Here is a 144,179-nt window from a genome sequence, read left to right on the forward strand (position 1 = left end):
CTCGGAAGGATGGAAGGCTGAATCAACCTTGAGCTGGTCAGGATCGAGCTCCTGGCTGTGAGCAGAGTTGCCTCCAATACTGCATTCTAACCACTGCACCACCAGGGCTATTGATACACAGTACTACTTCCAAGTGTTTGACGGGATTGCCTGACACAAAAAGTTCTTTTTCTCTCAAAGTCCCTACACGTCAAGACATCAAAATCATGAAGATGGGTCGGAATCAATAAATAGCATGCCAACGGGTATCGCACATTGGCATTTGTGACATATATTTTGAGCGACAGGGAGCCACAGCAGAGGGATGAAAGAGCCACATGCGGCTCCAGAGCCATGGGCTGCAGAAATTTATACCAATCCATTATATGCAATGGGTGCTTTTTTCCAGAAATTGGAAGCAAATGATGGTGAAAAATTGTGATTATGAGACTCTGGGTTTCTTGGTTGGTCTTTCTTTTTTTGGCAGATGTTTCATTAGCGAAGGTAGGCAACACAATCAGTGCTAGAAGGGAGAGGAGCAAGCCATTTGTATACAAACCCAGAGCAAACCCCACTCCCTTCTAGCACTGATAATGTTACCTACCTGGGTAGTGAAACGTCTTCAAGAAACCAACCAAGCTCAGAGAACACCACGGACCGCACAGATCAACCCCGAGCTTCTATTGGTTACATGATTGTGGGGTACTGCAAATGGCTTTAAATGCGAGCCAGTTGCCAAGATCCCAGAGTGAGATCACCTGATCATGTTGAGGAGGTGGGAGGGTTGCTGTTGGAAGTTCAAAGCTGGGTTGTAAGTAGCCCTAAGGACATCAGTCTTAACTTCAAATGTTCATATAGCAGCCGGTCGTAAGTCAAGGACTACCTGTATATTTTGTGTGGATATTATCTCAGACATTAATTTTGGGGGAAATGGAAGAAAAAAAAGAGAGGATAACCACGTGACCCGTCAAAAGCGCGAACGTCATAAGCGCGCCGACAACACCGCGGTGCTAAAACCGCGATTTCAAAAGCGCTCCGACAACAACGCGCCGACAGAAGCGCGATTTCATTTAAGGTAAGATTTACAGTTAGGTTTAGGGTTAGGTTTAGGGTTAGGTTTAGGTTTAGGGTTAGGTTTAGGGTTAGGGTTAGGTTTAGGGTTAGGTTTAGGGTTAGGGTTAGGTTTAGGGTTAGGTTTAGGGTTAGGGTTAGGTTTAGGGTTAGGTTTAGGTTTAGGGTTAGGTTTAGGGTTAGGGTTAGGGTTAGGGTTAGGTTTAGGTTTAGGGTTAGGGTTAGGGTTAGGGTTAGGTTTAGGGTTAGGTTTAGGGTTAGGTTTAGGGTTAGGGTTAGGTTTAGGGTTAGGTTGAGGGTTACGTTACAGCGCGCTTCTGTCGGCGTGCTTTTGTCGGCGCGTTTTAGGGCTAATTAGTCGCTCATTCGTCATGCGGTTTTGTCACCGCGCTTTAGACACCGCGGTTTAGTCAGGCGCGCTTTTGTTGTGCGCGCATTTGTGGTGGAACCGGATAACCGTGGGTGCTCTATGGGGAAGAGGTTAAAAAAATCAGTTTGGAGGACAAATTGTCCTGGATAAAATATTTGTGTTTGTTAAGAACTGACATCAATTTGATGGCAACCTAATCAAACAAGAAAAAATCAAATCTATTAGGAACAACTTTTAATAAATACTCAATCTTCCCATTTTGATATTTTTTTCATCTATCCCAGTTCTTATTCTGCTCATTTTTCTACTTCTTGCAATCTTGCCCACCCAACCCACATTTGAAAACCACCAATTCAATGAAAAACGTATTGTAGTTTTGTAGTGTGTTGTGATAATAAATGTTAGCAGCGAGCAGTAAGACCATAATTGATTTCCTTTGTCACGTTGATTTATATGCATTAAGGAACATCGACAAGGAACCGAAGGCAATCTTTATGATAACAATAGTTTGGCAATCTTCTCAATTCCTTCTAAACTGTCAGTCAAAACCATGAAATTATAGTCTATAATCTATAGTCTATACCATAGTCTATAGTCTATAATCATAGACTATAGTCTATAATCTGTACCATTATGTTTACACCCCATCCTTCTACCTCAACTGTTGAAATGTTAGAATACGGAATATAGAATACACATAGTAAGCATTAATACATTAATAAATTAATAAAGCATTAAGGGAAGAAAGGTTAAGAAAATAGAAAATAATTACAAAATCGCATAAATGAACAAGATAAAAAAATGTAAGATGCATTGTAGATTGATGAAAGAAATGTCCTTCTGGGTTCGGTTCCAAGTGGGGAAAAAGACACTGGAGACCTGGAGGCTGCTTGGAAAGATGGTTTATTGGTGAACAGGACCACATGGCTTGAGCCCTGAACAGAAAAGGTGGTCACATGCTTCAGTGTTGGTGGAGAAGAAGAGAAGGGCTGAAGGAGGGGCTTGCTAGGCTTTTTATAACCTGTTTAGTCCCACCTCTCTGTTTCCTGTTCCTGTGTAAGAAATGTATTCTGATTGGTTGTCAGACTCCCATAGGGCCATGCAGGGGAAACTCTCTGGGCTGTGTTTTGAATCCAGGTTTAGTTGAGTTCTCAGATGCCATGTGGTCAGTTGAGTAAAGGGTCAATATTATCATGCCTTTACTCTCATTCCCCCCTGGGGCTGCAGTGGAGAAGTCTTTATTATGTAAAAGGGACTAGCTTGGCCTTCTTAATGGCCCATTAACAGTGGGGATAGGCAGGAAACTACAGGCAACTATTCTGTCTTTTAAAACATGTTTCTTTCTTTTCACATCCAGAGAAATATTCTGCCTTTTCAATATTTCCTAGGATATTTCATTTTTCTGGGAGAGGGCGGGTGATAACTTCCTACAATATAAAATAGTACACTAAGGGATTACTATGTATATATGTACACATAGATAGAAAAGATGTATTCTATATAAATTAGTGCATTAACAGAGTAATAAGTATAAAGGAAGTATAAATACATATGTATGGGCATAAAAGGTATTGTAGGTAAAATAATATATAAATAGACTATCATGTATAAAAGAAATATACGTACACATGTATGGACAAAAATGGTACAAGGGAGGTATACCGATGGGGAAACATTGCAAAGATGATAATTGTGTTAAAAAACTGTTCAATAAAAACATTTTTTGGAAAAAAAAAAAGAATATAGAATACACACACACAGAGAGAATTATAAACACAAAAGATTCAGATGAAAACTGAATTTTTTTCTCCCCAGTTAAAAAGTCTTCTGGAAAGGGGGGTAGGAAGGAGGGAGGGAAGGAGGGAGGGAAGCAAGGAGGGAAGGAAGGAGGGAAGGAAGGAGAGAAGAAAGGAGGGAAGGAAGGAGGGAAGGAAGGAGAGAAGGAGGGAAGGAAGGAGGGAAGGTAGGAGAGAAGGAAGGGGGGAAGGAAGGAGAGAAGGAAGGGGGGAAGGAAGGAGAGAAGGAGAAAAGAAAGGAGGGAAGGAAGGAGGGAAGGAGAGAAGGAGGGAAGGGGAAGGAGGGAGGGAAGGAAGGGGAGTAGGAGAGAAGAAACGAGGGAAGGAAAGAGGGAGGGAGGGAAGAAGAAGTAGGACCGCTGTAAGATAAGATGGATCTATGGGATGTTAAAAAAGCAATCTTCAAGTATATTGTCAACAGTAGGGAAAAATTGTTATAAATACATATTATTAATAACAGTTATGAGATCATATAATTGTGAATGTATATATGAAATTGATAAAAAAAATATGTTAACCCTTTAAAAAAAAAGTCTTCAGTTTTATTTCCAACAAACACGTAACTCTCTGCCGTTCAAGAGCAAATTCATCTAAATTCTCTTTGCTGCTTCACAGAGTATTTCTCTTCTAACCAGCGCACTTTGTTCCCCCCCCCCTTAATAGAAGAACAGTTGGAATCACTTCCTTGATTCCACCATTCTTCCTCTGCAGCATTTGACTGAATCATCCCTTGTCTCTTGAATTTAAAAAGAGGCAAGCTAAAATTATAGCCCTGAGAAAGTGCTCGGCCCGCATTCATTTGAGCTGGCCTGTCATAGAAAGTGCACTGTTCATCTCATCCTGCTTTGTGGTCCCTGGATGGAATCAAACAATGCTGCAATTTAGCCAAGCATTGTTGAGCGCAAAGAAGGAAGCTATCAAGGGCAAAACTGGGAATCCTGATGAATGTCAGATGATCTCCTCATCCAGACATCAAACGGTTAGGACAAGGGTCAAGAAAACCCTTGTCTTGATTGTATTTCTCAATTATAAGGATTCATAATTATCCGGCTTCATTCCACTGGGAGAGGACAAACAGGCCGCCATGGATAACTGAAACCTTCAAGGGGGGTATCTTAACTTTGACAGATTTGGCTTCCAAGGTACATTTTAGACAGATGAAAGTGCTTGATCAAAGAATATTGCTTGGCCTGGGATGGCACCCACCCCACCAACCAGAGCAAACGGTGTAAAGGAATACAGAGCAAAGGATAACAGAGTTGTAAGAGACCTTGGAGGTCTTCTAGTCCAACCCTTTGTTCAAGCAGGGGACCCTATACCAGTGTTGGCAAACCTTTTTGGCGCTGAGTGCTATCGTGCCATTCCCCAGTTCGGAACACTAGAATTGGGAAATTATTTACGCCAGGAAATGCAACAATGGCCTGCACTGGTTTCCATATGTAACAGAATGGAAGGGACCTTAGAGTTCTTCTAGTCCAACCCCCTGCTCAGGCAGGAAACCCTGCACCATTTCAGACAAATGATTGTCCAATCTCTTCTTAAAATCCTTCAAGGTTGGAGCACCCACAATTTTTGGAGGGAAGCCATTCCACTGATTAATTGTTCTGTTAGGAAATTCCTCCTCAGTTCTCAATTGCTTCTCTCCTTGATTAGTTTCCACACATTGCTTCTTGTCCTGCCCTCGGGTGCTTTGGAGAATAGCTTGACTCCCTCTTCTTTGGGGCAGCCCCTGAGATATCGGAACATTGCTATCATGTCATCTCTAGTTCTCCCCCCCCTCTCCATCAAACTAGACATACCCAGTTCCTGAAACCATTCTTCATATGTTTTGGCCTCCAGTCCTGGAATGGAATGGAATAGAATAGAATAACAGTTGGACCATGGTGGTCTTCTAGTCCAACCCCCTGCTTAGGCAGGAAACCCTATACCATTTCAGACAAGATTAGAAGACCTTGAAGGTCCCTTCTATTATTCTATATTGACAAATGGCTGCCCAATCACTTTTTAACAACTTCCACTGTTGGAGAATTCACAACTTTTGGAGGCAAGTTGTTCCACTGATTACTTGTTCTAACTCTCGGGAAATTTCTCCTTAGTGCTAGGTTCTCCCTTCTTTCTCCTCCCTCCCTCCTTCCTTCCCTCCCTCACTCCCTCTTTCCTTCCTTCCTTCCTTCCTTCCTTCCTTCCTTCCTTCCTTCCTTCCTTCCTTCCTTCCACCAGACAGATTTTCCTTTCTTGTGGAAGCTGGAGTAGGTGGTAGATTGCTGGATTAGGTCTACTTGGAATTATGTCTGCAGAAGGACATAAAGGATGCTTTGGATGCAAAAGAAAGCCATGGCATGGCAAAACCCTTTTTCCCATGGTCACCATCTGGCTCTCCAAAGTGATGACACGCAGGGGACGCTGTCTCTTTAACCAGTGGGGAAAAAGAAGCTACCCAATTCTATTTTTCAGGGAAGGGAATAGCAGCCAAAACCTGGTTTCAGGGTGCCATTAAGAGAGTCAATCAAGTTGGTGCCACAAGCATATTGCTCGCTGGCAGATAGCTTTCCAAACTTCTTCTGCATCCTTTTTGGGTGACATGCTGTGCTCAGAAACACCCTCTTTTTTTTTCATTTAGAAGATTATCAAACTCACTGGTTTTTAGCCTGTTCCTCTTTCATCCCCTAGTTCTCCTGCTGATATACGACGTGCGCAAGAATTTGTCAACAGCAGTTCACAACCGCAAAGCCAGGTAAGATGAAACTGAAAAGATTTGGAGATAGGATAGAAGAAAAGGGAAGGGGAAAAAAAAAAGCTCTAAGCCAGCATGATTTCAAAATAAATGTAATTGTGCCTTGAAAGTTCCCCAGATTCTAAATATATGCCGTGGAGACTATTAAGTATTTATTTATATACATGTATATTCCATGCTTCTTAGCTGTCCATCTCCCTTGGAGGGGGGCTCTGAGTGGCATAGAATTTAAACAAATATATCAATTTTAGGTCAATTTTAACGCGACCTCCTTAAATTCTAGGATCTGTTGAGATGAAATAAAATAGAACCATGTTCTAGAAGTTTGTTGGTGATGCTTCTTTCCATCTGCCTTTTTTGAAACAGACCTGAAACGGGGGCAGCTTAATATCAAAACAGGACAGATCAAAATAAGATGGGGAAGTTGGCAGAGAAGATCCTTCTCACTACCGCCTGTAATTTTACTATAGTTTCCTGGCTTGTTTTGAGACATACCGTCGCCGCTTCTAACCCGAAGATACCACTGAACACAATTCATGTGTTTGTTACACTGATCGGTTTGCTGAGTCACAACAATGAAAAAAGCAATAAATCCCAATTGAAATTAATCCCTGTATCTTAATTCAAACGGCTAAAGAGGTAGCCGAAGGAAATAGAACCAGATTAAAAACAGAACCATTCCCCGAAGAAGTCAACGGGCAAAAACCGTTGATGCTTAAAAGTGCTGAACTTTCTTTATAACTGGATTAAAGCAGATTCGTTCCTTGAAGGAGTTAACGGGCCAAACTGTTAACACTTTAAAAAGCATTTGGAATTTTTCTAAAAAGTGGGTTAAAACAGATTCTTTCCTTGATGAAATTCAGGGCAAAATTATTATTATTATTATTATTCTTTTTAAAGATTATTTTCTCTTTCAAGTTCATTCACAAGTATACACTCTTATAATTACTATTAACATTTATCTATTCATCATTAATCTTTATTGCTATTTTCTTACAAATATATAGAACACAGTTTGGGTCACTTTCTTGCCACCCCATGGCTCCATCTTATTTTGCAACAACCCTACTTCTCAAGCTATCTTCTCTGCCTTCTTTCCTCTTTTCCTTCCTCCCTTCTTCTCACCTCTCTTCCCCCCCTTCCTCTCTTCTCCTCCTTCTTTCCCTCTCTCCTACTCTTATTTCCTTTCCCTTACTGCCTCTGCTTTACCCTTTCTTCCTTTCCCTCCTCATCCTTCCTCCTTTCTATTGTTAGGGCAAAATTATTGATGCCAAAACTATTGGCGTTTATCTTAAACTGGATTAAAGCAGATTCCTCCCTTGAAGAAGTGAATGGGTAAAAAAACTGTTTGATTCCGAAAAGTATTGAAATTGATTTAAAACGGGGAAGGGAGCGTCATCTAGTTTACTTTTTTTAAACTAGAATTCTAGTTTAAACTAACTCAACGAACGCAGGAGAAAGTGAGTTGGTAGAGCTGGCTCTAATATACACAGTAACATTTTGCAAACTATAGCTGCGTACAGAAGTGGAAATTTGATTCTGACCTGGTAGATCCAGGATTCCCTAACAAAAGACGTTTTTATTTTTATGTATTTATTTTATTTATTTCGTCGAGCATGAATTAGATGAGAGATGTAAGTATAAGCATGATTATGAATACATGAAATGGATAGAAATACAAGGGAATTTTAGGACAGGGACAGTAGGCACATTGGTGCCCTTATGCAGTCTAAAGTTAAAGTTTTGGGGGTTTGGGGAAGAAACTGTAGAGTCAGGTAGAACATTCCAGGCGTTGACCATTCTGTTACTGAAGTCGTATTTTCTGCAATCAAGTTTGGAGCAGTTAACCTTGAGTTTGTATCTATTGTATGCTCACGTGTTGTGGTTGAAGCTGAAATAGTCATTGGCAGGTAGGACATTGTAGCAGACAATTTTATGTACTACGCTTAGTATATAAATACATTCCTTTACACAGAGAAGTAAATTTTTAAAAGAAAATCATGCTCTTTTTTTTTATAATTTTTTAAAAAATTTTGTTACATAGACAACATATACACACAACAATAGAAAAAAAAAGAAAAAAGAAAAAAAACACACACAAAAGAAAAAAAAACAAAGCCCATCATCACATTCAGTATGTCGTTTGGTTACAGGTGTTTTAACATTTATCATTCTTGTACATTTATTATTTCATTTCATAGGTTATAATTTAGTATCGTTTCTTATTCCCCTACCTGTGACAATCCATCCCAACTACATTTCCCCCCGCATACACACCCCATCTCTCTCTGTTATATATATATTTAATACACACAACAATAAAAAAAAATAAAAAAATCATGCTCTTCAAACAAAGAACATTTGAACTAAGTGAATGGCGCATAGCCAGCTCCAGCAGAGTATTTTTCATACTTCATATTCACCATGAATGGCTTAAACAGCCACATTGGTTTTCTTAGTAAATAAATGAAACAAATATTTCTTTCCGTTTCCCCTTGGTATATTTCAACTACTGTGAGTTAGAAACTCTAGAAGATTTATTGGAAGTTATGTAGAAATCCTCCAGCATTTTCAGATTGGCTTTTTGGTCACTGCTTCCTTTTCTCCAAGAATATTCATCTTAAAGATAAAATTATAGAATGCCATTGAAATCCAGTGCATAGCAACCAAACCACCTTGGAATATTCCATTTTAACTAGGTTGATTAATTGCTATTCCTGTAAGGAGGTGCAATTTTAAAACCATTTTAAAAATAGGTACAAATATTGTTTGTTTTCTAATCATCATTACTTATTAAAATACACCTTGAGATGTTTTGGTTTGGAAACACGAAGCATCTTACTGATGCTTTTAAAAAAAAACAAACCATGAAAATTGTTACTTTGAAAGGAAATTGCTGGGACTTTTATGTATAAAGAGCAGTATATATATCTTGATATATTTACTTCCTTTCTGTTTCCACTGGTTGCTATTGAGTTAAGTTTGTTAAGGTGTATATTTAAAGAGAGAAGCATTGGTGGCTAGGATTTTTTTTTTTTTAATATCACACATACTTCTAAATCAGTGTTAAACGTTGATTTGACAAAAGCCAACAAACAAGACTTAAAAAAGGAGAAAAGATAAGAGGATTTGGCAGACTTGGGAGTGGATTGGCAGTAAAAAATAGTGAAGTTGGAAATAATGGCTGGGTTGAATATAATATGAAAGATTAGATTAAGACCCAAGGGAGGAGTATGGGAAGCGAGTTAAAGAAAAGAAGTGAAAATTCTAAGAGGGAGAGAGACGATGGATAGTAAGGATCTTTTTTTTTGTTAAAACAAGACTGGCTGCATTAGGAATTAGAGTGGATTAAGAAATTAGGAAGATGGGGAATATTGTTATGCCTATTTTTGCATAGTACATTTAAAGTGAAAGGTAGAGGTTAAGATCAGTTTTTGAAAAAGGGTGTTATCAGGTCTGCTGAGGAATAATGCTGTTACTATTAGAAGGGCGTAGCAAATATTGAATAACTGAAGAATGAACGATTACCATATTTTTTGGAGTATAAGATGCACCAGAATATAAGACGCACCAAGATTTTGATGAGGCAAATTAAAAAAAAAGGTTTTTGCACTCTGCAGACCTCCCCAAAATGCCCCCGCCTTTTTGCAAAAATGGGCCCATTTTTCATCAAAAAAGGGGGCATGCATAGCCTTTAGAAGGCTTATAGAGTGCTCCTGGGGATGGGAGGGGGGGAAAATGAGCAAAAAATGTCCCAAGACGGGCCCATTTTTTGTCAAAAAAAGGGCATGCATAGCCTTTAGGAGGCTTATAGAATGCTTTGGGGGGGAGGGGGGGAGGGAAATGAGCAAAAAATGGGCAAAAAACAGGAGCACTCTGGAAGCCTCCTAAAGGCTATGAACAGCCATTTGGGTGAAGAGGGTGGGGTTTCGATAGGCCAAAAATGCTGTATTCAGTGTATAAGACACACCCAGATTTTCACCCTCTTTTTTGAGGGAAAAAGGTCCATCTTATACGCCGAAAAATATGGTATGTGTTGACATAAATATGTATAATAACATTAGAACCATATAAGTTTGATTAATATAATAATTCTCATGTGTATCAATATTATTTTTGTATCAAAATGAATGACACTCAGATGCCACACTGTCCTTGTAATAAGTTGATGTATATTTTAAAATATAGGGACGCCATGGCTCAGTAGCTAAGACTCTGAGCTTGTCGATCAGAAAGGTTGGCAGTTTGGAGGTTTGTATTCCTAGTGCCGCATAATGGAGTGAGGTTCTGTTACTTGTCCCAGCTTCTGCCAACCTGCCAATGTTTGAAAGCACATAAAAATGCAAGTAGAAAAATTGGGATCACCTTTGGTGGGAAGGTAACAGTGTTCCATGCGCCTTCGGCATTTAGTCATGCCGGCCACAGAACCACAGAGACGTCTTCGGACAGCGCTGGCTCTTCGGCTTTGAAACGGAGATGAGCACCGCCCCCTAGAGTCAGAAACGACTAGCACATATGTCCGAGGGGAACCTTTACCTATATTTAAAAATTTTAAAAAAAAAACTTTATGCAAAAAATAAATAAATTAAAAAGGAAACCTTCTGCATCTTGAAATAATTCTCTCAAAATAAATAATTTCAGAAATTGAATGGAAGAATGAGTTCAAGAAATAATACTCTTGAAATAAACAATGATCTTGCTTCTTGAAATAATTTCAAACCTACTGTAATTTTTATAAGAAAGGGTTTGAGTGGAAAATAGGAAAACTTTTGAAGTCTTGCAAAAAGCCCCAAGGTGAAATCAATTCTTACTCATTTACAACAGCTATTTTTTTTTATCTAGAAGTTTGGGAAGTATAAAATGATTGCTGCCTGCATTTTACAGCTGAAGAACCAATTGTACTCATTTCTGAACAAAGAGTGGGTTTTAATAAAACAAATTCTGTTAGATTCCCTGGAGGGAAATATGGACTGAACGATGGCTTAAAACATTCTTCCTTTAACAATAACATAAAAAGAGATGATTTGTGTATCCATCTCTTAAATTTCATTATGTTTACTGGAGGAGCAAAACATGCTGTACACAACAAGGATGCAAAAGCATCCATTAAAATACCAAATGGGGTTTCTACTTGATACTTTAAATATATTTCTGGGGTGTGGGGGGGAAGTGGCTGGGGAATTCTGGGAGTTGAAGTCAGTTGTCAAGGTTGAAAAATACTAATCTAACTCCGTAAGAAATCTGTATCCCGGTGGCCTCCCATCTTTCTCCCTCATTCTCCAAAATGGCTTATCAGAAGCTCTAACTGAATTCTGAAGACCAGTCATGAATCCCTATCTTCTAACTTTCGATGGTCGCTTAATGAATGGTCATCATTCGAGGATTATCTGTATCATAGCAATAGCAATAGCAATAGCAATAGCAGTTAGACTTATATACTGCTTCATAGGGCTTTCAGCCCTCTCTAAGCGGTTTACAGAGTCAGCATATCACCCCCACAGTCTGGGTCCTCATTTCACCCACCTCGGAAGGATGGAAGGCTGAGTCAACCTTGAGCCGGTGAGATTTGAACCGCTGAACTGCAGATAGCAGCTGAAGTGGCCTGCAGTACTGCACCCTAACCACTGCGCCACCTATGATAATACTTTTGAATGATGTTTATGTCATTTCAAGAAATATCTATCTGTCTGTTTGTCTATCTTCTATCTATCTATCTATCTATCTATCTATCTATCTATCTATCTATCTATCTATCTATCTATCATCTATCTATCTATCTATCTATCTATCTATCTATCTATCTATCTATCATTTCTAACTACAGTACATACCTATTATCTTCTTTCTTTCTTTCTTTCTTTCTTTCTTTCTTTCTTTCTTTCTTTCTTTCTCTTTCTTTTTCTTTTCCCTAACTCCATCCATCCATTCATCCATCCATCCGTCTGTCTGTCTGTCTGTCTGTCTGTCTGTCTGTCTATCTTCCGGCAGCCGGCCCACAACCATAGAGTACACTCGCAGAGTGGCCATTACCGGAAGACTCAGCAGGACCTCCGGGATTTGGAAGGCGGAGAAGAAGCCATGCTGGGATGGTGATGGCAGTGGGGGTGGCAGTGGTGGCACCCTGGCCCTGCGGGGGAGCTGGGCCCGGGCATGGTGAGGCTGGGAGGCGTGAACAGGCGCTCACACAATCCCCTTCTCCAGTCGGGAAGAGTGCCACTCACCAACCTAGGAGTATCCTGAAGGCGCCAAGCCGTGGGAGCTGGGGGGGGGGGACGGGGAACAGGCGTTCTCGTGGCTTGGCACCTTTGGGATACCCCTAGGTTGGTGAGTGGTGCTGTGCCCTGCTGGAAAGGGAGGTTGCTGGGTGGCTGCTAGTGAGCATGGTCACTTCCCATTATAACATCTGGTTTTTGGTTTTTGGTTTTGGTTTTTTTTGTAGCTTGGAGCGAAGGGAAGGACGCGACAAGAGTTACGAGGAAAGTGACTTTATTCAGCTCATAGTAAACTGCGATTCAACGTGGCGTGTTTCGCGCCCTACATTTATACCCCCGGGTTTGAACGAGGAGCCAATGGGGCGTCGAGTAGCTCGGCCAATCAGGGCGAGGATTGAACCGGCTCCGCCCGGGAACCAATCAGGAAGGAGCCCTTTGTTCGCGCGCTAGTTTTCCCGCGCTAGTATTCAACACCCCTCCCCCCCCAGTCAAAGAGTTCTTTTGGGAAGGGCAAACATAGTCTTGTAGGTAGGCGGGGCGGTGGCGTTCTCGCCCTGACCTTCGTGGCTCCCCGGCGGTCGTTGACGGGGGGGAACCCGCTGGCGGAGGTGTGTCCGTGGTAGGGCGGTGAACCTGTGGTTCGGGCCCGCGGGAGAGAGCTGGCCCCGGGTCCCCTGTCCAATGTCCAACTGTCTGGGGTGGCGTTTCCGTGGCAACCGGAGTGTCCGGTTGCGGTCCCGTGCAGTCTGGTTGGGGTGTAGGTTCAGAGTCTCGATAAGGGCTTCGAGGAAAAGAGTAGCCGGTTGAGGCGTGCCTGTCCGGAAAGTTCGCATCGGCTTGCCTCTCGTTCCCCGGGTGGAAACGGTCCGATGGGGAAAAAATCAACGATGTTGGCTCCTGGTGTGAGCGGGTGTGCGCAGGGCTCGGGCCGTCTGTTTCCGCGGGAAGGCGACGCCTTAATTGGTCCACGTGGCGCCTCCATTGTGCTCCGTCGGCCAGGCCGACCCTGAAGGAACAGGGGCCGGTCAGAGCTGTGATGGTTGCGGGAACCCACCGTGGATCCCCGGAAAAGGAGCGGGCCCATACCGGATCCCCTAACTTAAACGCGTGGGAAGGGAGGGCCCCCAGGTTGCTCGGCAGATCCCCTGCGTAGAGTGGATGGAGCCTGTCTAGGGAGGTTCGCAATCTCCTACCCATCAAGAGCTCTGCGGGACTTTTATTCGTCGTTGGGCAGGGTATGGAGTGCTGGCTCAAGAGGTAAGCCGCCACTCTTTCTTGCCAGTCGCCCTGGCCCATGCGGCCCAAGGCTTCTTTCGCTGAGCGAACTGCGCGCTCCGCCCGGCCATTGCTAGCTGGGTGATAGGGGGCTGTGGCCGCGTGTCTGATTCCTTGCTCGGCCAGGAATTCTTGGAACGTGGTGGAGGTAAACTGGGGCCCATTATCGGAAACTATCACATCCGGTAACCCATGGGTAGCGAACATCTTACGGAGGGCCCTCACTGTACTCTCCGCTGTGGTGGAGGTCATGATCACCAGCTCCACCCACTTAGAGTAAGCATCTACCACTATCATAAAGTTTCGGCCGTGGAAGGGACCGGCGAAATCAATATGTAAACGGGACCATGGGCCTCTAGGGATTTCCCACTCGCGAGGGGCGGCTGTGGGGGGATTCGGCCTGGAATTTTGGCATATTCTACATCGGCCTACATAATCTGCGATTTCGGAATCTAACAAGGGCCACCACACATAGCTACGGGCTAACGCTTTCATTCGTGCTATGCCTGGGTGGTTTTTATGGAGTGCAGGCAGGATTCGTGCCCGCAGGGCTGTGGGGATCACTACCCTATCCCCCCAGACAAGACACCCCCCATGAAGGGCGAGTTCGGCTTGTCGCATTTTGAATGGACGGAATTCTTCCGCTACCTTTTCCGTGGGCCACCCCCTCAAAACCCATGAAGCAACCTGAGATAGGACGGGGTCAGCCTTTGTGCAGGCTGCGACGTCCGCGGCCGAGACAGGGAGGTCGGATTCGGCGATGGACAGAACAGAGAGCGCGGGCACGTGGGCTGTGTCCGTCTCTGGCAGAGGGCAACGGCTTAGAGCGTCTGCGTGCCCTAGCTGTTTGCCCGGACGGTATAACAGCGTATATGAATACGCTGTTAGAAACTCCGTCCATCTAGTCATGCGGGGGGACAAAATGGGGGGGGGTTGGCTTGTCGCCCGCCAGTAGCCCCAAGAGGGGCTTGTGATCCGTGACCAGGGTGAAATTCCTACCGTAGAGGTAGTCATGGAACCGCTTAATGCCGGAGACTGCAGCCAGGGCCTCTTTATCGATTTGGCTGTAGTTCCGCTCCGTGGAGGAGAGTGTCCGGGAATAGAAAGCTATGGGGGCTTCTGAGCCGTTCGGGAGGACGTGGCTCAGGACCGCCCCAACGCCATAGGGGGAGGCGTCGCAAGTCAGAATTAGAGGCATCCTATCGCTGTACTGGATTAGGACTGCCGATGAAGTTAAAATATCTTTTATAGCCGCGAACGCGTGCGCTTCACGGCTACCCCATTTCCAGGCCGCTGACCGGTCAAGTAGTCGGTGTAGCGGCTCAGCTAGTGACGCCTTGTGGGGGATAAAAGGGGCGTAGAAATTTAGAAGCCCCAGGAACGCCTGTAATTCCGCCCTAGAGGTGGGTGCGGGTGCGTTTTTGATGGCGGCAACTTTGGAAGGAGTGGGGTGGATGCCTTGGGCATCAATGAGGAACCCCAAGAACTCAACTTTGGGAACAGCAATTTCGCATTTGCTGCGCTTTAATTTCAGTCCTGCCTCCCTAAAACGTGTGAGGACCTCCCGCAGTGTTTTCAGGAGTTCCGAGTGGCTGGGGGCTGCGACCAGGACGTCGTCGAAGTAGGGAACGACGCCTGGGAGCCCATGGAGCAACCGCTCCATGAGGCTCTGGAAAATCCCAGGGGCAACCGAGACGCCGAATTGTAGGCGGCGGCAACGGAAGGCCCCACGGTGGGTGACGATGGTCTGGGCTGTAGCCGCATCGTCGTCTACGGGAAGCTGCTGGTAGGCCTGTGCCATGTCTAGCTTGGCGAAAATGCGGCCCTGTCCTAAGGAGTGGAGTAGGTGCTGCACTACGGGAACCGGATACGGGTTTGCCTGCAGGGCCAAATTGATGGTCGACTTGTAGTCGGCACATATTCTCACCGATCCGTCGGGTTTGACCGGGAGGACTATGGGGGTTTCCCAACGGGCGTGATCTACGGGCTCGAGTACCCCTTGCTCAATAAGTTTGTCCAGTTCTGCGTCTACTTTTGCTCGCAATGCGAAGGGAACCCTGCGTGCCTTTAGTCTAACGGGAGCGACCTGGGGATCGAGGCAGAGGGAAATTGGGGTGCCCTTATAACAGCCCAATCTCCCATCAAATACGTCTGAGAACTCGTCTAGGACGCTATCTACGGCGAGGGGAACTACCCTGTGTACCCCTTCTATGGTGAGGCCCAAAGCGGAGAACCATTCCAACCCCAGGAGAGCGGGCAGGTTGTTTCTAACGACTAAAACTGGGAGTTTCCCTTTAAAATTCCCGTATTCCACCCGGATGTGGTATATCCCGGCTGTGGGAATCCCATTTCCCTGGTAGTCTAGGAGGGAGACCCGGGCGGGGCGCAGCTTTCTCTGGGGAACCCCGGGGCAAAGGCGGGAGAACAAAGCCCAAGATAGGAGAGAACGGGATGAACCAGAGTCCACCTCCATTTGGCAAAGCTGACCTTCGAGCCGGACGGCGGTGCTTATTTTCCGGTGGCCGGCAGGAACGTGGGATGCCTGGTAGACCACGCAGTCAGCGCTGGAGGGCTGGTAGGTTGAGTAGCAGTCCTCAGTGCGCTTCGCGGGACGTGGTTGCTGGCGGCGTTTCGGCGCCGGGCGCTGGTTGCTGGGTTGCATGAACGACGGGGCTGGCAGGGGAGCCCGGCATACTCTGGCGAGGTGCCCTTCTCCTCGGCAGCGGCGGCAAACGGCAGAGCGGTACGGGCAGGCTGCGCGGCTGTGGCGGCCGCCACATCCGCGGCAAGGTGCGTTTGATGCTGGCTGAACGGGCGCCGGCGGTTGCTGGGGTGGCCTCTGCTTCGGCTGCATCCTCATCTGGCCAACGATTTCCTCCTCCTCCTCCTCGTCTTCGGCAGGGGAGAGATCGTCGACGAGGTTCGTCTGGGTGGACGGCCCCGCGGCGGGTTGTGCGGGGGGGTTTAGCTGGAGGCGTTCCATGTCGGCCGTGGATTGTTCGGAGAGTTCGGCTGCTCGCGCTATCTCCACGGCTTGCATCAGGGTAATCTTGTGATTCCGGAGTAATCGGCCGCGTAAATGTGCGTCGCGGACCCCGCACACAAACTGTTCCGCAAGATTCTCCTCCAGGTCTGCGAAATCACACTGGGCGGCCACGGTGCGCAAAGCCTCCAGGAAATGGCTAATGGACTCGTTGGCCCTTTGTACTCGGCGGCGGAAAGCGAAACGGCGTGCAAAACAGAGAGGGTGAGGGAGCGTAGTGGTTCCTCAGCCTGGACATCAGCTCGGCCCACCCAAGTTTGTAGGCTGGCCTCGGGGCGGCCAGGGCTCTCGCAGAGGCGAACATGGACGGCTCACAACAGGACAGGAAGAAACTGCACTTCTCCTCGTCGGTCTGAGCCTGGTTTTTCGAGGCGATTAGGTAGCACTCGAACCGCTCCATGAACCCGTCCCATGATTCTCCGGTGGCTCCGCCGAATGGCGCGAAAGGAGGAAGCGATGACGCCATCGTGATGTGGAGCCGGAGAGAGAGAGAGAATGACGGAGAAAATTTCGCGTTCGCTGCCGGCGTTCTTGGTCCGAGGATAGCGTGCTAGCTGGTTCAGACGCGGTGGCAGCTGGCTGTTCTTCTCCGTGGTCGCGGGAATCGGGATCCCACCTTCGTCGCCAGTTTTGTAGCTTGGAGCGAAGGGAAGGACGCGACAAGAGTTACGAGGAAAGTGACTTTATTCAGCTCATAGTAAACTGCGATTCAACGTGGCGTGTTTCGCGCCCTACATTTATACCCCCGGGTTTGAACGAGGAGCCAATGGGGCGTCGAGTAGCTCGGCCAATCAGGGCGAGGATTGAACCGGCTCCGCCCGGGAACCAATCAGGAAGGAGCCCTTTGTTCGCGCGCTAGTTTTCCCGCGCTAGTATTCAACAGTTTTGGTTTTATTTGCATTTGTAGGCCGCCCTTTTCCCTGAGGGGACTCAGGGCGGCTCACAGAAAACCAGGGAGGGGGGAATACAACATTGAGACAACAACATATAATAAAATAGTAAACAACATGCAACACAGCCTCAAGGGCAAACAACATCTGTTTGCCCTTGAGGCTGTGCCTGGCTCTTAGGGAGCCCACTTGCAAGAGAGCAGCTGCCCGCAACCCGCATCTCCAGCTGGGCACAGCACCACTCACCAACCTAGCAATATCCCAAAGGTGCCAAGCAACGTTAGCCCTTTGTCCCCCTGGCTCTCGTGGCTTGTCGCCTTTGGAATACCGCTAGGTCAGTGAGTGGCACTGTGCCTGGGTGTGTCTTGTCCAAGGGGCTTATATTTTTGCCACCCGAAAAATATGGCATGGCCTTATTTTCAGGACATGTCATATTTTTGGGGAAACACAGTAATAACTTCTTACTTTTACATAATAATATAAAGTAACCATTGCTATAACAACAAACTTATCTAATCGGTAAAAAAAAACCCTCCCAAAGTTATTTTTCCCCCCACCTCAAGCACAAAGTCCAGAAGACTTGGTAATTTCTTGAAATGACATAAATTACCCTTGGTAATTTCCACAAGCTTTGTCTTAATAGGAATACTGTTGGGAGTACTATTAATAGAAATACTATTATTGGGAGATTCTAAAATATGCTTCAGTACACATGGCAATCTTTAAATCAATGTCCCTGTTGTGAGTGATAATGAGATTGTGTGTCTTAACCCAAAGTAAAACCAATTTTACCCAGCATGGGGTAATTTACCCAGAATTTTGAAGAAATAACAGAACGGAATAACAAGAACTGGAAGGGACCTTGGAGGTCTTCTAGTCCAACCCCTTGATCAAGCAGAAAAACCCTGTACCATTCCAGACAAATGGCTGTCCAATCTCTTACTAAAAACCTCCTTTGATGACACACCAACAACTTCTGAAGGCAAGCCGTTCCCCTGGTTAATTGTTCCCACTGTCGTGAAATTTCTCCTTGTTTCTAGATTGGGTCTGTATTGCTCTACAGTTTATATCTATCTTTATAATATAATAATTCCTGACAGTTTGAACAATTAATCAACCACTGGCCTCCAGAAGTTGTGAATGCTCCAACACTGGAAGTTTTTAAGGAGATGTTGGATAACCATTTGTCTGAAGTGGTGTAGGGTTTCCTGCCTAAGCAAGGGGTTGGACTAGAAGACCTCCAAGGTCCCTTCCAACTATTCTATTCTATTCTATCCTATCCTATCCTATCCTATCCTATCCTATCCTATCCCATCCCATCCCATCCCATCCTATTCCATTCCATCCTATCCCATCCCATCCCATCCCTTCCCATCCCATCCCATTCCAACCTATATTATCCTATCCTATCCTATCCTATCCTATCCTATCCTATCCTATCCTATCCTATCCTATCCTATCCTATCCTATCCTATCCTATCCTATCCCATCCCATCCCATCCCATCCCATCCCATCCCATCCCATCCCATCCCATCCCATCCCATCCTATTCCATTCCATTCCATCCTATCCTATCCCATCCTATCCCAACCCATCCCATCCCATCCCTTCCCATCCCATCCCATTCCAACCTATATTATCCTATCCTATCCTATCCTATCCTATCCCATCCCATCCCATCCCATCCCATCCCATCCCATCCCATCCCATCCCATCCCATTCCATCCTATCCTATCCTATCCTATCCTATTCCATTCTATTCCTTTTTCTCTTCTCTTCTTGTATGCCAATTCAGGATAGAAAAGAAAGCAGGTATATGGACCAGGCTGATAAGCAATGGAGATTATGGATTTAATGAAGAAGTGTTGGGGAGCCTGACGAACATAGTTGCAATATCAGAAGATGTGTCTTCATCTAGCTACCATTGCAAAATATAAGAGTGCATAACATGTTGGCTTGCTTCTCGCCAGATTGTGGTTATTGCCACTAAAAATCTTTTTTGGGGGGAGTCATCATTAAGCAATTGTAATGCAAACACTGCAGTTGTTAATCAAATCCTTCATTTGCAAATGAGGCATTTTTTTTTGGCAATAAATGGAGATGAATGCTGGTCCAAAATGTTGTAAATTGTGGTCATTTGGACATAGGGCATTACAAACGACTGTAAATATAGGTTGGTTGTTGAGTATGCTCCAAGTATGGTGATGTGTCAATGGAGGGGATTTGGGATTGCTGTCAGAACTGGATCATGAGTATCTTTTGGGGATCCTATCCTGACACACATTCCTTGCATGGGTTCCCTTGGAAGGCCAACGTTTGTGTGAGCATCTGTTGCTTGGGAGGAGAAGGTCAAAGAACAGGAGGCAGACCCAGAAATAGGTGGAGACACCACATCAAGACAACAATGAACAATGGTTGAGGCCACCCAAAGGAGAAGGAGGAGGAAGAGAAGGCAAAAGGAAGAGTCAGAAGGAGGAGGAGAAGGAGAGGAGGAGGAGGAAGGGGAGGAGAAGAAGAAGGAAGAGGAGGAGGAGGAGGAGGAGGAGGAGGAGGAGGAGGAGGAGGAGGAGAAGAAGAAGAAGAAGAAGAAGAAGAAGAAGAAGAAGAAGAAGAAGAAGAAGAAGAAGAAGAAGAAGAAGAAGAAGCTCACCCAACAATATCTTGCAAGGTCAATTGCCTTTGTTTAACATGTCACTCAGTTAGCTCTGACTTCCCCACAATGCCCCATGTGATCCACCCTTCTCCTTTCTTTCCTATTTTATTCCCATAAGAGATTCACATAGTCCTGGAGCATTTTCAGTCCTCATATCAAAGGGACATCTATGGGGTGAAGCGTGTGACAAAAAAGCCCAAAGGGCAATTGTGATTGTGTATCAAAGTCCTGTCACTTTTGATGTGTGATATATGTATATATATATATAAAGAGGTCGGGTTTCATAACTAGCTTCTGGGCTCTTTTGACCCTTCCCCACAAGTGCTTTCAGTCTTTGACCTTTTAAGAGTTCTCTCCATCTCCTTCCTTCCTTCCTTCCTTCCTTCCTTCCTTCCTTCCTTCCTTCCTTCCTTCCTTCCTTCTTTCCTTCCTTCTGTCTTACTCCCTCCTTCCCTCTCCCCCCTCTCCCCATCCTTCTTCCCATCCTCTCCTTCCTTTTTCCTCCCTCCCTTCCCATCCTTCTTCCCGTCCTCTCCTTCCTTCCTTTTTTCCTCCCTCCCTTCCCATCCTCTTCCCTCTCTCTCTTTCCTTCCCTTTTTCTTTCCTCCCTCCCTCCTCATCCTTCTTCCAGCCCTCTTCTTCCTTCCGTTTCTTTCCTCCCTCCCTCCTCATTCTTCTTCCCTCTCTGTCTCCGTCCTTCCTACCACCTCTTCCTCCCTCTCCTTCCTTCCTTCTTCCCTCCCTCCCCATCCATCTTCCCTCCCTCGTTCTCCTTCCTTCCTTCCCCATCTTCCTTCCTCTCCTTCCTTCCTTCCTTCCTCTCCTTCCTTCCTTTCCTCCTTCCTTCTTCTCTCCCTCCCCATTCGTCTTCCCTCCCTCTCCTTCCTTCCTTCCTCCCTCCCTCTCCTTTGTGTATGTATCTCTCATTTTCTCTGCATTTTGATTTATACGCTACCTTTTGGCCGATGGGATATTTAGGTTAGTGAATGAAATAAAATAATGGATTTTTTTGAAAAGCCAATAAAAGCAGTTGAAAGGCTCGTCTTAAGTCCTTTCCTGAAAATATAAAAAATGCAGATTAACTCTACTTCCCCAGAAAATGAGTTCCTTCTTAAAAATGCTTGCAGCCTGTTTTCATGAACAATTCATAATATTTCAAACTGGGGAAATCGTTCAGTCAGATCAAAACGCTCAGAAACATGACTTGAACAGACGAGAAACATCTTCTGACAGACGGATTCATTTTTCCTGGCGACAGAACTTCAAAGGCATTTGCCTTGCCCTTTATCTTTCCTTCATTCATTCCCCCTAATGCCCCAATAATTCAGAGACTAGGATAATTATCCCGCCAAAGAGAGGCTATTTTAGAGCAGCTGGAGAGCAACCTGACCAGGGATTTTATTTTAATCATGCTTTTTGATCTGTGAATGCATTTTGCCCTGATGATAGCTTAAGAACATCTTAGCTGCCTTTGAATGTCCAGGGATGGAGACGATTGCTTCAGATCTGAAATGGATTCATGCAGAATATCTCTAAAGTGATTATCTTCTTTTTTATGTGCAATTTCCAATCCGTCTTCAACAATCTTTAGCTGTAAAAGGATTATCTTTGGTGTATAATGTAATTAGCAGGACCATAGTGGATATCTAGGGACGTGGTGGCTCAGTGGCTAAGATGCTGAGCTTGTCGATCAGAAAGGTCAGCAGTTCAGCGGTTTGAATCCTTCGTGCCGTGTAACGGAGTGAGCTCCCGTTACTTGTCCCAGCTTCAGGGCTCCAAATAGCATCCAAAAGTAAATCAGAATCCGAGGCAAAGGATTCCTCAAAATAAATTGGGGAATTTATTTCTCATTTATTGAAAGTTAAAAGTTTAATAACATTTATATGCCATCCAATCCCGTAGGACTCCGTAAATAAATTCCTCAATTTATTAAGAGAGCCATGTCGGCACATCTGGGAAAACCTGAATCTGAAAGCTTCAGGGTTTTCCCACCCAGTTGAAAATTCAAGATCCTGCCCCCACACCCACAAGTCCATCCCATGGACCAATCTTCCACTGCCATGCTGGAAGTTCCACCCATCCTGTTATTGCTGTTATTGTCATGTGAAGTTTTAGACTTGAGGAACTCCACTGTTTATACAAACAAACAAACAAGAAAACATACAAAATTTCATCTGTCTTCTCTCAATACATAGACCCGTTATACCAAAAAGGAAGAACCGCAGTTTATCCCAGTGAATTTTGACACATGTGGTCAGCAAATGGTTTGCAGTGTTCCTAACATTATTATTGTAAACCAGAATTGCTGGTTGGGGAATTCTGTCTGCTGAAATCCACACATCTTAAAACATTAGCACGTTTGGGGGGGGGGGGGAACACTAGTGGTATCTCTTTTCATTGCAGTGGTATTTTTGTAGACGGAATAATAAACAACAGCCATTTTGCTTAAGCCATTTCTGTCGGATTCACTGAGTTTCGCTTTTGTCTCTCTTTCTCCAGATAATTTCTCAGAAAAGCAGATCCCAAAATGTCATGGTTTTCCCTGCGTGGTGATATGAATTTATCCACAATCTTTTTATACTTCTGCTTTGTATCTAGCTTGGGTAAGTAACAAGCTACAGCTGTCTTTTCACAATAGAGTTATGTTGCGGGCTCACAATATATATATATTTCTTTTAACTACCCTGCAATCCTTTGCTTCAAAAAATATTGAATAATAAACTAGCCAAAAGGGATGGGCTAAACTAACATGCTATATGTAGGGGGAACCAACCAAGATTAATATTATCGGTAATTACATTTGAACATTGGACAAATGTAGTTGTTGAATCTTTCATTTACATGGTGGTGTGTTCATTTCCCTCTCCCCCCCCAGAAAATTAATGCCGTAATTTTGATTCTGCATCTAATAAATTACTGTTTTCAGACAAGATATTTAAACTTCCCCTTGCACATATATGCTAGTTGTTCCCACTCTAGGGGACAGTGCTCATCTCCGTTTCAAAGCCGAAGAGCCAGCGCTGTCCAAAGACGTCTCCATGGTCATGTGGCTGGCATGATGAAACGCCGAAGGCGCATGGAACGCAGTTAACTTTCTCACCAAAGGTGTTCCCTATTTTTCTACTTGCATTTTTACATGCTTTCAAACTGCTAGGTTGGCAGAAGCTGGGACGAGTAATGGGAGCTCTCTCCTTTATGCGGCACTAGGGATTCGAACCAACCTTTCTGATCGACAAGCTCAACTTCTTAACCACTGAGCCATCACATCCCTCTAGATATTTTATACAATGACTATTATTTTTTTTCAATAGAGAGGGACAGAGGGGACACCTTTTCCCAGGAGTCTATTTTTGAAATTGATATTATTATTTTTTGCAGCTGCGAGCACAAAGAGAGAAAATAAGAAAGAAGAGCGAGTGGTTGTAATGGCAACTGCAGGTAAATTCTTCTCGGAGAACTCATTTCCTCTCTGTCTTTCTGCAAACGTGTTCTGAATTAGAAATGGCAGCTGTGTTGCAACGGTGGCAGAATTAGACGATAATCAACAATGGCATTGTAAGATAATAATGATTTCCTTTGACATTGCAAGCAGACTGAAATATTTTTCTATTCAGCTGTTTATCCCTCTCTTTAATTCTTGTCTGGTAGGGATCGGGGTGAGTTTCCCACAAAGAGAAACCAAATTTATTCTAACAAACTGATTATGCATTGCATACTGTAAGACTAAGTAGCCAATAAGAAATATGCAGCCAGATTTACAAAATATTTTCCTTTAATGGTCTTTTTTTTTTTTTTTTTTTGCTTTTCTGCACGAGCATTTGTACCAGAGGTGGTATTCAGCAGGTTCTGACCAGTTCTGGAGAACCGGTAGCAGAAGCTTTGAGTAGCTTGGAGAACTGGTAAATACCACCTCTGGCTGGCCCCGCCCCCATCTATTCTCTGCCTCCCGAGTCCCAGCTGATCGGGAGGGAATGGGGATTTTGCCGTGACCTTCCCCTGCCATGTCCACCAAGCCACGCCCACCAAGCCATGCCCATCAAGCCATACCACACCCACAAAGCCACGCCCATAGAAGCGGTAGTAAAAATTTTGAATCCCACCACTGAGTCGTACCTTCATGCAAACATATTTGAACTTTCCTGTGGCTGGTGATTGGAGCTGCTGGCTGGAAGGGGGAAGCAGAGAGAAAAAGAGGGACAGGTAGTGGCCCGCGCGCCTAACGGCGTGGGAATCATATGTCCATAAACCAAAATAGTAATAATATATTTTGGATTAGTGTGCTTGAAATTGTGATTTTATTTATTTCAAAATGACCGGTGTAGTTCAATGCAATAGCTGTCTTGCACCTGTCTTTCGCAGTACTCTTTTCAAATTTGGATACCGTCCCCTTTGTAAACAAATTACTAGTCTACATAGACAGATTACCTATTTAGAATCTCTAATCTGTGCTCTTCAAGCAGAAATTAGGGGTCCAATTCGGCCATTCCACTCTACGGAAATGCCACGCTATCAGCCCTCCTTACCGCAAAGATCCCACAGGAGAAGAGCAGTCTGGACAACCGTGGGATCTGGCAGGGTGAGAGCTGTGAACCATAAACACAAAGCTTTTGCTGTGACCCAGCATAACAGATATAGCCCCCTTGCTGACTCTAATGGGGACACTAAAGAGACAGGTCAAGGTAGTTGTGATAATGATGACTCAAATAAGCGGGGGATCGTGGTCCAAAATGAAGAACTTACTTCGGAAAGGCGAAATGGGGACCCAGGTATCACACATCAGTCGCATAAGAAGAGCAAGGTATGCAAAAAGAGAAGTCACTTTCTGGTTGGTGATTCATTCATAAGAGATGTAAATTTAGGCAAGGATATGGAGGTTTTAAAAGAGATCAGATATCTGCCAGATGCTACTGCCAGCAGAGACAAGAGGCATATTCTTAAGATAGTCAAGAATGCAAGTAAGGACTGTGATGTTGATGCTATTATACAACTTGGCACAAATGATCTGTCCCCAAAAATGTACTTTTTGTGAAGAATGATTTCGAGAACTTGGGGTACGATCTTAGTAGTATAGGTTGTAGGCTTATCTTTTCAGAGGTTAGATACAAAATGAGTACAAGTGTATTCCATGAAGGCTAAAACATGTGAAGAATGGTTGCAGGAACTGGGAATGTCTAGTTTAATGAAAAGAAGGACTAGGGGAGACATGATAGCAGTGTTCCAATATCTCAGGGATTGCCACAAAGAAGAAGGAGTCAAGCTATTCTCCAAGGCACCTGAAGATAGAACAAGAAGCAATGGGTGGAAATTAATCAAGGAGAGAAGCAACTTAGAACTGAGGAGGAATTTCTTGACAGTTAGAACAATTAATCAGTGGAACAGAAATTGCCTCCAGAAGTTGTGAATGCCCCAACAATTGAAGTCTTTAAGAAGATGTTGGATAGATATTTGTCTGAAACAGTATAGGGTTTCCTGCCTAGGCAGGGGGTTGGACTAGAAGACCTCTAAGATCCTTTCCAACTCTGCTATTGTATTGTATATGACACTTTTGTGTGTATGAACTTAATAGCTAGGCACTTTAGTGTTTTTGTGGGTGTTTTTGTGTATATGAACTAGATAAAAATAGACAGACAGGCAGATGGACAGGAAGACATATGATAAGAGAAGATCCAATATGTAAACGACACCTTTGCCATAATTAAAAAGAGAACCAACTTTTCTTGACACAGTTGTTAAGCGAATCACTAACGTTGCTGAATTAGTAATACAGTTGCTAAGTGAAGCTGGCTTCCTCATTGACTTCGTTTGTCAGAGGGTCACAAAAGGTGATCACATGAGCCCGGGAGATTGCAACCGTCATAAATAGGAACCCATTGCCAAGCGTCTGGATTTTGATCACATGATCATGGGAATGCTGCAATGGTCGTAAGTGTGAAACATGCCCATAAGTCACCTTTTCCGGTGCCTTTGGAACTTGGAGTGGTCACAGAATGAATGGTTGCCGATCAGGGACTATCTGTACTTTTCTTTTTCAGAACTCCCTGCAAAATTGGTTGATCTGGCAGCGATGAACCTGACGGGGATGGTGAATGGTATGCTAAACACCGCTCTCAGAGGTAGTTTCTCATTTTGTTGCTTTTTTCCATGAAGCAAACTCCTTGTCCTGACAAAAAACCCTTTTATTCATTTACTGTGAATTCTGCTCATTCACATCCAGCAAAGTCTTTCAAGGGAGGATTTCTCAGTAGTAGCTCTGACCCTTTGGAACGATCTCCCCGTGGAGATTCGTACCCTCACCACCGTCCAGACCTTCCGCACAGCCCTTAAGACCTGGCTAGCCCGTCAGGCCTGGGGATGAAGATAATTGCCCCCACCTGAATGATGAATGAATGTTGCTTATTATTTTACTTTATGTATTGTATGTGCTATTGTTTGTATATCCCTTCCCCTCATTTTATGTAAGCCGCCCTGAGTCCCCTCAGGGAAAAGGGCGGCCTATAAGTATTAATAAAATACTCAAAAAAAAAATACTCAAAATTTACAGTCACAGGTCTTATCTGGCTGGGAGAGCTGCCAGGCCGATATCTGCAAAACTTGGCAGTGGAAACAAACTTGGAAACAAAGAGTTTCGGAGAGTCACGAATCAATTAAGTGAACTAATTGTCTCCTGCAAACTCCACTCCCCTTTCGCTCCTCTTTTATTGCCTCTGGGAGGGGCCATTCATCATCTACCTTTGACCTTACTCCCAAGTCGACCCCTGTTCTTTAGCTGTTCCCTTCATCTGGCAACTCTGTGCATGTGCACACTGGGAACAGGCTCCAGCTGTTCGTCTGCCTCACTGATGCCTGACTCTGAAGGCAGCTGATAACTGGCATGCGACTCTGGCTCAAAGGTGGGTTGCTCCCAGTTTTACTACCGATTCACTTTGCATGCGCTTTGCGCCAGACATGCATTGTGTGGCAGATGCGCGCTGTGCGTGTGTGCACAGTTCAATGTAAATTGTTCTTTGTGCATGCGCACTTACACCTGCACTACTAAACAACATGCTGGCAATGGCAGCAGCAACCAGGGAACCAGTTCAGGGGCATGGCCAGCCTGGGTTGCTGCCGGTTCTGTGACCCAGGCCTAAATAGCGCTACTGGTTTGGCTGAACTGGACCAAACCAGGAGCAACCCACCTTTGCTCTGGCCCCCTCTCTGCCTCCGACACAGAGCCCTCATCAGAGCCTTCCCCAGACTCCAGGATTGGCCCATGTTCCTCCCCAACCTCCTCACTGTCTGAGACTGCTGCCAGCTCTGCTGGCTACTGGTGGGCCACAACAGGCATCACCCAGAATGACAACATCTAAAGACTGCACCTGTTCCACCTGCAAGCCACAGAAATATTTATTCGCCAGCATCCTTGTACTCGACACATTTCCCCCAAATCTACCCAACTCTTGAGTCCTACCTGTCAATTCTCCATCTCTTGGTGGGTTGCTGACACCGCAGCGTCTTTCTTCTCTAGTCCCCAGGGAGCCGAGAGAATAAATTTTGTCAGAACCTCAGGGAGTGAAATGTATTATGGATTCCTGTGGTGGCAAAGTATTCATGAGGCATTTTAGCAGCCATAGATAAGAGGGATAGAACATTAGTTTTCTTGCAGCTCTTTTCATTGGGCGTGGGGCGATTGTTTTTAAATTGTATTTCCACAGGAACGAAAGAATTCTTCTCTTTGCTGAGCATTGTATCTTACAGCTCGTATGCCTTCCACAAAGTTTCCATTGTCCTCTACAACAGTGAGTCAATGATCATTGGGACCCAATATAGTTTTTGTTTGTTTATATCCTGCCTTTATTATTTTTTATAAGTAATTCAAAGGGGTAAAAATCCTAATGCTCTTTCCTCCTCCAATTTTCCCATGACAACAATACTGGAAAGTGAGTTGGGATGGTCCAAAGTCACCCACCTGGCTTTCATGCCTGAGGTGAGACTAGAACTCTCCATCTCCTGGTGATTGGCCCAAAATCATCTAGCCAGCTTTTGTGCCTAAGTGGGACTAGAACTCTCCATCTCCTGGTGATTAGTCCAAAGTTACCCAACTAGCTTTCATGCTTAAGGCAGAACTAGAACTCACTGTCTCCTGGTGATTGGCCCAAAATCGTCCAGCCAGTTTCCAAGCCTGAGGTGGGACTAGAACTCTCCATCTCCTGGTGATTGGCCCAAAATCGTCCAGCCAGTTTCCAAGCCTGAGGTGGGACTAGAACTCTCCATCTCCTGGTGATTGGCCCAAAGTTACCCAACTATCTTTCATGCCTAAGGGAGAACTAGAACTCACTGTCTCCTGATGATTGGCGCAAAGTCACCCAGCTAGCTTTCATGTCTAAAGTGGGACTAGAAGTCTCCTTGTTTTAGTCCAGCCCCTTATCCATGAGACCAAACTCTCTGATTCTTTTGGTGGACAAGATTTTAATGTTCCATAATGTTTTATTCTTCGCAGTATCCAGTTTTAGGAACATAGATCCCACCAAGTTCTCCACCCGATACTGCTATTGCTTAAACAACGGGACGAACGACTTAACAGGCAAGTTGTAGAATGGGAGAAATTCAAAGGAGATGTCATTTTTCAGTCTGTAGTTTCATGCAGGCCATATATTGCCACTAAGAGTTGGAAAAGTAAAAAGAAAGAAAAAAGGACGTTCTTCCTAATTGTTTCTTTTGTCTTATATCCTCAGTAAATGTTAGGATTTTTTTTCTTGTTAAGAATAGAAGAGATTCCCGAAAACAACATATATGACCATTAAAGTTATCAGTATTTGATTAACTGAAGTCACTCCACAATCACCCTGACTGTGGTGGGATTCAAATCATTTAACAACCAGTTCTCTGCCCTAATGACCAGTTGGGTAGGCATGGCTTGGTGGTCATGTGACTGGGTGGGTGTGGCCAACTGAACGTCACTCATGTCAATGGGCGCTTCGCATCAACTGTTACAATGTAATAAGTGTTAACTAGAGAGGCAGTTTCTGTAAGCAGGGCAATAAAGATGAGGCTAGAAACAACACCAGAATGTTTCCTTCCTGCCATCCTTACAGGATTAGCCCTGTAAAGTGGAAAAAAACAAAAGGAGATTTCTTCCATCAACCGGTTCTCCGAACTGCTTAGAAAGTTAACAAACGGTTCTCTTGAATAGGTGCGAACTGGCTGAATCCCACCACTGCTCCTGGGAGTCAAAATGGGGCACGTGGCGACTCCTGGAAGAGGCGGGGCAGGAAAGGACCAACCAGAAATTTAACAACCTGCTAGCCCGAACCAACTCAAACCAGCTGAATCCCACCACTGACCCTGACCATAACTTCTCATACAATAGAGATTTTCAAATGATCCTTTGGGGGAGGGGGAATTTAAAGTGATAATGTATGCAAAGACCTTATATGTCAGGATAATCCTACCCTGGATTTAGGAGACTCAATTTATAGCCTGTTATCACAGAAATTAAAAAGGGGACAAAAGTATAGTGCAGCTGGGATTTACTTCCAACAAAGGAATGCCACATGTTTAAACAGTCTGGAAAACTTGAAAACAGATAGAAGGTTCTGAACCATGTAAACCAGTGTTTCTCAACCTTGGCAACTTGAAGATGTCTGGACTACAACTCCCAGAATTCCCCAGCCAGCGAATGCTGGCTGGGGAATTCTGGGAGTTGAAGTCCAGACATCTTCAAGTTGCCAAGGTTGAGAAACACTGATGTAAACTAATCTTTGTATTCAGTGATCCCACAACAGTCTATTTTCCAAGGTAAAGATAGCAGGCTTTCTCCGTAAGGTTCTATGCAAATTCTATTTATCCCAACTTGTCTTTTAGGTTTTTGAATCCACACTTTCTCTGCTCTGACAGTAGAAAGAAAACAGTGGAATTCCTGGTGGTCTCTGAGCGTGCAGATGATTCATTACCTAATTTGGTAACAACATCAACCCCTGATGATATCACCTAGTCGGGTAATGAAATGTCTACAAGCAAACATCCAAGTTCAGAGACCCTCAAGGATTCCGCAGTTCAACCCTGAGCTACAGATAATTGTCTTCCGTGGGAAGAAAGGACAATATCGGAATGTCAAAATGCTTCTCTTTGCTTTCCTAGATTTTACAGCATTGCTGGTGGACATTGTGGGAAACTCCACCAGTTATCTTACTGAGATTTTCAAGTCAACTTCCATTGTGTCAGGTAAACAATTGTTTCTGTCTCTTTGGCTGATCAATCCGATACCTCGTTTATTCCATAGGGCTAGATAAAGAGGAAGAAGGGAATATAGCGTTGTTGTCCAGCGGATATGGTGGCAGATTCAGATGATGAGGAGGTTGGGGAGGAACGTAGGCCAATCCTTGAGTCTGGGGAAGGGTCTGATGGATGCTCTGCATTGGAAGCAGAGATAGAACCAGGGACACCTGACATTTCCCAGCTGCCTTCACAGGAGTGGAGATAAGTGGGGAGGAAGAACAGCTGGGGCCTGTTCCAGAACTGTTAGGAGAGGAGAACAACTGAGGACAAGGAGTCGACTCGGGAAGAAAGGCACATGTGGACGCTGAATGCCCCCCCCCCCTGGCTGGGGAATAAATAGAAGGAAAGTCTTCTTTCATTGGGGGCGTTACTTGGAACCCTGACATTAACCGAAACCTGACACTGTTTTCTTTCAGTGAGCCAGAGCAATGATACGGACTGCATCTACATTTGCGTCATGTCAGGACGAATAGGTAAACTTAAGATTCTTTTTTTTTTTGTTCAGGAACGTACTGCTTAGAGTTCAACCCCATATATGTGTATAGGTTTCTTCTTTGTCAATTTATCTCTCTTCTGCCTCCCAGTTATGTATTCTACCATTTTATCTAAGTGCAGGAACTGGGTATGTCTGGCTTAATGAAAAGAAGGACTAGGGGAGACCTGATAGCAGTGTTTCAATATCTCAGGGGCTGCCACAAAGAAGAGGGAGTCAAGCTATTCTCCAAGGCATCCGAAGGCAGGACAAGAAGCAATGGGTGGAAACTAATCAAGGAGAGAATCAACTTAGAACTGAGGAGAAATCTCCTGAAGTTAGAACAATTAATCAGTGGAACAACTTGCCTCCAGAAGCTGTGAATGCCCCAACACTGGAAGTTTTAAGGAAGAGATTGGAGAACCATTTGTCTGAAATGTTACAGAGCTTCCTGCCTGAGCAGGGGGTTGGACTAAAAGATCTCCAAGGGTTCCCTCCAACTCTCTTATTCTGTTAGCTCAATGTAGATAAGTTTTTGAGGGGAGCAGCTTATTTTGCTCCACTTGTGTTGTGGACCAATTACATCCCTTCCTGGATAGAGAGGCCCTTTGCTCGGTCACTCACCCATGGATCATCTCTCATTTGGACTATTGCAAAGAGGCTCCCTTTGAAAAAATATCTGGAAGCTTCAGGGGGTACAGAATGCAGCTGCATGCGCTATCTTGGGTGCTCAAAGGATGGTGCACGGAACACCTCTGCTGCATAAGCTGCATTGGGTGCCAGTTTGCTTCCAGGTCCAATTTAAGGTATTGACAATGACCTTTGAAGTCCTACCTGGCATGGACCAGGTGACCTGCAGAGCTGCCTTTGCCCCATTGCATCAGCCTGTCCCACCCATTCAAGGAGGAAAGGTATGCTGTGGATTCCATCAATGAAAGAACTCCAACTGGTAGGGCCGAGGAAGAGACCCTTCTCTGTCATATGCTCCTTTCCTGATGAATATCCTCACCCCAGAAGTGAGATGGGCCCCCAGTGTCCTGGTCTCTCAGAAATGCTTGAAGATCTGGCTCTGCTGACTCACTTGGAGTCCACGGAGCAGCACATCATTTATCTTCTATCTTCTTCTATCCTCTATCCTCTATCCTCTATCCTCTATCCTCTATCCTCTATCCTCTATCCTCTATCCTCTATCCTCTATCCTCTATCCTCTATCCTCTATCCTCTATCCTCTATCCTCTATCCTCTATCCCTCTATCCACTATCATCTATCATCTTCTATCTTCCATCTTCCATCTGTCTTCCGCTATCTTCTATCTTCCATCTATCCTCCATCTTCCATATGTTTGTGTGTGTGTGTGTGTGTGTGTGTGTGCATGTGTGTGTATCTGCCTACTTTGGTGGAGAGGAAGGGAGGGAGGACGGGGGTGGCTTTTAGCGCTGATTTGCTTCCCTCTCTTTTCTCTTTGTCTCATTCTCTCCCTTCAGTTCTCTTTCATTTCTCTCTCCCTCTCCCCCTTCTCTCTCTAATTTGTTTCCCTCTCTTTTCCCTCTCTCCCATCCCTGACTTTATGCAAGTGTACCTATGAGAATTGCTGCTGTTTTGAAGGAAAAGGGTAGTCACACCAAATATTGATTTGATTTAGATTTTTCTTTTGTTTCCTCACTTTGCATTTTGAAAATTGACAGAAATAAACAATCATTATTTATATTTCTGTCAGGATTCTTTGTTTACAGCATTTTTCCCACCTGCCTAAAACTTTTGCACAGTACTCTGTGTGTGTGTGTGTGAGTATGTAGGAAGGGAGGAAGAGAGACAGAGAGAAAGAGAGAGACACAGAGAGAGAGAGAGACATAGAGAGACAGAGAGTGATATGGAGTGGTGTGGTGCAGTGGCGGAGAGGTGGAGCTCCCATCTCACAATTCAGAGGCTGTGAGTTTGATCCTCACAGGTAGAGGCAGAGATTTCTCTCTCTGGGCACACTGAGAATATATCTGCTGAACAAAACTCTTCATTGGCGACAGGAAGGGCATCCGGCCATTAAACGCTCTGCTAGCTCCATTTAGTTGCCCAGACTCCACCCTGCAAAAGATTATGGGGTTGTTAAAAGATGATGATGATAGACATAGATTATAGATATAGATATACTGTGTTAAATTCTGCAAAGTGATATTTTTTGCTCTGAATTGTGGGAGTCAAAAGTTTTTCAACCCTGTCAATGCTCAGGTTCCTGCTACAGACAACCGCAGGGCAGTGATCTATTCACTAGATATAGTAGCCACTGAACCAAAAGCAATGGAATCTTCATCTCCCCGTTCTTTTTTTCCCTCCGTAGGCAGAAATCTTACAGATCTATGGGAAGCAATAGAGAAATCTCCTCTAGTCAACTATACATTTTCTGGTAACATATCAGATTTCCTAGGTGAGTATATGAGGGAAAAGGCATTTTATTTCTTTTTTTAAATTTTATTTAGCTTGTCAAACATGTACAAGATAACAGGTGTAAGTATGAACATGGTCATGAACAAGGGAAATGAGTACAAATAAATGGGGACTGTAGGACAGGGATGGTAGGCACACTGGTGCGCTTATGCACGCCCCCTTTACGGACCTCTTAGGAATGGGGTGAGGTTCACGGTAGACAGTTTAAGGTTGAAGCTGTGAGGATTTGAAACAACGGAGTCCAGTAGAGCATTTCAGGCGTTGACCACTTTGTTGCCGAAGTCGTATTTTCTGCAATCGAGTTTGGAGCGGTTTACCTTGAGTTTGTATCTATTGTTTGCCCGAGAATGATTGCGGTTGAAGCTGAACTAGTCATTGACAGCTAGGACGTTGTAGCAGACAATTTTGTGTACTACGCTTAGGTCAGACCTTAGCTGGCATAGTTCTAGGTTGTCCAAGCCCAAAATTTCGAGCCTGGTGGCCTAAGGGATTCTATTGCGAGCAGAGGAGTGGAGGACTCTTCTCGTGAAATACCTCTGGACTCGTTTGATTGTATTAATGTCCGATATACAGTGTGGATTCCAGGCAGATGAACTGTATTCGAGAATTGGTCTGGCAAAGGTTTTGTATGCCCTAGTTAGCAGTTCTATGTTACCAGAGAAGTCTACAGTTACAGAGTCTTTTTCCCCGAGAGCAAAGGGACAACAGAGTTTGGAGCAGAGGTGGGTTCCTACCAGTTCGCACCTATTCGGTAGAACCGGTTTGTCAAATCTACCGAACCGGTGAGAAGAGGTTCCACCAGTGGACCCGGAAAGCAGGCCACGCCTACAGAAGAGGTTCCAAAAAATTTTGAAACCCACCACTGGTTCTTGGATATGATTATTCTACACTAGCATGCTCCTATTTATAAAACTCAGGGCCTCTGTGAAAGGTAAGGATGACTACTGCGTTTGTGGTGCAATCAGAACATTGCGTGTGTTGAAGTTGTTTTAACGCAAACCAAAGATGCCTTTTAAAAAACAAGTTGACATCATATTCTTATGCATGCCAGTGCTGTGTGTGAGGTAATTTAAGGTGGTTCTGACAAGTGTCATCGGCATCTTCATATCCGGTCACATGGGTGGCAAGTCACTCCCATCCGGTCACATGGGCAGCAAGCCACTCCCACAAAGGAAGCCACACCCACAGAGTAGGTTCAAACAATTTTTGAAACCCATCACTGGTTTGGAGTGTCTGATGGGCAGGAAGAGAACAAGATCAGATCCTCCCTAGCAATTCACAAGCATATCAATAGTTATTGTAGATAATCGCTTTAGTCTGGCAAGATTCTGCCTGTAAGCAAACAACTATAAAATATGAATGAAGGCGAATATATGTGTCCCAGGATAATGTTGCAAGATCCAATCTGGATCAGTCACTGGGACCAGAGGTTTTGTCTTGCGAGCTTTCAGACTTGTGCTGGAGCCCATCTTCAGATAATTTCTCTCTAGGCTAGACTCGTGTTAGAGATGTTCTCTTGAAGATGGGCTCCAGCACGAGTATGAAAGCTCGCAAGATGAAACCTCTGGTCCCAGTGACTGATTCAGATTGGATCCTGCAACTATAAAGCAGCTACTCAAAAGAATCTTAATGTGTCACTCTTAGTTCTTTGGCTCTAACATTATGTCCTGAATTCAGAAGAGAGAGATACTGAGCAATGAAAAGAGGGATTGGAGGAGTCCCCAGCTACATATTCATTGTAGCCAGTTCTGACATTAGACAGAGTGAAATAGCAGTCTCATGTCATAGTTCTTGCATGTCGTAAAAGATTATTACAGCTATTTCTCTTTTTAAACTACCAGGGATATACAAAAGAACGTTTTCTTTCTCAAAAGTTGAATAAATTTATTTCTGTATCATTATCTTAAAGTTTATTATAAGATAAAAACACAAAAAGAAATAGCAGAAAACTAAGAGAAGGAAAAACAAGGGTCTGGAAAGAAAGAAAGAAAAAAAGAAAAAAGAAAGGAAGGAAGGAAAGAAGAAAAGAAGGAAGGAGACATCTGACATTTTTCAATGCAGTAAACCTCAGTTTGTAAAACCTCAGTTTTACATTAAAGCTTTACATTTCTCCACATTTTCAAGCCATTTCTAGAACAACAAAACCATTCCAATCACCCAAACCTCAAATCAAAATTTTATATATGATCACGGGGAGTGTATGAGTGTGAATCTGGAACGTATTCCACAAACAATAAACATGTTTGACATCTTTCAGCTCCAAAGTTGCCTACCTGGTCACAGGCTGGTGCCTTGAAGGAAGACCTGTTGTTGACAAAACAGCCAAATTGGCTGAAGCCTGGAAAAGCAGAAGGACCTGAAGTTCCATTCCTACAAGCTTCCTGGTGGCTGAAGACGAATGCTTCCAAAGAATCTGGCCCTCCATCTGCTGAAACCACCTTGGCAAGGTCTTTTCCTGCTTCTGTAGAAATCTCCAGCACTTCATCAAGATTTCTGCCAGCTCATAGTGAGTCTGTATAGACTATATAGTAGGTTGTCTTCTTTTAACGACCCCATAATCCCTTGGAGGGTGGAGCTTGGGCAACTGAATGGAGTGGAGTGTTTACTGGCCGGATGCCCTTCCAGTCGCCAATGTGGAGTTTTGTCCAGCGGATATATTCTCAGTGTGCCCAGAGAGAGAAATCTATGCCTTTACCTAGGATCGAACTCACAGCCTCCTGATTGTGAGGCAAGAGCTCCACCTCTAGGCCACCCTTCTTGTATAGGCTATGGAGTTGTGTGGTATGAATTTGATCATTTCAACCAATCAATCATAGACTACTCAAACCATCCCTGACTTCATGTGGGATAACACTATTTATTCTAAGGGATTTTACTTGCTTAAGGGAAATTTTTATTCCAGTCTTCCATTTATCCGAAATACATTTAAAAATGCTTAGAATTAGGATAACAGAGTTGGAAGGGACCTTGGAGGTCTTCTAGTCCAACCCCCTGCCTAGGCAGGAAATCCTACACCACTTCAGACAAATGGCTATCCAACATCTTCTTAAAGACTTCCAGTGTTCAAGGACCCTCCTTCAAGGTCCCTTCCAACTCTGCTATTGTATTGTATTGTATTGTATTGTATTGTATTGTATTGTATTGTATTGTATTGTATTGTATTGTATTGTATTGTATTGTATTGTATTGTATTGTATTGTATTGTATTGTATTGTATTGTATTGTATTGTATTGAATAAGATTGGCAGGGAAGTGAAGGTGTATGTTTGATTGCAATAGGGCCATGCATTCAAACCAATGAAACCTCTTCCCTCCCAAGAAAGGTATCAAGCATAAAAGCACCACATTTTACTCCAGGAGCTGCAGATCTCTTAAGGTGGATCGTAAATGTCCCACATTAGAAGCTCGGTTGATGTACATACTTTTCTTTCTCTCTTTTTTCCTCCAGCCCCAAGGATTCCTTTACAAGCTAAGACCCTTGTTGTGAAAGAGGATGGAATGGTCCCACAACAGGTCACAATATGGCAAAACTCTGCTACTCAGAAAAGTTCTCCTGGTCCTTCTCCCCAGATCTCATCTTGGCTGCAGACAAATGCTTCAACGGGATGGGCCATTTCTCCTACCCAACCATCCCCAGCTCCTTTGATCCAATCAGACTTTCTGTCTGTGACCCAGCCAGCCCCAAGTGAGCATTCAACGACTGGAAATATTCAGCATTTCAGCTCTCTTGTTCCTTTCCTTTCCTTCTTTCCTTTCCTTCTTTCCTTTCCTTCTTTCCTTTCCTTTCTCCTTTCCATTTCCTTTCTCCTTTCTCCTTTCTCCTTTCCTTTCCATTCCTTTCCATTTCTTGTCTTCCTTACCTTTTCTTTCCATTTCCTTTCTTTTCCTTTCCTTTCCATTTCCTTTCTTTTCTCCTTTCTCCTTTCTCCTTTCTCCTTTCTCCTTTCTCCTTTCTCCTTTCTCCTTTCTCCTTTCTCCTTTCTCCTTTCTCCTTTCTCCTTTCTCCTTTCTCCTTTCCTTCTCTTCCTTTCCTTTCCTTTTCCTTTTCCTTTTCCTTTCCATTTCCTTTCTTTTCTCCTTTCCATTTCCATTTCCTTTCTCCTTTCTCCTTTCTCCTCTCTCCTCTCTCCTCTCTCCTCTCTCCTCTCTCCTCTCTCCTCTCTCCTTTCTCCTTTCTCCTTTCTCCTTTCTCCTTTCCTTTCCTTTTCTTCTCTTCCTTTCCTTTCCTTCTCTTCCTTTCCTTTTCCTTTCCATTTCCTTTCTTTTCCATTTCCTTTCTTTTCCTTTCTCTTCCTTTCCTTTTCTTTCAATTTCATTTCTTTTCTCCTTTCCCTTTCCCTTTCCTTTCTCCTTTCTCCTTTCTCCTTTCTCCTTTCTCCTTTCTCCTTTCTCCTTTCTCCTTTCTCCTCTCCTTTCCCTTTCCCTTTCCTTTCCTTCTTTCCCTTTTTTTGTATCTTTGAGTCATTATTGACCCCTGGCAACTGACTGGACAAGTCCTGTTCTGACCTAGGCTTCCTGAGAAAGCATAAATCACAATCTTAGTCTCCAAAACTCTCTTTTATTTATACGGCTGTGAATTATGGTCCTTCACAGCCCCTAATGATTCACAAACAGTCTGTGAAGAGTCTGAAAGAGATCTGCCACAATCTATCAGGGTAATGCTGATAAGCACCTACCTTTATCTCCCTTGAAAGGCTGCCAGAGATCTAATTGCCAAGTAGTTTTGCAAGGCCAAAGGTAGCACAGAGTCAAACAGAACTTCTTAGAACTTGAACCGATCAGATGAACTAATTGCTTCCTGTGAAAGCTCATGTCTGTTTGCTCCTCTTTTATGTCTTTTGCAGCATGTGTGTGTGTGTGGGGGGGGAAGCATCTCCAAGCCTTATTCCCGAGTCATCCCTTTTTTCTTAATTGTTCTTGCCTTCTGGTGGCTCTGCACATGTGCACACTGGGAACAGGCTCCCACTGTTCTTCTGCCTCGCTGATGTCAGACTCCGAAGGCTCTGGAGACAGCACATAACTTCCAGATGGTCTTGGCCCCCTCTCTGCCTCTCACACAGAGCCCTCCTCAGAGCCTTCCCCAGACTCCAGGACTGGCCCATGTTCCTCCCCAACCTCCTCACTATCCGGCTCTGTTGCCAGCTCCACAGATCACCGGTGAACCACAACAAGTCCCTGAAATTTTCTTAGAGCCGAGGTGGCGCAGTGGTTAAATGCAGCACTGCAGGCTACTGCTAGATCAGCAGTTCAGCGGTTCAAATCTCACCGGCTCAGGGTTGACTCAGCCTTCCATCCTTCCGAGGTGGGTAAAATGAGGACCCGGATTGTTGGGGGCAATATGCTGACTCTCTGTAAAACCGCTTAGAGAGGGCTGAAAGCCCTATGAAGCGGTATATAAGTCTACTGCTATTGCTATGAAGCGGTATATAAGTCTACTGCTATTGCTTAGCAGTATTTTTGGAAGTGGTTTGTCATTGCTTGCTTCCTAGTGTTAAGAGAGAGGGACTGGCCCAAAGTCACTCAGATGGCTTTCATGCCTAAGGCAAGACTACTGTCGCAGAAAATGACAGGCTTTAGACTTCTCAGGACACAGGAAAGGTTTATTTGGCAGCCAGGTTCAGAAAGTTAGCAAAAAGGCCAACATTGCAAATTCTGAACAACCTTCATCATCAAAGCACACGTTCTTATACATTCTCAAAAGCCTTGCAACACGGAAACACTTAACTCATTTCTTATTGGTTATTTTTTTGGGAAAAGCCTTATAAGTAGATGAGGGTCTTACTTCTCCTTTTGTTACAGGTATGGACTACATGTCATTAACGAACTTTATCTGAACCTTGTGGTTTGGACTTTTGACATAGGGACGTTGGCTAGAACATCTTGTGGTTAGCGGCTGATGACATTTCCTTTAAGCAAGCTTCTAACTGTCTCTTTTATACCACGTCTTCATTCTTATATTTGTAATCCATATTTTATTCTACTTTACTACAACTCACGATCTCCTATTGATCAGCCCAAAGTCATCCAGCTGGCTTTCATGTTTAAGGTGGGACTACAACTCACTGTTTCCTGGTGATTGGCCCAAGGTCATTCAGCTGGCTTTCATGCCTAAGGCAAGACTAGATTTCACAGTTTCCTAGTGATCAGCCCAAAATCACGCAGCTGACTTCATGCCTAAGAGAAACTATAATTCCTGGCCACTTCAAGAGCCAAGGTGGCGCAGTGGTTAAATGCAGCACTGCAGGCTACTGCTAGATCAGCAGGTCAGCGGTTCAAATCTCACCGGCTCAGGGTTGACTCAGCCTTCCATCCTTCCGAGGTGGGTAAAATGAGGACCCAGATTGTTGGGGGCAATATGCTGACTCTCTGTAAACCGCTTAGAGAGGCCTGAAAGGCCTATGAAGCGGTATATAAGTCTACTGCTATTGCTATTGCACTTGGTTTCTAGCCTGATGCTTTAACCCCTATACCAAACTGGCATTCTTTCATTTGATTTAATGTCATCCATTCACTTTCCTTTCCAGCCACTGCTGGTTCCTTTTTCCTGAGTATTCATATTTGCAATCCTCAGCTCTTAGGGATCACACAATAAATGGGACGATGTCGCCTGCAGGGGAGACCAAGTTTAGCTATGTGATGACATCTCTCAATTGAAATGGCCCAATTTATGTAGATAAAAAGGGACACCGTGGCTCAGTGGCTAAAACTCTGAGTTGGTCGATCAGAAAGGTCAGCAGTTCGGTAGTTTGAATCTTTAGTGCCACATAATGGAGTGAGCTCCCGTTACTTCTCCCAGCTTCTGCCAACCTAGCAGTTTGAAAGCACGTAAAAAATGCAAGTAGAAAAATAGGAACCACCTTTGGTGGGAAGGTAACAGTGTTTTGTGCACCTTCGGCATTTAGTTATGCCGGCCACAGGACCACGGAGACGTCTTCGGATATGCTGGCTCTTCGGTTTTGAAACGGAGTTGAGCACTGCCCCCTAGAGTCGAGAATGACTAGCACACATGTGCAAGGGGAAGCTTTGCCTTTATCTTATGTAGATAAAACTAGAGGAATTTCATTCCTTGAAAAAAATTGGATATCAAATTAATCTCTTGATAGTATTTATTTTAACAGCAAGCGAAGGATGAAGTAATGAATCCTAGCCTGTGCAAATAAGCTTTCTATTCAGTCAGCTGATGTTATTTTTTAAATAAAGCTTTTAAGCCTTTAAGAATATGCACAGAAAGTTTAAGGAAAGAGTCTTTATTTCATGCAGGCGGAAAATCCTTTTAAGGCATCTAAGCTTAAGAGCCACACATTTTTTAAAAAAATCCAGATTTCCCCCTTATTGTAACTAGTCTTCTAGAATTTAAATTTCATTTTGATTAATTGAGATCGGCTGGGAGAGAACTAATGATTTTATTATTCGATATTTATAGCAATGGGTGTTCCTTCTCCATTGGCTTCTCCATCTACAGAGGAAAAACCAGTTGCCTTGAAGACCCATTCATCTTCTAGTAAGTTGAAACTATTATATGCCATACTGTGAAGTGTACTATTTATCACATCAAATCAGAGGTGGTATTCAGCAGGTTCTGACCAGTTCCGGAGAACCGGTAGTGGAAATTTTGAATACTTCGGAGAACTGGTAAATACAACTTCTGACTGGCCCCGCCCACATCGATTCTCTGCCTCCCAAGTCCCAGCTAATTGTGAGGGATTGGGGATTTTGCAGTAAACTTCCCCTGGAGTGGTGAGGGAATGGGGATTTTGCAGTATCCTTCCCCTGGAATGGGGAGGGAATTGGGATTTTGCAGTAACCTTCCACTGAAGTTGATAGGGAATGGGGATTTTGCAGTAATCTCCCACTGAGGATTTTGCAGTATCCTTCCCCTGGAGTGGTGAGGGAATGGGGATTTTGCAGTAACCTTCCCCTGGAATGGGGAGGGATTGGGGATTTTGCAGTAAACTTCCCCTGGAGTGGTGAGGGAATGGGGATTTTGCAGTATCCTTCCCCTGGAATGGGGAGGGAATTGGGATTTTGCAGTAACCTTCCACTGAAGTTGATAAGGAATGGGGATTTTGCAGTAATCTCCCACTGAGGATTTTACAGTATCCTTCCCCTGGAGTGGTGAGGGAATGGGGATTTTGCAGTAACCTTCCCCTGGAATGGGGATTTTGCAGTAATCTTCCCCTGGAGTGGGGAGGGAATGAGGATTTTGCAGTAAACTTCCCCTGGAGTGGTCAGGGAATGGGGATTTTGCAGTAGCTTTCCCCTGGAATGGGGGAGGGAATTGGGATTTTGCAGTAATCTCCCATTGGAGTAGGGAGGGAATAGGGATTTTGCAGTAACCTTTCCCTGGAGTGGGGAGGGAATGGGGATTTTGCAGTATCTTTCCCCTGGAGTAGATAGGGAATGGGATTTTTCAGTAATCTTGCACTGGAGTGGGGAGGGGATGGGGATTTTGCAGTAACCTTTCCCTGGAGTGTGGAGGAAATGGGGATTTTACAGTACCCTTTCCTTGCCACACCCACCAAGCCATGCCCACAGAACCAGTAGTAAAAAAAAAAAAAGAATTCCACCACTGTAACAAATGATAATTCAGTGCTTGAGAAGCTGCAGAAAAAGGCTACTTGAAGAGTCTTGGGAAACTTATTTGTGACCTTAGCGCACTAGTGCGGCCACACCTGGAATACTGCGTTATTCTCCAAAGCATTTGAGGGTAAGATAAGAAGTAATGGGTGGATACTCGTTAAAGAGAGATCCAAGTGTTGAGTCCCAAACCCCCAGCAACCAACAGAGCTGGCAGCAGAATCGGACAGTGAGAAGTTTGGGGAGGAACATGGGCCAGTCCTGGAGTCTGGGGAAGGCTCTGATGAGGGAGCCATCAGAGGCAGAGAGGGAGCTGAGGCTGCCTTGCAGTGATCAGGTGCCTACGGAGCTAGACAGCAGTAAGACAGAGGAACAGCTGGAGCCTGTTCCCAGTGTGCACATGTGCAGATCTGTCAGAAGAAGAGCACAACTCAGAAATCAGGGTCGACATGCGAGTAAAGTCACAGGTGGACGGTGATTGGCCCCTCCCATAGGAAATAAACGAGAAGCGAAAGGGGAGTGGGCTTTTGCAGGAAACAATTCGTTCATTTGGTTGTTAGATTCATCTCAGGAGTGTGAAGATCTGTCTGTGAATTTCAGAGACTCTGTGCCCACTCTTTCCTTGCACAGCACCTCATTTGGAAAATATTTTCATGGCAGCTTTCCAAGATAGATAAGGTCTGTGGTCATAATTATGCCTTTGAAAGGCTGTTTGCCAGGCCTTGATGAATGTGAATGAAAGGAATTCACATTTGTTTAATAAAAGAGGTTTTGTCAGGACCAGGATTCTGCTTCATGTTTTTTGGGGAAGCCTTGGTCAGAACACTAACCTAGAAGTAAGAAGAAATGTTCAGAGATCAATTAATCAATGGAATAGCTTGCCTCCTGGAATTGTGGGTACTTGACCAGGGTAATGTAAGGATGCCTACCTTGTTCTAGGATGGCCAACTTCATACTTCTGGTTCATTCGTTCCAGAAATGAGCCAAAGGCAGAGAGAGACATATACAGAACATGGTTTGGCTCCCTGTGCATGAAGGACAATATTGTGCTAACCCATAAGTGGGACTCTCTGTTAAAGCAATGCAATTCACAATTCATCCTTGCTAATGTGTTATCTTCCTATTCTCCTTTCAGTGACAAGAAACACACCCTTACCTGCCCTTGTGACATTGCCACAAAGGCCCAACAGTGACAGCTTATCAAAGGTGAATTCCAGTAAGTACTTTTCTTTCGAGCAACCAAACATGGCATAGATGTGCAGGACTGTTCTCACAGACTCCACGCACGAAAAATACATCTCGATGCAGAAAAAAATTGCTACAGACATTTTCACCTCTCAATGTCCACATTTCATATTCATCCCTTTTTGTTCTGAGCTTCACCTTCACTCCTGCCTCTTCTCCTTTTTGTTCTGAGTCACCAGGTGGGACTACTAAAAACATTTCAAGCTTCTAGTCCTTAAGCTTATTATCTGCGCCCGTGATATTACTTTTAAATTGAAGAGCTCTGCTTGTTTGAGATTTGGCCTGGCTTTACTGCTTTTCAGCGTCAAAAGAAAAATGAAATTTTGTTCTCTCTGAATATGGGCCTGGAAATAGCTTTTAGTTCCACCTGGTTTTTCCACTTCTTCTGACTGCTAACCTGATCAATGAGATGGGAAGAAAACAGATGAAAAACTTGCTTTAAAAAGTTTACAATCCCTTAAAAAGGGCAAAAATGCACGCCTGGCCCATATTACAGGTAGCCCAAAATTTCAGTTGTTGAATGAGACATTTCTTAAGTGAATTTTGCCCCATTTTACAAGCCTATTTTTGCCAAGGTTGTTAAGTGAATCATTGCCATTGTTGGATTACCAACTTAGCTATTAAGTGAATCTGGCTTCCCCATTGACTTTGCTTTTCAGAAGGTTGCAAAAGGGAATCACGTGACCCCAGGACACTACAACAGTCATAAATCTGAGTCAGATGGCAAACATCTGAATTTTGATCATATGGCCACGGGGATGCCCCAACAGTTGTCTGTGTGAAAAACAGTCATAAGTCACGTCTTTCAGTGCTTTTGTAACTTTGAATATTCAGTAAATGAACTGTTGTAAATTGAGGTCCACCTCAGGGTGTATCAGCATTCCAAATATCATCCAGAATTAAATCAGAGTCCAAGGCATAGCTTTCATCAAAGTTCCAATTTAGTAAGAGAGACATGTTGGTACAATCTGTGGAAACCCGAATCTGAAAGCTTCCTGGGTTTTCCCACCCAGTTGAAAGTTCAAAACCTTGCACCCACACCCACAAGTCCATCACATGATCCAATCTTCTACTGCCACGCTGGCATTTCCACCCTTCAAGTTCCGGTCAGGTGCAGAGGTGCAAAGACAAAGGATGGCCTTGGGCTTCTAGAAAGGAGTGCTTTATTTTGACAACAACACATTCTGCTCCTTACGATTCCCCCCTCCCTATTCCCCACTAATGAAACAGCATAGTAAAATAAGAGAGAGTGTGGCAGGCCAAAGATCCTAAAAGGAATATGACTGCAGGCCTGACAGGGTGGGCTGCTGGTGGTTATTAGGGGTTCGGGAGAACCTATGGCCAAGGTTCTGTGCAGTTTGGAAAAGCCCCCAAATCCTACTCCTGGCTGGCCCCGCCCACCCTGCCCCACCCAGGAGCCCCCACGCAACCCGTTTTTGGATACAGGTAAGTGCAGGGCGCCAGGGGTAGGTTGCTACCAGCATTATTGCCGGTTTGGCACACAAAACATCTTGGGCACACGCACTCGCTTTGCTCACACGCATGCCAAATGCGTAATCCGCGTGTGTGCACATTTACACCTAAAAAGGTGTAAAGAAAAGAGGGAAAATTTACATTTCTGCAATGGAGCTTGTTCTGCGCATGGGCATAAGCAAAAACAAAGATGGCGCCACTGACAATAGAACCAGTTCAGGTGTGTGGACGGATGAGTTACTGCCTACTCGGGTCAAACCGGTAGGAACCCACATTTGTACCGCGCACGAGGAGGCTTAGGGAAGGCGATAAATGGGCCCACCAGGCCCGTTTCCGGCCTCCAGAAGGCTTTTGGAGCCTAGGGAGGCCATTTTCCCCCTCCCGGAGGCTTGAGGAAAGCCTCCGGAGCCTGGGGAGGACACAAATGCTCCCTCCTGCCATGGTGCAGGAGGCTGATTAGGCCACACCCATCATGGCCACGCCCATACAGCAACTGGGCAGAGAACCCCTTGCTAAAAAATTTCAATCCCACCCATGGTCTTCCTGTATATCTTTGAAGTATTGGTGAAAGAAAAGAAGATAACATGCTAATAATATTGTAGGAGATTCAGGGCACAAATACGCCCTAGCATAGAACACTCTCCTGGTCCAGGGTAGCAATAGCAATAGCAGTTAGACTTATATATCGCTTCATAGGACTTTCAGCCCTCTCTAAGCGGTTTACAGAGTCAGCATATCGCCCCCAACAATCCGGGTCCTCATTTTACCCACCTCGGAAGGATGGAAGGCTGAGTCAACCCTGAGCCGGTGAGATTTGAACAGCCGAACTGCAGATAACAGTCAGCTGAAGTGGCTGCTGTACAGCACTCTAACCACTGTGCCACCTCGGCTCTGTATCTGCATTGCTGTAGCAGGATACCTCTAGGAAAAGCCGACAGGAGAAACTGCACAAATGCCAAGAAAACCTCTTCCCTGGATACGTCTATGGAGATTCTCAGTCATGTTTGTCCCAAAGGTGCTTCTTTTTTTTTTCCCCAAGGGGCAACTGGATTTATTTATTTATTTATTTTCGTTTTTTCTTTGAAGACGTTTCGCTCCTCATCCAAGAAGCTTCTTCAGCTCTGCTTAGGTTGAATTTAGTGGAATCGGCTGAATTCCTTGGACCGAAGATTGGAGGTCAAAATGGTTGGGTGTCCGATTCCTTGTCTAATTGCATTCTTCAATCCGCTGACCCTATGAGTTCATATTCCTTTGAGGCTGTCTCTGCAAAATTGGGCCCTTGGAAATGGCCTCTTTGAGGGGCGTCTTCTCCCATCCATCTCTTGATCACAAAGTCACCGAGCACTGGCAGCAAACCTACGGTCTTAACCTGAAAGATTCTATTTCAAGCAACTAATTGACCCGAAAGCTGAGTCTTTGGCTGTCGGCTATTCTTCTTTTTACTTTTCTTGGAATGGGCAAAAGTTACCATCAGCAATTACTTAACACAGTGTTTTTCAACCTTTTTTGTGCAAAGGCACACTTTTTTCATGAAAAAAATCACGAGGCACACCACCATTAGAAAATGTTAAATTTTTTTAACTCTGTGCCTATATTGACTATATATAAAGTAATTTCCCCACGGCACACCTTACACTATGTCACGGCACACTAGTGTGCCGCGGCACAGTGGTTGAAAAACACTTAACACTTAACAAACGGCACAGCTGTCCCCCTCTGCCGCCATAATGGCAACGGCTTTTTAAAAATTATGTATTTATTAATTTATATCCCGCCTTTATTATTTTTAGAAATAGCCCAGGGAACGGGCGTACCTCATACTCATTTCTCCTCCTATTTTCCCCCTCCCAACTCTACAACCCTGTGAGGTGGGTCAGGATGGGACGGGCTGGAGCCAAATCACTTAGCTGGCTTTTATGGCTAAGGCGGGAATAGAATTCACAGTCTCCTGGTGCTTGGCTCAAATTCACCCAGTGGGCTTTCGTGCCTAAGGCAGGATTAGAATTTATAGTCTCCTGGGGACTGGCCCAAAGTGACCCAACCAGCTTTCATGCCTAAGGCAAGACTAGAACTCACAGTCTCCTAGTGATTGGCCCAAAGTCACCCAGCTGCCTTTCATGCCTAAGGCAGGACTAGAATTTACAGTCTCCTAGTGATTGGCCCAAAGTCATCCAGCATGCTTTCATGCCAAAGACAAGACTAGAACTAGAATTTATGCTCTCCCAGTGACTGGCCCAAAGTCACCCAGCTGCCTTTCAGGCCTATGGTGGGACTAGAACTCATCCTCTCCTATTTTCTAGCCTGATGCCCTAACCTCTAGATCAAACTGATCACTTGCTAGGAATGTTGACTCCCTACACATGAGTGGATCTTATTTCCCAGAATTCTTGGCAATGTCCATGGCTCAACCATGGTGTTCGTTTCATAACCATCACCAAATTGTAAAATTGATCATGGTCCAATGTTGACCTGCTTAATGATGGCCCTGAGTTACGACTGTAATTCCGGGATCAAATATAATTGTATAAGGGGATAACAGAAACCAGAGGGAGTTTCCACTTCTGACTTTTGAAGGTGTTTCTCCGAGATGTCCACCAGGACCAAAAGACTGGTCAAATCTTGGAGATGAAAAAAAGAATGGAGAAGTCTTCTTTTGGTGCTTGGACTTCATAGCAGGCATACATTTTCTTCTCAACCATTTCCTTGTTCGTTCTGGCTTTCTTCCCCTGAAGCCTATAACTTGCCCATTGCTGGCACATGACTTTTTAATTTTAAGCAGGCGACGAGGGATGGAGAGCTGGAAAAAGAATAAGGCCATTGTCTCTGGAAGAGGCGCAGCCACACCTGACCATCTCACCCGTAAAGTATGGGGAAATGATATATATACATTTTTTTTCTGCCTGGCTTCGGTTCAAGAATGTGACAGAAAATGGAGTGGCTATGGGAGCGGGCAATCTCCTCACCTACAGGATAAAGCTGTCTATTTTTTTTCTTTTGTCAGGAGAGATTCTTCTACAGGGATGTTGGACGCCCCACAAGATATTTCTTCCTCCCCCTGCAAAGACCTTGGAGGCTTCAGTTCTTTTACTGTGATGATTTCCAAAGCTTGCTTTGTTAAATTGCTCAGTTAAATTTTTTTTAAAAAGGGAAAAGCTTCTGGCTTACTCCGCAGAGCCCATCTCACTCCCCCGTTTAAATTTTGCAACAAATCTGAGAGAAGTTCATCCAAGAAGTGTTGACCCAACCAAGGTCACAGCGAGGATTCTGTGGGTGACCTGAGTTCCTTCTAGCCCCTTCCCTTGGCAGCGTGTCAAGTCTCGTATGGGATTCTTTGTCTTGAATCGAGTTTGCCTCTTCTGCTGTAATTAGATGCCATCTTCTATTAATTTCACGGCTGCTTCTCATAGCTCAGGCATATGTCGTCGGCCCTTCATTACTTGGAGGGCGGGGGACGACACACACTCTTCCACCTCTCTCTGATCGTGTAACCAGTTCAAAGTCATGAAGAATGCTAAACATGATTCCTGAGGGAATCCAATCTCCCGGCCCAAGAGAGAGAGAGAAAAAGTTGAGTTTTGATAAGGCTCAACTTCCAAGAGCAGAGAGGGAAGATGTTTGAGTCTGGAGGAAGCTTCGAATTCCTTGTAAATGGAAGGAAACATGACTTGGGTTACCGAAGGCATCAATCATCAGGAAATGATTCTCTCTGAGAAAGATTGGTTACCTTACAAAGCTGAGGAGAATTTGGGCTGTCCTCCATTGTATGTTAATTTGGGTCTTCCAAAGGTGCTTTTGCAAAAGGCAACTGGATTTTCTTTTGTTTTTCCTTGAAGACGTTTTGCTTCTCATCAAACGTTTCCTTAGTTCTGACTGAATGGTGAAGAATGGAAGGATTTATATTCCTTGCAGTCCTCTGGTCATTAGTCCTCTCTTTGAGAGTTGTTGAGGCCACTTGGAGGTTTATCTGTGCCTTCAGAGTCACCTGAATAATGCAAATGGGAACTGGGAATCTCTATAGATCAGGGGTGGGTTGCTAATCCCGTTCCAACCGGTTCGGTTGGAACGGGGCTGGCGGCGTCCTCATGCACGCGCGCAGTTCACGCATGCGTCTTAGCGCCTGCGTGATGCTCCAGCTGCTCGCGGAGACTCGCGCAGGCGCTGTATGTGCCATCCAGCTGCTCGTGGAGATTCATGCAGGCGCTGTATGTGCCATGCGCCTGCGTGGAAGCGCAGAAGCATTCAAAGACCGGTAAGGAGTGCGGGCCCTTCGCTGTTCCCGGAAGTTACTTACTTCCGGGTTCGCTGACCAACCGGTTCGCGGGGACCTCCGCGAACCGGTTGAAACCCACCCCTGCTATAGATGTTAATTTGGGAGGAAATCCCAGGTTGTTTAAAGAGACTTATTAATTTATGAAATTTAAGATGAAAGGGTGTTGAACTAAATATATGAGGAAAGTGCTTCCAAAGAACAACCCACTACCACAAATGACTATTTAAAACATTTTTTTAAGAATAACAGAGTTGGAAGGGAGCTTGGAGGTCTTCTAGTCCAACCCCCTGCCTAGACAGGAAACCCTATACCATTTCAGACTAATGGTTATCCAACATCTTCTTAAAGACTTCCAGTGTTGGGACATTCACAACTTCTGGAGGCAAGCTATTCCACTGATTAATTGTTCTCACTGTCAGGAAATTTCTCCTCAGTTCTAAGTTGCTTCTCTCCTTGATTAGTTTCCACCCATTGCTTCTTGTTCTACCCTCAGGTGCCTTAGAGAATAGTTTGACTCCCTCTTCTTTGTGGCAACCCCTGAGATACTGGAACACTGCTATCATGTCTCCCCTAGTCCTTCTTTTCATTAAACGAGACATACCCAGTTCCTGCATCCGTTCTTCATATTTTAGCCTCCAGTCCCCTAATCATCTTTGTTTAAAAATATTTAAAATTGTTTGGAACTAATGAAGAAATATTTCTTTACTGAGATCTCATAGATGCCATAATGAAACATTTTTCCAACTTAGCCTCAGAAATCTTCACTTAGACCTTACGTAAAAAGTTGAGCTCCCAGGATGGTTGTGTGATGTGGTGTCGGCGACTTAAAACAAAACACAAGAACGTTGATTTTCTCTGTGCAAAAACACGTCCTTTCTTTAAATAAAAGTACTCCGACATGCCAACAAATGTCTTATTCCACCGTAATAAATCGTCGATCCCACGGGCTTCTTTGGGATTACGTATTTTTCTTTCTCCAGAATGCACACAGGTCATCCAAAAGGGCAATTTTGTGACTTTGCCACCACCCTTCACGGTTCAAAAGCTGAATCCTTGCGTGATGGAGTTGTGCAAGTTTTATCAACGGTGCTTCTGTACCAGAGACCGGAGTTACTCAAGGAATCACGCCATGAGGTAAATCTGAAAAAATGGTCTCATCTAAGTTCTCAGTCAGGAATCTAGATATTACAAATTGCGCAGATTCTCACAAGGGCTTTGTGTGTGTGTGTGTGTGTGTGTGTGTGTGTGTGTGTGTGTGTGTGTGAAGAGTTGAGTGATATACACTCCTTCCAAGTTGAAGCAAGCGAGGTTCATACTTTTCAGAAGAAAGCCAATCCCCCATGTTGGTTTCTGGGCCTTTATAGTCCTGTGATGGCGAACCTATGGTATGGGTGCCAGAGGTGGCAGACAGAGCCCTCTCTCTGGGCACGGGTGCTATTGCCAGCTGCTCTTCTGGTTTAAAAAAACAGGCTATTTGGGGGGCCATTTTCAGGCTTTTTTTGGGCTGTTTTTCGGGCTGTTTTCACACCGAAAAACTGCCTGAAAATGCCCCCCAAATGCCCTGAAAAATGGCCTGAAAACAGCCTAAAAATGGTCCAAAACAGCCAAAAATGGCCCCAAAACAGCCTGAAAATGCCCCCAAAATGCGCCCCAAAATGGCCTGAAAACAGCCTAAAATGCCCCCAAAATGTCCCAAAAATGGCCTGAAAACAGTCTGAAAATGCCCCCCAAATGCCCCGAAAAATGGCCTGAAAACGGCCTAAAATGCCCCCAAAATGTCCCAAAAATGGCCTGAAAACGGTCTGAAAATGCCCCCCAAATGCCCTGAAAACAGCCTAAAATGGTCTAAAAACAGCCTGAAAATGCCCGCCAAATGCCTTGAAAAATGGCCCAAAAACAGCCAAAAAATGCCCCAAAAACAGTCATGCCTGCACCGGCCAGCTGGTCTTTGGGTTTCCAACACTCAGGCACATGCCCATGCACACATACGTATGCTCATGCACGCGTGTTCCAGTTTGGGCACTCGGTGCCGAAAAGGTTCGCCATCCCTGTTATACAGTCTCTCCTAAGCTCTACTTCCCCATCTTTTCTTATCAAGCTTTGATGAGCTTGCCACAAAACCAGTGGTGGGATCCTGCCCATTTAACACCTGGTTCGGGGATGACATGCTTTGCACATGTGCACAGTTTTAAGAAAATTTAACCTTCTGTGTTACTTTGGAAGCTGAGGCACAGCAATCTGCTCTGCCACAAAAATCAGCTGAGAAGATATAGGTTAATAAAGTGGGGAGGGGGGGGAGACATGCAGGCCCAGCTGATTGTTGGAGCTACCTGTTCACCCAAACCAATCTGAACCGGTCGAATCCCACCCCTGCACAAAACGTGTCCTTTTCCATCAACTAGTTTTGGCTATCACCATTGGACAACATCTTCTCTTGCATGTTCTCACATCATCATTAGGAAACTTATAGCAATAGCAGTTAGACTTATATACCGCTTCACAGGGCTTTCAGCCCTCTCTAAGCGGTTTACAGAGTCAGCATATCGCCCCCACAGTCTGGGTCCTCATTTCACCCACCTCGGAAGGATGGAAGGCTGAGTCAACCTTGAGCCGGTGAGATTAGAACTGCTGAACTGCAGATAACAGTCAGCTGAAGTGGCTGCAGTACAGCACTCTAACCACTGCGCCATCTCAGCTCTTCTAACTTCTAACAACTTCTAGAGTTCCCCAACCATGTTGTTCCAAAGTAGACCAACGAGGCCACCCCTATGTCACTTCAGAAATGGGTGGATGATAGATAGCAATAGCAATAGCAATAGCAGTGGACTTATATACCGCTTCATAGGCCTTTCAGGCCTCTCTAAGCGGTTTACAGAGAGTCAGCATATTGCCCCCAACAATCTGGGTCCTCATTTTACCCACCTCAGAAGGATGGAAGGCTGAGTCAACCCTGAGCCGGTGAGATTTGAACCGCTGACCTGCTGATCTAGCAGTAGCCTGCAGTGCTGCTTTTAACCACTGCGCCACCTTGGCTCTTACCAGAAGTTACCAGAAGTCACTGATGGAGAAATGCGTCCAAAGATGGTTCTGCAGAGGCAAATCCATCCTTCTGGTGAACCCCAGGCTCACAGCCTGTGAGGGAAGGGAATTAAGAATGTTTCTTTGAGTTTACTTCAAAAAATTCTAGGCAAATTGTTAGATATTTCAGCAGCTGAAACTCTCCTTGTAGAAACATGAGGAAGAGCATTTGCATCCGCTGCATTGGGCTACTTTAGATTTGATTGTATGGGCTTCATGCGATGGCCTCCTTAAAAGGGATCTCATCAGATTTAATGAATGGGCATTAATAGAATAAATGTGGTTCATATTTAATAAGTAGGCGTCAAGCTTGAGAGAACCAGGAAGACCAGGCAATTCCTTTGATCTATTTATTCATTCATTTACTTAGCTTTACAGATGTTATTATACCACCCCACTTCAGGGAGGGTGGTTTGTAAAGCAGCACAAGCAAAACCAATAAGAATAAAATATATGACGATAGCCCAGCACCTCCCTACATACCATAAGCTGAAAGGAACAGAATGTTATGACCATGCAAATAAGTAAATAGGATGCCTCAAAGGTGCTTTTTTCCCCCCAAGAGGCAACTGGACTTCCCTGTTTTTCTTTGAAGGTGTTTCGCTTCTCATCCAAGGATCTTCTTCAGCTCTGGCTGGATGGTGGGGAATGGAAGGATTTATATTTCTTGCAGACAGCTGGTCATTTGCATTCTTGTAGAGAGTCATTGAGGCCACTTGGAGGTTTATCTGTAACCTCAGGGTCACCTGAGTGGTGCAATGGGTGTGGAGCCTTCTTGGAATTGCTGTATTGTGGAGCTGTGCTTTATGTAGGATGTTTTCTGCCCTCTCTGTCCTGTCCCTGTTGAAGACAGGTGCAGGCTGTTGGGGATGAGCCTGTCTTGTCTGCATCTCAAACTGAAGAGCAAATGGTTCCTGTAATCTACAATTTTTCCATTCATGTTCCTGCACCATTTGAAGGATGTTCATCCCAAGGGGGCAAAGCTAAATGTCTATGGAGATTCTCAGTCTTATGACCTGGACAGTCCTTTCAGTGGTTCCATTTGCACTACCCTGCAGACACAGATAAACCTTCAGGTGGCCTCAACAACTCTCTAAAAGGATGCAAATGACCAGCTGTCTGCAAGGAATAGCAATAGCAATAGCAGTTAGACTTATATACCGCTTCATAGGGCTTTTAGCCCTCTCTAAGCGGTTTACAGAGTCAGCATATCGCCCCCACAGTCTGGGTCCTCATTTCACCCACCTCGGAAGGATGGAAGGCTGAGTCAACCCTGAGCCGGTGAGATTAGAACCGCTGAACTGCAGATAACAGTCAGCTGAAGTGGCCTGCAGTACTGCACCCTAACCTTCCCATTCCCCACCATCCAGTCAGAGCTGAAGAAGCTTCTTGGATGAGAAGCGAAATGTCTCCAAAGAAAAACCAGAAAGCCCAGTTGCCTCTTGAAAAAAGGCACCTTTGGAACAACCATGGCCTGGATGATTGAGAGTCTCCATAGATAATAGGATATCAGGATATAAATATGTGGGAGTTCACAACAAGCTTCCCATATGTTCAAAAGGCATGTGATAATATCTACTATGTTCTCCGCTACCTAATATGTCTTTTCTCAGCCACCACCAGACACTTTGGTTCTGGTGCGAGAGAACTTTATAGGAAGCAGTCAATGTTGATGTTGTCTGCTCTCCATATTTCCCATTTGAATACACAGCCGAATTTTAGCCCGGTGGAAATAGAACTAAATTTTGTTGCAGGGAGCTGTAAGATTAATGATCCTGTTGGTTATTTTCTTCTTGGATTTTTAAAGGTTTTTTGTTTTTTTTTTGGTCTTTTGGGGGAGTGCAAAACAGGAAGTTTTTTGTTCAGTGTTCAGTGTTTCTTGTTTCTGAATTTATCACCCAATAAATTTATCGTGACCTTAGCAAGGAATTACCATATTGGTTTTCATCTCAGAAGCAATAGAATAGGAGAAATAACAAGGCCTCAGAGAGAATGCAGGAAAAAATAAAATTTTTAACTCTATTGGAGAGTTAAAAACAAAGGAAGCGTTGAAGCTGTGGTTTCAGTAATCCTGGAATAAGAATTGATTTGGAGAAGCCCTTAAGATTATGTACCGTATTTCTTATTGCTCAGTATTGAAAACAATGTTTTGGAAGTCATTTCTGGAAGTCAAGTATGTTCGTTACTTTGGTTACAGACATCAGCTAAGAACCCCCCTCCCCTAATTACTTGCACGGGGTGTCAGGGTTCCAAATAACACCCAAAAGTGTTGCTGAAGGCAATGTATTGCTTCAAGTTCCAATTTATTCAGAGAGCCATGTTGGCACATCTGGGAAAACCCAAATCTGAAAGCTTCCCGGTTTTCCCCACCCAGTTGAAAATTCAGGATTTTGCCCCTCACATTTGCAAGTCCATCACATAATCCAATCTTCCACTGCCATGCTGGCAGTTCCACCATCCGGTTCCGGCCAGGTGCAGAGGTGCAAAGACAAAGGATGACCTTGGCTTTCTAGAAAGAATTTTGTTATGGCTGCATAGCATCTAACTCCATACAATCCTTCCTCCCATTTCCCCATCATAGAAAATGCATAGCAGAATAATAGAAAGTATGGCAGGCCAAAGATCCCAAAGAAAAGATGGCTGCAGGCCTGACATAGTGATTATTATTTATACTGTTTACTGTATGTTTTTTGTATTTTTTGTCATGGATTGCCCCAGTGAGGCTAAAACCAATTTCGTTGTGTACATGATGTACAATGACAATGAAGGGTATACTTAGTCTATACTATTTCAATCCATGAATACATGATTCAACATATATCCTAATCATCTCTTGATTTTGGTTTACGTTTTAGGTACTGTATTGAAAATTATCCATGGTTCTTTAAAAATGCAGCATTTATTTGTGAAAAGGTCAAGAGATCAACTTATTCTAAGAGTAAGTATACATCCCATCTGGTCTATTTCGGTGGGATTTTGCTCCATGCCCATTCAATGTGCCTTGGATACAGTGGTGGGATTCAATTTTTTTTTCTATTGATTCTGTGGGCGTGGCTTGGTGGGCGTGGCAGGGGAAGGATATTGTAAAATCTCCCTTTCCTCTCTACTCCAGAGGAAGGATACTGCAAAATCCTCATTCCCTCTTGGGACTCGGGAGGCAGAGAATAGATGAGGGTGGGGCTAGTCAGAAGTGGTATTTAACAGTTCTCCGAACCACTCAAAATTTCCTCTACCGGTTCTCCAACTCGTCAGAACCTGCTGAATACCACCTCTGCTTGGGCAAGATTGCAACCATAATAGCATTTCCTCCTAAGAAACCTACTATTTAATCAACTATCCCAAACTTTTCTGTAGTTTTCCAACTTTCCACCACCAAGTTTTGGCAGAAGAATGGGAAAATGGGAAGAGGGGAAAACCAATCTTTCCCTGATGATTGTTTATGATTGACTTGACCCCTTGACTGCACTTTTGATGTGTTCAAATCCCTGAAGTCAATTTGTAGAGGGAGACCCACAATAGAGCCAAGAATGATGGATATCGTAATGTATTAGGGAAGTTTCATTTGGGCAAGTATGTAGATTGGCTAAGTCTGTGGGATCCTTGGTGGTCTTTCAGCTTGTTTTCTTGCAGACATTGCATTACCCAACTAGGTAGCATCACCAGTGTTAGAAGGGAGTGGAATTTGCTCTCTGTTTATCTACCAGTGACTTGCTCTGTCAGTGTTGGTGGGAGTGTTAACCTTAATTAGGTTATTATTTATGGTTTGATTGTTTGTTTGAGTTGGTATTTCCTTGATTGGGGTGTTGTTTACTGCTTGATTGTTTTTCTGGAATTAATCCTGGTGTTAATCGCTACGTATCTGGGTGTTGATTGCTGGGTTTTGGTTCTTTTGTTTCCTTTTAAAAAAATATTGTCTTTTTTGAATGGCGTGTAGCTGTTGTTTATCTGTATGTGCCTGTTGACTGCTGATTTGTTTGAGTATCAGGCTTCCAGGAATTCTCTAGCATTTTTTGCACCTAGCTTGGTCTATGGTGCTCAGAGTTTCCTCTTTGAAATTATGATTAAATCTGTCCATGTCTGGTGCAATTAAGCAGTTTTTAACAAACAAACAATCCAATAGTAAACAGCATCCTAATCACTATCCAAGAACACTCCCACCAATGTTGATAGAGCAAACTATATATAAACAGAGTAAACCCCACTCCCTTGTAACACTGATGATGTTACTCAGTTGGATAATGAAACATCTACAAGAAAACAATCAAGCTCAGTCAGCACCAAGGAACCTGGTTCAACCCTGAGCAGCAAATATTCTCTATTCTCTGTCTAAATATGAATTTCTTTGTCTTCACTGAATTGTTGTCTCTTCTTCTTTTTTCTAGCATTGAAACAGAAGTGCCTTAAATATATTTGTAAATCCATCTGATTCTCCAAGAGGAGTTGTTGAAAACGAGGCAACATGGAAGAAGTCCATAGGTTTATTCCATCGTCCAGTGCAAGAAACCACACACACACACACACACACACACACACACACACACACACACACCCCTAACGGAAGAGGAAAAAGAGGATTTTCCTTGGATGGCAGGATTATCTTGCTTGCACGCTGATTCAACCAACTTAATAATGAATAGAAGGCGACATTCAGAAGAAGAAACTTGTCTGAAATGAAAAGTTATAATAATTATTATGTTTTTTTAAAAAAAGAATGTTTCCTAGTTTGTTAGTGAATGTAAATCACTGGGCCCTTAATTGTTTAAAACAGCAGTGAACCACATTTGAAATTAAAATGTAAGAATTACATCGCAGTTCTGTCTTCACTTTAAAAAAAGGACTATGTGACAAGGTTACTACCATTCATTCATTCATTTATGTATTTAGTTATTTAGTTATTTAGTTATTTAGTTATTTAGTTATTTAGTTATTTAGTTATTTAGTTATTTAGTTATTTAGTTATTTAGTTATTTAGTTATTTAGTTATTTAGTTATTTAGTTATTTAGTTATTTAGTTATTTAGTTATTTAGTTATTTCGTTATTTCGTTATTTCGTTATTTCGTTATTTCGTTAGTTATTTAGTTATTTCGTTATTTCGTTATTTCGTTATTTCGTTATTTCGTTATTTCGTTATTTCGTTATTATTTAGTTATTTAGTTATTTAGTTATTTAGTTATTTAGTTATTTAGTTATTTAGTTATTTAGTTATTTAGTTATTTAGTTATTTAGTTATTTAGTTATTTAGTTATTTAGTTATTTAGTTATTTAGTTATTTAGTTATTTAGTTATTTAGTTATTTAGTTATTTAGTTATTTAGTTATTTAGTTATTTAGTTATTTAGTTATTTAGTTATTTAGTTATTTAGTTATTTAGTTATTTAGTTATTTAGTTATTTAGTTATTTAGTTATTTAGTTATTTAGTTATTTAGGCATTTAGGCATTTAGGCATTTAGGCATTTAGGCATTTAGGCACTTAGTCACTTAGTCAGTCACTTATTTAGTTATTTAGTTGTTACTTAGTTACTTAGTTACTTAGTTACTTAGTTACTTAGTTACTTAGTTACTTAGTTACTTAGTTACTTAGTTACTTAGTTACTTAGTTACTTAGTTACTTAGTTACTTAGTTACTTAGTTACTTAGTTACTTAGTTACTTAGTTACTTAGTTACTTAGTTATTTATATTTTGTCTTTGTGATGTCCCAGCTCAATTTAAAGTTATTTCTTATTGATGAGTAAACCAGTTTGACCCTCCAACTTTATAGATTTACACCACAGATTGGTTTTATAAGCTTGGAATGGTCTCTGGTAAGAGCTCATCAGGAGAATTTCCATGCCGAAAAATGGGATGCTTAGATGTGACTTTTGGCTTTTTCATAACCAAAGTGAAAGAAAATCCTGCCCTTTATAGGGTTTCAGAACAGTGGTGAAATTCAATTTTTCCCTCCTGCTGGTTCTGTGGGCATGGTTTTATGGGCGTGGCTTGGTGGTGGGGGTCATGTGTTTGCGTGGGTGTGGCCAACTTTTTCTTTTACTTTTTAAAACATTTTTTAACTACCGGAAGTGGTAGTTAAAATATATTTTAAAAAGTTTTTAAAAAATTCTGATGATCAGCTGTGCAACAATCAGCTGTGCCCCACAATCATCGGAACTTAAAAAAAAACCGTTTTAAAGCATTTTTACTACCAGTTCAGGCGAACCGGCCCGAACCAGTAGCACATTTCACTCCTGTTTCAGAGGTAGTCCTAGACTTACAACAGTTCGTTTAGCGACCATTCAAACTTATGGTGCTAAAAAAAGTAAGTTATGACAGTTTTTCACACTTATGACAATTATGATCATTGCTGCGCCTCCATGGTCATGTGATCAAAATTCAAATGCTTGGCAACTGACTCAACTGATATTTATGATAGTTGCAGTTTCCTGGGTGATGTAATTATCTTTTGCGACCTTCTGACAAGCGAAGTCAATGGGGAAGCCAGATTCACTCAACAGCCCTGTCATTAACTTATCAACTGCCATGATTCACTTAATAACCATGGTAAGAAAGGTCATAAAATGAGGCAAAATTTACTGAACAAATGTCTCACTTAGCAACAGGAATTTCAGGCTCAATCGTGGTCATAAGTTAAGGACTACCAGTATTTCACTTGCATTTTCTTCTCCTTTGAAAGTTTTGAGGAAGCAATTTCTTTTTTATCGCACGTACTAGAAATAATTAAGGTGGGGGGGGAACAGTAATTTTTTGGGGGGGATGGAACAGTTCCTAGAAACATCTACCTCGGAGTTTGCTCTGAGAAACAAACTTGACAATTTTAGGACAGATGAACTTCAACGCCCAGAATTCCCCAGCTCACTTTGCTATGAAAATTTTCTTTTTCTTCAACATTTGAGAGCTACTCAGAGGCCCAAAACTTGTGGGCTGCCTTTTGAATATCCTTCCCCACATTATAAACTTTCTCTACATACCTCTAAAATACTTTGTGTTCTGCAAAAATTACGGGGAACTCAAGTCTGCACACAAGCTTCTATTTCACTTCCCAAAGGCACTAGAAGCACATGACTCCACTCTTAGTGTATATACATTTGAGTACACTTCCATGCGTCCACTGCTAGTCCTCAACATGAGATTGGTTACCCAGCCATCTAAGAAAAGGGACTTATTCAGGGGTGGGCTGCTGGGGGTTTGGGAGAACCTCTAGCTAAGATTCTGTGAAGTTCGGAGAACCCACAAATCCCACTCCTGGCTGGCCTCGCCCAGCCCTCCCCTTCCAGGAGTCTCCACACAGCCCGTTTTTGATACATGTAAGTGCAGGCCATGCACCGAGGTCGGGGGGGGGGGGGCTGGGCTAAAACAGGCCAGAAGTTTGGGAAGGCTAGAAACGGGCCTGTTTCTGACCTCCAGAGGGCCCCCAGAGCCTGGGAGGCCATTTTTGCCCTCCCGGGGGCTCAATAAATGCCTCCGAAGCCCGGGGAGAGCATAAAGCCCCTCCCCCATGATGATGCAGGAGGTCGACTAGGCCATGCCCACCATGGCCATGCCCACCCAGCAACCAGGCAGAGAACCCCTTGCTAAATCTTTTGAAGCACACCTCTGCATATGATTCTAATCTAAAGTTGATGACCACATATCAGGCATTTGGTAACATGGCCGCATTTAGGCTCTTTGCAGTATCCTTTGGCCCCGTCACTGTGTTTCACAATATTTTTTACTGAGAATAGAATAGAATAGAATAGAATAGATGGGACTTTGGAAGTCTTCTAGTCCAGCCCTCTGTTCAAGCAGGAGAACCTATATCATTTCAGACAAGTGACTGTCCAGTCTCTTCTTAAAAACCTCCAGTGATGGAGCACCCACAATTTTTGGAGGGAAGCCATTCCACTGGTTAATTGTCCTCATTATTAGAAAGTTTCTCCTTAATTCCAGGTTGCTTCTCTCTTGGATCAGTTTCCAACCATGGTCTTGCCTCCCGGTGCTTTGGAGAATAGGTTGACCCCCCCATTTTCTTTGTGGCAGCCCCTCAAATACTGAAATACGGCTATCACATCTCCCCTAATTCTTCTTTTCTTTACACTAGCTAGACCCAAAACCTGCAGTCTTTCTTGATATGGTTTAGTCTCCAGGCCTTTGATCATCTTAGTTGCTCTTCTCTGAACTTTTCCAAAGTCTCAACATCTTTGTTGTGAGGGTTGCTTCCAGTTTCTGGCAAAACATGTCATAGCAAGCAATAGGCTTGCTTAAACAATCATTTAAGCGTTTGCTTAATGGATGCCACTCCCCCCCCCCAAAAAACCCGACATAAAATCAGGCTGACCCATTTAACAACCATAATGACTCAATGATCTCAATGGGCGGACTCCATTAAGGTCATAACTTGAGGACGACTTGGCTGCAACTTGTGGGTTCCCATCATTCTCTTGTCTGCCTTTCCGGAAAAAAATCTTCCAGATCGTAAGATCTGATACCACAGTGGAACAATTGACCTATGGAGGGTGTGGGTCCTCCATCTCTGGGGCAAAGAAACTGGACAGGGACCTCGTGAGAATAGTTTTTGTTGGTTTTTCCGCAAAGAATTGGTCTAAATCAGTGGTGGGTTTCAAATTTTTTTAGAACCTCTTCTGTAGGTGTGGCCTGCTTTGTGGGAGTGACTTGCCAGCCATGTGACCGGGTGGGCGTGGCCAACTTGTAAAATGTGATGAAACTCACTTAAGAATGTTCTTGCTTAGCAACCAAAATATTGGCTCAGGAACTCTGGCATTTGAAGCACGCAAGTCTTAAAGCTGTCAAGTTACAAGACCTTTACACCCCTAACCCTTTAGAAAAAAAAAACCCAGGGGTGTTCAAACTTGACAGCTTTAAGACTTGTGGACTTCAACTCCCAGAATTCCTCCTCTCGCTCTTCATCTTGATGATGTGCGGATGGAGGGGGGGTGAGCTGGAACCAGTTCTAAACAGCACTGTAGATTTGTGGAACCTCTTCTATAGAAGAGGTTAGAACTGGCAGGAACCCACCTCTGGTCTAAATCCATGATCACGAACCTATGGTATGCGTGCCAGAGGTGGCACGCGGAGCCATATTTGCTGGCACAGCAGCCCTCGGCAGCCGTCAGCTCTAGCGCCCCTCCGCCTGCTGGCCAGCTGATTTCCAGCCTTCTGGAGGCCGGGGGAAGGCCATTTTTGCCCTCCCCAGCTTTCAGGAAACCACACTCCCCACATGGGGGTTGCTCATGCATACGCGGTGGGGAGGTCGATTGCTCATGCTCAGGTGGGGGGGGGGTCGCTAGTGCATGTGCAGGTGGAGGGGGCGTGTGCGCGTGAGCGATAGGGCGCGCACATACAATTTTGGTTAGCCATCACTGGTCTAAATGATCTCTGTAGCCCCTTCCAAAACTCCTCAGGTCCGTGATTCCATAATTCTATAGTAGACCCTTTCGATGGTTTTTTTCCCCCAAGCCCTTCCCCACCCCTGAGCTTTTCAGCACTCAGAGATTTGGGGGGTCTGCCCCATCGTCTAAATTTTCACTTGTCCCTCAACCATGAATGAAGCTGTTTATTAAGTTCTTGCTCACCGCCGTCACCTGACTTAGCAAGACAGGTGATAACAAAGGAGCCATTGTTTCATGACAACAAGGCCTGTATTAGGGTAGCTTTCAGGAGCCCGATGTGTGTGTGTGGGGGGGTATAAAACCCCCGACTGAATATAACCTTAAGTACATAAATGATCTATAATGTTCACCCTTGCTGCTCTAGGAATTGCGACCTGCCGAAATTTTAATGAAAGGGACAATTGAGAAAGGTTGAATTTGGGTTGATGAAGAAAGTAGAGTAGTCACGTGACCAAGGGAGGGCACAGGCAGAGCCAAAGAGGTATAAATCACTACAGCCTAACCTCTTTAAGGCCAAGTTCTTCCTTTTATACCTTCCTTTGAGAAATATCATTCAAGGTAAGCCATATTTCCCATGTTTTAGGGTGGAAGGGCTTCGGAATTGACAGCAAATGAATTATTAGCCAGTTTTCTGAGCTGAGACATGTTAACCTGGAAGTCAATTTCAGGAGAAAGGAAAACCCAAGGATAGAGCCACCAGCATACTGAGCAGGACTGACTGGCAAAATTTCCATGGATGGTGGCAGAGCTAGAGGTTTTTTTCCAATCTCTTTGTTGCCACTTTGTGATGGGTTGGACTTTTGCAGATCCAGCAGTATTCTATAAATACCTGAATAAGTCCAGTTATCCAAAGAGTTTGTTTCCCAGGTAAACACACGTTGACCCTCCGTTTGAAAACTCAGAAGTTGAGTTAGGATCCTAAGCATCCGCCTGACACCACCTCATGCTCCGCTGGAGGCATGCCATCCTGTAGATCACTTACAATCTAAGTCAGAAATTGAACTTCTAATTAGAGCACACTACTATAAAGATAGGGCTAAAATCCACGCAGTGTGTACGAAATATGGGTACATTCTAGAGCTGGAATATAGTCTGATGCTTCTGTAGAATGCTTCCAGTTCATCTATTTAAATATTGGGTTACAGCTCATCTACAAAAGGGTGGAGGACTTCCCTTGGTGTCAGCGGGGTACTAAGAGTGGTGATCAGAATAAGGTTGGAGAGGGGACAGGTTCAGATTTGGTCAAGTGTGGTGGCTCAGAGACTTATTTAGAAAACAGCAGATTCCCCCTCCCCCCTTATAGTTGGTCATAGATGAGCTCTGCCCACATAATCTCAGATCTGTTTTGCAATCTGTACATAGTAACAGTATTGTCCAACCGTAAACAGCCCTTCCACATTTTGGTTAGAGGGATGCAAAAACTCCATTGAGTATCCAAAATGCGTAAAAACTTATTCAACGATTCCTGTAGCAAAAGCTTTATGTGGCATTAATTTATGCTTTTTGGATTGTGGACACAGCTTTTCAAACTTTGATTTACTTTTAACTTGCAAATTTTAACTATGTGTTTAGACCATTTTAACTTTGCTTTTTAGTCATGTTTTATATTATTTTATGATGCTCTTTGTAAACCACCCAAAATTACTTAAGTAAAATGGACAGTGTAGACGTTAGATATATAAGCAACTAAAAACAAACACTTTGGGGATTAATTTTTTTTATACATCAGACAGGATGTGGCTATTCGAAATGTGTATTGCCCCAAATGTCCTGCCTGGTTGAACTCCGTGTGACACTTTTGCAACTCTACTACACAATTCTGCTCATGTGAGAGCTCATCTCAGCTCAATTGAGCAATTTTCCTTTCCCTTCCTTCTAAAAGCTACATGCTAAATTAGTGCAAAGGAACTGAACAAATGAATTTTACACGATGCAAAAATATTCTTTCCCCCTCTCTCCCGCAGTTTGCTTTTCTTGAAGTTACTCATCAGTTCACTGAACAATCTGAAATTCTACCAAGAGAAAGGGAGAAGCATCTGCTCTCTCTTTCTCTGCACAGCTGTCTCGTTCCAAAACTCTACCAAGATTCCCGCTTGAATAATTTTGTCTTCTTCTAAATTGGGAAACAGCCAAATGTTTTAATCCTTTTCGGTGTGAGTTGGCACTAGCAAAAAGCAGCTCAAACATTCAACCCAACCTAAATGTGTTAGAATTCAGTTCGTCTAATTTGGTAGGACCAGTTTGGTTCCTTTGGCTAGCCAAAGCTAGCACATCTGGATGGAATCTGATTCTGGGAGATGTTTTACAATAACATCAGCTTTGATAGTCTTTTTGAAGGTGCTTCTTGGAAGGCAACTGGACTTTCTTGAAGATGTTTCACTTCCCCCTCCGAGAAGCTTCTTCAGTTTTGAGACAGAACCGAAGAAGTTTCTTGGAGGAGAAGTGAAATGTCTTTAAGAAAAGAAAAGCCAAGAAAGTGGAAAGGCATTTTTGGGACAACCATGACCAGGATGATTGAGAATCTCCATAGACATCTGCTCAGCCTCCCATCCTTCTGAGGTCAGTAAAATGAGGACCCAGATTGTTGGGGGACGATAGGCTGACTCTGCAACCTGCTTTGAGAGGGCTGTAAAAAGCACTTTGAAATGGGATATAAGTAAGTGCTATTGCTATTGCTACACACAGGTGTAGCACAAGTAAGTTGATGCTGTACCATGGGTAAACCATACTTTATTGTCATAAAGGACATGTATATAAACGTTGTATTTAATCCACCAGGCAAGCTTCCTGAAAAATAATGCTGATAATTCTATTGATGACTATATTGATGATTTTACATAATGGTGGTAAGTGAAAAATCATGCTGTTTTTTTGTTTCTTTCTTCTTCTCTATGTTATTTGGTATAGGCAGTTTGTTCAAATAAGTCCTTGGGGTGTATTTCTGTAGGCAGAATAGTTGTTGCTATTGTTATTAATCTTATTGTGTAAAACGAAGTAAAAGTAGATCTACACATTAAATCCCATTGATTTAATATGATAATAAAGTTTTTCTGTTATTTATTTTATGATAATTGGGAGTCAGGTGGGTTATAGATTTAAAGAATGATAATTTAATAACAACAACAACAACAACAACAACAACAACAATAGAAGTTGAGCGACTGTGGAAAAAGAAATCGCGTGTTGTCCCGATTGTAATTGGAGCCCTTGGAGCAATACCCAAAGGGCTACCTCACTATTTGGAAATTCTAAATTTATTGGACTTGAACATTCTGACTCTACAAAAAACCACCCTACTTGGAACAGCTTATATCCTCCGACGTTACCTTAACAGTTCCTAGGTCCTTGGTTAGGACTCGAGCTGTTAGGCTGCCAACCAGCCCCAAAGGCTGTGAATCTCACCAAAGTTTAACCATATCATCATCATATCATCATCATCATCATCATCATCATCATCATCATCATTATCATCATCATCAACAACAACAACAACAACATTTGCCGAGGTGGCACAGTGGTTAAATGCAGCACTGCAGGCTACTTCAGCTGACTGCAGTTCTGCAGTTCGGCTATTCAAATCTCACCGGCTCAGGGTTGACTCAGCCTTCCATCCTTCCGAGGTGGGTAAAATGAGGACCCGGATTGTTGTTGGGGGCAATATGCTGGCTCTGTAAACCGCTTAGAGAGGTCTGAAAGCCCTATGAAGCGGTATATAAGTCTAACTGCTATTGCTATTGCTATTTTGAGCACAACATGCCAGATATAACAGTTGTAGAGGGCCAAAGTGTACAGTTTATTGATATCACTGTTCCTGGAGATGCCAGAGTCGAAGAAAAAGAACTAGAAAAAATAATGAAATATCATGACCTGGCCATCGAAACTACACGGCTATGGATGAAGCATGTAACAGTGATACCCATTGTCATCGGGGCACTTGGCACCATGTCCAAGAATTTTACAAGATACATCCACAAATTACCTTCCGTTTGAATTTTATTAAATAGTTCTCTAAGAGGTTCTACCATTTCTAACTGTAAGTTTTTATAGTAAACTGCTGTCAGGCCATCTGTGCCTGGTGCTTTCCCTAACTTTAGTTGTTTGATTACCTGCAGGATTTCCCCAGAGGTTATTGGTTGGTTCATGTATATGTATATATAATTTTATTAAGGATGTTAAAAAGGAAGTTAAAAATGAACAAAAAAGTAATGCAAACTAAGAAAGAGAAATCAAAATGTAAGTGAAAAGTGCAAGAAAAGGAAAAAAAAGCAGAAAAATATAAAAGAAAGAAAAATAATACAAAGAAATAGCTGCTGATCTTTACAGCTTTTTGCCTCTTACTCTACAGCTACAACATGACTCCCTTTTTTTCTACAATCTATCCTGTCTAATCATCAAAACCATCAAAATCATAAATTCATTTTTTTCTGCTTCACGAAAAAAAGTCCATAAGGGTTTTCAAGCCAGTAATAAATATAGATTTTGATCCTTTCTCTGATCAAAGAAGACAGTTTGAGCCATTGAGTTCTTTCACTTTCAACAGGCATTCTTCTATTGTTGATAATGCCGAATCTTCCCCCATCTTTGTGCATACAATAATCCTGCTTCAGTTATCATGTATAAAAACATGATTCCGTCACTTTTTTTGCAACTTCATGTCCATCATTCTTGTGGGAAGGGGGGAGGGGTTCAATCGACGTTTATCTTTTGTCAAGTGTGGAATGGTTTTAGGGATGCTAACCTATCCTCAAGAGCTAATTTGATTTCCCCTTTGAATTCATCTCTCTCTCTCCTCCCTCCTTCTCCCTCCCTCTTTCCCACTCCCTCTCCCTCTCTCCCTATCTCTCTCCTTCCCTCCTTCCCTCCACCTCTCTCCCTCTCCATCTATCTCCCTCCCCCTTTCTCCCTCCCTCCCTCTTCCTCCCTCTTTCCCTCCCCCTCTCCCTCCCTCTCCCACCCTCCCTCCCTCTCTGTCCTTCCCTTCCCCCTCCCTCTCCCACCCCCTGTCGTGGTTAATGCAGGTACTCAAGGATCAGAAACAGGAGCTACAGGTATTTCTCTGGACCTCCCAAATGCAGCAGAAAGAAATCTAAGTAAGATATACTTTTTAAGACAGTCATTTTTGTCGTTGTTGGTTTTTTTGAGGGGGGGGGCAAATAAGGAGCTACAAAGCCCTGGCATCTCAACTCTCCACCTTTTCTCCTAAATTGCCAGCGAATAACTGGAAGCAGCCAGATTAAAGGCAGGGATAGAGAAAACCCTGGAGAAGATCTGTTGAGACCATTAGCGAAACATGAACTTAGCTTGGAAAAACAAAACGTGTGTGGAAGAAACTCAAGACTGCATTATCATGACTCACTTAGGTCCAAGAGGAAGGGCAGAGAAATTCTGATAGGGCTGTCAAGAGCCTGTCAATAAAGTAGGCTTCTGGCATTTTGGATGGTCCCTGTTTCCTGACCTGGTCTACCTCAAAAGGCTGACATAAGTCTTTTATACCAAAGTTTACACCAAAGAGAAATAGTTGGGCATTTGTAAGTTTCTTTCTTTTTGTTTCTCCAGAATGAATTCTTGGTTTGCTAATAGTGTCTGCAGTTCTTCTCCAAGATCATCCCTGTTATTCTCTACCATAACTGAGCAATGTAGACTAGAAGATTTCAGCTATAGGTTAGGATGTTTCCATGCTATCCATCTTTTGAGACAGCATCTCTCCAGAACTTCATGCAATCTTCACCCTACTGTCTTTACATAAAACCCAGTTCTTCCCACGGGTCTTGGATTTGTGTAGGGTTGGACCACTTGAAATCGTAAAATGGAATGAGCATTTTTAAAGATTTGCTCCCTCTGAGTGATTGCTGATAACCAGGCATAGTCCTGGTATGTATTTATCCCAATCCTGTGTTAGAGGGAGCCCCCTTGTGGAGTACTGCAAAACCATTACCATGGCAACTCCACTGTGCTGTACAGTAGAAGTCATTTTAAGGCACAACAGGCTGTATCTTAACAGAACTTGAATCCAAATTGTACACTATCACTGTCAAATGTACTGTGACTTGACACTATAGATATAATTCAGCCTTTTTCATTTCAGCAGCCCAGACATTCTGGAGTTATGCTGGAACACATCCACACATCTACACATCCACACAGATACACACTGAAGGGTGATAGGGCTGTCATAACCCTACAGTATTTTTTTCCAGAGAGTAAGTCATCTCTGTGTTGTGGTCTGCTGGCAGCCTATGGAGCTGGCAGCAGAGTCAGACAGTGGGGAGATTGGGGAGGAACACGGGCCAGTCCTTGAGTCTGGGGAAGGCTTGGGCAAGGGCTCTGTGTTGGAGGCATCTGGGAGTTATGTGCTGCCTCTGGAGCCTCCAGAGTTGGACAGCAGTGAGGCAGAGGAACAGGCGTCCCCTGTTCCCAATGCGGGCATGCGCAGAGCTGCCAGAAGGCAAGAACAGTTAAGACAGAAGGGACGACTCGGAAGTAAGGCTTGGAGGTTATTAATCCTCCCATAGGACATAAAGGAGGAGCAAAGGCACGTGAGCCTTTGCGGAAGGCAACTTGGTTCATGCTGTTCAGTTTAGCTTCTGACACTCTGTTTTGATTCTTTGCTCTGTGTGGCCTTGCCAAGCCAATTGCCAATTAAGTCTTTGGCAGTGTTTCAAGGAAGATAAAGGTGGGTGCTTATCAGCCTTATCCTGAAGGACTTTGGCAGCCTGCTGTAGGACTCTTTACAACTATTCGGGACTCATTACGGGCTGTGAATGAATATAATTAACAGCCTTTGAAATAAAAAGAGGGTTTTGGGGACTAAGTGTGTGCTTTTTACTGTATCAGGAAGCCTAGGTTAGAACACTGTGTACCAAGTTTGGTTAAATTGCTCAAGGCATTCCAGAGTTAAGTTGGAACATACACACACAACCATTTATATATATAGAGAGAGATTGCTGCTATTTTTTTTAATTGCAAAGCCATCCAGAGTTGGTTTTGGAGTGGGACAATTAAGACATGTGACAATTTAAAAAAAAAACTTTAATAAATAACTTTATCCTCTGGCTTGGCTCTCCACTGAGATGTTCAGAACTGGAAATAACAGGAAAGGAAATTTCAGAATCCTTCTGTATTCTAAGCCTGACCTCTTGTTTCTGAGAGGTTTTAAGGCATTAATAGATAATGAAAACATTAAATTATAATCTTCCCTTGAAGGATTGAATTACTCCCTTCAACAAATCAGAGGCAGGATTTGAAGCAGTCTTAAAGTGCATTAATGTTGGCCTTTACCAAAGAGGAAGAAAAAAAGTAATTAAAAGGCTTCTTAGCTGCAGAAATATGAGATTGTGCGGAATGGTACCAATTCACATTAAAGGGAGGGGAAACTGCCATATGTTTGACTTCTCTCTTCATATTAAACCACTTTTTTGCCAAATTTTGCCAATCTGATTTGCAGAATAAAGGAATTGCCCCATAGTTCTTGCATTTACTTATGCTACATTGGGACAAGATAAAGGTAAAGGTTCCCCTTGCACATATGTGCTAGTCGTTCCCGACTCGGTGTGTGTGTGTGTGTGTGTGTCATCTCCTTTTCAAAGCCGAAGAGCCAGCGCTGTCTGAAGACGTCTCTGTGGTCATGTGGCCGGCATGATTAAATGCCGAAGGTGAACAGAACACTGTTATCTTCCCACCAAAGGTGGTTCCTATTTTTCTACTTGCATTTTTTACGTGCTTTCCAACTGCTAGGTTGACAGAAGCTGGGACAAGTAACGGGAGCTCCCTCCATTACGCGGTGCTAGGGATTCGAATGGCCGATTTTTCTGATCGGCAAGCTCAGCATCTTAGCCACTGAGCCACCATATCCCAACTACATTGGGAAATAGCCCAATGATTTGAGCAACACCAGTAACAAAACAGTCACCTTAAATTACAGTACCGAAATAAAACTCGCAAAAATGGAGACACCAAATGTATATTTGTACATGTTTGTATGGACACATTGTGAACTCTATTCTGTTCTGCTTTTACAAACATACTCATTTTTTAAAAACAGCTTCTGTTTGGGACTAAGAGATTAAGAGACAGATGGTGGATCTTGGATTTTTATCTTGTAAAGGTGAAATTTGCCTCCTGTTGCTATAAGATGTGGTATAATTGCTGTGATTTTTGTAACGTTCTTCCGATATATCAGGACAGTGGAGTCCTTAGTGCTCTCAGAGCTTGGTTTTTTTTCTTGCAGACATTTCATTACCCAACTAGGTAATGTCTTCAGGGCATTGGTGATTTTATAGCAATAGCAATAGCAGTTAGACTTATATACCGCTTCATAGGGCTTTCAGCCCTCTCTAAGCGGTTTACAGAGTCAGCATATCACCCCCACAGTCTGGGTCCTCATTTCACCCACCTCGGAAGGATGGAAGGCTGAGTCAACCTTGAGCCAGTGAGATTAGAACTGCTGAACTGCAGATAACAGTCAGCTGAAGTGGCCTGCAGTACTGCACCCTAACCACTGCGCCCCCTTGGCTCTCTTTTACCTAGTTGATTAATGAAACCTCTGCAAGAAAACAACCCCAGCTCAGAGAACACCAGCTACGAATAGTCTCTTCAACAGGACACTGTTCCTCAAATCTGGCAAGTTTAGGTTGTGTGGACTTCAACTCCCAGAAGTCCCAAGGTTGCCTGGCTGAGAAATCTTGCATTAGGAGAATGCAGAATCTCCTATTTTTCATGTTGAGATAATTGCAAGATAGCTCTCAATCAGATATTATGAGTTTCAGAATTCCTAAACCAATGGAGATTGTAACCCATTTCATAACCCATACCATAAAGTGGTAGACTTTAGGAGAACCCTTCCTTACCACCTCTTATAATACTAAACAACACAGTACTAACAGTAGAGAGCTTCAAATTTCTAGGTTCTATCACATCTCAAGACCTAAAATGGACACCTAGCATCAAAAATGTCATCATAAAAGCACAACAAAGAATGTTTTTTCTGCGCCAACTCAGAAGGTTCAAACTTCCCCAGGAGCTGCTGATTCTGTTCTACAGAGGAATTATTGAGTCTGTCTTCTACACCTCTATAACTGTCTGGTTTGGTTCTGCAACCCAACAAGACAGACACAGCCTTCAAAGGATAATTAAAACTGCAGAAAAAATAATTACTACCAACCTGTCTTCCATTGATGACCTGTGTACCGCACAAGTCAAAAAGAGGGCTGTGAAAATATTTACAGATCCCTCACATCCTGGACATGTTTCAATGTTTACCCTCAAAACATGCTATAGGGCATTGCACACCAAGACAACTTGACACAAGAATAGCCCCCCCCCCCTGAATGCCATCACTCTGCTAAACAAATAATTCCCTCACCACTGTCAAACTATTCACTAAGGCTGCATTACTCTATTACTATTAGTCTTCTCATCGTTCCTATCACCCATCTCCTCCCACTTACGTCTGCAGGACTGTAACAGTTTGATATTGATTGTTTTCCTGATTGCTTATTTGTACCCTATGACTTTTCATTAAGTGTTGCACCTTATGATTCTTGACGAATGTATCTTGTCTTTTTATATATACTGAGAGTGTATGCACCAAAGTCAATTTTTTGCGTGTCCAATCACACTTGGCCAATAAATTATTCTATTCTGTTCTGTTCTGTTCTGTTCTGTTCTGTTCTATTCTATTCTATTCTATTCTATTCTATTCTATTCTATTCTATTCTATTCTATTCTATTCTATTCTATTCTATTCTATTCTATTCTATTCCTATTCCTATTCCTATTCCTATTCCTATTCCTATTCCTATTCTACTCTACCCTACCCTACCCTATTCCTATTCCTATTCCTATTCCTATTCCTATTCCTATTCCTATTCCTATTCCTATTCCTATTCCTATTCCTATTCCTATTCCTATTCCTATTCCTATTCCTATTCTACCCTACCCTACCCTACCCTACCCTACCCTACCCTATTCCTATTCCTATTCTACTCTACCCTACCCTACCCTACCCTACCCTACCCTACCCTATTCCTATTCCTATTCCTATTCCTATTCCTATTCTACTCTACCCTACCCTACCCTACCCTACCCACCCTACCCTACCCTACCCAACCCTACCCTACCCTACCCTATTCTATTCTATTCTATTCTATTCTATTCTATTCTATTCAGTCTCACTTTAGATTCCACTCCACACACTCTTAAGTTTTCTTAAGTTCTGAAAAAGGTTCATGATGGGAGTGGGTGGGAAGGAAAGATTTCAGCTCAACTCTTCATAGCAGTCAAGAATTGCTGTTCCACTGCCTTCTTCTGGGGTGGGTTTTCAAATTCCCAGGCTAGCTTACAATTTGGGAAACTACACATTGTCTCCCATCCTAATAATAACCAAGTCCGGCTCTTTTCTCTTCTGAAATCAAGACTGTATCTGTATATTTGGAAACTATTTATGTTTTAATAGTTTATGTTTCCCCTCAGATAACATCACCTTCTTCAACGGAGTCTTTGAAAATGTGGAAAGTGTTGCTTTATTCTTTGGTAAGTAGGTTTTTATTTGCTTGTTGGTTTCTATTGGATTAAAGGATTCCTTTGTCTGTATTAATAACAAATAACAAAGTTGGAAGGGACCTTGGAGGTCTTCTAGTCCAACCCCCTGCTCAAGCAGGAAACCCATAGCATTTCAGGCAAATGGGTGTCCAATCTCTTCTTAAAAGCCTCCAGTGTTGGAGCACCCACCATTTCTGGAGGCTTGTTCCATTGTTCTAACTTTTTCCATGAATGATGAAGAAATGTGGATGCCTCTGAATGCAGCTAGATGCAAACTTAGCAAGAGCCAATTGGCTGCATATCGTGAATGGAAGGTGCAGCAAAGCACAATTCATCAGAACTCTTCTGGTCTTTGCTTTGAAATACAAAAATAAAATTGATAGAGTACATGGCTAAGCAGATATAGGTGATCAACTGGCCCATTCCTCTGTCTGTATGAGATCCACATCATTTTTTTCAGCAGTGGTCTTCTACGACACCTCGGTGCTCACTCAAAACACTTCACCAGCTTCAAAGAAAACAAGGCAGATGCATTTCCTCAACCAGCTCAATTTCATTAGTGATAGCTTTAGTTGTTTTTTGTTGCTTTAATTATGGTTCCGGGTGTTGCTTAAGAAGATTAATAGATTACATTTGAGCTGTAATTGAGAAACGAGCCATAATGAGCCACAGTGGCGCAGTGGTTAAAGTGCAGTACTGCAGGCTACTTCTGCTGACTGCCGGCTGCTTGCAGTTTGGCAGATCGACTCTCGCCAGGCTCAAGGTTGACTCATCCTTCCAAGGTGGGTAAAATGAGGACCCAGATTGTTGGGGGCAATATGCTGACTTTGTAAACCACTTAGAGAGAACTCTAAAAGCACTGTGAAGCAGTATAGTGCTATTGCTATTTGTTGTGCAAAGCTTGTTAGGAACCAGAGGAAAAAGGAAATCACTTTACCAAAATTTTGGGTGACCACCAACTTATATATTGAAGCTTTGCATCAGAGGAGATGAGTAATACTGTGATACTAACATTAACGAATGTCTTTGATGCAGCAAATTTGACATTCACAGTGTAGTTTCAGCCTTTTGAATTAGTCTCAAAGCTCCGACAAAATTCAGATGAAATTTAATATACACCTTAATCAACTCACAAGTGGCTTATCAGTAAGGTAAAATGTTAAAGCAAATCTAGTCAAAAATCTTGAATTCATTTATTGGAGTCACCTCATTTACATCGTAGTATGAATTGATTCAAGCTGCGTAGTAAAGAAACTAAAAGGACAAGTCAAATACAAGTTATATTTTTATTAAACATTAAAAAAATAAAATAAAACCCCAATACAAACCCCAATATTCCACCTGAGGGACGATAATTAAACCAACCACTTGATATGTGCCATATCCCCCTGAGGTTCCCAGGCCTGCCTGCAAAACTCTGCCTTCAATTATGCCTTTAGAAAGAGCGTCAAGGTGAAGCCAGACATATTTCCACAATGATGATGTTCCACAGGTGGGGAGCATCCCCAGAGAAGACCCTTCTTCTTGGTTCCAGCAGATGGACCTCTTTAAAAGTGGGTCAGGTAGAAGAAAAAAGTGATTCTCCAAATAACCCAACCCCTGGCAAAGTAAGACTTTAAAGGGAACCATTAGCAGTTGGAATTGGACCTAGAAGCAAATCGGCAGTCAACTTAGCTTTTTCAAGAGAGGTGAAACGTACAAAACCACGAGTGGGCCTCTACATTTTCAACACATTTGGATACTTTTCAAGGGCAGCCCCATGTAAAGCCTATTACAGTAGTCAAGACGTGAGGTAACTAGGACAGGGGTGACAAGATTCAAGATTTAATAAATTTATATGCTGCCCAATCCTGAAGGACTCCGGGCGGCTTACATAAAACGATTCTAAAAATATACTAAAAAATTTAAAATAGAAAGAGAACAAATTAAAAAGACGCATCATGCACTCAACCTTAATGGGGCTGGATCTCGTTCATGAGGTCAACAACCCCAGGCCTGCCGGAACAGCCAGGCCTTAGTTGACTTTCAGAAGGCTGAGAGAATGGGGAGGGTCCGGATCTCTGGGGGTAGATCGTTCCATAAGGCCGGGGCAGCTACAGAGAAGGCCCTCCCCTGAGGAGCTGCCAGACAACATTGTTTAGTCGACAGCACCCGGAGAAGGCCCATCCTGTGAGATCTTATCGGATGCTGGGAGGTATGTGGCAGAAGACGGTCTCGTAGATATCCGGGTCCTAAGCCATGTAGGGCTTTAAAGGTGATAACCAGCACCTTGAAGCACATTCGGAGACCAATGGGGAGCCAGTGCAGCTCGCGGAGGATGGGTGTAATATGGGTGTATCTCGGTACACCCCAGTATCGCTTGCGTGGCTGCATTCTGGACCAATTGTAATCTCCGAACACTCTTCAGGGGCAATGAGTAGAGAGTTTCCAGCTAGGTGTTGTGTTGCCCGAAGACATTCACAACAAGGGCTACAAGGTTTACCTAAACTTGCATTTCCTACTTCTACTCACCAGTCCCTCCTTGCTTTGCTTGGGAATTAAGAGATTTGCAAGACAGCCCTCCGCGGAGAGTCCCACTGCATCTTTTTTTTTTAACGTGAAGGATGAGCCAAACCTGAGATCCTCGCGGATGCTGCAGATGTCAAACTCATCCTTGCTTTTGCTTGGATGTCAGTTTGACCATTGGCTTCTTCCCATCTTTGCAGATTGTTTGGGCTCTCACTTCACTTGGCTTCAGTCCGTGTTCACCAGCTTTCCACCGTTGCTCAACTTCGTGAGCAGAATGAAGTGTGTGACTGGCATTTGCCCAAGAGACTTTGAAGACTACGGCTGTGCCTGCCGATTCGAGATGGAGGGCTTCCCCGTGGATGAAGTAGATGGGTAAGATTTGGACCTAAGAGGCGTTGAAGTCTTCCTGGGGAGGGCTATCACTCCGTGACCCGTCAAAACCGCGGTCCACTAAAGCGCGTCCGATTAAAGCGCGTCCGTGACATCATCATCAGCGCGACAAATACGACCGCGGAGAAAAAAGGGCGCTTTAAAAAGCGCTTTTAAAGCAAGCCGATTCACATAAAGGTAAGGGTTAGGGTTAGGGTTAGGGTTAGGGTTAGGTTAAGGGTTAGGGTTAGGTTTAGGGTTACGTTAAGCGTTAGGGTTAGGGTTAGGTTAAGGGTTAGCGTTAGCGTTAGGTTTAGCGTTAGGTTAAGGGTTAGGCTTAGGGTTAGTTTGGGGGGGTTAGGGTAAGGTTTTCACGTTAATTTTAAGTTTACCGATCACAGCGTGCTGTTTTCGTCGCGCTGTGATGACGTCACGTACACGCTTTAGTCGAGCGCGCTTTAGTCTACCGCAGTTTTGTGGTGGAACCTATCACTCTACTCGTGTCTAAAGAGATTCTCAATCATCTAGGTCAGGGCTGCCCCAAGGCGCTTTTTCCAAAAGACAACAGGATTTTCAAAGGTGCTGGCTGGAGAATTCTGGGAGTTGAAGTCCACAAGTCTTAAAGTTCCCACCTTTGAAGACCACTACCTTATGTATTCCAAGGGAAAAGCTAAGTTAGAAAAACAAATGCTAATCCTTGAAGCAATCAGTTTGAAACCAGACCAGTTCAATTCTTGATAAGTCTTTCCAGGTCAGCAACGGGTTCTCTGCCCGGTTGCTGGATGGGCATGGCCATGGTGGGTGTGGCCTAGTTGGCCTCCTGCACCACGGCGGGGGTGGGGAGGTGTTTTCACCTTCCCTAGACTTGGAAGCTTTCCATGAGCCTCTGGGAGGGCAAAAATTGCCTCCACCAGGCTCCGGAGGCCGGAAATGAGCCCATTTCCCACATTCTGGAACTTCCAGGAGGCCTGTTTTTTCCTCCCTCTCTGAGCCTCCACATGGGTCCTGCACTTGCCTTGCATCCAAAAAGGGCAAAGTGGAGATTCCTGGGAGACGTGGGCTGGAAGGTGGGGTGGGTGGGGCCAGCCAGGGGTGGGATTTGCAGGTTCTCCAAACTGGCCATAATGTTAGCTACGGGTTCTCCTGAACCCAGGCGAACCTGTAGCAGTCCACCCCTGAATCTTTTCATTTTTCGGTTTTGTGGTTTTTTCAGAAATGCTCGGAGGTGAATTAATTGCTTAAACGAACGCTTAAAGCAATGGAGTCAGCTGAGACTGAACCTTGAAGCCTCCAATATGTTCACAAACCGTCTCTCCTAATGATGCTTTCATTTCTTCTTCTCTTCTTCTGGAATCAGTTGCTGTTTTCAACATCGGAAATGCTACGAAGAGGCAACGGAGGAAGAATGCACCTGGGATCCTACCAAAATCATCATGAACGTCAGTTGCCTCACTAAAAACATCACTTGTGGTGAGGATGAAGTAGCAAAGCCGTACAAAACAACTTTTTATTCTGCTACTAGCCGATAACCTGATGCCCTGAGTATTTATTTACAGGAGCAAAATACCCAGACCAAACATAATTTCTAATGTTGGATTTTCCCCCTTACCAGAGGGAGCCCCCTTGTGGAGTACTGTGAAGCCGTTACCATGTCAACTCCACTGCGCTGTACAGTAGAAGCCATTTTAAGTGCCCTAACAAATGGCTCCGCATGCTACATGTGGCACACATACTATAGGTTTGCCATCACTGGTATAGGGTCTCCTGCTTGAGCAGAGGGTTGGACTAGAAGTTCTCCAAGGTCCCTTCCAACTCTTATCCCAGCCAATTAACCCATGTGGCAGATTATTATTATTATTATTTTATTATGTATTAGTTTTGTATGCCACCCACTCTCAGAAGACTCCGGGCGGCTTACAATAAAAAGGGAGGGGGGATATAAAAAAAATAAAACAACAGTTTAAAATTGCAACAACATTCACAACCTAGAATGGGGCTGGACAATTCAACAGCCCTAGGCCTGCCGGAACAGCCAGGTCTTCGTCGCTTTACAGAAGGCCGGAAGGGTAGTAAGGGTCCGGATCTCAACGGGGAGATCGTTCCAGAGGGCCGGAGCAGCTACAGAGAGGGCCCTCCCCCGGGGGGGTGTCGCCAGCCGACATTGACCGGCCAATGGAATCCGGAGGAGGCCTAATCTGTGCGATCTAATTGGTCTGTGGGAGGTAATTGGCAGGAGGCGGTCTCTCAGATTATATTTTCAGAGAAGTTGCTGAATCGTATTAGCGCCATTCTAGAATGAACATTCTTCCCAACAGTTTTCAAATCCTGTTGTGGGAGAAAAGCATTTTACAAAATATATTAACGTTCTATTGTGTTCTAATGGCTTCTTGCTGTGAAATGAACTCCCTCCTGCTTCCCTCCTGCAATGATGAACTGCATCTGGGCCCAGAACATAAAATGTATCTCTCTGGATCAAAACCTTACAGAGAGTCAGCAAATTACAGCAAAAAACATCTCAATCCAACTTTGCAAACAGGCTTTTCGCTCTCTATTTTTTTACATGGTGTTTTTTCCTTTTCTCCCCCCAGGGTCTGAGGATTCTTGCGAGCATTTGCTCTGCGATTGTGACAGAGAAGCTATTGAATGTTTCTTGCATTCTCCCATTAACTCTTCCTTGAATAATTTTGATGCTTCCCTCTGCTCCTCTCTGGTGACAGGTGAGAAAATTGGGGGAAATATTTCAGTTCTTCATTCCCTTTCAGATCCTTATTTCCTTGTTCGGTAAATTCCTCTTATTCCTTTGAAGGTGCCATCAGTGGTGAGATTCAATTTTTTTTACTACCAGTTCTGTGGGCGTGGCTTGGTTTAGGGGGCGTGATGTGGCGGGGGTGGCGGTGGAAGCATACTGCAAAATCCCCATTCCCTCCTCGCTCCAGGGCAAGGATACTGTAAAATCTCCATTCCCTCCCCATCCCACTAACCTGCTTTCCAGCTCCGTTGTCCTGTGCAGGGCAACAGAAGAAGACCCAGTTGATCAGCTGGGACTCGGGAGGCAGCAAATAGATGGGGGCATGGCCAGCCAGAGGTGGTATTTGCCGGTTCTCTGAACTACTCAAAATTTCAGCTACCGGTTCGCCAGAACTGGCTGAATACCACCTCTGGGTGCCACACGTTGAAACCAATTATTGTCACCTGATTTTATCTCATGCAAGAATTATCCTAAGGCAGGGTGTGCCAATCTTGGCAACTTGAAGACATGTGGACTTCAACTCACAGAATTCCCCAGCCATATTGACTGGAGAATTCTGGGAATTGAAGTCCATATGTCTTAAACTTGTCAAGATTGGGAAACCCTTGCCTAAGGGGAGATTTTGATGTTCTTTTCTGGAGAGTTTATATAGCACATTGTGCTTGCTCACAATAAATGTTGGTTTCCAAAGTACTAAAAAAAAATGGCTTAATGTTCAGTATAGGCCAGGGGTGAAATTTGATTGGATCAGGCCAGATCACGTGACCCGGTAGGGAAGATTTGAATTGGTTCCCAGAACCGGTAGAAATTACCCCTGGTTGGCCCCGCCCACACCCACCCGGTCACCTGCTCGGTTTCCCAGTCTCCATTCACCTTGGCCATTCCAGCAACTTGATCTGCCCACTCAATCTGAATGTTTCTCCCTCCATTCACAGAGGAGCTGCTGCTCCCTTTATGGTCCCCCTCGGCCTCCTCCCTCCCGGGGGTCAAAATACCTTAAAGGGACAGGCTGTAGCAACTTTTCTGTGAATGGAGGGAGAAACGTTCGGGTTCTCTCTGCTGCATTTAACGTTGAATTCTGTGACAGAGAGAATCTGAATGCTTCTCCTTCCATTCACAGCAGAGTTGCTGCAGCCTGTCCCTTTAAGGTACTTTGACTGTTGGGGACCTGGGGAGAACCATAAAGGGAGCAGCAGCTTCACTGTGAAGGGAGGGATAAAAGTTTGGCTTTCTCTCTGCCGCAGCATTCACTATGAGCCCTTCTCGTGCTCATACACACATTTTTTCCTACCGGGGTCAGTGGGTGTGGCTTGGAGGGGGCTGTGACTGAGTGGGCATGGCCGTGAGTGACATTGAGTTGTCTATGCCCACTCAGTCACAGGAACAGCCCCCATACCAAGCCACGCCAACAGAACCGGTAGGGAAAAAAATTTAAATGTCACCTCTGGTATAGGCCCCATACCACAAAGAGCACCAATCCTTCCCTTATGACGGTTTACAATGCAAAGAACATAAATCGGTACCCACCCCTGTTTCCGAGATGGGTAAAATGAGAACCCAAATTGTTGGGCAAAATAGACTGACTCTGTAAACCACTTAGAGAGGGCTGTAAAGCACTCTGAAGTGGTATATAAGTATAAGTGCTATTGTTATCACTATGCTACACCTGCTCTATGTACACGCAATAACTTCCTGTGATATAAAATCATATTATGCATTTATATTACTGGCCACCTGTTCCTTCTCTTTTCAGAAACATCTAGTGTGAAAGTTCACACCACAGTTCCTGCTTCAGGTATGCTTCATACAGTGGTGGGTTTCAAATATTGTTCGAACCTACTCTGTGGGTGTGGCCTCCTTTGTGGGAGTGGCTTGCCGCCCATGTGACCGGATGGGAGTGGCTTGCTGCCCATGTGATCGGATATGAAGATGCCGACGACACTTGTCAGAACCACCTTAAATTACCTCACACACAGCACTGGCATGCATAAGAATAGGATGTAAACTTGTTTTTTAAAAGGCATCTTTGGTTTGCGTTAAAACAACTTCAACACACGAAATGTTCTGATTGCACCACAAACGCAGTAGTCATCCTTACCTTTCACAGAGGCACTGAGTTTTATAAATATGAGCATGGTAGTGTAGAATAATCATATCCAAGGACCAGTGGTGGGTTTCAAAAATTTTTGGAACCTCTTCTGTAGGTGTGGCCTGCTTTCCGGGTCCACTGGTGGAACCTCTTCTAACCGGTTTGGTAGATTTGACGAACCGGTTCTACTGAATAGGTGCGACTGGTAGGAACCCACCTCTGGCTTCATACCTACAGAATATTCATTTATTAAACCTGTTTGTGATTTTTTCCCTCCAATTTATAGGGCTAGTTGATTCAAAATGACCCCGGGCAGCTTGGGACAAATTTAAAGTCTGGTAAAAATGACAAAAACAAAGCAATTGGCAGTTGTGCCCCCAACACACCCTAAAACTCTTGAAACTTCTCACCCTGGGCTTAGTGCCCATGGGAAGAGACTGGTCCTCAGTCCCTTTCAAAGGATTAGGTGGCCACCATGAAGGAAAATGTCTTCTTCTTGGATCCTGCCAGGTGACATTGACATTGATAACTTTCCTGAAAAATAGTTTGTCAGTACACAGATTTTCGTAAAAAGTTTTATTTTTATTTCTCATATATACATTTACAAATACATTTTTGTTTTTCTTCTTCCCCTCCCTCTCCCCACTCCTTCCCTCTTCTTCCCCTTCCTACGCTCTCTCCTACTCTTACTCCTCTTCCCTTAGTTCCTCTCCTTTCCCCTTTCTTCTTTCCATCTCCTTTCTCCTCTCCTCTTCCTCTTTCCCTCTCCTCCTCTCTTCCTCCCCTCCTTCTGTTGTTGTATTTACTTATTTTCTTCTTCACTCTGACATATTTTCGGGGTGGAATTCAAGCAAACTCTGTTCTATATTTACATAAAAAATAGTTTCTCTCTTCCACATTTACACAGATTTTCATCCTTTAGACGAGGGGTGTCAAACTCAAGGCTCGTGGGCCAGATCCGGCCTGCGGGGTGCTTAGATCTGCCATGTGGGGCCACCATGGAAACAGCAAAGGGGCAGCCTGCAGTGCTTCTGCCAACAAAAATGGAGCTTGGGAATATCATGTGCCCTCCCGATCTCCGTTTTCACTGGCAGAAGTTTGCAGGAGGCCGTTGCAGCTGAAAACAGAGTTTGGGAGCCTGGTTTTGCTGGCAAAGCACTCGGGCCACCACAGGGGCCCCCAACACGAGTGATGTTGAGCTGGCCACACCCACATTGGCCACACCCACCCCAGCTGCCAAAGTCAAACAGAACCCTGATGTGGCCTTCAATGAAATCGAGTTTGACACCCCTGCTTTAGCCTTTAGATGTTCTTTAGAGATTAGCTGATCTGGTTAAGAATTTTGAAGGCCGGTTTTATTTTATTTTTTAAAAAAAGAAAGAATAAAGTGTCTCTTTGCAATGTCTGTTTTAGCAGAGCAGTGTTGATTTCTGGGCTGCAGAAAGAACCAAAGAAAACCCCAAACTTAAAAAAAAGATACAGCTCTTTTAATTTTGTTTTCTGCAGAGCTTCAACACCCGAGGACCAAAGAGACTCAGTTCACAGAAAGGACTCTGGCAGATGGTTGGTGCCCGTCCTTCTCCTTTCCTTGTTTCATGTTTCTCTCCTGGGAACGGATGCTATACTCTCAAGTTAAGAGATTGTTCAGCCTGGAAACCACAGGGGTCTATAATACTATCAATTAAGGAAATGCATGTAGATTTTCAAACCGTTCCTTTTTCAAAAGACTTGGCAGAATTCTTCTTTTGTAGAAGCAATGAAGCTGCTAACATTGAAGTTCAGGATGAAGAAGCAGAATAAATGTTGACCAAGTTTACAGATGGCTGCCAATCTGGGCAAGATAGACAAGGCCTTATGAACAGATGTAAAATTTCATTTTAAATGAACAGATGATCCCCGCAGCTTAACATTTTGACTCAAAACGAGTCAAAAAGAACAGAGCGAAACCTTACAGGGACAAATACAAAGTTATGTATGCAAGTAAATTATGCATTAATGGTGGATTGATTTTAATACGTTATATTTCTTTATCATTCTCTATCCAACTTGATGGCAACAATTTACATGGATTATTTCAAAGTTGTCTTATTGATTTTTTTTCCCACTGTCAACTCCTTCGAATATTTTACAGAAAGAAAGAAATGTACAGAGAAGGCAAATGCGCTGGTGTAGCATGGGGAATACGGCATATGGGTTATTCATAATACATGTGAAAAAGTTTTGGATCACAACGTGACATGAGTCCGCAGGGGCAGATATTGTGACCCAGTTTAGGGAAGTGGTGAAGGTGCTGACCTAGAAACCAGGAGACTGTAAATTCTAGTCCATCTTAAGCATGGAAGCCAGTTGGTGACTTTGGGCCAGTGACCAGGAGACTGTGAGTTCTAGTCCCACCTTAGCCATGAAAGCCAGCTGGATGACTTTGGGCCAATCATCAGGAGACTGTGAGTTCTAGACCTGCCTTAGGCATGAAAGCCGGCTGGTTAACTTTGCCAATCACCAGGAGACTGTGAATTCTAGTCCTGCCTTAGGCACGAAAACTAACTAGATAGCTTTGGACCAATCACCAGGAGACTGTGAGTTCTAGTCCTGCCTTAGGCATGAAAGCCGGCTGGTTGACTTTGCCAATCACCAGGAGACTGTGAATTCTAGTCCTGTCTTAGGCACAAAAACTAACTAGATGGCTTTGGGCCAATCACCAGGCGACTGGGAGCTCTAGTTCTGCCTTAGGCATGACAACCAACTAGATGGTTTTGGACCAATCACCAGGACACCATGAATTCTAGTCCTGTCTTAGGCATGAAAGCCAACATTTGTTGATGCAACGTGTTACAACAACATGCAGCAGATGGCGATGTCACAAACTAGGAAGACAATTGCTTTTTTGCACTGACACATCACATGAAGTTTCGGAACAATCGGATCATTTATTCCCTCAAACGATTTTATTCAGTTCCTTTTGGGCATCTGATACGCCTGCTAGACAGTGATGGAGAGAGTTGAGTAGACATGTGTTGCAAAATTTCGGATAGCACACAGCTTTTCATCTAGCATGAGAGCAAAAATAGCTCGTTGCCAGGAGAAAAATCTTTTTTCTTTCTTTCTTTTTTTTTTAAAAAAAGGGTTTATAGTTGGTGAGGATTCAGGCAGAGAAAGTACGGAGGTCAAAGTTTTGAAATGTTTCTGTAGGTGGCTGATCTGATTATACTGGAAACTCAGATGCTTCTATCTGGGCAAAAGCTGTAATTGTCATGGCTGACATTTTCATTAAAATGTCATTACGAATCAGGGGCATTCAGCTCGCCCGATCTCACAAGGATACCCTGTTTTATCATCCATCTTCTAGTTATTCCCCAAACCACCACTGGCCCAGCTGTAATGATTCCGGGAGCTGAGCGTAAGTCCATCAGTACTGCAATTATTATTATTGAATCTGACTTGTTTAATAAAGCCAATACATTTGAAACGCTATTTGGGATAAGCAGAATTGGGGGTTGTTTTGTGATCAGGTCTACATTCCTGTATTGATAGTCTTTTTTATTCTGAATAGTTACTGCAGAAGTGGAAAGTAACGGAAATACCAATTCCCAGAGAGGAAGAGAAGGAGGAGGAGGAGGTATATTTTTGATATTTGTAAAAGTTCAGGCATTTGCATGAAAATATAAACTCAATAATATATCCTATAACAGTGTGGGAGAACCTTTTCGGCACCAAGTGCTTAAACGGGAGCATGCATATCCGTGTGCTGGAAACCAGAAGAGCAGCCACCCTATGCACATGTGCGTGCTAGGTGGCTGCTCTTCCATTTTCCGATGCCTGCGTGCACATTTACCGCCTGGTCTTCTGGTTTCTGGCGTGCATGGATGTGTGGAGAGCAGCTCCACACACCAGAAACCAGAAGATCATCTTCCCAGTCCGCGCATGCGCACCAGGAGGCTGCTCTTCTGATTTCCCGTGCTCCCGTGTGCGTGAAGACCAGCTAGCTGCTGCGCCCGAACTTGGAAGAGCAATGGGCAACGGCTTGCATGCCCAGAGAGATTGGTCTGCATGCCACTTCCGGGACACATGGTATTGGTTCGCCATCACAGTCCTATAACTTTACTTAAAGAAAGACTTTCAATACATACATACATACATACATGTATGTATGTATGTATGTATGTATGTATGTATGTTATATTTGTGCTGATAAATAAATAAAGGGAGACTAGTATGGATCTATTTCAAACTATTTAGCTCTCATCAGCTAGCCATACCCTTACTGGGATTCGAACCTGTGCATCTTAGGCAAATGTCTTAGCCATTAAGCCACAGGTCTCCTCCTTATCATATATATCTATATATCTATATATCTATATCTCTCTCTCTCTCTCTCTCTCTCTCTCTCTCTCTCTCTCTCTCTCTCTCTCTCTCTCTCTATCTATCTATCTATCTATCTATAATGATAATTCCATTGCTAGTTTGGTGTAGTGGTTAAGATACTAGCCTAGAAACCAGGAGACTGTGAGTTCTAGTCCCGATTTAAACCTGAAATCTGGCTCAGTGACTTGGGCCAAGCGTCAGGAAATTGTGAATTCTAGTCCCATCTTAGGCAGGAAAGTCATCTAGGTGACTTTGAGCCAAACACCAGGTAACAGCAAGTTCTAGTCCCGTCTTAGGTATGAAAGCCAGCTTGGTGACTTTGGAGCAATTACCAGGAGATGGTGAGTTCTAGTCTTGCCTTGGATAGGAAAAACTGATTAGGCGACTCTGAACCAGTCACTTTCTCTCAGCCCAGCCAATTTCACAAAGTTGTTGTGTGAAAAACAGAAGGAGAAAGGAGTATTGTTATATAGGTAACTGCCTTGAGTTGCCTTTATAATAAAGGCATAATAAAATCTAATAAATATTTATTATAATTGCCATATTGATTTTTTTTATCTCTACACAAAAAAAACCCCCATATTTATTATTTTTGCTATCCTAAGTCATAACTTATAGAGGAAAAAATATATGGGGTTTTTCTTCTACCTTCAAAACTATGTTTATAGGGCACTGCACGCCAGAACAACTAGACACACGGACAATTTTTCCCCTATGCCATCACAACTAATCCCCACAACACTGTCAAATTATCTAGTAAGACTGTATTCTATTCTTATTTTTCCTATTACCTATCTCCTTATCTTCTTTTGACTATAACTTTGTTGCTTGAAGCTTATGATTTATATTGTTTTACTTAGTATCCTAGTATGAGTTATATTGATTGCGTATTTTTAGTATCCTATGTCTATCATTGTGTTGTATTTTATGATTTAGGATGGATGTACTTTTATGATGACAATGATAATGATTTATCATTTATTGCTTGTATGTACACTGAGAGCTTATGCACTGGATACAAATTCCTTGTGTGTCCAATCATATTTGGCCAATAAAGTCATTGTCTCTTCTCCCCCCCCTCCTCCTCCTCCTCCTCCTCCTCCTCCAAGGTGGAGGAGGTGGAGGAGAGCCAAGGTGGTGCAGTGATTAAATGCAGCACTGCAGGCTACTTCAGCTGACTGCAGACCTGCAGTTCGGCTGTTCAAATCTCACCGGCTCAGGGTTGACTCAGCCTTCCATCCTTCCGAGGTGGGTAAAATGAGGACCCAGATTGTTGTTGGGGGCAATATGCTGACTCTGTAAACCGCTTAGAGAGGGTTGAAAGCCCTATGAAGCGGTATATAAGTCTAACTGCTATTGCTACTGCTATCCTCCTCCTCCTCCTCCTCCTCCTCCTCCTCCTCCTCCTCCTCCTCCTCCTCCTCCTCCTCCTCCTCTTCTTCTTCTTCTTCTTCTTCTTCTTCTTCATCATCATCACCCTATTCCTATTCCTATTCCTATTCCTATTCCTATTCCTATTCTTATTCCTATTCCTATTCCTATTCCTATTCCTATTCCTCCTCCTCCTTAATTCTTTATTTAAAAAATCACTTGTGTTTATTCTTGGAGTAAGTTACAAAACAGGATTTGTCACAGAATCTATTTTTTTCTTTGACAGATGTTCCTCAAGAGCTCAATGACCTGACCCTGAATAACCATGAAAGATGTAAGTTAATACATTCTTCTGGACAGGTGCAATTGTTCTCTCCTTGAAATTCTTAGATTTCCAGAATAACCAAAGACATGATGGATAACAAATAATTCAATTCACCTTTTCTTCTTTACATTGGCACAGTGAGATGCAGACGGCTGAGCTGCACTTGAATGTAGATTTTTCCACCCTCAATCCCTCCCTCAATAGACCAGGACATCTCAGTGACCTTAGCTAACACAGATGGTCCTCAACTTACAACAGTTTACTTAGTGACTGTAAGAAGTTACAACAGCACTGAAAAAGTGACTTATGACCATTTGTCACAGTTCATAGCTAAATGACCATAACTAGAAACTGACGCAGCTTGATCCATGATTGAGATTCATACTGAAGCAACGTTTTCATCACTTGATTCCTGACAGACCTGTGATGGCCTTTGGTCTATGTTAGAAGTACATGGAAGTTCCAATTTTTCAGCAGCTGCTCCGAAATCCAAATTCTCTAAGACTGTGGTTCTCCACCTGTGATCTGCAGAACCTTGGGCTGCCCCAGTGGTGGGTTGCAGGCAGTACACCCCTGTACGGGCATACCAGAGCCTGCCCGGAGTACCGGGTACCGTTCCGGTACAGTGCTCCAGAGGGCCCACCTGCCCGCCCGAGCTCCTTACCTGTCCTTGAAGCCTTTGGTGCTTCCATGCACACGCATGGTGTGTATGGCGCCTGCACGATGCTCTGCCGAGCAGCTGGAGTGTCGCGGAGGCTTGCTGAAGCATCACAAGCAAGTATGACACATGCATGCATGGCGCATGTGTGTGCGCGCGCCACGTGCGTCCGTGTGGGTGACGCCGGGGCTGTTCCAACCGTACCAGTTGGAACAGAATCCGGAACCCACCACTGGGCGGCCCCCAATGTCATCACAGGAAGTCGACGAATGCTTGAAGAAATGTTGTGATTTAAATCTTGAGTTAAGTCTCAGTGACCCATGGCCACACAAGGTATTTAAAGAGGTTCCGTGGTGAAGAAAAGGTTGAGAATCACTGCCCTAAGAAATTTCATCTTGAGATAGATTTCACTCCTCCTAGGGCTTCCTTCAAGTCAACATCTTTTTCTTATAAATTATTTGACGTTTTGATGCTTGTTTATTAGGAGGAATCCATGCACATTTTTTTTACCCCCAACGCATCTGTTTTTCTTTCAGTTTCTTCAGACATTGAAAGCAGTGGAGTCCTTGAAACCTTCAGAGGAGGGGGTACTGTATGGGTCTTTATCTTTCATTATGAAACATGTAGAAAATGTATTTAAACATACGTCAACATGGGGTGAACCTTATAAGCCATTTCAGGAAGCACCAATTTTTTTCAAACACCCAAATGATCCTAGCATTGTCTAAGGGACAAATGTAGTTCAAAACAAATTCAAAAATAAGAAATTATTGTAATTAGCAAGAGCTCATGGGGGACATCCTTCTTTCTTTCTTTCTTTCTTTCTTTCTTTCTTTCTTTCTTTCTTTCTTTCTTTCTTTCTTTTTCTTTCTTTCTTTCCTTCCTTCCTTCCTTCCTTTCTCCCTCCCTGTTCTCTCCTTCCTTCCTCTCTCCCTTTCTCTCTCCCTTCCTCCCTTCCTTCCTCCCCCTCCCTTTCCCCTCTTCTCCTCCCTCCCTCCCTCCATCTCTCCCTCCCTCCCTGTTCTCTCCTTCTTTCCTCTCTCCCTTTCTCTCTCCCGTCCTCCCTTCCTTCTTCCCCCCCTTTCCCCTCTTCTCCTTCCTTCCTTCCTTCCTTCCTTCCTTCCTTCCTTCCTTCCTTCCTTCCTTCCCTCCCTCCCTCCCTCCCTCCCTCCCTCCCTTTTCCTTTCTTTCTCCCCTGTAATTTTCTTGGCCATTTCTGCAAGTGATAGAAGTTTGCTTCACCTCTTTCACTTAAGCATCAAACTTCTGTTTTCATCATCTGCAAAAAGGAAGCAATAGAAAAAGTATTTGATTGCTTAGAGAGGCATGTTTTGAAATGTTCCTGATCAAGGAAATTGCAAAAACCATAAACATTATCTGATCTAGTAACACAAACTTTCCTTGTGTATGTTGCTTTGTAGCTGTGACCCAGAAAGAGGCAACTGTTGCTTTTGATAATTCAGAACTAAGAGGTAAGTTGGTACTTGCAGTTTGTTCCCAGGGCGAAAAAGTCTTCAATCCTACTGTGGAAAGTGTTTGCTTAATTTACGTTTATTAGAAACACCTATCTTCCTTTTATGCTGGCTTTCACTGTGTTTTCCCAAAAATAAAACAGGGTCTTATTTTCTTTTGACCCCCAAAATAAGCACTTGGCCTTATTTTCGGGGAGGTCTTATTATTTTTGAGGTGCAGGGTACGGTTCCACCACAAATCCGCGAAGTCCTTATCTGCGGAGACATAAGTGCGAAGACTAATTCGCATCGTTCTAAGCGCTAAGGAAAAACACGACCCTACCGCGATGACATAATCGCGGAGGGCAAATTCGCGCATTCCCAAGCACTCAGTACCCTAAATCTAACCCTAACCCTAACCCTAACCCTAACCCTAACCCTAACCCTAACCCTAACCCTAACCCTAACCCTAACCCTAACCCTAACCCTAACCCTAACCCTAACTTTAACCCTAACCCTAAACCTAACCCTAAACCTAAACCTAAACCTAAAACAAACCCCTAAACCTAATCCTAACGCTTACCTTAACTGAAGTCGGCTTTCTGCCGCGGCGCCGTTTTAAAGCGCCCTTCTGTTGCCACGCTGTTGTCGCGGCGGTGATGACGCGCGGTGATGATGCTTTAGCGCCGCGATTTTATCACCGTGATTTTGACCACCGCGGTTTTGTCGTGCCACGGCAGGGTACGGCAAGTATGATCACCTCATGGCTGCTGCGGTGTTGCAATATTTTCTGGGGAGGGCTTATTTTAGTGCATGCGCTCAAAAGCCCGATTGGGCTTATTATCCAGGGAGGTCTTATTTTGGGGGAAACAGGGTAGAAAAGGTGAGAGTAACCTGGCTTGCAAAAACTTTCATGCCTTGAATGACCTTGCTACGAGTATATACATATCTTACACCCAACATTTCCTCCTCCTACCAGGTGTATCTCCTCCACCTGAAAACTCCCAATATAGCAAGACTTGGGAGATTGGGTGGGGTGGGGTGGGGGAAAGGTATTTATACTTGACTTAAATTAATATAAAGTTGAATGTCCTATTAAGACGCAAAGGAGCTAATCCTGCATCTTTTCCCAGGATTGTCAGAGAGCTCCTTCGCTACAATAAAAACTACAACCACATCACCTGGGATTAGCACACCAGAAGCAGAAGCCATGCCAACTTCAGAATTACCAAGACCGGCAAACACTGGCAAGTCAAATTCCTGTGGCCATAGGATTCATTAGAAAAAAAAGGCAGTGCAGGGACATCTGTGGCTGTATGTTTAAACTGCACCTCTACTTATTTATCATCGTTATCATTCTAGCCCTGTGATGGCGAACCTATGACACACGGGCCACAGCTGGCATGCAGAGCCATATCTGTGCTCATGCAAGTGCCAGCTGATTTTCGGCCTTTCAGAGGCCCAGGAGAGGACGTTTTCACTCTCCCCAAGCTTCAGGAAAGCCTACGGAGCCTGGGGAGGGAGAAAAACAGGCCCAATGAGGCCGTGGCACGACAAAACCGCGCTCGACTAAGCCGCGCCTGATTAAACCGCGTCGCTGACGTTATCAACAGGACGACAACAGCCAGCGCGGAGAAAGAAGGGCACTTTAAATAGTACTTTGAAAGCAAGCCGATTCAACTTAAGGTAAGGGTTAGGTTTAGGGTTAGGTTAAGGGTTAGGTTAAGGGTTAGGGTTAGGGTTAGGTTAAAGGTTAGGTTTAGGGTTAGGTTAAGGGTTAGGTTAAGGGTTAGGTTTAGGGTTAGGTTTAGGGTTAGGTTTAGGGTTAGGTTTAGGGTTAGGTTAAGGGTTAGGTTTAGGGTTAGGTTAAGGGTTAGGTTAAGGGTTAGGTTAAGGGTTAGGTTTAGGGTTAGGTTAAGGGTTAGGTTTAGGGTTAGGTTAAGGGTTAGGTTTAGGGTTAGGTTAAGGGTTAGGTTTAGGGTTAGGGTTAGGTTTAGCAATAGCAATAGCAGTAGACTTATATACCGCTTCATAGGGCTTTCAGCCCTCTCTAAGCGGTTTACAGAGAGTCAGCATATTGCCCCCAACAATCTGGGTCCTCATTTTACCCACCTCGGAAGGATGGAAGGCTGAGTCAACCCTGAGCCGGTGAGATTTGAACCGCTGAACTGCTGATCTAGCAGTAGCCTGCAGTGCTGCATTTAACCACTGCGCCACCTTGGCTCTTCCAGGATTAGGTTTAGGGGGTTAGGTTTAGGTTTAGGGGTTAATTTTAGGTTTAGGGTTTACAGCGTGCTTCTGTCTCCGCGTTGTTGTCGCCCTGTTGATGATGTCAGCTACGCGGTTTCGTCGAGCGTGGTTTAGTCGAACGCGGTTTTCTGGTGGAACCCAATGAGGCTACCGGAAGTTCAGAAACGATTTGTTTCCGGTTTCCGGAGGGCATCCAGGGGGCTGAGGGAGGCCTTTTCGCCCACCCCAGGCTTCAAGAAAGCCTCCAGAGGCTGGAGAGAGTGAAAAACAGGCCCAATGGCTCTACCGGAAGTTCTGGTAGCCCCGTTGGGCCAGTTTTTTGCCCTCCCCAGGCTCCGGAGGCTTTCCTGGAACCTGAGGAGGGTGAAAATGGCCTCCCTGACCCCCTGGAGGAAATAACAAGCTCAGCTTGCAGCCGAGCAGTGCGGCCCGCATGGGGGGGAGCATGAGGGGGGGGTTGCATTATGGATGCCAGCAAGCACATGCTATTGCGAACGTGCCCTTGCATTTTTGGTACTCAACAACGAAAAGGTTAGCCATCACTGTTCTCTCCTTCGTCTATCCACAGCAGGGTGAAGGCCTCTTCCGTACCAATACTTTTTAAGACACTTATTTAAAGTGAGATTCATGGAAGGATGCCACAGGATGGTTTTTTTTCCCCTCATTCAAAAACACTACAGGAGCCTGCTTTGTTCTTGTTACTTCTTTAATAGATCTTAGTTCCCCGCAGTGGTGAGTTGCAGGCGGTATGCGTACCGGAGCCTGCCTGGAGCACTGGATACCATTTCGGTATGGTGCTCCGGAGGGCCGACCTACCCGCCTGAGCTCCTCACCGGTCTTTTAAGCCTTTGGCGCTTTTGCGCACGCACACGGAATGGACGGCACCTGTGCAATGCTCTGCAGAGCAGCTGGCACTAGCAGAGGCACTAAGACACATGTGCGCACTGCGCACATGTGCATGCACGCTGCACATGTCCATTTGGACACCGCCAGGCCCATTCCAACCATACCGGTTGGAACAGAATCTGGAACCCACCACGTGTTCCACGGAATCTTAAAAAGGCATCTTTTTAACCCCAAATCCAGGACATTTCTTCAAGATAGTTGGGGAGGAACCTGTGACATTGTCTACGATGACTCCAGAAGCGTCACCATCTCCTGAAGAATATTTTACGGAAGGTATGAAATGCTTTCACTCAATCCAATAATTTAACTAGAAGAAAAGAGAGGAGACCTACAAAACAGTTAGTTTGAACGTTAGTTGTGTGTTGTACATGAAAGAAAAATGTAAATAGAAAAGAAACGATCCACCAGTGTACTAATTCTTCAGGAGATACATAAAAAACCTCTCTTTCATGACTCTGGAATCCCTTAATTCAGGGTAAATTGCAGCGACTGGGTGGAGCCGAGCATTTACTGGCTGGATGCCCTTCCTGACACCATGCAGAGTTCACAGCAGATATTTTCTCTTTGTGCCCTAACAGAGAAACTTCCTCTATGATCTAGGATTGAACTCTCAACTTTCTGAGTGGGAGGCGAGCGCCTTCACCACTAGGCCACCATGCTGCTCCTTTAGGAAATATCTTGGGTTTAATTATTTTTTTTATTAGCACATTAGTTACATTGACAATTGCCATTTGCTAGTGGAATGGACAGTCCCAGAAAAATGGTTTTTTTATCCCAATTCAGCCTTATCTTTCTGATGCCCAGATCTTCTCTAGAAGGTTGAAAGATAAAGGGGAGAAAATATGAGGAATATGAGATATGCAGCAGAAAAGAGAATTCCGTAGTCATCCGTATGTTCTACAACTAAGGTTCTACATTTAGGCAAGAAAAACGAAATGCACGGGTACAGTATAGGTGGTACCTTGCTCAATAGTAGTAACGGTGAGAGGGATCTTGGAGTCCTAGTGGACAACCATTTAAATATGAGCCAGCAGTGTGCAGCAGTTGCCAAAAAAGCCAACACAGTTCTAGGCTACATAAACAGAGGGGTAGAATCAAGATCCTGTGAAGTGTTAATACTACTTTATAATGCCTTGGTAAGGCCACACTTGGAATACTGCACCCAGTTTTGGTCGCCACGATATAAAAAAGATGTTGAGATTCTAGAAAGAGTGCAGAGAAGGGCAACAAAGATGATTAGGGGACTGGAGGCCAAAACATATGAAGAACGGTTGCAGGAACTGGGTATGTCTAGTTTAATGAAAAGAAGGACCAGGGGAGACATGATAGCAGTCTTCCAATATCTCAGGGGTTGCCACAAAGAAGAGATAGTCAAACTATTCTCCAACCACCTGTGAGTAGAACAATGCGTGGAAACTAATCAAGGAGGGAAACAACTTAGAACTAAGGAGAAATTTTCTGACCACTAGAACAATTAATCAGTGGAACAATTTGCCTCCAGAAGTTGTGAATGCTCCAAAACTGGAAGTTTTTAAGAAGATGTTGGATAACTATTTTCTGAAGTGGTGTAGGGTTTCCTGCCTAAGCAAGGGGTTGGACTAGAAGACTTCCAGTGTCCCTTCCAACCCTATTCTATTCTATTCTATTCTATTCTGTACTCAAAGAATAAAACTGTGAAATGCATATTTCTTTTCCACAGTGTGTGATCGTTTCTCTTTTCTGCAATGGGGCGAGAATGGAAAACTCAACCGCGAGTTTCCACAGTTGGGTGAGATGCTCTACTGCTTGACCGACCGGTGTCCAGAGGAGTTCGAATTATATGGCTGCTTTTGTGGACAAGAGGGAAGAGGACATCCGACCGATGAACTGGACAGGTGGTTAATATCAAAAGCAAAACAAAAGAATCACATATGCTCCTAGGGCAGCATGCATTTTGCTAACTTAAATCTTCTATCTAGGAAGGGGGTCCTAAATAAATATTTACAGTTAACAATAAAATGAAATGAAACAGAAAGAGAGAAAAAGTCTTTCCCCATTTCTGCTCAGCCAGAGGTATTGGGCAGGATATGAGATATTATGTACCACATTAATGCATTCAATTTGATCAATATGTAGCATATTGATCTATTCCATGTGTTACATTGATGTATTCCCATTGTGTTCTTTTTCCACTGTTGATTTCATTGTACTATTATTGTTATACTATTGTTCTGCCCTTCCTTCCTCCCTCCCTCCCTTCTCTCCTCCCTCCCTCCTCTTTCTCTCCTTCCTCTCTTCTCTCCTTCCTTCCTCTCTTCTCTCTTTCTCTCCTTCCTTCCTTCTTTCCTCCCTACCCACTTCTTTCTCTCCTCCCTCCCTCTCTTCTTTCTTTCTAGCCTTCCTTCCTTTCTTCCTCCTCCCTCTTCTTTCTCTCCTTCCTTCTTCCCTCCCTCCCTTCTCCCTTCTCTCATTCTCTCCTTTCTTCCTTCCTTCCTTCCCTCCCTCCTCCCTTGCTCCCTCACTTCTGTTTCTCTCCTCCCTCCTCCCTCCCTCTCTTCTCTTTCCTTCCTTTCTTCCTCCTTCCCTCCCACCCTCAAATAAATAAATACAGCTTTCTATGTTCTACTAGTTGCATTGCTGAAGCAACAGGACTCAGTATCAATTCTGTCAGATCTTGAACAACGGGCAGAAATCATAGAGAGGTGAGGTCTTTGCCCCTCACCTCCACTTGTGGCTGGCTCTGCCCATGTCCCATCTTTGACCTGAACTAGGCGATATGATAAAGCAAGAGAGAAAAAAATATTTTTCAAAATATGATACCTGCTAGGTTTATCCATGTAGGTAGAAAATTGTTTTGAAACGTTAATTCTGTTATCCTTTCCATCTAACAGATGTTGTTTCTCCCATCAATGTTGCCTGGAACAAGTTAAAAGGCTGGGATGTCAGCCAGAAAAAACGTCAAGATCTGAAGTTGTGTGTTTTGATCACACACCAACGTGTAAGTTTTGAGATAGCGGGGTCCGAGAATCACCTCTTTCTTAAGTGAAACATTTTTAAAAGGAAGAAAAAAAATCACTTTTCTCTGGTTAATATAGAAAAGTCTTCAAGGAAAGGATTTTAACAGAGTTAGAACTTCATCAGTTCTTTAGAAAATTCATCTCCCAAACCCACAAAAAAGGTATACCTTGGTGTGTGTGTGTGTGTGTGTATCAAATTTGTAAAAATAATAGATATGACCAGAGGTGGTATTCAGCCGGTTCAAACCAGTTCAGGTGAACTGGTAACGGAAATTTTGAGTAGTTCAGAGAACCCACCAATACCACCTCTGCTTGGACCCTCCCTCCCGTCCATTGGTGGGATTCAGCCAGTTTGCACCTATTCGGGGAGAACTGGTTGTTAACTTTCTAAGCAGTTTGGAGAACTGGTTGTTGGAAGAAATCTCCTTTTGTTTTTTTCCACTTTACAGGGCTAATCCTGTAAGGAAGGCAGGAAGGAAACATTCTGGTGTTGTTTCTAGCCTCATCTTTATTGCCCTGCTTACAGAAACTGCCTCTCCGGTTAACCCTTATTACATAGTAACAGCTAAGGCGAAGTGCCCATCGATCTGAGTGACGTTGAGTTGGCCACGCCCACCCAGTCACATGACCACTGAGCCACACCTACCCAGCTGGTCATTAGGGCAGAGACCCGGTTGTTAAATTATTTGAATCCCACCACTGCTCCCGTCCCCATCATTCCCTGTCCTATAGTCCCTTGTTTTTTAGCTCAGCCGATTTGCACAGCAGAATGAATTGCTGCGCCTCAGCTGAGCTAAAAAAAACAGCTCAGCTCACCAGCGCTGACACTGAGGGCGGTGTTTGAGTGCTGCGCATACACGCAAAGTGTCCGTTAGGCAGGTGTGTGAATCGCCCTCTCATAAAACCGGTAGGAAAAGATTTGGAATCCCACCACTGGCCCTGACCAAATCATCTGTTGGAATCCTAGGGGCTCTCTGAGTTTAGTTGTTTTCTTGCAGACGTTTCATTACCCAACTAGGTAACACCTTGGCGCTCCGATCTAGAACTCAGAGGTTAATTGGGGATTGCTCCGTGTTTATTATACAGCTGCCTTGCCTCATCAGTGGTTGTGGGAATCTGCTTTTCTTCATTCCTGGATTCTTAGTAGTTCTTTGAATAATCACGTCTTGTCTCTATAATGAGTACTGTGTACTCTTGAAAAGATGTGGGGCTTTGATTGCCAATAGCCAACAGCAGAGAATATTTGTAGATTAGCGTTCCTTTTCAGAAGTCAGTGGTGGGATTCAGCCAGTTTGCGCCCATTCGGGAGAACTTTCTTTTCTTTTTTATTTTTTTAATATATTTTTTTCTGAAATTGCTTTTTTACCATCCCATAACTCCATCTTATCTTACAACATTCCTACTTCTTCTTCCTTCCTTCCCTCCTTCCTTCCCTCCTTTCTTCTCTCCTACTCTCCTTCCCTCCTTCCTTCCCTCCCTCCTTCCCCCTTCCCTCCTTCCCTCCCCCCTTTCTTCTCTCCTTCTCTCCTTCCCTCCTCCTTCCCTGCTTCCTTCCCTCTTTCCTTCCCTCCTTTCTTCTCTCCTCCTCTCCTTCCTTTCCCCTTCCTTTTCTCCTACCTTCCCCCCTTCCTTCTCTCCTACATTCCCTCCTTCCTTCCCTCCTTTCTTCTCTCCTTTCCTTCCTTCCCTCCTTTCTTCTCTCCTCTCCTCTCCTTCCTTCCCTCCTTCCTTCCCTCCTTTCTTCTCTCGGGAGAACTTTCTAAGCAGTTCGGAGAACCGGTTGTTGGAAGAAATCTCCTTTTGTTTTTTCCCACTTTACAGGGCTAATCCTGTAAGGAAGGCAGGAAGGAAACATTCTGGTGTTGTTTCTAGCCTCATCTTTATTGCCCTGTTTACAGAAACTGCCTCTCTGGTTAACTCTTATTACGTTGTAACAGCTAAGGCGAAGCGCCCATTGATGTGAGTGACCTTGAGTTGGCCACACCCACCCAGTCACATGACCACCGAGCCACCCCTCCCCCCAGCTGGTCATTAGGGCAGAGAACTGGTTGTTAAATTATTTGAATCCCACCACTGTCAGAGGTGGGATTCTGCCAGTTCAGACCAATTTGCTCAAACCGGTAGCAGAAATTGCTGGTGGCCCCGCCCCCCGCCCCTGCTCTATGGCATCCCATTTAGGCCCCTTTCTTAGTCCAAAGTGCATGCGCGTGCACTCACATTTGCGAACCAGTAGGGAAGGTAAGTGAATACCACCCTAGTCCTTGGTGCTCTCTAGGCTTGGTGGTTTTCTTGCAGATGCTCCATTACCCCACTAGATAGTGATAATGTTAATGATTCTGGCACTGATAATGTTACCTAGTTGGGTAATGAAATGTCTGCAAGAAAACAATGAAGCTTAGAGCTCATCAAAGATCTCCTCTAGGTTCCAAATAACACAACCCCAAACCAAAGAACTTCGAGGCATGAGATCTCCTTCAAAGAACATTTTATTCAGGCATGTCATATTGGCACAATGTGTTCTGACCAAGGCTTCCCCAGAAGCACAAAGCCAAGTCCTCGTCCCAATAAATGCCTTTAATTTACAGTGAATTCCTCTGCAGCAAAGTCTTTCCTCTCCCACAGTCTTTCAAGATAGTTCACAATTACCGACCTTTATCAGGCTTGGAGAGTGGCCAGGTGGATATCTTTCAGACGCCACAATACTTGGCAAGAATGCAGGAATGAACTAATTGTCTCCTGCAAACTCCCCTCCCCTTTCGCTCCTCTTTTATTTCCTCTGGGAGGAGCCATTCACCGTCCACCTGTGGTCTTACTTCCAAGTTGACCCTTGTTCTTCAGCTGTTCCCTTCATCTGGCTGTTCCCTTGTCATTGTACGTAAATACACAGTTTACACGTACAATGAAATTCACATAACACTCAGAGATCAGACCCAACACACTTAACAATTCCCAAACACCCACCCACCCACCCCAAAAAAATTCCCCGCCCCTAAACCACCCAAGCATCCACACAACAGACCAAGTAGTGCTGTCCAATAGCTCGGTGTCCCTTTAGATCATTGTTGAGTGGAATTATACCTCTGGGATAAAAGCCATTCAGAAGACGTGTGGTCCTAGTTTTAATTGTTCTGCATCTTCTGCCAGAAGGCAACAATCTAAAAAGATTGTAAGCAGGATGGGAAGAGTCTCTGAGAATGTTATGCAACTTCAACCTCAACCAGCGAGATGCGAAGATGTCATCCAGGGCTGGTTGGCGGTAGATAAGAGCCAGTGGGATTAAAGGAGGGTGGGACTTAGATTTCTTGCGGGCACAAAGGAACTCCGAGATGATGACACCTTGACACCTTTCTTGGGCTCAACCTGGTCATCACCGTTGCTATGATGGCAAACGCTTCCTGCCATCATGGCCTTATTGTAGCCGCTGTGAGATTTGATTCAGAAGCTCCTCTCCACCATCTTCCCTTCTGCCAGGTGTTGGATGGACCCTGTGCGAAAACCTCCTGTGTTCCTGCGATAAAGCTGCGGCTGAATGCATGGCTGCAGCCCCATTCAACGAAACCCGGAGGCTGCCCAGCAGACAGGCTTGCCGAGAGGACAAACTGGCTTGCCGCTGGTCAGGACGCGAGAGGCCTCCAAGCAGCCCTCCAAGAGGTTCCAGAACATCTAGTGAAGAAGAAGAAGAGAGTAGCAGCGAGGAGGCAGGTCCAGCTCAGCCCCTCCTGAGACGTGGGAAAAGAGCAATACGGAATGGCAGATGGAGATCCAGAATAGTCCCATTGCAAACAAGATAAATCTCCACTTTTCTGCCCAGCTGCAGATCTATCGGCTACATTTTTCAAGAGGCAGCCAGTAGTGTATCTTATATGGCTGTCCAGTCTTTTCTTAAAAGCCTCCGGAGATGAAGCACCCACAACTCCTGAAGGCAAATTGTTCCAGGGATGAATTTGTTTTCAAAGTTAGGAAATTTAGCCAAAGTTCTAGCAACTTTGTGGGTCATCCATCAATGGAGGCGTTTAAGAAGAGACTGGACAGTTGCTTGTCTGGAATGGTATAGGGTCTCTGGCTTGAGCAGGGGTTGGACTAGAAGACCTCCAAGGTCCCTTCCAACTCTGTTATTCTGCTATGCTATCTTAGAACACAACAGGATGTAAATGTGGGAGATCTTCTACTTATTGGGTGATCCCTAAATATATATATTTCAGTGGTGAGGAATAGAATAGAATAACAGACTTGGAAGAGACCTTGAAGGTCTTCTAGTCCAACCCCCAGCTTAGGCAAGAAACCCTACACCACTTCAGACCAATGGATATCCAGCATCTTCTTAAAAAGATACAGTGTTGGAGCATTCACAACTTCTGGAGGGAAGCTGTTCCACTGATTAATTGTTCTAATTGTCAGGGAATTTCTCCTTAGTTCTAAGTTGCTCCTCTCCTCGATGAGTTTCCACCCATTGCTTCTTGTCCTGCCCTCATGTGCTTTGGAGAATAGCTTGACTGCCTCTTCTTTGTGGCAACCCCTGAGATATTGGAAGACTGCTATCATGTCTCCCTTAGTCCTTCTTTTCCTTAAACTAGACATACCCAGTTCCTGCTTTAGAGTAGAACTTTAACATTCCTGGTTATATAGCCATAACACCTATATAGCCATAATACCTATATAGCCATAATACCTATTTCATTTTTAATCTCTCCTGGGTAGAATGATGGTTGTACAAAGATCAGGAGGAACAGAGATGAAATGTTCTAAGCTGCTTTCAATACCATCACAAGTTTTCTAAATCTCTGTTTCCGGAACAAGCCATCATGAATTGGTTCTTGTCCCTAATCCTTAATGAATAACTCTGCGCAGCCGAGAACTCTGAGAGCCGAGGTGGCGCAGTGGTTAAATGCAGCACTGCAGGCTACTTCAGCTGACTACAGTTCTGCAGTTCAGCTGTTCAAATCTCACCGGCTCAGGGTTGACTCAGCCTTCCATCCTTCCGAGGTGGGTGAAATGAGGACCCGGATTGTTGTTGGGGGCAATATGCTGACTCTGTAAACCGCTTAGAGAGGGCTGAAAGCCCTATGAAGCAGTATATAAGTCTAACTGCTATTGCTATTGCGCACAATGCTAAACCAAAATAAACAACGCCTACTTGATATTATGGCTTATCATACCATGTAAATGAAAGTTCCTATTAAAAGCTTGGCCCTGCTTCTTCCTTTGTCCTTATTTTTAGGAACAATTTGACATTATAGAAACAAGTTAAGTATGCTAATAATTCTTCTTCAGGATTTGCTTTAATACTGGAGTGGCTGAGCCCATGGATATGAAACCTTTTTTTTTTTTTTAAAGAGAATGACAAAGTAATCACACCTGAAATTTTCTTGACTTAATTTCTGGTGTGTCCAATCATATGTTTGTAGCTTTAGATGTTTGGATTGTCTCAGAATCCTTAAAGGTAAAGGTTCTCCTCACACGTATGTGCTAGTTGTTCCCGACTCTGGGGGGTGATGCTCATCTCCATTTCAAAGCCGAAGAGTCAGTGCTGTCCAAAGACGTCTCCGTGGTCATGTGGCCGGCATGACTAAATGCCAAAAGCGCACAGAACATTGTTACCTTCCACCCAAAGTGATCCCTATTTTTCTACTTGAATTTTTACGTGCTTTTGAACTGCTAGGTTGGCAGAAGCTGGGAGAAGTAATGGGAGCTCATTCTGTTACGCAGCACTAGAGATTCAAACCGCTGAACTGCTGACCTTTCTGATCGACAAGCTCAGCGTCTTATCCACTGGGCCACCATGTCACCATCCTTACAATAAACTTAAATGGAGACGTAATTGCCAAGAATACAAACTGGCCTTCTTCCTGAGCAGGGGGTTGGACTAGAAGACCTCCAAAGTCCCTTCCAACTCTGTTATTTGGTTAATTCCTGCTAATTCAAGGAAGAACAGTTAATACAAGAGTTTGCTTAATGTGCCCATATACTCAGTGGAATTTGAGATAGCAGAGATCTGGATGTGAACTGGGCTAATTTTATTTTTCTGGGGGAGAGAATAGAAGTCTGCTTCTCTGGGGCTATTTACAACATGTAGAAAAAATGGCTATGACCCCCACGGAGCCTAATCCTAGTTGAGAATTGTGTTTTAGAAAGTTTCTAAGAACTGGTTTCTAATTTTGTGCTTCTTCAAAATGCAGACTGCACCTTCGGGTTTTCCAGATTATCATCGGAGAGCCTGAACAGATTTACTGCTCCAAAGGAGAATTAATACCAATCTTTTTTTGTTTGTTTTTGAAACTCTAAAGCTTTGGGAAGCTTATGGTTGTGGTGATTTCCAATTGGCGGAAACTCTCACATCCTTCCACCTGCAAACTCCTGGGATCCATTCAGTTACTTTCCACTCGGCCTAGATGTTCAACTGCTGTGTCATCACTCAGAGATGCTCTCTTTCAAATTTGAGAGAGAGAATGAAAGAGGCAGGCAGGCAGGCAGGGAGGTTTTAACAATTGATGAGGCCTTGTCCTCTAGAAGAAACTGCTCAGGCCTTTTATGAACAGGAAGTGTTCTGACCTGACTCCCGAAATACAATGAGCCCCCTGTAGTTAAATAAATGTTCCCTTTATTAGGAACACCAGCGGCCCTGGCAAAAAGTCTCTGTCTCTCTGTCTCTCTGTCTCTCTCTCTCTCTGTCTCTCTCTGTCTCTCTCTCTCACACACACACACACACTCTCACACTCACACTGCAGGCTAACAAGTCTGTCCTTCAGGGGAGATGAATAGTTTGTCTGCCACACCTATTCGTCTCTGCCCCCTGGCTTTTATCCCCAGAGCCAGGGTGGCGCTTTGCTAGCAGAAGTGTCTCATCCAGCCTAATGACTGGCCCATAGATTTCCACTGCTCTCCTCTCCTCTGCTTTCCGAGCATCCATGCATCAGGCACGGGACCCAGCTGCTCCTCCTCTTCCTCATCAACCACTTCCAAGACCTGGAGACTGTTGACTTCCCATCTGAGGGCTGATGGACGGCCCAGGCTCCATCTCTGTCTCTATCTCCGATAGCACCATTCCCTCTTCCTCCTCGGAGCTCTCTGATTGCCTTAATGCTGACCCTGACTCCCACACCACCTCCGGAACTCATCTTCACTTAGAGCCACAGCAGGTAGATTTCAATTTATAGATGGTTTTTCACCCGTGTGACAGTGATCATGATTTATGACTGTTTTTCACACGTATGATTGTGATCAAAATTTGCTTGGCAACTGGCATGTATTTATGATGCTTGCAGGATCCCTGGGTCATGTGATCCCTTTTTGCTGACTTTCTGATAAGCAAATATCTATGGAGATTCTCAATCATCCAGGTCATGGTTGTCTCAAAGGTGTTTTTTCAAGAGGAGACGGGACTTTCTCTGTGTGGTGTTTGTTCTTTGAAGACGTTTCATTTCTCCTTACTTATGATCACAGCTGAGCCCAAAATTTCCATTGCTAAACAAGACGTTTAGTGACTTTTGGCCCATTTTAAGACCTTTCACTTAAAGTGGGGAAAAAAAAGCTTCCAATGACGCAACCTGCGGTAAATGTATTTGACCTCAAATAAGAATGAATGGAACTTACGTTGTTCTTCAGGACTTCCCAGCCTTCTTCCACTGTTCAACTGTTTAATTATATTTGTTGGCTACTGCACCATATATTTGCAATATCTAAAGTATTTTTTGTGACCATGAAGCAACATAGTTGTTAAGTGAACCAGGCTTCTTCAATGACTTTGCTTATCAAAAGGTCCCAAAGGTGCTTTTTCAAGAGGCAACTGGACTTTCTGGTTGTTGTTGAGGTTGCTTTTGGAAGATGTTTCACTTCTCATCCAAGAAGCTTCTTCAGCTCTGACTGGATGGTGGGGAAAAGAAGGATTGATACCACTTGCAGACAGCTGGTCATTTGCATCCTTTTAGAGAGTCATTGAGGCCACCTGGAGGTTTATCTGTGTGGTCAGAGTCACCCGAGTAGTGCAAATGGGTGTGGAGCCTCCTTTCAACAGGTTCCAAGAACACCCATTTGCACTACTCGGGTGATTCTGGCCAGAGTCTCTGGCTATCCAACATCTTCTTAAAGCCTTCCAGTGTTGGGGCATTCACAACTTCTGGAGGCAAGTCCATAGCAAACAAGACGCATAACTGCTAAACCTTATATATTAATTGTGCTACTGGTACTAATTGTAGATATTTTATCTATTTTTCATATTACTTCGCACGTATCAACAGTGGAGACAGCTAAAAGAACCGCCTAAGCAGGCAAATCTTTCCATTCTTTTTCTCTTCTGTTCTCACCTGTTCATTTTCTTTGGAATACAATAATACAATACAATGGCAGAGTTGGAAGGGACCTTGGAGGTCTTCTAGTCCAACGCCCTGCCTAGGCAGGAAACCTTATACCATTTCAGACAAATGGCTATCCAACATCTTCTTGAAGACTTCCAGTGTTGGGGCATTCAAAACATCTGGAGGCAATTTCTGTTCCACTGATTAATTGTTCTAACTGTCAGGAAATTTCTCTTCAGTTCTAAGTTGCTTCTCTCCTTGATTAGTTTCCACCCATTGCTTCTTGTCCTGCCCTCAGGTGCTTTCGAGAACAGTTTGACTCCTTCTTCTTTGTGGCAACCCCTGAGATATTGGAACACTGCTATAATGTCTCCCCTAGTCCTTCTTTTCATCAAACTAGACATACCCAGTTCCTGCTGCCGTTCCTCATATGTTTTAGTCTCCAGTCCCCTAATCCTCTTTGTTGCTCTTCTCTGCACTCTTTCTAAAGTCTCCACATCTTTTCTACATTGTGGCAACCAAAACTGAATGCAGTATTCTAAGTGTGGCCTTACCCAGACATTATAAATTGGTACTAAATTTGGCCCACCCTGCTTTAGCTTCCTAAAACCAGTCAAGTTCAGAAGATTAGTTGTTAACCATTTAGCTAAATTTAGGATTATGTACCAGCTACAGAGGTGGGTTCCTACCAGTTCGCACCTATTCAGTAGAACCGGTTCGTCAAATCTACCGAATTGGTTAGAAGAGGTTCCACCAGTGGACCCGGAAAGCAGGCCACACCTACAGAAGAGGTTCCAAACTTTTTTGAAACCCACCACTGGTCCTTGGATATGATTATTCTACACTATCATGCTCATATTTATAAAACTCAGTGCCTCTGTGAAAGGTAAGGATGACTACTGCGTTTGTGGTGCAATCAGAACATTGCGTGTGTTGAAGTTGTTTTAACGCAAACCAAAGATGCCTTTTAAAAAACAAGTTTACATCATATTCTTATACATGCCAGTGCTATGTGTGAGGTAATTTAAGGTGGTTCTGACAAGTGTCGTCAGCATCTTCATATCCAGTCATATGGGTGGCAAGCCACTCCCACAAAGGTGGCCACACCCACAGAGTAGGTTTGAACAATTTTTGAAACCCACCACTGACCAGCTAGCAATTAAAAAGAAAAAAGCAAAGCAAAGCAAAAAGAGTAGGAAAATCACTAGTTTTTCCTCGCCACCATCCATGTTTTTCTGAGGATGAAAAGTTCTGGGAGAAACTTTGGACTTTAGTTTGTTTTTGCTCTGATCTGGCCTGCATTTGAAATGCTGGATGCCTTGTGAAAAGGGGCAAGGGTGGAGGATGAAAGAAAGGAAAGATTTCAGAAAGAAAAATCAAAGTCCCGAAGGCGATATCTCAGGCCGCTGCGAGCCTTTGCAATTCTCCAGCCTTGAAAGCAATGGAAAGCTATCCCTGCCAGCCAGGCCTTCATCCGTTCCATGGGGGCTCCAGGATCAATGGGAACCAATCCAATCAAAACGGGCAACAGAGCTAAAATAAAAGGCTTCTGAAAGAAGCAGTAGAAACACCGCGGGAGATATAACTGTTTTTTTCTTCTTCTTATGAACATATGATAAGAGTCCTATCACAAGGCAAATAATTGCTTTCCTTGTTACCAAGACTAATTGGAGCAGTTTTCTTCATGGCCTCAGTTATAATAGTTGGATCCAGCACCACTGGAGTGTTATAGGCAGGGGTGAAATGGTGAAATGCTACTGGTTTGGACCGGTTCACCTGAACTGGTAGTAAAAATGCTACCCATTTGCCTTTAACTGGTAGTAAAAAAAATGCAAGGATTTCCTGCTTTCTAGCTACCATATTTTTCAGAGTATAAGACGCACCTTTTCCCCTCAAAAAAAGAGGCTGAAAATCTGGGTGCGTCTTATACACTGAATACAGCATTTCTGGCCTCCCAAAACCCTGTCCTCTTCGGCAAAATGGCCCTGAAGAGCCTTTAGGAGGCTTTCAGAGTGCTCCTGGGGGCTGGGGAAGGCAGAAATGAGCAAAAAGGGCAAAAACCAGTAGCGAAAAATTTGAGTAGTTCAGAGAACCGGCAAATACTATCTCTGGTTGGGCCCACCCTCCTGCTCCCATCGTTCCCTGTCCTACATTCCCTTGTTTTTTAGCTCAGCTGATTTGAACAGCAGAGAGAATTCCCGCGTCTCAGCTGAGCTAAAAAAAACAACAGCTCATTTCTCCAGCGTTGACACCCAGGGCGGTCTTTGAGTGCTGTGCATGCGTGTAAAGTGCTCTCTCATAGAACCGGTAGGAAAAGATTTGGAATCCCACTACTGTATGAAATATATTTAAACAATGTAGATATCTACGAAGCCATTTCCAGTTTAATTACACCCACGTTTAACAATGCTAATCAATTTTCTGGAGGCAATCAAATGTAATTATGAGTTAGGAATAGGAATATTCAATTTTTATGTTTTTCATAAACCTTTTTGTACAAAACAAAAATATAATTATAAGCGCAATTAAAGCAGGAGTGATTTGGAAGAACTATTTAACATCCAGGGCAATTGAGATGGAAAACAAATCCATGCAGCATTTTCAAATGGTTACATTCTTGTAACTTTTGTCTTCACTCACAAATTTTAAAAGCGCTTAAAAAGAACAGTGGGAACAGTGGAACAGATTGATCGTGGCCAAGTTTCCAGGTTAGAGTCAGACTCTGAATCATGGCTTATAACACTATAGATTCTAGCACCTACTTCAGAAAAGCAGGAAATAAAATATTCAGATCAATCATTTGAATATAAAGGAATCAGCAATCATATGAGGAGATCCAAACTGATTGGCGGCCTCACATTTTAACAAACAAGGACATGCATTCAATTTTGCAGCTACTAAGATTGTTGGCCGAGCAGGGACAAAAACAGCCAGGGAAATTATTGAAGTCTGGGAAATGGGCCCCTTGTCAGACAACCGGAGTACTGATTTACCATCAGCTTATCAAGTACTAAGGACTGAGGGTTTGACAGCACAACAACCCAACAATTTAATAGCAGGCCATCAACACCCAATTAACAGCTAAACAAAAATTACACCCAACCAGGCACTACATAAATACTACACCTAGAATAGCTCAAAGCACACATCCTGCTAGACCTAAGTTCCCTGAGGATGGGCTCCAGCAGTCAGAAGACTAAACCTCTGGTACCAGTGATCGACCAAGACTGGATCTTGCAACATCATGGGACATGTATATTTGTCTTCATCTGTGAGAAGTTTTACTCCCCCTGTAAGTTTGCCTTAGTTTTAAACAAAGTCACACCCATGGAGGTTTGCTGTAATCTTCCTTTATCGCTTGATCTGGAAATTGATTTTCCCAGCTCGAAGCTTACCAATTCTGAATTATTCATTTGCTTGATCAGAAGCGTCTAACATATAGTTCTGATGAACCCTTTGTATTAAATCAATGATTCCTTTATTAGGAGTGCCAGCAGCCCCAACAAAATGCTTCTCTCTCACCACAGGCTAACAAGTCTATCCGGCAGGGAGATGAATAGCTATCGGCCACATCTATTCATCTTCACCTCCTGCCTTTTTATCCCTAGAGCTAGGGTGGGGCTTTGCTAGCAGAGGTGGCTCTTCCATCCCAAGGATCAGCCCATGGATTTCCACTGCTCTCCTCTCCTCTGACTTCTGTGCATTCACATGTCAGGCACTGGACCCAGCTGTTCCTCCTCTTTCTCATCAGCCACCTCCAGACCTGGGGGCTGTTGACTGTCCATCTGAGGGCGGACAGACAGCCCAGGCTCTGCCTCTCTCTCTCTCTCTTTCTCAGCTCCATTCCCTCTTCCCCCTTGGAGCTCTCAGGTTGCCTTCATGCTGACCTGAACTCCCACGCCTCCTCCTCCTCCGATTTGGCTGCTGGAAGGGCAGGCGACACATACATTTGTGTGGTTCTTTTTGAGGAATGTTGTATTTTCCTGGGGTTGAGACCAAACAAGTTTGTTATCTGCTGAGGCAGCTGGAGGGTTAAGTCTTTACAGAAAAGTTGAGGCTTTTCCAGTCAACTAGAAAAGGTTGCACAACCTCTTTCTACATTTCTTCACAAACAGCAATGAGAACAAATTAATGGAGCTGTTGCTAAGGCCAAAACCTAAGAATGGCTCTAAGAGTCCTAATAAATCACCCAGTTCGCCCATAAAAATAATGTTTTTACCCCCGATGTAAAAATAGGCTATTATTCTATAATTAAAACATCCTTTATGGATACTCTCAAACATTTATTTCCAGCTGAATGAAAAGGCCGGTTCGACAAGGTTAGGTCTCCAATGACACTCTTGGAAAAAAAATAACGGTGCTTGCTGTCTTTCAAATAAGTTTGCAAAAGTTAATAGGCTGTGATTTCCTTTAATTGCCTGCCTACTCTAATTTAAAATAGGTTATAAATCTTTTTAATTGCCTTTTGGTCTGTATGTAAAATGCCCATCACACAAGAAGAGGGGATACACACACACAGACACACACACACACACACACACACACACCAGATTTCTTTTTTCTTCATGTTTTATTTGTTTTATTTATATTATATACATCCTATTTTCATCAAACAGTGTGTGTTCTGAGTACAATTATGCTTAAATAATCATATTATACATCGTTGTTATAATTCCTCACCATCATATTAATAATATAATGATATAATGATATAATAATATTAATATTTAACATTTGACATCATCTTTTTTAACAACTCTCCTCTTTACCTTTTCCTCCAATTGTATCTCCTCCTTTCTAACTTCTATCTATATGTCCCATATCAAGAAGTATTTCTTCTAAAGTTTCTTCTTTATCCTTAATAGCAAGGGTTAATCTATCCATTTCTGTGCAGTCTAAATTTTTCTTGATCACATTTCCCTCAAACGGGATCTCATCCTCTTTCCATTGTTGCGCAAATACAATTATAGTTGCAGTTAAAATATGCATATTTTAAATGTACCCTAACCCTAACCCATCACACAAGAAGAGGAGATATATATTATGTTATATTATGTTATGTTATGTTATGTTATGTTATGTTATGTTATGTTATGTTATGTTATGTTATGTTATGTTATGTTATGTTATGTTATACAATCAGGTTAGCAGTGAGAAATAACTAGTTACAAATCTATTTTGATACATGTACTGTATAGATGGGCCTATATTTTATTTATTTATGATATTTCTATACTGTCCATTACACCTGCCCTCTCTGGGAGGTCGATACAAAGAAACAGGAAAACGATAGAAAAGCTAGAGATGAAAACAAGTCAAAAACCATCTTAAAACAAACCATCACTTGGAACTGAATAGAAGCATTGGAAGTATCCATTTGTTTGTTTGTTTGTTAAATTTATTTGCCATTGTAAGAAGTTAGCAACCACCCCCCTCCTAAAAGAATGAAATATTCTAGGAAATATTAAAAAGGCAGATTATTATGTTTCCTTGGATGAGAAAAGGAGAAACATATTTTTAAAGACAAAGACACTTCTGCTTTCTCTAAATGCTAAAGGAAATGGATTCTGGCTTCCCAGCATGCACTTGTTTTGAGAGTGCAGGCCAGGGGTGGGTTCCGGCAGCCACTACTGCCGGTTTGCTTATGCGCGCGCAGCACTGTGCGCATATGCTTAGTACAATAAAAATTGTTCTGCACATGCGCAGGAGAAATGGTTCAGGGGCATGGCAGGCCTAGGCCGCTGCCAGTTCCAGTGACGCAGGCCACCAAACCACTACCGGTTTGGCCAAACTGGTTTGAACTCACCATTGGTGCAGACTGATGGGTAAAGAGGTTGGGTCAGCTTCACACATTATATTTGGTATTTGTCTCTCCAGCCACTAGATGGGTCTAGAGAGCAAAAACATTATATAAAGATCGTATGTTGGGGCATATTTGTCCCTCTGGCCACTAGATGGGGTTAGAGAGCAACAACAGTATATCAAAGTTATATGCTGGGGCATGACAGAAGCATTGGGAGTATTTATTTATTTGTTTGTTAAATTTATTTGCCCTCTTTCTTGTATCCAATGGCTCTGGTGGTATAGGAGTTGCTCTCCATAGAAGATCAATTACTCACAAATCAAGGAGAGAAGCAACTTAGAACTAAGGGAAAATTTCCCTGACAGTGAGATGAATTAATCAGTGGAACAACTTGCCACCAGAAATTGTGAGTGTTCCAACACTGGGGTTTTTTAACAGGAGATTGGGCAGCCGTTTGTCTGAACTGGCGTAGAGTCTCCTGCTTGAGCAGCGGGTTGGACTAGAAGACCTCTAAGGTCCCTCCCAACTCTGTTTTTCTGTACATATCCCACTGAATTCAGTGACTCTCCAGTCTGACGTATTCCCAAGGAAATGTGTTCAGCGCTACAGTCAGAAACATGCTGTTTTTGTGCATCTGTGTGGCCCACATACGTTCAACAAAGGGAAGTTCGTGCTTTTGCAACAACAACAAAAAAAAACCAATTTCTGGTAGGCGGTGGGGGACAATCAAAACATCATCTGCCTTTCACTTTCTCCCATACTCTAAAAACATTGATTTACATTTTCATTTTGCCATGACTGAGGTCAGAATGCCTAGCGCATTTCTGAGCCCTTAAAACTTTTTTTGAACAAACAATAATTATAACGTCAAATGTCAAGAAACGAAATAGAATGAAATAAAAATGACAACGTCGTGCCTTCCCAGGGGCTAGAAGAAGCTTTTAACAGCCAGCTACTTCCCAAAATTACAATATTAAATCTACGTGTCTTCGTGCAAGGTCACATCGTTTTAAAAACTATGCGGGCAAGTCCATGCTGTAGCAATTCCATTTTATAGTACAAGAGATTACATTAACCGCTTGGTCCTCGTCCGCGATTAGAAAAGTTTGGTGGGAACCAAGAGTGGGCTTCAAATATTTCAGCAATGGGCGTGGCCAGGGTGGGCGTGGCCATGCTGGCTTCCTGCACCACGGTGGCGGGGTGTGTGTGTGTTGCCTTCCCCAGGCTCTGGAGGCTTTCCTTGAATGTCTGGGAGGATGAAAACTGCTTCTCCTAGGCTCCAGAGACCCTCTGGAGGCTGAAAACCTTCTGGAACTTCTGGGAGACCCATTTTTCCCCTCCCTGAGCCTCCGTGTGGGCCCTCCACTTACCTCATGTCCAAAATGGGCCAAAGTGGAAACTCCTGGGAGGGGTGGGGCAGGGTGGGTGGGGCCAGCTAGGGGTGGGATATGGAGGTTCTCCAAACTGCCCATAACATTAGTTACAGGTTCTCCTGAACCTAGACGAACCTGTAGCAGCCCACCTTTAGCAGGAACCATGGGTTTTAGGCTTTAGTTCATAGCTAAGTCATGTCCAACTCTTGGCAACCTTATGGACCATAGCACGCCAGGCCGTCTTATCCTTCACTGTCTCCTGGAAAATGCCCAGATCGTCTGTGGGAATGTAATGACTCCAGAGTAATTCCTCTCTTGACTCCACCTTCAGTCTCAACCTCCACTCCTATGGTGATGAAGTCCATGGATTGAATAGCAACACCCTCAATTTTCAATCTAGGTAGAGACACATAAAAACTTTTGTCTGAAATCCTAGAGAATGTCAATTTCCATAATTTCCCCCCCTGCCTCCCTATTCTTTGTGCCCCATTGCAGAAGATTATTGGATACTTAGGATGCTTTACTACTAAACTGGACACAAAAGACTTCTCAAATAAATCTGATGGATGGAGGACCAGATGGTTGATTCTCTGGAGGTGGCCAAAGGGAGGAGACATTTTCAATGATTTCTCGAGGACAGGATTCCGTGTTGATGGTACCCCTGTGATTGAAGGAGACCCATGGGGAAACCATTCCTGATGTCTTCCCTTGGACATCCCTTCCCTCTAGATCAGCCTTTCCCAACCTTGGCAACTTGAAGATGTCCGGACTTCAACTCCCAGAATTCCCCAGCCAGCGAATGCTGGCTGGGGAATTCTGGGAGTTGAAGTCCGGACATCTTCAAGTTGCCAAGGTTGGGAAACACTGCTCTAGATGAGTCCACAGATATATAAAGATCACACGTTGGGGCATATTTGTCCCTCCGGCCACTAGATGGGGTGAGAGAGCAACAACAGAAGCCTCCAGAAGTTGTGAGTGCTCCAATACTGGGGGGGGGGGGGGGTGTTTAACAAGAGATTGGGCAGCCATTTGTCTGAACTGGTATAGAGTCTCCTGCTTGAGCAGCGGGTTGGACTAGAAGACCTCTAAAGTCCCTTCCGACTCTGTTATTCTGTGCATATCCCACTGAATTCAGTGACTATCCAGTCTGACTTATTCCCAAGGAAATGTATTCAGCACTACAGTCAGAAACATGCTATTATTGTGCATCTGTGTGGCCCACATACGTTCAACAAAGGAAAGCATATTTGTCCCTCCGGCCACTAGATGGTTGTAGAGAGAAACAACAGTATATAAAGATCGTACATTGGGGGATATTTGTCCCTCCGGCCACTAGATGGGGTGAGAGAGCAACAATAGTATATAAAAGTTATATGCTGGAGCAAGACAGAAGCATTGGGAGTGTTTATTTATTTGTTGGTTTGTTAAATTGATTTGCCACCCATCTGGTATCTAATGACTCTGGTGGTATAGAAGCTGCTCTCCAATGAAGTTCAATTAATCATTAATCCAGGAGAGAAGCAACCTAGAACTAAGGGAAATTTTCCTGACAGTGAGAACGATGAATCAGTGGAACACCTTGCCTCCAGAAGTTGTAGGTGATCCACAGTGGTGGGTTTCAAAAATTTTTAGAACCTCTTCGGTAGGTGTGGCCTGCTTTGTGGGAGTGGCTTGCTGGCCATGTGACTGGGTGGGAGTGGCTTGCCAACCATGTGACTGGATGGCTGTGGCCAACTTGTAAAATGTGCTGAAATTCACTTAACAGCGCTCTTGCTTAGCAACCAAAATGTTGGCTCAGAAACTCTGGCATTTGAAGTATGCAAGTGTTAAAGCTGTCAAGTTACAAGACCCTTGCACCCTTAACCCTTTAGAAAAAAACAACCCCGAGGGTGTTCAAACTTGATAGCTTTAAGACTTGTGGAATTTAACTCCCAGAATTCCTCCTCTCGCTCTTCATCTTGATGATGTGTGGACGGGCGCGGGGAGGGAGCTGGAACGGTTCTAAACAGCACTGTCGATTTGTGGAACCTCTTCTATAGAAGAGGTTAGAACTGGCAGGAACCCACCCCTGGTGCTCCAACACTGGACATTTTAAAGAAAAGATTGGACAGCCATTTGTCTGACTTGAGGAAGTTTCTCCTGCTTGAGCTGGACTAGAAGACCTCCAAAGTTCCTTCAAACTCTGTTCTTCTGTTAGGAGTGAAAGACGAGGATTTCACGCCCAGCCATTGGCTGCTTTTTTTAAGCAAATAAATTCAGGAACAGCTCGAGCATTTCACTGAGATCATCGTTGCCTCTGAAAGAAGGTCCAAAGTCAATTCTTTTCCAACAATTCGAAGGAGACGTGGTATGAAGCAACTGCGGCATTTCTCTGCATGGCACTAATTATGACTAAGGCATTGACTCAAAACAGGCTCCTCAGAAACTTTAAGTGGTTAAGAAGACACATAGCAACTTATTTCTATTGGCAGAGAAACAGTGTCCTTCTCGCTTGAGTTGGGCGGGCTCCTCTCTATCCTCAATGTTTTCTCCTACGCGCAGCCATCTGTCTGAACCATATGTGTCTTCCACCCACTCCTCAGCGCTAAGTCCATATGAGAAGAGTCACAATATCTACAAGGAAAATAAGATGAGAAACTTATTGCCTGAACTCCCTGAGACCAACAGAGCAACAACTCATAAATCACGTCTCCAAGCTCAACTTCATCTGTGCCTCCAGAGGGTAGAAATGTTTGTCTCCGGGAGTAAATGTTATCTTGCGATTTGAATCTTATTTGAAAGCGACTTCTAGTATCTCCCAGATGCTTAATTGCAACGGGACTGATACTTAGATAAAAAAGAATGAGCTGTCTGTATATTTTTTTTTAAATAGAATCATCATTTCACCAGAAGCTTTGTGGGGATTTGCATGGGACTAAAATAACAGTTATAAAGAAACAAGAAGCGTGCATCTTTTCATATTTAGATCTGCTCTGGAGCAAATTTGGTTCGCAGAAGTTACTGATTGATAACATCCAGCACTTTAAACCAATACAGTGAAAAAAACCCAAAGACTTCTGGGGGTTGTAGTTCAATAACCATCAAAGAACCACAAATACCCCCAAATTAGAGCCGAGGTGGCGCAGTGGTTAAATGCAGCACTGCAGGGTACTGCTAGATCAGCAGTTCAGCGGTTCAAATCTCACCGGCTCAGGGTTGATTCAGCCTTCCATTCTTCCGAGGTGGGTAAAATGAGGACCCAGATTGTTGGGGGCAATATGCTGACTCTCTGTAAACCGCTTAGAGAGGCCTGAAAGGCCTATGAAGAGGTATATAAGTCTACTGCTATTGCTATTGCTAATTACCTTAAAGAAAGAGAAAAGCCTCAGTTGACGTTTATGAATATTTTGCTCCAGTTGAATGCAACTAGTGCCTACACTTGTGATGGCGAACCTATACCACGCGTACCACAGGTGGCACACGCAGCCTTCTCTGCGGGCACGCCAGCTGCCACCCAGCTCAGCTCCACTGCACATGCGCATGTGCATGCGCCTCCCACCAGCCAGTTGGTCTTTGAGTCTCTGCTGCGCATGTGTGTGTGTGTGGTGGGGGGCGCGAAGGACGTATGTACAGGGAGTGCTCGTATAGCATTTTGTGGATTCACATGTGTGTATGCACTTCCCCTGCAACCAGAGGTGGGTTCCTGCCAGTTCTACTCTCTTCTATAGAAGAGGTTCCACAAATCTACCATGTCATTTAGAACTGGTTCCAGCTCCCTCCCCCCCGCCCATCTCCACATCATCAAGATGAAGAGTGAGCGGAGGAATTCTGGGAGTTGAAGTCCACAAGTCTTAAAGCTGTCAAGTTTGAACACCCTTGGGGGGGTTTTTTTCTAAAGGGTTAGGGGGTGCAAGAATCTTGTAACTTGGCAGCTTTAAGGTGGGTTTCAGGGGGTACTCCCCGGTACGCGCGTAGCCCTTTGTCAAATTTAGCACGTCTTATGGTACCTGTTCTTCTGGAGGCCGCGTACTGGAATGCTCCCTCCCATGGCCTGCTCCCTTGCTCACTCCCCCGCCCACCCAGTCACTGCTTGCTTGCTCCGCCTGTCCGCACTAGGCTTGCTCTGCCAACAGCCGCCTCATTACCAATACGGGGTGGGAAATCCATGCAGAGGGAGAAAGACACATGCATTCCCCACCCACTCCATTGGAAACAAGGTGGCTGTCAGAAAGAAGAGGGCAGTGCACGCCACGTGGGCTTGTGCAGCAGCCAAAGAAGGAACAGGAGGCGAGGATTCGACTGTTGCACAAGCCCATGGGTGCGTGCTGCCCTCTTCTCTCTGACAGTCACCTTGTTAAAAAGCCATCCCCCATGGCTTTTTCCCTGGGGGGCCTTCACAGAACATCCCAAGACCGATGCCACCACATCTGCCCTCTTCGGGGACAGGTCCTCTTCACAAGGACAAGGCCCCACTGGTCCCCCTCGCATTCCTCGTCTTCTGGCCACACCGCCACATGGTGGAAAACATAGGCACATGTTCACCCCGCACAATTACAGCCACAGAGAGGGAAGCCTCTGCAGAAGCCTGGGTGAGTGAGAACCCGCCGTTACGAAGGCTCCAGGATGAGGTACGGAATCTTCACCGTGGGACAGTAAAGCCCGTCCGCAAGAGGCAGCAGGACCAAAGCCCCTCCCCCAACTGGCCCTTCCACCCTCTGAGGGCGAGGGACCTGGCTGCCCTGCAGCCTCTGGCTTCCCTCCAAGAGTCTCTGAGACTGTAATTATGCGGTGTGTATGCATGCAACCTATGTTTTCCATGGTGTGGAGCCGTGGCAAGGCTCTGCCCAGCCAGTGATGACTCCAGAGCCCATCTGCAGGGGGCGGGGTCCCCCTTGCATTCCTCGTCTTCCCGGATGGGCTCCGGAGTCATCGCCTGCCGCCCAGAGCCTCGCCACGGCTCTATGCTATGGAAAACATCGGCGTGTATGCACACTCTGCACAACTGTTCCTGTCTGAAATGGTATAGGGCAGTGTTTCTCAACCTTGGAGACTTGAAGTCCACAGGACTTCAACTCCCAGAATCCCCCAGCACAGCACAGCTGGCTGGGCAATTCTGAGAGTTGAAGTCCACAGGACTTCAAGTCTCCAAGGTTGAGAAACACTGGTATAGCGTCTCCAGGGGGTTGGACTAGAAGATCTTGAAGGTCCCTTTCAGCTGTATTCTGATTGATATGCGCCTCGGTCCAGCCATTCTTCTGAATTCTCCGAAAGCTTTTATGTATGACTGTTGTGCTTTTTTAATGATGTATTGTGTTCATGTTTGTAACTTGTTTGTCCTTCCCTCCCCCTGAATTGTGAGCCGCCCTGAGTCCCCTCAGGGAAAAGGGCGGCATACAAATAAAGTATCTGTCTGTCTGTCTGTCTGTCTGTCTGTCTGTCTGTCTGTCTGTCTGTCTGTCTGTCTGTCTATCTATCTATCTATCTATCTATCTATCTATCTATCTATCTATCTATCTATCTATCTATCTATCTATCTATCTATCTACAAGTTTATCTGTTCACTAGAGGGTGCTAAAGACCAGAATGCATATTATTAGAACCAGACACATATAAAAATAGTCTGGAAATTTTTTTTATCCCATCAAATATTTGTTTGCAGCTATTTAATTTCAATTTAATGCATCATGCAGTATTTGTTTCATGGGCTTAAAAAAAAAGGCTTATCTATGACCGATCAACTTGTAAAACAAAAAATAATTCATTGAAATACATCCAAAATGGAAGGAGAGTTCTGATGCAATATTCAGGATTTGTGACTGCGGTGATTTTGTATTGGAAACACATATATACCGGTACCTCTAAGAGGTGAAAATTTAAAAGGGTGCCTTCATACTTAAGACTTTCCAGAATAAAACATACATAGTTAATGCTACCTTATTTGGGAATTGTTTCATCCAGAAAACCAGCCGGCACAGCAATTGGAGATAGTTAACATTTTTGCTTTTATTGTTAGCACTGTCTGCGTTCTGGAGACAGATTTATGATTCAGGCCCCAGAGATTAAAACAGAGACATTTGACCTTCAAGGGTTGCCTTGGAAAATAGTTTTTACTCCCTCTTCTTTGTGGCAACCCCTGAGATATTGGAACATTGCTATCATATCTTCCCTAGTCCTTCTTTTCATTAAACTAGACATACCCAGTTCCTGCAACTGTTCTTCATATGTTTTAGTCTCCAGTCCCCTAATCATCTTTGTTGCTCTTCTCTGCACTCTTTCTAGAGTCTCCACATCTTTTCTACATCGTGGCGACCAAAACTGAATGCAATATTCCAAGTGTGGCCTTACCAAGGCATTATCAAATGGCGTGACCCGACAAAAGCGCGCCAACAAAACCATGGCGCTAAAACCGCGATGTCAAAAGCGCACCGATAACAGCACGCCGACAACAGCGTGCCGACATAAGCACGATTTAAGTTAAGGTAAGGTTTAGGGTTAGGTTTAGGGTTAGGTTTAGGGTTAGGTTTAGGGTTAGGTTTAGGGTTAGGTTTAGGGTTAGGTTTAGGGTTAGGTTTAGGGTTAGGTTTAGGGTTAGGGTTAGGGTTAGGTTTAGGGTTAGGTTTAGGGTTAGGTTTAGGGTTAGGTTACAACGCGCTTCTGTTGGCGCGCTTCAGCGCTCATTCGTCGGTGCAGTTTTGTCGGCGCGGTTTAGTCAGGCACGCTTTTGTCATTCGGGCATTTGTGGTGGAACCATAAAATGGTATTAACACTTCACGTGATCTTGATTCTATCCCTCTCTTTATGCAGCCTAGAACTGTGTTGGCTTTTTTTGGCAGCTGCTGCACACGGCTGGCTCATATTTAAATGGTTGTCCACTAGGACTCCAAGATCCCACTCTCTCCTAGTTTCTCTGACCTCGCTTTTAATCGCCATCTACTCCGGTGCACTTGGTCAAAACTGTACAAGGAAAAGGTCTCTCAGCATCCTTCTTTGGCCTTAACTGAAGTGTGCTCTAAGGGGTGCTGGTGTGGGATCCTTCAGGCATCGTGCAGGCCACACAGCCTGCCAACTCTTGATGCCAATTTAATGGGCTGCAGATAATCCACCCACTTGCTGACAGAATGTCCCCAAAGGAGTGGATGATGAAATAAAGCACTGGCACAGCACAGGAATGAAAAAAAGAGGTGTGTGTGTGTGTGGGGAGGAGATCTGTTCACCCACAATTCCTTATGGCTAGTAGTAGAAACCTCAAGGGCAGCTTTACAGACTTGTCCAAACGCCAGTTTTCTTGAAGAAATCCTCCCCGCGGCTTAATAATGATTTTTCCGTGACCTCTGGCAAGCACCGTTTGAACCCAAGTCTCCCTGGATCGATTTGTTACAGGAAGAATAGACGCAGAAGAGGCTCTGCTGTGTATTAAGGTAGGTTGTGGCGGCCGGCAGTCAAACTGCTTCTAAAAGATTTCTCTCCTGAACCGTGGATAATACTCGATTTCGGTTGATTTCTTGGTGGGTTTTTGTCGTTGGTTTATTTTATTGCTCCTCTTTTCTCTCACGAGATGACAAATCGAACATTTAAATTGAATGTCACTGGAAGCCACCGGCTGTAATTGATAGCAATTTGCCTTTTGCCATAGTGACCCACAGGATTCTTGACCTCAACCGTACAATCTTGTGGTCATTTCCCTGATCAAGAAGAGGAACTGTTTGGACTGTTGTCTCCTGCCAGGAACTGACAGCTGGTGAAAAAGTTCCCTTTGCCATGCCAGTTTCTTGTAGCCAACGCCCTTCTTGCCATCAATATCCTTGGCCTCAAAGGGACATTTTTCCAAGTAACATTGTGACCTCATATGAGTCAATAGGGTTAAATATTACAACTTCAGCTTGGATGGGGTGGGGACAATTACATCTTAAGAGATCCAGAAGCTTCAAGCAGTCCATTCCCTCCAAATGAAAACCAATAACTCCGGGGTTGTGTGGTGTTTTGTGTGTTGTTGTAGAAGAGGGATCCATAAAATTCAAGATGGCAGAAGGGCATTGATCATATAATCATGGATAATCTCTTGTCTTCTTGGTTCCTACCTTCTGACTCTTCTGAGTAGCTCTTGGAAGGTATAAGACAGTGGTTCCCAAACTTGGCAACTTGTGGACTTCAACTCCCAGAATTCTCCAGCCAGCTCTGCTTTCTGGGAGTTGAAGTCCACAAGTCTTAAAGTTGCCAAGTTTGGGAATCACTGGTATAAGAGGTGACATGGACACCACATTCTCCTCTTAGATTTACGGTTAGATGAACCGGAAGAGGAATGGTTAGGTGAAGAGTTAAGGAAGATAGGTATGTTTTACCCCGTGATGGTGAACCTGTAGCTCGCAGAGCCATTTCTGAGGGCATTGCCAGGCATTGTCCTGTCAGCTCCAGTGCACATGCGTGTTCTGGCCAGCTGATTCTCAGCCTTGATTTTCGGCTGTTTTTCACCGAAGCCTCCGGAGGGCGAAAAACCGCCTAACACGCAAACTGGAAGTTCGGGAACAGACTTCTGGTTTGTGCGTTGGGCTGAAAATCTATGATTTTCCTGTGTATTATTGAGGTTGAAGCTGAAGTAGTCATTGACAGGTAGGACATTGTAGTGGACAATTTTGTGTACTATGCTTAGGTCAGACCGTAGGCGGTGCAGTTCCAGTTTGTCCAAGCCCAAAATGTCAAGCCTGGTGGAGTAAGGTATTCTATTGTGAGCAGAGGAGTGGAGGATTCTTCTGGTGAAACACCTCTGGACTCATTCAATTGTGTTAATGTCCAATGTACAGTGTGGATTCCAGGCAGATGAGGTGTATTAGAGAATTGGTCTGGCAAAGGTTTTGTATGCCCTAGTTTGTAATGCAATGTCACCGGAGAAGAAGCTTCAAAAGATTAGGTTCACAACTCTTAATGCCTTTTTGGCAATGCTGTTACAGTGAGCCCTGGGGCTTTGAGATGAGTACTCCTAGGTCCTTGAGAGAGTGAGGGCCCTCTATGAGGTCATATTGATAACTCAAGCTGGTGAATAATACACAATGTTATTTCCTCCTCCTGCTTCCTCACAGCAACAACCTTGTGAGTTGAGATGGGGTGAGAGAGAGAGAGAGAGAGAGAGAGAGAGAGAGAGAGAGAGAGAGAGAGAGAGAGAGAGAGAGAGAGAGAGAGAGAGAGAGAGAGAGAGAGAGCCAAAGTCATCCAAAAGGCGAATAGGTGTGGCAGACAAACTATTCATCTCCCTTGCAGGACAGACTTGTTAGCCTGCAGTGTGAGTGTGTGTGTGTGTGTGTGTGTGTGTGAGAGAGAGAGAGACAGAGAGAGAGACAGAGACAGAGACAGAGAGGGAGAGAGGGAGGGAGGGAGGGAGAGAGGGAGGGAGGGGGAGAGGGAGAGAGAGAGAGAGAGAGAGAGAGAGAGAGAGAGAGAGAGAGAGAGAGAGAGAGAGAGAGAGCGAGCCAAAGTCATCCAAAAGGCAGGAATAGAACTCATCATCTCCTGGAAATTGGTCAGTCACCTAGCTAGCTTTCCTGCCTAAGGTAGAACTAGAACTCACAATCTCCCGATTTCTAGGCCAGCACCTTAACCACTACACGAAACTGTCTCTTTCTTTAGTCATTTACCTCAGGGATGTAAAATTAAGTGAGCCCTCTAAAATTCATTCCCAAATCAATGTGAGGTGATGCCACTTATTTGTGGGTCTCTCTTTGCCCCCAACTTGGTCTGTCTCTAATTTAGACTTCCAGACAAGTTAGGGAATATTCAGTTTTATATAATTTACGAGTTTTGAAACTCAGTGGATTATTTTGATAGAGCTGATATTAAACAGGATTTTTTGGGGGGGGGCAGGAGGAGTGTAGGAAACTATATGCATACCATATGCCATCTTGATCTATTGGCAGGAAAGGCAGATATAAATACTTTATGGGTATTTTTCTATAAAATACATTATTGTGGAGAAATGAAATGCATTTGCGTTGCTGATTTCTGATAGAACTAACCATTCTAGTCCAACGAAGCTTTAATTAAAACCACAAAAACAACAAAGCTATTCCCAGTGGGCAAAGTTAAATTGTGAAAAGACGTATGAATATTATCACAACTGAAAACCACCTTTAGGTAGAGTTTTTCTGAGAACCTGAATGAGTCATTAGGAAGGCAAGGGGAAAAAAAAAACACGAATGAGAATTTCAGCATTTCCCTGGGCCAACAGAAAATACATGCATATTTATAAGGTGTGTGACCTTCCCTTAAAAAAATATTTACCCCAGCTTACTAAGAAATATCCCAACCTACAGCTATAGTCAAAAAACGACTAGAGCACATAACCAATGATGTCTAATTAAAGGAGAAGGAACTAAAAGTATAAGACATAATGTTGAACTTATGAAATAGATTTGGAAATGCCACTTTCAAAAGTGCTCAGTCAACCTTCCTTCCTTCCTTCCTTCCTTCCTTCCTTCCTTCCTTCCTTCCTTCCTTCCTTCCTTCCTTTCCTTCCTTCCTTCCACCTTTCTCCCTTCCTCCCTTCCTCATTTCTCTCCTTTGTACTTTTTTCTTTCCCTCCCTCCCTCCATTCATTCATTCTTTCCACATCCTCTCTTCCTTTCTTCCTAACCTTCTCCTTGCTATCTTTTTTCCTTCCCCCATTCTCTCTTCTCTCTCTCTCCCTCCTTCCCTTCCTTCCTTCTTTCCTTCCTTCCACCTTTCCTCCTTCCCTCCCTCCATCCCTCCTTCCCTCCTTTCTTTCTTTCTTTCTTTCTTTCTTTCTTTCTTCTTTCTTTCCCCTTCCCCTCTCTCTCTGTCCCTAATTTCTTCTCCTCCCTATCTTTTTTCTTCTCCCTTCTCTCTTCTTCCCCTCCTCCTTCCCTCTCTTCATTCATTCATTCATTCATTCATTCATTCATTCATTCATTCATTCATTCTTTCCCCTCCCTCCCTGTTCCTAACTTCTTCTCCTCTCTATTTTTTCCTTCCCTGTCTCTCTTCTTTCTCCCTCCCTTCTTCCTTTCTCCCTTTCCTTTCCTCCCTACCTTTTTTTCCTTTCCCTCCCTCCCTCCTGTAATATAAATTTAAACATTCTGAAACACTGACATTTTCAAAGATTGCTGTTCTTTCCTCACAAGGACTTCTTAAAAAACAATCAGTCGCAACCGGGGGCAACAGAGCCTGTAGAAATCAAGATTGGGGGCTTCGGTTCTTGAAAGGTTTTTCGGAACGAACATTTTCCCGTGTGACATTTTCCATCTGGGCTGCAATCAAAGGCGCTTGGCAGGAGCTCCTGCGGTTTGAGCTCCTGGACGCTGCTGGCGCACGGTGATGGGCGTATTCAGACATCAAGGCAGGCAAAATAACTCCAGAGGTGGATCTACGGACAATCACTTCCTCTTCCTTAAGTACATTTAGCAATAGGAAGAGACACAAAGAAGAGAGCAGAGCCATGACTTAACTTGAGGGACAGGATACTCTCCAGCCCATTCACTTTTAAAATCTATTTCCCATTTGAAACGTCCTGAAAAGAAGACTTCCATCTGTATTAGATGTCAGGGTTCCAAATAGCATCCAAAATTAAATCATAGTCCAAGGCAAAGTATTGCTCAAAGTTCCAATTTATTAAGAGAGCCATGTCGGCACACGTGGGAAAACCAGAATCTGAAAGCTTCCCGGTTTTCTCCATCCAGTTGAAAGTTCAAGATCTTGCCCCCACACCCACAAGTCCATTACATAGTCCAATCAAAAATTTTTTAGAACCTCTTCTGTAGGTGTGGTCTGCTTTGTGGGAGTGGCTTGCCAGCCATGTGACCTGGTGGGCGTGGCCAACTTGTAAAATGTGGTGAAACTCACTTGACAACGCTCTTGCTTAGCAACCAAAATGTTAGCTCAGAAACTCTGGCATTTGAAGCACGCAAGTCTTAAAGCTGTCAAGTTACAAGACCCTTGCACCCCTAACACTTTAGAAAAAAAAACCAGGGTGTTCAAACTTGACAGCTTTAAGACTTGTGGACTTCAACTCCCAGAATTCCTCCTCTCACTCTTCATCTTGATGATGTGCGGATGGGTGGGGGGAGGGAGCTGGAACCGGTTCTAAACAGCATTGTAGATTTGTGGAACCTCTTCTATAGAAGAGGTTAGAACTGGCAGGAACCCACCCCTGGTCCCTTCCATCTCTACGACAGAAATCCAAAATATGTTTTTGTAGTCCTTGCACTCTCAAAGAAACTCTTTCCTCATTTAAAAGTCTGTAGAGATTCTCAGTCATCCAGGTTACGGCTGTCCCAAAGGTGCTTTTTTCAGGAAGCAACTGAACTTCCTTGTTTTTTTTTCTTTTGAAGATATTTCGCTTCTCTTCCAAGAAGCTTCTTCAGCTCCATCACAGACCCAGAAGACTGACTTCTCATCAGAGTATTTTTGTGTCTTTCAGAATTCAGTTTTAATGTATTCTCCTCCATTCGTCTCAATCACATCTGTCAGAATGACTGAAGCAATTTTTTCCCTAGATTTTTTATTTTATTTTTTGTTCTCTTGCATACCATTTTAAGTATACGTTCACATAATTGTTATTCTTCTTTACATTTATCATTCGTATACATTTATTATTTCATTTAATAGGTTATAATATACAGTTTGGGTTGCTTTATTTACCATCCCTTCCTCCTGTTGTAACACCACCTTATTTTCCCTTTCTTTTCTCCCTCCCTCCTCTACTTCCTTCCTTCCTCCTCTCCTTTCCCTTCCTTCTTCCCTTCCCTTTCTCCTACTCCTACTCTTTCTCTTCCCCTTCCTACCCCCTCTCCTTCTCTTCCTCTCCCTTCATGGCTCAAATGTTTGTGGAGCAAAGCCCAAGGAAGGGTATAAATGCCTATGTCTTTCAACTCCATGTGTTCAGCTGCCCAAGACCTCAAACCCACGTGGTCTTGTCCACCAAGAAACCATCTTTCCAATCACCCTCCATGTTTCCAGTGTCTTTCTCCCCACTTGGAACTGAACCCAGATGGAGATTTCTTCCAACAAAGCCAAAGATGGCATCCACAATTGTGTGATCGTGTGAATTGTATGCAGCCTACTGCTTTTATTACGTGGTGCCTCACACCGAGGTTGCATACAGAGGCAGCTGCCATTTTGACTATTTTTAAACCTCTGTTTACAGACCCCTTGATTCCTAAATATACCCATTTTTAATGAAGTCCTGAAAGGAACTCAAAGTTCCTTTTTACGTAAGTTTTAAAAAAAGGAACAAGGAAAGTCCCTAAATAGAGAGAAAGGTTAAACCTCAAGCACTACTAATTTAAGCTTGAACTTTAAAGGCAATTGATTCTTTGGGTGGCCAGGAATAATTTAAAACAAATATATAGAACAACGAATTACAATAGGCCAAAATACAGGGCACCAGATAAAAGTCATGATGAGTTAGTACGTAGTTACTGGAACTAATGGTACGTGCAGCAAAATCATAGAAAGAGAGAGAGGGAAAGAAGGAGGAAGGCAGGCAGGCAGGCAGGAAGGTTGGTTGCTTCATTTTAAGGCTCATTTAAAGGTAAGTAAGATTGATGAGGCTATGAACACATCTCTAACTGGAATTAAAAATCTACTTCTATAGAGATCTGAATAAGTCATGAAAAGCATATATCTAGTTGTCATTGATCAGTTGGAATCAATGGTTGGCCACGATATTTAGTCTGATAATCTTCATTTATATTATTATTCTTTAAAAGAAGTATCTAAAACTAATGCAGCCATGAGATATGAAGCCAGGTAGAGATAGTTAGAAGATGGAGATAGACAGATAGATAGACAGGCAGGCAGGCAGACAGACAGACAGACAGACAGACAGATAGATAGATAGATAGATAGATACTGATAGATAGATAGATAGATAGATAGATAGATACAGATAGATAGATACAGATAGATAGATACAGATAGATAGATACAGATAGATAGATACAGATAGATAGGTAGATAGATAGGTAGATAGATAGATAAGATAGATAGATAGATAGATAGGTAGGTAGGTAGGTAGGTAGGTAGGTAGGTAGGTAGGTAGGTAGATACTGGTAGATAGATAGATAGATAGATAGATAGATAGATAGATAGATAGATAGATAGATAGATAGATAGATAGATAGATAGATAGATAGACAGACAGACAGACAGACAGACAGACAGACAGACACAATAATACAATAGCAGAGTTGGAAGGGACCTTGGAGGTCTTCTAGTCCAACCCCCTGCCTAGGCAGGAAACCCTATACCGTTTCAGACAAATGGCTATCCAACATCTTCTTAAAGACTTCCAGTGTTGGGGCATTCACAACTTTTGGAGGCAATTTCTGTTCCACTGATTAAGTGTTCTAACTGTCAGGAAATTTCTCCTCAGATCTAAGTTGCTTCTCTCCTTGATCAGTCCCACCCCCTTTGCTTCTTGTTCTGCCCTCAGGTGCCTTGGAAAATAGTTTGACTGCCTCTTCTTTGTGGCAACCCCTGAGATATTGGAAGACTGCTATCATGTCTCCCCTGGTCCTTCTTTTCATTGAACTAGACATACCCAGTTCCTGGAACCATTCTTCATATGTTTTAGCCTCCAGTCCCCTCATCATCTTTGTTGCTCTTCTCGGCACTCTTTCTAGAGTCTAGATAGATAGATAGATAGATAGATAGATAGATAGATAGATAGATAGATAGATAGAGAGAGAGAGAGAGAGAGAGAGAGACAGACAGACAGACAGACAACTGGTCCACGCTTCCTCAACCTACCATCTTATTAAACTAATAGCCAGCTAATTACTGCTAATGACTCAGGCCAAACCTGGGTGTCTTCTGCAAAACCCAAATGCAAATAGGAAATATAAGGCTCATGGATTTTAATTGATTTAATCATGGCATGGTACGATTAAACAAGCTGGCAGCAACTGTTTTATTTTTTTAAAGAAATGTATTTGGGACCAAAGGTAAATGTGGAAACATTTCTCAGTTTCAAAGACGGTTCGGTCTCCAAAGTTTGCAATGCATGGCTGCACTTGAAAATGAGATGAAATATTAATGGCAGGTTGAAAAAAAGAGGAGAGAGAGCTGTCTTCAGCTGTAGTTTTATGCTGCTTTCAGTAGCTGCAAACAGGAACCAACACTGTGATAGCAATAGCAATAGCAGTTAGACTTATATACCGCTTCATAAGGCTTTCAGCCCTCTCTAAGCAGTTTACAGAGTCAGCATATTGCCCCCAACAACAATCCGGGTCCTCATTTTACCCACCTCGGAAGGATGGAAGGCTGAGTCAAGCCTGAGCCGATGAGATTTGAACAGCCGAACTGCAGAACTGCAGTCAGCTGAAGCAGCCTGCAGTGCTGCATTTAACCACTGCGCCACCTCGGCTCTTGTAATAATATTCATGCTATGTACAAACAGCCAATTAACCACTTAATTGCCAGGAAGTGGGTGCTTAATCAACCAAAAATACTTCCATCCACTGAGGGCCCTATAAATAGGCAGATGTTTTTTTAATGTAATAGGCTTATTTTTAAATTTCTCCATGAAGTGCATCAAATCCTTCACGCTCACCTTTCTAAATCCTGAAACAGCTGCAAATAGAAGACACTTTGGTTAAATAAAATCCAGAATCGGAGTATAGGTTATTTATTGTGCCTCTGGGGAACAAAATAACAATAACAGAAATATATCAAAGAAAATGTTGGAAAAATATTACAGTGGTGTGTGGCAGGCTGCCAGGGGTATTGCAGGCAAGAAATAAGGACTCTGCCAATAAAAGATCCCAGTTGGAGCAGAAAGGAAGATCTGCAGAACTTCTGGCTGGTGGAATTCCATGGCTGGTATGATTCTGGTTTTTGTAGGTATAGGCACATCCCATTAGAACATCTTTTCCAAGGTCTTCGTGGCAGCTCTACTGAGTCCTAGTCTGTGGTCTATGTTTTGGTTGCTTGTTCCCGTGATGAAGCTCCCACAACCTCTGAAGGCAACTTCTGTTCCATTGGTTGATTGTTCTCACTGTCAAAAACATTTCTCCTTATTTCTAGATTAATCTCTCCTTGATCAGTTTCCATCCATTATTTCTTGTCTGGCCTTTGAGTGCTTTGGAAAATAGCTTGACCTCCTCCTCTCTGTGACAGCCCCTCAGCTATTGGAACACTGCTATCATGTCTCCCCTGGTCCTTCTCTTCACTAGACTAGCAATGCCCAGTTTCTGCAACCGTTCTTCATATGTTTTAGCCTCCAGTCCCCTAACCACCTTGGTTGCTCTTCTCTGCACTCTTTCTAGAGTCTCAACATCTTTTTTTTATAGTGTGGTGACCAAAACTGAATGCAGTACTCTAGGTGTGGCCTTGCTAAGGCTTTATAGAGTGATATTAGTACCTCATGTGATCTTGATTGAATCCCTTGATTGAATCAGCTCTATCTCTATTTGGCCTGCTGCCAAAACTACATCTTCACGGCAATAAGGTGGGACTCAATCATACCTCAGAGGGAATAATGTTTTATAGAAAGGGACCACTACCAAGAAAATCTCAAGTTGGTCAGTGGTCCAGCCCTTGAAGAAGCAGCTTCATTTCACCCAATGTTAAGGCTGACCTTGCTTCTCTTGCTTCTTCTTTTTCTTCTCACCAGAAGGGAACAAGGAAGGAAGGCACTACAAAGTCAGACATGGGCAAGGAACTCCAGGAGTCACTGGCTGTCCTATAGTCAGTGGTGGGATTCAGCCAGTTTGCGCCTATTCAGGAGAACCGGTTGTTAATTGTCTAAAGCAGTTGGGAGAACTGGTTGTTGGAAGAAATCTCCTTTTGTTTTTCCCCACTTTACAGGGCTAATCCTGTAAGGAAGGCAGGAAGGAAACATTCTGGTGTTGTTTCTAGCCTCATCTTTATTGCCCTGCTTATAGAAACTCCTCTCCGGTTAACCCTTATGACATTGTAACAGCTAAGGTGAAGCGCCCATCGACGTGAGTGACATTGAATTGACCACACCCACACAGTCACATGACCACTGAGCCCCGCCTACCCAGCTGGTCATTGGGGCAGAGAACTGGCTGTTAAATTATTTGAATCCCACCAATGCCTATGGTGCTGTGGAGTGGTGATAGACCTTATTAGATAAACTTTATTAGATGTCCAAGGCTATCAAGCTTTCAATCCTGGCTCTAACTGTATGATGATCTTTTGGTTATCCTACTGCCTTGTGTATCCCCTGCCTCCATCCAGCCAATAATTACCATGGAAATTATTTTCTCATTTTCATTCTTCCCTGCCCAACAACTGTTTGTCATACATCAGCATAAATGGATAATAAACAGACATCAGCAGAGAGACCAGCCTTAAAAAAAACAAACCCCAAAATCAATTGCCTGCAACAGATTGTCAATAGGCCGGACTCAATATTTTCTTCGGTTACATAAAAATGACATAAGCTTTGGGGAAGGAAATACAAAGAATTTTTCCCTCTCTTTTTTCTATTTTGTCTCCCAAAATGTATTATTGGACTTGCGGAAGATTGCCTTCAACAGCTGTCACGCACCAGCTTTTACAACCTACACTGAATTCCAATTCAACGATTAAAATACAATATAGTTTTTTAAAGCAATCTGTCAAAACATTTGAATTAGTTCAAGGATGGGTTTTATGCAATCTAAGCACCCAGGCAGAGGAGGAGAAATTCTTGGGAGTCTGTATTGTTTTCCAGCCTCAGACAATGAAAACATGATGGCAAAAAGAAGCTGATTTGAGGGGCAACGGAGACCAAATCTGTAGCTGGAACTCTGCATTCCAGGGATAATTTTATCCCTGAGGGGGGTGGGAGGGGAAAAGAGGCAGGAGAATGAATCAGCCATGACTTTCCCTCAAAACACCAGCCTCTCTGGCTTTTTAGGTGTGGAAAAACCTGAGTTGCAGCCCTCAGCTCTTTGCTTAAGCCATGAGGACTAGCAGTTTTTTAAGATATGAGAACTGAAATTGTTTCAAGATCTGTGGTGGAATGTAATTCAAATTCCCAGGAGGGAGAATGTTCCAAAGGAGCAAAAGACTGTGAAGTTTAGATATTTTGTATGGATAAAAGAGAGTTCAGAATAGAATAGAATAGAATAGAATAGAATAGAATAGAATAGGAAGGTACCTTGGAGGTCTTCTAATCTAACCCCCTGCTTAGGCAGGAAACCCTACACCACTTCAGAAAAATGGTTATCCAACATCTTTTTTAAAACGTCCAGTGTTGGGGCATTCACAACTTCTGGAGGCAAGTTGTTCCATTGATGAATTGTTCTAACTGTCAGGAAATTTCTCGTCAGTTCTAAGTTGCTTCTCTCCTTGATTAGTTTCCACCCATTGCTTCTTGTTCTGCCCTCAGGTTCTTTGGAAAATAGTTTGACTCCCCCTTCTTTGTGGCAGCCCCTGAGATATTGGAACACTGCTATCATGTCTCCCCTAGTCCTTCTTTTCATCAAACTAGACATATCCTGTTCCAGGAACCGTTTTTCATACGTTGTAGCCTCCAGTCCCCTAATCATCTTTGTTGCTCTTCTCTGCACTCTTTCTAGAGACAATTCCTCCGTAGGAGTTCCTAGAGTATAGAGACCCAGTTTGATGCAGTGGTGAAGGAACTGGCCTAGAAAACAGGAGACTGTGACTTCTAGTTGAGTTCGCCTTAAGCATGAAAGCTGGCTGGATGTCTTTGGGACATTCACCAGGAGACTGTAAGTTCTAGTCCTGCTTTAGGCATGAAACTTGGCTAGGTATCTTTGGACTAATCCCCAGGAAACTCTGAATTCTAGTCCTGCCTTGGGCATGAAAGCTGGCTAGGAATCTTTGGCTAACCACTAGGAGACTATAAATTACAGATTTGCCCCAGGCATGAAGGCTGGTGGGTGACTTTGGACTAGTTACTCTGTCTCTCTCAGCTGGATCCACCTTACAGGGTTGTTGTTATAGGGAAAATAGAAGGAGGAAAGAATACTATGTACTGTGTGTTCACCGGCTAGAGTTACCAATAAAGTCATAAAGACAGGATACAAATCTAATGAGAAATAAATACGAACAAAATATGTTTAATGGTGCAAGCAATCTGTTTTAGAGCAGGGGTCTCAAGGCACTGGGGCCACAACCAGTCCATGGGGTGCCTAGATATGACCTGTGGGGTAACCATGGAAACAGCGAAGGATCGGCCTGCAGTGCCACTGCCAGTGAAATGGGAGGCCATCACAGCTGAAAACGGAGCTCGAGAGGGCTATATGCAGCCCTCCCAGGCTCCATTTTCTCTGGCCGAGGATTGCAGGAGGCCGTCGCAGCCGGAAACTGACCTCGGGAGCCCGTTTTTGCTGACAGAGCACTTGGACCACCAAATGCACCCCGACATGTTATGTCAAGCTGGCCATGCCCACCCTGGCCCACTGAGTTCAAACACAACCATGATGGGGCTCTCAATGAAGTCAAGTTTGACACCCCTGCTTTAGAGGAACCAGGAAGAAGCATGCTTAGAAGAACCTCAACATGTCTCTTTCTTGGAGTCAGAGAAGGCGTGAAGAAGGCCTTCAACTTCCTCCTCTTTATCATGGTTGCACAATAGCTACACAATCAGTCTGATGCGACCACTGTGGAGGCCGTGCCAGTTCGGTAATAGAAAATTAAAAGGTGGATGACTCCAGAGACCCAAGTAAACTTTTGTTGTGGTCTGCCAGCAGCCTGAGGAGCTGGCAGCAGAGTTGGACAGTGAGGAGGTTGGGGAGGAACATGAGCCAGTCCTGGATTCTGGGGAAGGCTCGGACGAGGGCTCTCCATTGGAGGCAGAGGAGGCCGGGGCCATCTGGGAGTTATGTGTTGCCTCCGGAGCCTCCAGAGTCTGATATCAGCAAGGCAGAGGGACAGGGGGAGCCTGTTCCCAGTGCGCGCATGTGCAGAGCTGCCAGAAGGCAAGAACAATTAAGACAAAAGGGGCAACTCGGGAGTAAGGCTTGGAGATGATTGGCCCCTCCCATAAGCCATAAAAGAGGAGCAAACAGACGTGAGCCTTTGCAGGAAGCAACTTTGTTCATTCTGGTCGGTTTAAATTCTGAAGTCCTGTTTTGACTGTGCTCTGTTTGGTCTTGAAAAACGAATTGGCAATTAGGTCTTTGGCAGCGTTTCAAGGGAGACAAAGGTGGGTGCTTATCAGCCTTATCTCAAAAGACTTTGGCAGACTTCTGTAGGACTCTTTACAAACTGTTTGTCACTCAATATGGGCTGTGAATGAACATAATTCACAGCCTTTGAAATAAAAAGAAGTTTTGGGGGACTAAGGATGTGATTTTTACTGTCTCAGGAAGCCTAGGTTAAAACAACTTTTCCCTCTCTTACGGCTATGAACTTCAGCCTGACCTTCTGTACTTTTTACATTTTTACACCCATTATCGAGTGAGACTAGAGGGACACGTGGATATATAGAGGCCTTGGCCACATCCCTTGGGCCAAGTGCTTGTAAAATCAACCGCTCACTTCTGCGTACTTCACCGACAAATGCAACTATTTATATCTGCCTTCATAACGGAGAGAAAGAAAGAGAGGGGGGGCTGTTTATTTTATGCTCTGATATTTATACCCATATAGAAAATGTCAAGTTCAAAACCACCCACAGCATTCAGCAAACAGCAACTGCTTCATTTGGGCACAATCCTTAGCGAAATGTCTCTGCGTGGGCACGGGATTAATGAATTTTGGACCTACCAGATGCAATCCAACTTACAGCAGGTGGCAGCACCGCTTCACTTCGGCAGAGCTCAAAAGACAAAAGCAGCATCCAGCCTGGTTACTATTTTAGCGGAGAGGAGACCACCAAGAAAGCCCAGGAATGTTGGCTAGACTGGGAAGCTGAACAAATCCTAGAAGATAATGTCATTTTTTTCACTGTTTAGGAAATTCAGAAGAGATCATTGGGGCGGGGGGCGGGGAGTTTTGCCTAGATGAAAAGCATTCAAACCTCACAGATCACCGCCTATCAGATGTTCAAACTAGTGTCAAGCAGAAAAATTCTCCTATACTTAACAAAAACTGCATATACCCTGTTTTCCCCAAAATAAGACCTCCCTGGATAATAAGCCCAATTGGGCTATTAAGCACATGTGCTAAAATAAGTCCTCCCCTGAAAATAAGCCCTCCCTAAAATTATTGCAGCACAGCAGCAGACCACGCTCGCCACCTCCTGCACCTCACAAATAATAACACCTCCCGAAAAATAAGGCCAAGCACTTATTTCGGGGGTCAAAAGAAAATAAGATACTGTCTTATTTTTGGGGAAACACGGTATTTAAGAATAAGATATACATTTTAGGTACCTAGCCCCTTCCCCCAAATTGATTTTGGGTTGTAGGAATACAGAATAATGGAGTTGAAAGGGACTTTGGAGGTCTTCTAGTCCAACCTCTTGCTCAGGCTCGAGCTGAGGGTTGTATTCGAAGACTCCAAGGTCCTTTCCAACTCTATCATCCTGTTACATACAGATCTTGTAACTTGACAGCTTTAAGACTTGCAGGCTTCAATGCCAGAGTTTCTGAATAGCTACTTGGACCGACCTAAGTACTAATTTATAATTTCATATCCGGTCACATGGGCGGCAAGCCACTCCCATTCGGTCACATGGGTGGCAAGCCACTCCCACAAAGGAGGCCACACCCACAGAGTAGGTTCCCACAATTTTTGAAACCCACCACTGGTTTATCCACAGGCGTATATGGTAATTATTTTCCCCAAATTCAAGAATACTGTATATACTGATGCAGAAACTCTCCTCACATTTTTAACCAAAATGCCATGAAAAATGGATAATCTGTAGGAATAACCTACAGACAATTGTGAAAATTAAAACATGGAAATTTTGAGGGTTGGCTTATCGTCAGGTGGCACATTTTTTATTTGAAAACCCCTGCTGTAGAGAGCCATGTCTCTCTCTCACCATCTGTGATCCTATTGTCATACGGTAGTCTTAGATGTGTGGACTTCAACTTAACAGAATAACAGAATAACAGGGACCTTGGTGGTCTTCTAGTCCAACCCCTTGCTCAAACAGGAAACTATACCATTTCAGACAAATGACTGGACAATCTCATCTTTAAAATCTCCAGGGTTGGAACATCCACAGCTTGTGGAGGCAAGTCAATAATTGTCCTAAGTCTCAGAACATTTTTTCCTTGGTTCTAAATTGGTTCCCTCCTTGATTATTTCCAGTCATGCTTCTTGTCTTGCCTTCTGGTGTTTTTGGAGAATAGGTTGACTTGACTCCCTCTTCTTTGTGGTAGCTCCTCAAGTATTGGAATGTCAACTCGTAAAACATCCCTGGCCTGCTCTTGAGTTGCCATAGGAGGGGGAAAAACTGATGGAGCAGCATGGCAACTATAACCACAAGCACATTCCATGGCTATATCCCAGGTTACCTGCAACAGCCGGAGGGACGTAGTCTCTAAAACCCTGCGAAAGTGCTCCATTGGAGAATGTGATTTATGACGCACACTGGGAGGAGAGGGAAAAACAGGGTCATAATTGGGCTGTACATTATGTGGGGTCAGAGCTGGCTTCACTTGGTTATATTGCTCCTAATAAATAATTGGATTTTGTTTGAAGCTTGGCTTGAGGCTCATGATTTAATTAGGGCTTCTGTTAGAACCCTGACAGGAACACTACTATCATGTCTCTCTTAGTCCTTCTTTTCATAACTTTTCATAACTTCCACCATTCTTGTCAGTTTGTTGCATAGATTCAATTCCAGAAGCACACACAGATAACTGATGCAGCAAGATTCATTAACTTCACTAACTAAGAATAGATGAATAAATGTACAATACCAACAAGTGGTTCTTCCATGTAAACACAAGCCAGGAGAGTTACAGGCAAACATAAGCAGTTAGTTTCATTTTAGCAGACAAGCCCAGACAGACTGCTAGTTTACTTATTAGAGCAGCAGACTGCTTAAGTTTCTGTTTCAATTCTTTGCACAGACTCAAATCTGTTTATGCTCCCATTGGCTGACTTGGTTGCTATGCCTATTCATTGGCTGACCTTGTTCCCATGTCTCTCCCAGTCATGAATATTTAACAATGCTGGCTCTGGAATTCTGGGAAATGAAGTCCGTCTAAAATTGGCAACTTTGAAAAAACACTGCTGTAGAGAATCATAGATCTCTCTCACCCTCTCTTTTAAAATCTAAATGTAGAATGTCATCCTGTAGGCTTAATATTTTACCTTGTCAGGAAGAGCTCTTCCAGATTTTATGATCAGCATGGAAATTTTCTTTTAATCTCTAACTACCTTATAATCAATAAATTTATTCCCCAGGAGCAATTCCACAATAATGGTTTCTACAAGCTGCAGCATTGCGGCTAAATTTGTAGGCTGGAATGGCTTGGTATTTCACACACCCCACCCCTGAGCAATTAGATAGCTCTATATTATTATATTTAATATCTCAAACACGCTGTGGTATTGCCATTTCCTCTCACAGAGATTGCCTTTCATGACATTTTTTTTTAAAAAGTAGCTGCTCAAAACCAGAATCAGCTCTCTCTGAAATTAGGCCAGATTAGTTTCATCGCTAAGGATAGTTCTGTTGCTCAAATGGATATTTTAATGATTAATAAAAAACAACTGTCATAACACTCGGGCTGATGATTACTTGATGCTTTATTTAAATGCCACACAAACTTGGAAAATGTCAGCCAAGGCCAGGCTGGATCATTAAAAAGATTTTCTCCCTTGTTTAACTTCCTGTTAACATTTATATTAAAGTTAAGAATTGTCAAAACAATATAGCTTAGATTAGAAAGCCGTGGGCAAGCTGCAGCCCCCTTGGTGTGTGCTTACAGCTTTGAATCTCCCCCAACCAGTTCCCATGAAGACCCTCCCAATCCAACGAAAATAAGTTACAAAATCCTCACCCTGCCCACATATGCGTAGTTCTCCTCTTTCAACAGTTCGTTTAGTGAATGAAAGCAAATATACGAATATGTCCCAGGATGATGTTGTAGGATCCAATGTCAGGGTTCCAAATAGCGTCCAAAAGTAAATCAGGATCCAAGGCATGCTCAAAGTTCCAATTGATTAAGAGAGTCATGTTGGCACATCTGGGAAAACCTGAATCTGAAAGCTTCCCGGTTTTCCCCACCCAGTTGAAAGTTCAAGATCTTGCCCCCACACCCCCACAAGTCTATCACATGGTCCAATCTTCCACTGCCATGCTGGCAGTTCCACCTATCCAGTTCCAAACAGGTGCAGAGGTGCAAAGACAAAGGATGACCTTGGCTTTCTAGAAAGAATTTTGTTATGGCTACATAGTATCTAACTCCGTACAATCCCCCCTCCCATTTTCCCACAATAGAAAATGCAAAGTAGAATAATAGAAAGTATGGCAGGCCAAAGACCCCAAAGAAAAGATGGCTGCAATCTGTGTCAGTCACCAGGACCAGAGGTCCAAGCTTTCGGACTCTTGCTGGATTCTATCTTCAGAGCGTGACCCGACAATTGCGCGATAGACATATGCGCGCCGACAAAATAGCACCGATTAAAACGCGATGTCAAAATCTCGCCCACAAATTCATGACGTCAAAATCGCGCCGACAAAAGGGCGATGACAAGCACAATAAAATCGACAAAATTTTAGGGTTAGGGTTATGGTTAGGGTTATGGTTAGGGTTATAATGTACATATACACGTCCCACTATGTTAAAGGCCCAGCACACTCACTGGGCTGTTGATGATGCGATTTTGTCAGCGCGCATTTGTCGGCACGCTTTTGTCGAAAATCAATTAGCGATTTTTGACGACGCAATTTTGACAGCGCGGTTTTGTCGGTGCACATTTGTCTATTGCACATTTGTCGGTGAACCTTTTAGGGAACTTCTCTATAGTCCCTTTGAAGTTACAATGGCATGGAAAAATGTGATTTATGACTGTCTATGGAGATTCTCAGTCATCCAGGTCATGGCTTTTTCAAGAGGCAACTGGACTTTCTTTATTTGGCTTGAAGGCATTTCGCTTCTCATCCAAGAAGCTTCTTCAGCTCTGACTGGATGCTGGGAATAGGAGAATCCATCCAGTCAGAGCTGAGGAAGCTTCTTGGATGAGAAGTGAAATATCTTCAACCCCCCCCCCCCCCAGAAAGTCCAGTTGCCTCTTGGAAAAAAAATCACCTTTGTGATTTATGATTCTTTTTCACACTTACATCCATTGCAACATCCTTGTGGTCACTTGATCCAAATTCACATGCTTGGCTAGTTGACTCACATTTATGATGAGACATGTCATCATCTTGGGTGATAACCAAAGTCCATGGGGAAGGCAGATTCTCCAGCAGAGAATCACAAAAGGGATATAGAGCAGTGCAGTTCAGTGATTAGAGCAGTTTTCTCTGACTGGCAATGTCCAATAGGATGCTAAATGCCGGCTGCATGATAAGATTAACATATGGAGAAGTCTGGAGCAAGCAAGGAGCCCATTGCTGAATTCAACCCGCCCTGAAGCTCGTGACTACCGTATTTTTTGGTATACCTTCCCCCCCCTAAAAAAGAGGGTGAAAATTTGGGTGGGTCTTATACACCGAATGTAGCCCTCCCCCAACAGAGGCCAAAAACACGAGGCATGGAGGCAGCGATGCTCTGTGGCAATCCCTACAGCCTGGAACAGCTGATTGTGTTCTGGCAGTCCGATCCACCCGCCAATCAGCTGTGCTGAATCAGGCTGCAATAAGTGCTGAAGCTGACCTGGCTGTTCAGAGTTTGCAGCAGCAATCTCATTCAGAAAGCACACACAAGGAGCTGATTCAGCCGGATTCAAAATAACAATAATACCAAAAGCAGGTTTTCCAAGGTGGCAGCAAATACAAGCAAAGCACAAGCAGTTTCACTTTCAGTTCTCAGCTAAGCCAGGCTCCTTCCTGTCTCCTTGTTGCTCACACAGCAAATTTCAAAGTCCAAATAGCCCTCATTGGGTGATTTAGTTGCTATGCCTATTCATTGGCTGACCTTGTTACCATGTATCAGCTGAATACCACTGATGCTGGTATGCAGAGGCAGAATTTTTTTCTTCTTATTTTCCTCCCCAAAGACTAAGGTGCGTCTTATATTCCAGAGTGTCTTATACGCCGAAAAATATGGTAATTAGGAATTGGTTTGTCCATAGGGCAGGTTCCATGGGAGAAGGCAAAACAACAATAGCAGCAGCCAGCTTTCCAGATCAGTCCTCACACGCAACCGCCAAAGTGCAAATGGAGAGTTTTGTATGGCTCTTTCCTTCTACGATTGACCTTCGCAGTCAATCATAGAAGATTGTTCAGATTGTTCTGCGCAAATTGTTCTTCACAGTCCGTGATCAGTGGCCCCTTTATGGGATATAATTTCCTTCCTTGGAGGTACGATTGACCTCCCACCTTGTTGCTTTTCCGAAAGGCCCTGAAGACATGGCTGTGTCAGCAGGCCAGGGGACCCAGAATGGAGAGGGAGACGAACAAGTGGTTGATTTGATTGTGTTGTCTCTGCCATCATGGAGAAGCAACATTCTATGGGTTTTTATGCTGTGGATTTTTAATGTTGTATGATTCCCGGAGTCATCTGTGTGTGAATTGGGCAGCTATATAAATTTATAAATAAGTGGACAGATGATAGATGATAGATGATAGATGATAGATGATAGATGATAGATGATAGATGATAGATGATAGATGATAGATGATAGATGATAGATGATAGATGATAGATGATAGATGATAGATGATAGATGATAGATGATAGATGATAGATGATAGATGATAGGTGATAGGTGATAGGTGATAGATGATAGGTGATAATGATAGATGATAGATGATAGGTAGATATGGAGATAGATAGACATTTAGATAGATAGATAGATAGATAGATAGATAGATAGGTAGGTAGGTAGGTAGGTAGGTAGGTAGGTAGGTAGGTAGGTAGATAGATAGATAGATAGATAGATAGATAGATAGATAGATAGATAGATAGATAGATAGATAGATAGATATGGAGATAGGTAGATATTTAAAAAGATAGATGAGATAGATAGATAGATAGATAGATAGATAGATAGATAGATAGATAGATAGATAGATAGATATGGAGATAGATAGATATTTAGAAAGATAGATGAGATAGATATATAGATAAATAGAGATAGCTAGGATGGATGGATGGATGGATGGATGGATGGATGGATGGATGGATGGATGGATGGATAGATAGATAGGGAGGGAGGGAGGGAGAGAGAGAGAGAGAGAGAGAGAGAGAGACAGAGACAGAGACAGAGACAGAGACAGAGACAGAGACAGAGACAGAGACAGAGACAGAGACAGAGACAGAGAGACAGAGATGTCCATTGTTAGCCTCCCTTCCGCAGCTTGCCTTCTGGATTGTGAAAATTGAAAAAGTAGATCCAGGTACTTTCTTCTGTCTTGGTGTGATATTAAACATTTTAACTTCCCTGGCCTTTGAATGTTTTGAGTGTTAAACAGGGAAATGTACTGTACATAATTGCTTTTTAACAAATTCTTCAGGTGAAAATATTATGGAAATGGGCAAAACACTTTTCCCAGATGCTGAGCTGCTTCATACTAAATGGGGGGCATAAGAATCTGAAAATAGCTTTTTGCCCTTTTTGCCACCTAAAGTCTAAGTGAGACACATTACTGCTTAGCAATCCAGCTTACAAAGAAATAGTCAACCATATTACAATTGATATTTTTCTACTAAATTTCAACTTAGAACTGCATTAGCTTTTTGGGCTGCTGTCCTATACATTTGGGTTACAAGTTAGGATATGTTAAGAGCCTTGGTGGCACAGTGGTTAGAGTGCAGTACTAGAGGCTACTTCTCTGCCTGCCGGCTTCCTGCAGTTCAGCAGTTCAAATCTCACCAGGCTCAAGGTTGACTTAGCCTTCCATCCTTCTGAGATGGGTAAAATGAGGACCCAGATTGTTGGGGGCAACATGCTGACTCTGGAAACCGCTTAGAGAGGACTGTATAGCAGTATATAAGTCCAAGCGCTATTGCTGTTTGGTGGACCTACAATTTTCTTTTGTTGAAACACAACAGCCTCCTTCCTTTCTCACAGCTCTGTTCTGCAGTTCATCATGATTTATGTTCGAAATTACTTCCCTATTCTGGAGTGTAGTTCACTATGCACTGTGAACTCAGAAGAATGTGTTGTTTAATGGGGATCTTTTTTGGCACGCTATTAAAGCATTGCAGCAGCTAATTTCCCTTTAAAATCTGGAGTTTGTTACACATTACATCCAGGGCTACAAGGCAATTTTGTTAACAAGGTTTAGAACCAATACTAAAAATGTGGGTTTCATAACCTCCAGTTTATGAATAGCTAATGTCAACCATGCATAATTCATAGTGGAAGGGAAGAGTCACACGTATCAGCATTTTACTATGCGCAGAGTGACGGGAATCATTGGCTTTGTTTGCATAGCAGATTTAACAAGGTTAGTTAAAGATGCTGGGTGTGCATTTGTACAAAATATGGTTAGCCTTTGACAGATTTGCCTGTTATACAGTTCTGGCTTTGGGAAGCTGGCTTTGTGCCAACATAGGACATGGATGAATTCAATAACCACACTGAGTGCTCAAATGCAGTGATATACTATACTTCTGTGCAGTGGTGGGATTCAAATATTTTAACAACAGGTTCTCTGCCACAATGATTTCTTCCAACAACCAGTTCACCAAACTGCTCAGAAAGTTAGCAACCGTTTCTCCTGAAGTGGTGCAAACTGGCTGAATCCCACCCATTGCTTCTGTGTCAAAAGCATCAGAAGCATTGGAAAGGATCAGCCAGTGACATCATCACTGAGAGCCGAGGTGGCACAGTGGTTAGGGTGCAGTACTGCAGGCCACTTCAGCTGACTGTTATCTGCAGTTCAGCGGTTCTAATCTCACCGGCTCAAGGTTGACTCAGCCTTCCATCCTTCCGAGGTGGGTGAAATGAGGACCCAGACTGTGGGGGCAATATGCTGACTCTGTAAACCGCTTAGAGAGGGCTGAAAGCCCTATGAAGCGGTATATAAGTCTAACTGCTATTGCTATTGCTATTGCTATCATTGCCCACGGGGCCACCTTTCATGTCCCTATTAATGAGCCCATCAAAATGGTGGTTTGGAAATGAGGGGCTGCCCCAGAGAGGAGGGGGTCAAGTTATTTCCCAAGGCACCTGAAGACCAGACAAGGAATAGTGGATGGAAACTGACCAAGGAGAGATTCAACATGGAAATAAGGATGAATTTCCTGACAGTGAGAACAATCAACCCATGGAACAGAAGTTGCCTTCGGAAGTTGTGGGAGCTTCATCACCAGAGGCTTCCAAGAAGAGATGCTAACTAAGGCACATAGACATAAACCTTGGTAACCTCTAGCTTATTATAATAGTGAAACATGCACCCTTTTGATAAGAAATCTTACTGTATCAGCATAAACATGCAATGTATGAAGAAGGAGGGTAAAGTAAGAGAATCCAATTTAATACCACACTATAAAAAAAGTTGTTGAGACTCTAGAAAGAGTGCAGAGGAGAGCAACCAGGATGATTAGGAGACTGGGGACTAAAACATGATGAACAGTTGCAGGAACTGGACATGGCTAATCTAGTGAAGAAAAGGACCAGTCTTCCAATATTTGAGGGGCTGCCACATAGAGGAGGGGGTCAACCTACTTTACAAAGCATCTAATTGCCAAACAAAGAATAATGGATGGAAACTGAACAAGGAGAGATTCCACCTAGAAATAAGGAGAAATGTTTTGACAGTGAAAACAATCAACCCATGAAACAAAAGTTGCCTTCGGAAGTTGTGGGAGCTTCATCACTGGAAGCTTTCAAGAAGAGCCTGGACTGCCATTTATCAGAAATAATGTAGGGTCTCCAGCTTGGGCAGGGGGTTGGACTAGATGACGTACAAGATCCCTTCCAACTCGTTAATCTGTATCAGGAAGAACTCATCATTTGAAGAGAGTCAGACTCAAGGCTGTTGCACGGAGCAAAAAATTGAACTGCTCCATTGAAGAGCAACTGGAGGTCTCTCAAGTGTTGCCCTACAAAATCTGCCACCCAATTCCTCATTTAATAAATAAGCAGTGCAGAGCCATCACAGGAATGGTCTTAACTGAATGAGCATTAAATCAAATTTCTTTATTTTTTTATTATTATTATTTTAATTTTATCAATTTCATATATACATTCACAATTATATGATCTCATAACTGTTATTAATAATATGTATTAATAACAATTTTCCCTACTGTTGACAATATAATTGAAGATTGCTTTTTTAACATCCCATAGATCCATCTTATCTTACAACGGTCCTACTTCTTCTTCCCTCCCTCCCTCTTTCCTTCCCTCGTTTCTTCTCTCCTACTCCCCTTCCTTCCTTCCCTCCCTCCTTCCCCTTCCCTTCTTCTCTCCTTCCCTCCTTCCTTCCCTCCTTCCTTCCTTCCCTCCTTTCTTTTCTCCTTCTCTCCTTCCTTCCCCCTTCCTTTCCTCCTTCCTTCCCCCCTTCCTTCTCTCCTACATTCCCTCCTTCCTTCCCTCCTTCCTTCCCTCCTTCTCTCCTTCCTTCCCTCCTTTCTTCTCTCCTTCTCTCCTTCCTTCCCTCCTTCCTTCCCTCCTTGCTTCCCTCCCTCTTTCCCTCTCTCCTTCATCCCCCCCCATTTCCTGGCCCTGCTCTTGACTTGTTTTTCAGAGCCTGGCCTTTCATTCTGAGTACAGCACGACCTTGGAAAAAAAGTGTTGTGTCCTTGCATTGCATTGTTTGCAAGGCTTCCTCTAATGGTGCAATTGTCGGCGCGTGGATATCAAAACCATCCAACCACCCGCCTTCGCCTTCATTCATCTGGCACAAAGCGCTGAACAATAAACGCGGAAGACCGAAATCACTCGATTTGGGTTATTGTCTGAATTGAAAAGCAGGCTGAGTGCAAACCAAAACATTCGGTGTATCTGAAGAGTCATCAAGAAGACGGAGCAGCCGGTGGAAGATGCTCCACAAGGCTCCAGTGGAAATGGCATTTAAATCGCCCTGCTGCCAACTAGCTGAAAAAAGAAACGGCGAGAGTCATTGGCAGGGCAGGAGAGGGAAAACGATGCCTGCAAAGTAAATTTCCAAAGCAAAATAGAGTCGTTTCAACCCATTAGGAGAGACAGCACATCCCTCTTCTAAATTTCCAAACAGATGGTCCGACACAGTTGGTGATGTTGGAAGGTGTGCATTTTAATCTTGCTGATTTCAACATGAGCAGAGAATAACAAAACAAGGCACTTGCTGGCACGGGGAGAGAGAGGACGACCAGGAGAGCCCAGCCACACAGGTGTGGGAAAGTAATGGGGGAAGTGGTGGTGATGGAGGAGGAGAATTGATAGACGGAGAAGGATGAGAAGGAAGAGGAGAAGGAGATAGATCAACATCTTTTGGCCCTCTGAATGTGGTCTGTCAGTCCTAGCTATTTGGCCATGGCTGCATAGTTGATGGATTTGATGGGATCTGATCTCCTGCAATATTCAGGGATCATACGTGGCTTGCATCTGATCAGGCCCATAGTTATAAAGCCAAGATTTCTTTATTCCAGAAGGTGTGCCAGATAAGTTCCATCAGTGGTACCTAACTTTGATCTCCTTTTGATCACTCATACTTGGGTATGGCCCAACCTTTCGTGTTTGGGTAGAATCCAACCCACGGGAATTGAGGGTGGAGTATCATCTCAATTTCAGGCAGTCCTAGATGACACATCATCTGGATCTATCTCAAGATCATTTGAGAATGGATTAAAGGAGTGAAATTGCTTCAGTCATTCTGACAGATGTTACTGGGGTGAATGAATGAATGAATGAATGAATGAATGAATGAATGAATGAAGGAAGGAAGGAAGGAAGGAAGGAAGGAGAATACATTAAAACTGAATCCTGAAAGAAACAAAAAATATATACTCTGGTCAGAAGTCATTCTTCTAGGTCTGTGATGGAACTATTTATATGGGATGGGGGCCACTTCCTTCCATGGAAAGTGGGTCCACAACTTGAGAGTAGCTCCCTCCCTCATTCTTCCTGTAGAACGTTGGTCAAATAACTTTCTCAGATTTGAGTGATCCGTTAATCCCACACATTGCCAGATACAAATGCCCGCAACATTATAGCAGTGGTGAAATCTAATCCCCCCCCAAACTGGTTCTGTGGGTGTGACTTCCGGTTTGCTCTTACGGCCGTTTTTAGAGACTTCCAGTTTGCTTGTAGGGCTGTTTTTAGTCCTCCAGAGGCTTCAGAAAAGCTCCTGAAACATCCGGGAGCGGGGGAAGCTGTTTTCGCCCTCCTCAGGCTCCTATAAAGCCTCTGGAGTCTGGGGAGGGTGAAAAAAGCATGCAAAAAATGGGGGGGGGAGCACCTGTCATGCGTGCATGCATGCTGTGGGGTTTGCACATTGCATTAAGGGTGTGGCATGCCCGTGCACACACTCCCTTTGCACTCCCCCCGCTTATGGCACACGAGCCAAAGAAAGGTTCGCCATCTCTTCTCTAACACTTGACTTTTTGGAATTTCCTTTGAGCTGACCATGTGAAAAAACTCAGAAATGTCCATTGTATAAAATGCTGTGACTGGGTTGATTTCTAGTCCCATTTTAGGCATGAAAGCCAACTGGGTGATTTTGGGGCCAATCACTAGAAGGCTGTGAGTTCTAGTCCTGTCATAGGCTGGAAAACCAGTTGGATGACTTTGGGCCCTTCACTCTGGACTAATCCACCTCACAGTATTGTTGTTGTGGGGGAAACAGGAGGAGGAAGGAGTATTAGGTATGTTTCACCACCCTGAGTTATAAAGTGACATGGGTGGAATAAAAAAAATATCTAACAAATAAATAAATTTAGCTCATGTGAGAAGATCTGTCTCTGCCCCTAGGACCGCACACAATATGTGAGACTCCTTTATCATTTGGGCACTCTCATACATAAGAAGCCTTCATAAAAACACCTTCCTCTTTTTAAAATTCGGCCCCTAGCATATGTTTAGTTCTGAGTGAAAATCTTAATATGATTTTTTTTCCAGCCTGAAATAGCAATTCCATAATGTAATTTTACTGTCAGATCTGCTATTTAGGTCCGTTTAAATTTTGTATGCTGCGCAGGGATTTTGAGAATACACCGTCTAGAAATCAAATCCTACACAAACAAGTTTATAATAAAGAAAAATCTTAGCAACCAAGCACAAACTATTACCATGCAAACTTTCGGCTAGACCTCATCATCAGATGCATGGAATCATCTTGAGAGTAGACAGCATCTCCTTGAGGCTGCTGGCTGAGGCCATTTGAAGGTTTGAGGTGAGGTTTCATCAGTATGCTGATGATAACTGGCTTTAGACCTTCACACTAGGAAGGCCATAGATGTCTGGACATTTTGCCTAGAGAAGCTCTAGGGGATTTAGATGGGGAGACAAGAAACTTTGGCTCAACCCAAGTAATACCGAGTGGGCTTTGGGTGTTCGGAATTCCTAGCGCCCTGGTGGTGTGGTGGTTAGAATGCAGTATTGCAGGCTAACTTTGCCCACAGCCTGGAGTTTGATCCTGACGAGGCTCAAGGTTGACTCGGCCTTCCATCCTTGCCAGGTTGGTAAAATGAAGACCCAGATTGTTGGGGGACAATATGCAAATAATGTTTTTACATTATAAACTGCCCAGAGAGTGCAGCAAAATGCTATTGCTATTGGAATTAGAATCAGCCAATCAATCAGAATAGAGCTGGAAGGGACCTTGGATGTCTTCTACTCCAACCCGCTGCTCAAACAGGAGACCCCATACAATTTCAGACAAGTGGCTGCCCAGACTCTTCTCTACAGTGATGAAGCACCCATAACTTCTGAAGGCAAACTCTTTCACTGGTTAATTGTCCTCATTGTTAGGAAGTTCTCCTCAATTCCAGGTTGCTTCTCTCCTTGATTAGTTTCCACCCATTGTTTCTTGTCCTGCCTTGTGGTGCTTTAGAAAATAAGATGATTCCCACTCCCCCTCTTCTTTGTGGCAGCCTATCAAATACTGGAATACTGCTATCATGTCCCCTCTAGTCCTTCTTTTCTCTCTCTCTAGGGTGAAATGAGGACCCAGACTGTGGGGGCGATATGCTGACTCTGTAAACCGCTTAGAGAGGGCTGAAAGCCCTATGAAGCGGTATATAAGTCTAACTGCTATTGCTATTGCTATTGCTATACCCAATTCCTGCAACCGTTCTTCACGCATTTTAATCTCCAGATCTTTAACCAATCTTTAGTTGATTTTTGCTGACCTTTTTCCAAAGTCTCGACATCATTTTTTTTGTTTTTGTGGGTTAATAATGGCCTATTCCCTTTTATATTCAATCCACGTTCATTCAGTATCCCTTCATTCCTGAACTATTTGTTTTGACTTTGTGTTAATGGCGAGCCCTCGTAAGCCCCATTACAGTCAGCATAGATATTATTCAGCTCTGACTTCTATGTATCAGAGCGGGTAGAATGCATCCGTTTTCAGTTCATTCAAAAACAAAGCCATTAACTCCTCACCACCAAACCCATCTTATTCACTTATGTTCCAACAGCATTTGCATGTTTTACAATTCTCCATTGATTCCCCCCCCCCATCCCGATCTTTAGTAAGCTTTCTCCCGAGAAACACATCTTCCTTTCCTCGCTCTTGTTTTTCACCATTAACATAAGAATTGCATATTCGGTCATTTCATTCCTCCTGTTTAAAATAAGTAGCCTGGTTTTGTATACATCTCCTATCCATATTCCTTGTTTAATTATTTAACATTCTCTGCAAATCACTGATATCCCCCAGCCAGCAACAGTGCATTACCTGCATAAAAGATGGCCTACACATTCCTTCTCCAGCCAACCTACAATCACATTACGTAAATTTCTTTTGGAATTTTGATCAGTTCTATTTTGGCAGTCCTATTTCT

General features: G+C 43.7%; 1 protein-coding gene and 1 long non-coding RNA gene across 2 annotated transcripts; both read left to right on the plus strand.

The window, feature by feature from the left end:
* The first annotated feature begins 42,896 nt into the window (after positions 1 to 42,896).
* Positions 42,897 to 54,756, plus strand: LOC148049125 (uncharacterized). The gene is made up of 3 exons (XR_015695377.1): positions 42,897 to 42,982; positions 49,735 to 49,888; positions 54,688 to 54,756. It is a non-coding gene; the product is annotated as an uncharacterized LOC148049125 (long non-coding RNA).
* Positions 54,757 to 62,277: 7,521 nt separating this feature from the next.
* OC90 (otoconin 90) lies at positions 62,278 to 97,578 on the plus strand. The gene is made up of 13 exons (XM_087703566.1): positions 62,278 to 62,281; positions 71,685 to 71,744; positions 74,459 to 74,633; positions 75,988 to 76,100; positions 77,219 to 77,347; positions 77,437 to 77,448; positions 79,133 to 79,174; positions 85,488 to 85,535; positions 86,721 to 86,771; positions 87,606 to 87,656; positions 92,491 to 92,665; positions 93,662 to 93,768; positions 97,259 to 97,578. Exons 1-13 carry the CDS (start codon positions 62,278 to 62,280, stop codon positions 97,576 to 97,578), a joined length of 1,287 nt encoding a protein of 428 aa, XP_087559692.1.
* Positions 97,579 to 144,179: the final 46,601 nt, after the last annotated feature.

Source organism: Thamnophis sirtalis, unplaced genomic scaffold (assembly GCF_051295495.1).
Source record: "Thamnophis sirtalis isolate CommonGarterSnake01/CBP01778 unplaced genomic scaffold, rThaSir2_p1.2 scaffold_2, whole genome shotgun sequence".
Taxonomy (NCBI): Eukaryota; Metazoa; Chordata; class Lepidosauria; order Squamata; family Natricidae; genus Thamnophis; species Thamnophis sirtalis.

What these genes read in the sequence shown, in the direction of transcription:
- OC90 (XM_087703566.1), top strand. An exon ending in CCCGTGGATGAAGTAGATGG is followed by an intron (nt 74,634 to 75,987) that starts GTAAGATTTGGA and finishes TTCTGGAATCAG; the next exon opens with TTGCTGTTTTCAACATCGGA. An exon ending in TTTTGATCACACACCAACGT is followed by an intron (nt 93,769 to 97,258) that starts GTAAGTTTTGAG and finishes CCCTTCTGCCAG; the next exon opens with GTGTTGGATGGACCCTGTGC.